Here is a 144,179-nt window from a genome sequence, read left to right as displayed (position 1 = left end):
CACATGGTCAGATGAATGGTAATACAATGATAACCTCCAACAAGAGAACATCTAACCACCTACCTCTTGATACCAAACAGCATTCCACTGGACTCCCGGTAGTTTGCGGAAGGTCAAAGGTTGAGCGGGGGTGGGAGATTGCAACCTTCACGTGGACCGCCCTGTTTCGACGAATGCAATCAACGTGGCATGCACAATCAAATAAGATCAAATAGAACAAGTTGTCCTACAACTTTCAACTGTGCACGCCATTCGCAAGAAGAAGAAAGGTTGAGTATCTAATGGGGGGGGAACTCACTTCCTGATACCCCAACTCATCACCATCCACAAGATACAAGTCAGCCATGATAGAATATGCAAGGCTTGGATGAATACAGCTCCAAGAAGCTCAATATAATTTAGTCATAGTGATACAGCGTGGAAACAGGCCCTTTGGCCCAACTTGCCTACACTGGCCAACATATTCCAGCTACACTAGTCCCACCTGCCTGTGCGTGCTCCATACCCCTCGAAACCTGTCCTATCCATGTACCCGTCTAACTGTTTCTTAAACAGTTGGGATATTCCCAGCCTCAACTATGGCAGCTTGTTCCATACATCCACCATCCTTTATATGAAAACGTTACCCCTCGGATTCCTATTAAATCTTTTCCCCTTCACCTTTAACCTATGGGACAAAGCGCCCCACTTGATTGTCACTGCATCCATCGTACCAATCATTTATTCTCTCCCGCCGTGCTTGCATTGTGTACCATCTGTAAAATGCACTGCGTTACCTGACAACACATTCCAAAAAAATGACCTCCGCCATTGAGAGCAACAAGCCAGCAGGTAGATGGGAGAACCATCTGAAGATCCCCCTCCTATGTGACACTATCCTAACTTGGAAATGTACTGCTGATCGTTCATCATTGCTGGGTCTACAATCCCAGAACTCCTTCCCAATAGCATTATGGAAGTGTCTTGGAAGTCTGTGGAATTCTCTGCCTCAGAGGGCAGTGGAGGCCAATTCTTTCAAGAGAGTTAGATAGAGCTCTTAAAGATAGCGGATATGGTGCAAAGGTAGGAACGGGGTACTGATTGGGGATGATCAGCCATGCTCACAGTGAATGGCGGTGTTGGCTCAAAGGGCCGAATGGCCTACTCCTGCACCTATTGTCTATTGTCTTCACAGAAGGATCGTTACAGTTTAAAGGATGGGTCACCACAACATAGCTGCAAATAATATTGGACAATAAAAGCTGGCTTTGCCAATAGCAACTGTACCTCAAAACATGGGTAGAAAAGCAAAACAATGTTGAATACATGCTTTAACAAGGGCAAGAGTGTTCAATCCACACTTATGAACTGGACAAGATTGCACCCTTGTCGTGGTCGGGGAGCTTGTGTGTCTCAGTGACCCATAGAGCGATGCCAGCGGGAGATTCGTCTCCTGTTAGGGTCTCCCGTGCTGGACAGGTCGAAGGGTAGAGGCAAGACGAAGAGCAATCCACTGGTCCTCCAGGTTGGAGGTTGAGCACGGGGCTAACAACCCTGTCTCGTAAAACAAATATGTTACGGGAACAGCAACTGAAGGAATCAAAACTGAGTGGAGGACCTTCGTTGCTGCCCAACATGCCAGGAGGCATAATAGACTGCAAGTAAGTAGGTTATGTACTGGAGTAGCTGAATTAGTCTTCTCTCTTCTCTAAAGAGAATAAGTAGCACGTGTGTAAAATCTCAGATTCAGGTCAGGCGAATATAAGGCATTTATAATGGTTGAAGGTTCAATATTCAGAGGTTGCCAAAGCTTCACATAAGGCTGGAGGAAGTACATAGAGTAAAATATTAGAAATACTCTGCAAATCAGGTAGCACTTGAGGGTTGAAATAGAGTTAACATTTCAAATCAATAACTTCTCATCAAAACAGACGACAGGAAGAAAAATATTTTTCTCAGTAATTATGAATTGGAATGGTACAGTGCTGATATAATAATGGCCTTCAAAATGAAACAATAAATATTTGCAGGGATGTGTGCAAGCGCAGTTGTCAGTCTAATTGTAGGGCTTTTTAAATTAGCTTGTAGAGACTTGATGGGCTGACGACCTATTCTGTGTTGTACTATTCTATGAAACCATAACAAAAACTCCTGGAATATATCCAATATGAATTGGCAGCTCTCCGCCGATGGCATTGCCAGCAAGCAGTCTTAGACCTGGGCTGTGGCTTGTGACCTTTACTGCAGACTAAATAGAACAGCTGCTTCCTAATCACTGCAATACAGCACTTTTACTGAGAGAGTGCATCATATTACTTCTTCGAGGTAAAAATATTTACAACAATCTTTATTTTTATTGTGCCATTAACCTCGCAAAGATTCAAAAAATGCTTCACAGGAAAGTCAGTGACCAGAATTTGCGACCATCATATTAGTGCAGTCAAAGAGGTAGGTTTTATTTACTATCTTAAAGGAGGAAACAGTAGAGGTCAGTCAATGGTACGTTGTTGTAACATGTACCCAAGTACAGTGACATTTCTTTTTTGGATACAGTTCAGTGAAAGATCTTATTATTTCATATGTACAATCATACTTAACTCCCCGTGACCTCGTGGGATTTCTCCAAGATCTTCGGTTTCCTCCCACATTCCAAAGACTTACAGATTTGACTAGGTACAAATGTAAATTGTCCATAGTGTGTGTAGGATAGGGTTAAGGTGCGGAGGATCGCTGGTCGGTGCGGACTCGGTGGGCCGAAGGGCCTGTTTCCGCACTATATCTCTAAAAAAAGACAAGAGTATAGGAATAGTAGATTACTCCGAGACAGGATACGAGTCTCCGCGTTTCCACCGCCAAGTCCAACTTTGTTTAAAATGTAGAGCCTTAATAAAGCAGTAAAAATAATTAGGAAAATACCAAATATTGGGGCTAAGGCAGTTGAAGGCATACAAACAGAGGTAAGAGGAGTTGGCCATTCGCTCCCTCAAGCCTGCTCCACTATTCAATAAGACCTTGGACGCAATCTCTTTTTTGGATACTAATTTCCTGTTTTCTCTCCATAACCGTTGACTCCTAGTTCAAACATCGGTCAGTTTCCACCATCAACATATTCAATCGCTCGACCTCCATAGTGCTCTGTGGTCGAGAATTCAAGGGTTCCTGCACTTATGCAACAAGAAATTTCTTCGTATTTCCTTCTTAAATGAGTCGCCCTTATTCTGAAACTATGCCCACATGCTCCAAATAAATATTCTTGGGCATACATCACAATATCTAACCTGCTAATCTCCTTCTGAATCTGGTCTCAATAACATTACCTCTCATTCTTCTAGACTGAAATAAACATAGTTCATAAGTGATGGGGCAGAATTGGGCCATTCATAGAGTGATACAATGTGGAAACAGGCCCTTCAGCCCAACTTGCCCACACCGACCAACATTCCCCATCTACACTAGTCCCAACTACACATATCCCTCCAAACCTGTCCTATCCATGTTTGGCCCATCAAGTCTACTCTGCCATTTAATCATGGCTGATCTATCTCTCCCTCTCAAACCCATTATCTTGCCTTCTCCCCATAACTCCTGACACCCATACTAATCAAAAACCTATCCATCTCTGCTGTAAAAATATCCATTGACTTGGCCGCCACAGCCTTCTGTGGCATTGAATTCCAGATTCACCACCCTATAGAAACAAACAGCTCAACCTTGCTTGATATATCAACCCTTTACTGAACATCGCAGATAGACTAAAAAAACTGGGGTAACTCAGTAGGTCAGGCAGCATCTACAGAGAAAAGGAATAGGTGACGTTTTGGGTCGAGACCCTTCCTCAGACTGAACATCATTCGGCACAATGCAGCCATGTTATTATTGTTTAGTGCGGGTGTCAGGGGTTATGGGAAGAAGGCAGGAGAATGGGGTTAGGGGGAGAGATAGATCAGCCATGATTGAAAGGCAGAGCAGACTTGATGGGCCAAATGGCCTAATTCAGCTCCTATCACTTATGACATTACTTTCTGTTCCTGCATACTAACCTTTGGAATTTCATATATTGAGATATATCTCCGCTCCCCCCTAAAAAAAAAAATTGTTACAGCAACAATCTGTGGTCTCACTTTGCCTGAATAATAACACTTTTCCATTCTTCCTTCCAAAAGTGAGTAATCTCACATTTTTCCCCCAACTATATTCCATCTGCCATTTTCCAACCTATCTTTAATCCTTTGCACCTCTTTATATTATCCGTGCCATTATGCTTTTCCACATCCATTGTATCATCAGCAAACTTGGCCCCATCGTCCTAGTCAGGCGAGCCAAGTCCTGGCTCTATCCTCATAAATCTTCTCTGTACTCTGTCCAACTTCATGACATCAGTCCTCGAATAGTAATACAGATCAGCAATTGTTGAGGCCCCAAAACAAATCTGTGGCACTCCATTAGTTACAGTGAATGTAAAAAAGACCCACTTATGCCAACCCTCAGCATTCTGTTAGATAGCCAACTGTTAAGTATTCTAGTATATAACTTCCATTCTCATGAGCTTTTATAATGTGCAATAGCCTTTTATGTGGCATCTTACCAAATACCTCTTGGAAATCCATGTAAGCTATATCTACGAGGTCTCATTTACTCTGCCCAAGACAGCATTACATTGCAGAGTTGTGAACACAACCAAGCTCATCATGCAAGAGCCTTCCCCCGATCAACTCCGTCTACATCTCACGCTGCTGTGGGAAAGATGTAGATTGTGATCCAACGTAATCAATGTTCACTCCCATCCTGGTGGGTAGGTAGTACAATAGTTTGAAAGTATGGACCAACTAACACAGGAACAGCTTTTTCCCCGCACTGTTAGCAGACTCTTGAACAGACCTCCCATGCTCAGGATGAATTTTGGTGCTTAGCATTTTTATTTATCTACACCTGCTCTGTAGCTGTAACACTATATTCTGCACTACCTGATGTAATATATGGCACGATTTGCCTGGATAACATGCAAAACAAAGTTCTTCACAATTTCTCAATACATGTGGCAATACTAAAACAATGCCAAACCTCTGGGACCTCTCCAGAATCTACACACTGGTCATGGCTAGCAATGGAGAAGTTATATTCAAAGATCACACTGGATGAGCATACAGAGATATGGAGAAGTTAAACCATGGAAGGGTTTTAAAATAGAAATCATCTTTTTTTAAATTAGGATTTAGTCGGGCTCTACTGTACATCGGTAAGCGCTGAGTGTTGTGGTAAGCAAGACCATTGAAATTTATGGCTGGGTATTGAAGTTTTGAATATCTTCAAGTTTATGAATGGAACTGTCTGTCCAGCAGTGTATTGAAGTAGCCAAATCTATAAATAACAGCATGAATAAAGTTTTCAGCAACAGACGAACAAGAAGCAGGTGAGAAATCGGTTGATGTTTTGGAAGTCCGAGGGAGGAACGGCACTCCCGTCGGAGTGGCCCAGCCCGAGGGAGGAACGGCGCTCCCGTCGGAGTGGCCCAGCCCGAGGGAGGAACGGCGCTCCCGTCGGAGTGGCCCAGCCCGAGGGAGGAACGGCACTCCCGTCGGAGTGGCCCAGCCCGAGGGAGGAACGGTACTCACGTGAGGGCGATCCGGCTCGGGGCTGGAACGGTGCTCCGGTGGCTGGGACGGCGTTCTGGCGGCGGTGACCTGGGTCCGGGGTTGAGCCGCGGGCCAGCGGCTGCGTACGTTGGACTGGAGGGCGGCAGCTTCGACCACCCCGGGCCGCGGTGTTTGAGCCGGCCCGTTGCGGGGTTCGGTGAGCCGCGGGACTGTTTGTACCATCACCCGGTGGGGTATCGCCTCAGCGCAGAGGGAGAAGAGGAGGGAAGAGACTGCAGCCCTATGATTTTGCCTCCACCACAGTGAAGGACTCGGAGGACTCACTGTGGTGGTGTTAATTTGTGTTTATTGTTGTTATTATTGTATGATGTATGTATGACTGCAGGCACGAAATTTCGTTCAGACCATAAGTTCTGAATGACAATAAAGGCATTCAATTCAATTCGTGAAAATAGGTGACCTTAACTTTAGTCCACAACTTGTGGAGTTTAGTTAAGAGATACAGAGCGGAAACAGGCCCTTTGGCCCACCGGGTCTGCACAGACCAGCAATCCCTGTACGTTAACACTATCCTACACACATTAGGGACAATTTATATTAAAGCCAATTAACCTACAAACCTGTACGTCTTTGGAGTGTGGGAGGAAACCTAAGATCTTGGAGAAAACCCAGACGGTCACGAGGAGAACGTACAAACTCCGTCCAGACAGCACCCGTAGTTGGGCTCTAGGCGTCTAAGGCGCTGTAAAGCAGCAACTCTACCGCGCCGCTCCTAAAACACAGTTTGTGTTGGATCAAGTCAGAATACAACTCCCACAGAAACACAAGATGTATATTTCAGTTTCTAAATCATACAAAAGGCAATAAATGTATAGTTTTGGTTTTGTTTCTGTTTTTTTTGGTTTACAATAAATCTTATTAATTAATTTCTGCGTAATATTTAGATGGAAAAATACATTTCTTCCACCCTACTCCAAAATTACTACACCTGTTGAACCTTTCTATTGTTTTGAAATATTGTACAGTGGGTTAATCGACAAACTCAGGAATAAAGTCCTAGTGAAATCTTACAACATCAAATGGGCAAGGACTTGCAAACATATTCATAACCCATTTCCTGTAACAAAGTAAACACACTGAATGCTATGTAGCAATGATAATAAAAATACATATACCGTCAAAAGAACAAGATTAAGGGAACAAACACTTCCCCATGTGATTGATGGCTTACATGCCTTAGATTCCGGGCAATGCAAATTGATGCAGTTCAACAACAATCATTGCACAAGCCTGGGCGAATATCTTCAAGGAAAGGCTAGGCAAAAAGGAAGGAACAAATAAAACACAATTTACTTTGCTTTATTTGTCTTTCACTCATTTGTGTGTTCTCCTGGTTCTCACCGAGCTGGTTTGCTGGCATTGTCCTGTCAATTATACCATCTAATTATTTTCTTTCTAACTGTTCCAGTCCCACATTTGTTTTACTGTTTACTCAATTTATTTTCTCATCTTTACCCTTTTAAAAAAAAGCGTTCTCTCTAATTATCTTCTTCTATCATGTATTTCCGTTGAGTTTACTTTTTCACAAAGAACAAATTAGCCCCGTGGGTGGTTTGAAACCATCAGGATGTTGATAAGCCACACTAGTGCCCCACCTTACTATTTATAATAATGACACAGCTTCTGAAAGATAACCAGGCGAGTGCACAACGGACAATAATTCCACGTTGCGATACCGATATGCAAATTTATAGATTTCAACATAGAGCAACCAGTAGATTAACAAGGGTTCTTTAGACTTGAGATACAGCGTGAAAATAGGCACATCGGCCCACTGAGTCTGCACCAACCAGCGATCACCCCTTACGCTAGCATATCCCACACACTAGGGTCAATTTACAATTTAACTAAAGCCAATTAACCTACAAATCTGTACCGCCTTGAAGTGTGAGAGGAAACTGGAGCACTTGAGAATACCCACAAGGTCACAGGGAGAACATACAAACTCTGTACAGACAGCACCCATAGGCAGGATCAAACCCTGGTTGCTGGTGCTTTAAGGCAGCAACTCTACTGTGCGTCACTGTGCCTCCACCAAAACAGGTTCTTGTAAAATAGAAAACACAGAGACCTGTTCAAACCATGTAATGCTGGTTAGAGGTGTTGCTGAAACCTGAATATTAAAAACAAATGCTGGAAATGCCCACCAGATTAGGCATTATCACAGGGCTGAATAGTCAATATTAAAAATGGGTTCCTTGCAAAACTGGCCACTTCTGAGCACCACCTGACAATTGTTGAATTTGATATTAGATCCCAAAGGCAGCAACACCACTGCTGATTTAAAACGGCTGGACTTTGAGTACATAGGAATCCACAAAGTGGCCTTGAATAGATATAGGTAGGTGAATGAAAGGAAAATAATGTGGGTAAAATGAGAGGTAATCAACATTGGTGCACAAACAGAGAGCAGAAGAGTATTTTAACATAGTATATTGACTGGCTGATGTTCAAAAGGATCTGGGGGTAGACAAGTAACTGAAAGCCAAAAAAAGGCAAAATGCTGGAGTAGCCCAACAGGTCCAGCAGCATGTCTGGAGAACATGGATAGTGACGTTTCAGGTCGGGATATTGATTGATTGATTGATTGACTGAGTGCAAGTTCCATTTGGGAAGGCAAATTAGTTTGATGATTTGAGGAAATGGATGTTACAGAAATGCATTTGTAGTGCTTGACCCCAAGGGTGTTATTTTAAAACATTGTTGTCCAGGCCAACACTTTCTCTAGTACAGACTGGATTCTAATTCTTTTTCTTTTCACTGTCTCGGTTAATTTACGTATACTTTGTTCTGTGTGTTGTCTGAGTCTATGTGCCTGTGATGCTACTGCAAGCAAACTTTCCATCGTACCTGCACAGGCAAAAAACAATAAACTCAACTCAACTTGAGAGCATTAGAAAAATGTGATTCATACTGCTTTGCATTTATATATTAGACACAGAATAAACTGCGAGTAACCTGTGGCTCAACATAGCACTAAAAACAAATTTGAGCTATATTCTTGAACAAAAATTAATGGGGGAAATGCTTTATTGTAAGTACATGCAGATTCATATTTAAAACAGTGAAATAACCCAGTGGCGGTCTTTCTGGGAAATCTGATTTCCTGAGATAGCATTTTACTAAAGAACACCAGGGTTTTTCCAGTTTACTATCACAGTAATTCAGCTTCAATCAATCGGTAAGAGATTGTGTAGTTCTGTGTAAAAAAAAATTACAAGTTCCAAGTCATTTCATTATTCGGTCGTCACTTCTGGAAATTTGAATCAAACCACGTTCAAGAAAGTGGCTTCAAGAAATATGCCAATGATCAAAGAGTGTTTTAAATTTTTTTATGGTGTATTAAAACAACATATTAAAACAACAATGTAGAAACAAGAAACCTTAGGTGTTGGCTTACAAAAATGGACACAGAGGGCTGGAGTTACTCAGCAAGTCAGGAGGCATCTCTGAAGAACATGGATAGGTAATGTTTCGGGTCGAGACCCTTCCTTATTTATAAATAGTTTGTACAAGTTCATTCTGAAGCTACCCTTATCTATCAGAAGCACATATATTCACCAAAAACAATAATGTGAATCGGACCAAAATATAGTACAAGAATCCTACCCACATTAGAATGGGTGTTTCAAATACAACCAGCATTCATGGCTTCCTTACTTCCATAGGAAGCACTCGAACGGATGTTCTCTGCGGATGTTACGAATTAAATCACATCTCTCCCGAAGTAATTAGTAATGTCAGCAATCTAAACAATATCACAAAGGAAACAGATATAATGTGTTGTTTAACTGCAATATTTTATTCGACATCAATTCCTGGACAACAGGAACAACAGAATACTCCGTTACGAAGTATACACCTTATTCATTGTAGCGAAAATTAAGGGGCTATTAAATAACAACTTATTAACCCATTAAACCAGGTCCCAAACCCAACGACACGTCCTGTAAACAGTTCGCGGAATTCCTGATGTGGAGGGTCTAGAGTTCTTGGAATGCGGGTTCAGCTGCCATGTGGTATCCAGTCCACCAGTGATAAACAGTTTGGGGATCCAAACATCTGTGGAAACAGTCAGTCCAAAGGGAAAAAAATAATCAAGGGCAGCGTTGCAACGACCTTGCGGTGTCAGGCTCTTCCAAAGCAAGCACCAGACGGCGTGATTTTCTCTTGTAAACATGTGTAACCACCGTTGAAATAAAACTGCAATCGTTAGACTGAAATAAACATCCAAAGGGTTACTCTTGGTTTTATCATTGTTCGTTTAAAAAATAAACACTGTAGTCATTGGACTGGTGCAAAGATGGATCCCAATGGCTTCATTTAGAATACCATACAGTACGTTAAGACAGATCATTGTTTTTTTTGTTGTTATTTGGGGGGGGGGGGGGGGGGGGTGAGGCTATTCGTTTCACAGCGATATCGGTGCAGTGGTGGTGAATGTTTCTCTCCATGATAAGCCACAAAACAGCCTGCAGTTAGTTTTCCACCGGTTACAGAACCAATAATAATAATAATAACGAGTGGCCCGTCTTTACTCACCGGCCGCCACTATCTTCTTCTCCACGTAGAAGGGCGAGTAGCCGTGATCGATGTGGAGGCGCCTCACCGCCTCTTTGATCAGGTTGCCCGAGGAGAGGAGCTGCTCCAGTTTCTGCTGGGCGTTCAGCTGGTAAGCCGACGACCTCCTCGCCGTCTTGCCTCGGTTGGCCGGCGGTGCCGAAGCCTGGCCCGAGTTTTGCAAGCGGGCCGGCACTTGGTAGGGCTTGTTACGACCCGGTGCTTTCAACCGGTCCATGCAACATACGCCGCACTTGGCGGAGACATGAGGTGGCTGTTGCTGTTGTTGCTGCTGCTGCTGGTGGTTGCAATGCTGCTGTTGTTGTTGTTGTGTTTGCTGGTTGCAATGCTGTTGGATGCAATATTGCTGGTTGCAATGTTGTTGGCTGCAATAGCTGCAGTGCTGCTGGTTGCAATACTGCTGCTGCGTTTTGCCGCCGGCTCCGTCGGACAACCGCTGAAACTGCAGCGTCTCCCCGATTTTCGCCACCAGAGCATCGATCTCCTTCGGGTCGACCGTGACGGCCTGTTCCAGCAGGAGGAAGCTCTCCCTCCGCGGCCGCGGCATCTTGTCCTCGCGGCTTTTGTCTCGTCGTCGCTCTCCCTTCTCCCTCACTTCTGTCTCCGGCGAGCTGAGGAAACGCATTTATCGTCGAGTGCACATTTTTCTTTTTTGTTGTTGTTGTTGTCGGGGAGTGCACTAGTTGGAGTGGGGAGACGGGAAGGAGAATTTTAGAGGGAAAAAAAGGGGAATCTACTTCTTCCCGATGAGAGGGGTGGGTGGGGGAAACAAAGAAAGATTCGTCTGGAGTGAGGTATGGACGGTGCTGAGGTGAATGTTGTTGTTGTTATTGGCGGTGGCGGCAGCAGCGAGCGAGCGAGGCGACACCGTGGACGACCCCGCGCGCTCTGACTGTCTCATTCGCGCCCTCCCCCCTTCGGTTGTAAACAAAGGCCCACGTGATCGCGGGAGCGCCCATTCCACCGCCCGCCTGCAGAGAGGGAGGGGCCGGGGGGGGGATCGATCCACCCCCGACATTTTTACACTCAATCGCCCGGTGCGCTCGCCCGCCCGTGGAAAGAGAATGAATCAATGGCGCGTGACGTCACCGGCTTCTCCGGGGGCGCGCGGCCGCGCGCGGGGACTGTTGCTGCCGGGCGCGCGCGCGCGTGTGTGTATGTTCATTCGAAGAGCGGCAGTTGGCGAGCATATGCGGGTGCGCTACCTTATATGGACACCGGCGCGTCCTTACAACTGCTCTTGCAATTCATATTTAATTTCCCCTCCCTCCCTCTCTTATATAATCATAATTGCACGTGTTTGTTTTTTTTGCAAACAATGCAAAACGTCCCGTTTCCCCCCCTTTCGACATGTGCAAAGTTTAAATTTGACTGGGAGAAGTCCTGCTGCATGCAATTGTCCAGAGAGTGAAAGGAAAATGTGTGTGTGTGTATATATATATATATTAGATAGATATATCTTGCCAAACAAGTAGATATAAATCTACAAGTAGATATACTTGTTTGGCTTGGTTGTAAAATAAGTTGTGAATGGGATTTTTTTTTTACGAGAGTATTTTGTCCAAAATTTGAATTAACCGCAAGCAGCAGATAGTCAGTTAAAGTTTATTTTTCCTTTCTCCTTCCCGTAATTGGACTACGTGACTCAAAGTTGACTCAAAACGGAAGTAGGGATTGTTTATTGCCATTAAACAAGATCAATCTAGATAAAAACAAGTCAGGAATCGTTAGTCATAATGATAAAGGATTGTTTATCACGATTACGGTCTTTTTTTTTCAATAAGTGATAAACCTTTGAAACCTCAAGATTTTATTTTTATTTTTTATTTCATTTCTGTTCAAGATCACGAATGCACAAACGTTGATGCTGTTCTAAGGCAAGAGTCCATCGGCTAATTTGTGTACAGTAAGTTCTCAATAACTTCAGTTTTTTAATAATAAACAATTAAATTGAATTGTTTTAAAAACAATTTCAGGCATTTTGATTGAGAAGAGCTATTCGTCATATTAATTTTGCATATTCTTCATGCAAAAGTATATTCTTCATAAACTGCTGGAAGAACTCGGCAGATCAAGCAGCATCTGTGGAGGAGAAAGGATGGTCTTTGGGTTGAGACCTTGCATCAGGGAAGACCACCAGAACAGAGGGGAAGGTGAGGCAGAGGCTGGCACGTGAAGTTGGGATGGTGGGCAGATGGGAGTAGGTGGAAGGAACTGCAGATGCTGGTTTAAACCGAAGATGGACGCAAAAAGCTGGAGTAACTCGGGGGGGGGGGGGGGGGGGGAGGGGAGGAGAAAATTCTTGACCCGTAACGTCACCCATTCCTTCTCTCCATAGATGCTGCCTGTCCTGCTGAGATACTCCAGCTTTTTGTGTCTATCTGAGGTGACAACAACCTACAGATGTGCCACTGTGCCAACCTCACTTGTTCATTCATATCATCCAGCTTCAATTGTTGTAGATGATAAGTCAGTCAGGATACTAAGAGAATTTCAGAGAGATAGGCACAAAATGCCGGGGGTAACTCAGAGGGGAAAGGCAACATCTCTGGAGAGAAGGAATGGGTGACGTTTCAGGCCGAGACCCTTCTTCAGACTGAGAGTCAGAGGAGAGGGAGACAATAGGTGCAGGAGTAGGCCATTTGGCCATTCAAGCCAGCACCGCCATTCAACTTGATCATGGCTGATCATCCCCAATCAGTACCCTGTTCCTGCCTTCTCCCCATATTCCCTGACTCCGCTATCTTTAAGAGCCCTATCTAGCTCTCTCTTGAGACATAGAGATATGGAAGGGTAAGGTGAGAAAACACAGATCAAATGGGATGACGATCAAGGAAAATGTAGAATGGTTCATTGTTGGCTACGGGGAAGGTAAGAATAAGGCACACAATCATCTCCAAGGACCTTAAATAGGGGGCCACCATCGACTCCACAGTCAAAAAGGCACAACAGAGGCAGCTGAGGAAACACAATATGCCACAGGCAATGATGGTCCAATTCTATATGGCCATCGTAGCGTCTATCCTCACCTTCTCCATCATGGTCTGGTTTGGCTCAGCCACCAAGCATGACATCCGGAGGCTGCAGCGAATCGTCCGATCAGCTGAGTAGGTTATTGGCTACAACCTTCCCTCCATTGACAAACTACCCTGCAGAGGCCTGGAAGCAAGCGGGTAAGATCATCTCTGACCCCTCTCCGTAATCTTCTCAGGAAGTAGATGCGATATAAACGGGACTGTGGGTCCCCATCCTACCCCTTCCGAAGTCCACAATCAGTTCCTTGGTTTTGCTGGTGTTGAGAGCCAGGTTATTGTGCTGACACCATATGGACAGTCGCTCGATCTCTCTTCTATACTCTGACTCATCCCCATCAGTGATATGTCCCACAACAGTAGTGTCGTCGACGAACTTGATGATGGAGTTCGCACCATGTCCGGCTACGCAGTCATGAGTATCGAGTGAGTACAGCAGGGAGCTGAGCACACAGCCTTGAGGTGCTCCCGTGCTGATTGTTATCGAGGATGACACATTTCCACCAATACGGTCGGATTGTGGTCTGTGAATGAGGAAGAGGGATGCGCAGAGATCCAATTGCAGAGGGATGCGCAGAGACCCAGTTCTGAGGGCTTGGTACCCAGTTTGGAGAGGATGATGGTATTAAATGCCGAGCTGTAGACAATGAATAACAGCCTGACATATGAGTTTTTGTTGTCCAAGTGGTCCAGAGCGGAGTGGAGAGCCAGTGAGATCACATCCACCATTGATCTGATGTGCGGTAAGCGAACTACAGCAGGTCCAGGTTTTTGTCGAGGTATGAGTTGATTTGCGCCATGATCAGCCTCTCAAAGCAGTTCATCACCACAGACATTAGTGCCACCGGTCGATAATCATTGAGGCACGTCACCTTCCTCTTCTTACCGGTATTAATGATGCCCTTTTAAAGCAGGTGGGAACCTCAGACCTCAAAAGTGAGAGGTTGAAAATGTCCATAAAAACTCCAGACAGTTGGTCCGCACAGGTTTTTAAAACACGCCCGGATATACCATCCGGTCCAGGCGCTTTCCGAGGGTTCACCTCTCTGAAGGATCTTCTGACGTCAGCCTCTGTGACTGTTACCGAAATACCATCATGGCGAATGGGGGCTCTGGAAGGCACATCAGTTTTCTGATTGAATGGTGGAGTAGACTCGATGGGACAAATGGCCTAATTCTACTCCTATAACTTGTGAGAAGTGTAAGGGATTTATGCACTGCATGGCAATGGTAAGGGCAGACAGATGTTTGAATAAAGATGAACCAGCACATTGACATGCGGGTCTGAAGAAGGGTTTCGGCCCGAAACGTTGCCTATTTCCTTCGCTCCATAGATGCTGCTGCACCTGCTGAGTTTCTCCAGCTTTTTTGTGTACCTTTGATTTTCCAGCATCTGCAGTTCCTTCTTGAACACATTGATATGCAAATTGATACTGTCTCCGATCGTTGGATAATGAGTCAGGTTCAGCTACAAGCTGTTTACGGAAAATACTGTCAAACTGAAATCTTATTTTGGTGAGATTTTTCGGATGTTTGGGCGAACGGAATGAGTAATGCCACACCTACGGCAGCTCAAAACAAGGCACAGCCTCAGAATAAAAGGACGTTGAAGCACTCTATAACCTCATCCTTTATGAGGAGGAGTTTCTTTCTTTATATGTAGCAAGGTACTGCAGATGCCGGTTTTTAAACAAAGTGCTGGAGCAACTCAGCGGGTCAGCAGCATCTCTGGAGAAAAGGAATAGGTGTTCGTTTTGGGGCGGAACCCTTGTTCAGACTGAAAGATCGTGGTTGGGTGGGGGAGGGGAACTGGAGATGAGAAAAGGGCTGAAAAAATCACGGCTGGCAACAGATGATTAAAAGTTAAGAATAAGGGGTAAGCCATTCAGAACGGAGATGAGGAAAAACCTTTTCACACAGAGAGTTGTGAATCTGTGGAATTCTCTGCCTCAGAAGGCAGTGGAGGCCAATTCTCTAGAGGCTTTCAAGAGAGAGTTTGATAGATCTCTTAAAGATAGAGGAGTGAAGGGATATGGGGAGAAGGCAGGAACAGGGTACTGATTGTGGATGATCAGCCATGATCACAGTGAATGGCGGTGCTGGCTCGAAGCGCCGAATGGCCTACTCCTGCACCTATTGTGTCTTGTCTATCTCAGCAGTGGTGGAGTCCATAATGGCCCATTGTTGGCTGGGGAAGATGTGCTTACGAGAGGGATAAAAGGATACGAACAGTGGAACTTGTAGGACGGCAAGTGTGGAATGGGGGGGGGGGGGGGGGGGGTGAGGGAAGTGGTGGGAATGCAGGAGTAACTCGGAGGATGATGAATCTGTGGAAGCATTGCCACAGACGGCTGTGGAGCCAAGTCAGTACGCATTTTGAAAGCAGAGATTGATAGGTTCTTGATTAGTAAGGGTGTCAAAAGTTACAGGGAGAATGGGATCGAGAGGAACAACTAGATCAGCCATGATCGAATGAGGAGCACACTTGATAGGCCAAATGGCCTAATCCTGGTCTCATAAGTAATAGGAGCAGAATTAGTCCAGCAAGTCTATTCCACCATTCAATCATGGCTGATCTATCTCTCCCTCCTAACCCCATTCTCCTGCCTTCTCCCCATAACCCCTGACACCCGTACTAATCCAGTAACTATCTACCTCTGCCTTAAAAATATCCATTGACTTGGCCTCAGACCATCAGCATAGGAGCACCGCTAGGCTGCGTACTCTCCCCTCTCCTTTACTCTCTCTACACCAACGACAGCACCTCCACAGACACCTCTGTCAATCTTCTCAAGTTACGGACGACATAACCCTGATTGGACAGACCCAGGATGGGGAAGAATCTGCCTACAGACAGGAAGTGACACAGCTGGCGTCCTGGTGCCATTGCAGCAACCTGGAGCTCAATGCTCTTAAAACGGCGCAATTAATTGTAGATTTTAGGAGAGCTCCCCCTCCCCTCACCATCAACAACTCCACAGTCACATCTGTGGAGTCTTTTAAGTTCCTGGGAACCATCATCTCCAGGGACATTAAATGGGAGGCCACCATCGACTCCACAGTCAAAAAGGCCCAACAGAGGATTTACTTCCTGCGGCAGCTGAGAAAACATAATCTGCCACAGGCAATGATGGTCCAGTTTTATACTGCCATCATAGAGTCTGTCCTCACCTTCTCCATCATGGTCTGGTTTGGCTCAGCCACCAAGCACGACATCCGGAGGCTGCAGCGCATCATTTGATCAGCCGAGAAGGTTGTTGGCTGCAACCTTCCTCCCATCGATGAACTGTTCACTGCAAGGGCTAGGAATTGAGATGATAAGATCATCTTTGACCCCTCTCACCCTGGCCACGAACTCTTTGAATCACCTCTCTGGAAGGCGACTCCGGACTGTCAAAGCTGCCACAGCCAGACATAAAAGCAGCTTTTTTCCACGAGTAGTAGCTCCACTCAACAGCCAAACGTCTATAGCCTCCTTGTGCTTTGGTATTTGATTTCATTCTTCACATGTTTAAATTATACTGTTTTATTTTTAATTGTCTACTGTATATCGTGTTGTTACTTGCGAGCAAAGCACCAAGACAAATTCCTTGTATGTCTACATACTTGGCTAATAAAATTTATTCAATTCAATTCAATTCTCCACAGCCTTCTGTGGCAAAGATTCTGAGACCTCTAATCCTAGACTCTCCCACCAGTGGAAACGTCCTCTCCACATCCACTCTATCCAAGCCTTTCACTATTCAGTACATTTCAATGAGAACCCCCCCCCCCTCACTCTTCTAATTCTTATGATCCTATAATTTCCATCTTATAAACTCTGCGCATTGGAGTACAGTGAATAAAGGACAATTTTGTTGGAAGGATCAGCTGATGCAACCCAACAAAGATGGGAGAAACACTTTCAGTACTGATTCTTCAAAGATGGACGTATGAAAGATGATGCAAGGAAATAGTTTTATATCTTTCATTTTGAGTCTTTGCATCATTTCCTGCCCTGGAGAAAACCCTAATAAGCGAGAATCAGGATGAGCAATAAGTGTAAAACACAAAGTGCTGGAGGAACTCAGCGTGTCAGGCAGGCAGGCATTCAACATCTGTAGTTGTTTGACTAAAGCATGAGTATTAATGGTATAAGAGAACAATGATGTGAGATTCAGAGTGGAACAACTGTTGGAGCCGTAGCTTCATGTCTCCAGTGACTCAGATTCAATCCTTATTTTTGGTGATGTTGGTGTGGATCTTACACATTCTCCATGTTGCCAAGTGGGTCTCATGTGCTGCTGGAAGACCATCAGTTTGGTGAAAGACGCCTTTTGGCCTGCACAAACCTTGGTCTCCCAGCACAGCGAGATGTCCATCAATGAATGTTGCCGACTGGTCTTCTCCAGACTGATGGAGTACATACTGAGGGACGCACTGAAGCTGGGTGCAGGCAATGCCACGGCTCTGTGGGGCAGAACCACAGCCTAGGATCCTTCCACTGCTGGATATTGAGGGGTTGTGTCCGATATGGACACTCAAACAAGGGAACGGATATCAACCCAGGAGGCTAGATAAGTGGCAAGGGTATTTTGTGTTAAGGCAGGTACTTATTGAAACATATAAGATTGTTAAGGGTTTGGACACGCTAGAGGCAGGAAACATGTTCCCGATGTTGGGGGAGTCCAGAACCAGGGGCCACAGTTTAAGAATAAGGGGTCAGCCATTTAGAACGGCGACAAGGAAACAATTTTTCTCACAGAGAGTTGAGTCTGTGGAATTCTCTGCCTCAGAGGCCGGTTCTCTGGATACTTTCAAGAGAGAGCTAGATAGGGCTCTTAAAGATAGTGGAGTCAAAGGATATGGGGAGAAGGCAGGAATGGGGTACTGATTGGGGATGATCAGCCATGATCACATTGAATGGCGGTGCTGGCTCGAAGGGCTGAATGGCCTACTCCTGCACCTATTGTCTATTTTACTAAGACTACTGACTATGACACTAGCAATATTAAATATATAAGAATAGTCAAAGTCATACAGCATGGAAACATGCCCTTCGGTCCAACTTGCCCACACCGACCAATATGTCCTATTTACAGTAACCCCACCTGCTTGTGTTTGGCCCATATCCATCCAAATCTGTCCTATCCATGCACCTGTCCAATGCTTTTTAAACGTGGTGATAGTACCTGCAAGTACTTTTTTTGTGATACGATAGATCTTTATCCCAGGAGGGAAATTGATCTGCCAACAGTCATAAAACACAATGTACACGAAACGTGAACTTTAAGTGACGAGTGAAAAGGATTGGGGATGGGCAAAGATTTGGGGTGGTGGGGGGAAGTCGGTCTCAGTCTACCCCACGATAGAAGGGGGAGGAGTTGTACAGTTTGATAGCCACAGGGAAGAAGGATCTCCTGCATCTTTGTCCTGCATCTTGATGGAACCAGTCTGTTGCTGAAGGTGCTCCTCAGGTCACCAGTGATAGTAATTGTATTTTGTTTTTCTTTTTCTTTTTTTATATTTAATTACAAATAAAGTTTGTTTTTGAAATAAATAAAAGGTCTTGCCAGGTTCTTCTCACGTTCCAAAACAAAAATCAAGTCAAAAAATGTTTTATTGTCATATATGTCCCGGAACAGAATAATTGAATTCTTATTTGCAGCAGCACATTAGATATATAAACTCAGTGGACAACACAATAAACGACAACAATAAATAATCAATATATAAAACCAAATAAACAACATAGTGCAACGAGAAAAACAAAGTTCCAAAATCCCTAGTACATTCCAGGCAGTTTGTAGTTTGTTTAGTCGGAAGTCCCCAGTGTTCAATAGTACTTTGTCACAAAAGCAACAGAAGAGTGAAAGTCACTTTTTATACAGTAAACATGCTGGCATTTTTCACAAGTTCACAAGTTATAGGAGTAGAATTAGGCCATTCGACCCATCGAGTCTACCCTGACATCCAATCATGTCTGATCTCTGCCTCCTAATCCCATTTTCCTGCCTTCTCCCCATAACCCTTGACACCCGTTCTAATCAAGAATTTCTCTATCTCTGCATGAAAAATATCCACTAACTTGGCCTCCTCACCTCCTTTCTAAAAGAGCGCCCTTTAATTCTGCGGCTATGACCTCTGGTCCTAGACTCTACCATCATCCTTTCCACATCCACTCTATGCCTTTCATTATTCTGTAAATTTCAATGAGGTCCCCCCCTCAACTTTCTAAACTATAGCGAATACAGGCCCAGTGCTGTCTAACACTCATCATATGCAAACCCACTCATTCTTGGGATCATTTATGTAAACCTCTGGACCCTCTCCAGAGCCAGCACATCCTTCCTCAGATATGAGGCCCATTTTTGGCGCCATTATTCAAAGTCCAAAGTCGAGTTGGACCACGCGCTTCATGTACTGGAACAGCTCCCGCGAACCAACGTCCCTCTCCTCTCCTCGCGCGGCCATCTTTGTGTCCCAGCGGCGCCTCCTGCAGCCGATCTTGAAGGCTCGCAGAACAGACACAGACCCCGCTCGCAGAACAGAACACAGCCCCCGCTCGCAGAACACAGATCCCGCTCGCACTTTGCTCACTGCGCTCCTTCAGCTTTATTCTCGCAGCCGGTGATTGATAGTGGGTGCTGGAAGGGGCGTCACCATCCTGGCGAATAACAGACCAATTACTTTTCTAATATTTCACCGATCGGAACAAAACTTATTTCACTTGCAGCAGAGTAGAATGGTGAGTAAGGTGGCAAAAAATCGTAGCGCTATGGGGGATCGTTTTTGCGCATATTTAATTACAACGCAGACCGGAAGTGGTCAAGATGAGAGTTTTAGTAAAAGTATAGATAGATGGAACAAATAATATAATTTAAAAAAATCATTGGTAATAGGTAGTGAAACTGAATGACTCGTTTCAGCAGTGGGCTTGGATCTAAACCAAAAGTTATTCACAATCTGGGTATTTCCAGAGACACCAACATTGAAGATATAGAGCTCTATATCTTGATTAATAAGGATGTCAAGGGTTGTGGGGAGAAGGCAGGAGAATGGGGTCGAGAGGGAAAGATAGAAAAAAGGTTCAAAGGTTTATTTATTGTCACATACACCAATTGGTGTAGTGAAATTCGAGTTGCCATTGCAGCACACTAATAAGAATGCAACACTACATTAAAGAAGAATTTAACATAAAAACATCCCCCCACAATGGTTCCCACTGTGGGGGAAGGCATAAAGTCCAGTCCTCATCCTCTTGTTCACCCATGGTCGGGGCCTATTGAGGCCTCCGCAGTCGCCGCTACGGCGGCCTGATGTTGCAGGCCCTCTCGCCAGATGATGGTGCTCCGGCGTCGGGAGAACTCTCTTCAGCGGCTTGGAATACCTGGTACGGCCGCTTCCTTACCGGAGACCGCGGCTCCCGAAGCCAACAGGCCGCGCTGGTCGGAGCTCCAACACTGGCGATCTTGCCGAGAGATCCCAGGCTCCGCGGTGTTAAAGTCAACGCCGCCGCCCGCGGCTGGACGCTCCACAGACCCGCAGCTCCGCGATGTTCCATTGGCGGACTCCGCATTCCAGTGCTCCAGCGCGGCGAACCGGGCAAGGCATCGCCCGCTCTGCGATTGTGCTCCAGCGCTGTGCCGCCATCGAAGCCGAGGTTCCCGACAGGAAACGCCGCTCCAGTCCCGATGGTAGGCCGCTAGGACGGGGCGAAGATGCGGCCCGGAGAAAAGCCGCCTCTCCAACCAGGTAGGGACTGAGAAATGCAGTTTCCCACCCCCACCCCCCCAACTCCCCTCATAAAAAGAATAGACCTCCAAACAAAACACTTTTTAACATACTAAAAATAAAAGGAGTGAAAGGACAGACAGCTGCAGGCAGGGCAGCCATACCCAACTAGACGGCGCCCCCTGATCAGCCATGATTGAATGGCGGAGTAGACTTGATGGGCAAAATGGCCTAATTATGCTCCTATCGCTTAGGAACCTATCATGGCTCCCAAACCAGGTGACTCTCTGCGTGCTGGTTCCAGAAGTGTATCTGCAACCATTCATTACAATCACTCCACTCTTTTAAATCTCTACTCCTGTCACTGTGGATGGCTCGATTGTAATCATGTATAGTATTTCCACTGACTGGATAGCACGCAGCAAAAGATCTTCACTGTACCTCTGTGCACGTGACAATAAACTAAACTAAATTAAATTTAAAAAAATACAATAATATTGTGTTTGATATCATGACCACATCGGATTTGAGAAAAGACTCTACATGAATTGGGCAGCACAGTTGCACAGCGGTGGAGTTGCTGCCTTACAGCGCCAGAGAACCGGGTTCGATCCTGACCACGGATGCTGTCTGTGTGGAATTTGTCCATTTTCCCTGTGACCGCGTGGGTTTTCCCCAGGTGCTCTGGTTTCCTCCCACACTCCAAAGACGTACAGGTTTTTTTGGTTAATTGGCTTCGGAAAAAATTGTAAATCGTCCCTGGTGTGTAGGATAGTGCTAGTGCTAGTGTACGGGGATCGTTGGTCGGTGCAGACTCGTTGGGCCGAAGGGCCTGTTTCCGCGCTGTATCTCTAAACTAAACTGAACTAAAAATGATGCTAAACTGTTCAATGATGGGGAAAAGCATCAGTAGAATCAAAAGAGGCATATATCTTTGGTAAATCAAGTTAGCGTGGCACGGTGGCGCGGTGGTAGACTTGCTGCCTTACGGCGCCAGAGACCCGGGTTCCATCCTGACTACAGATGCTATCTGTACAGAGTTTGTACCTTCTCCCCATGACCTGTGTGAGTTTTCTCCGGGATTTACAGTTTTCATCCACACTATAAAGACGTGCAGGTTTGCAAGTTGATTGGCGGGGTATGAATATAAATGGTCCCTATTGTGTGTGGATTAGTGTTAATGTGCAGGATCGCTGGTCGGCGCGGACTCGGTGGGCCGAAGAGCCTGTTTCCGTTCTGTATCTCCAAACTAAACTAAAAAGGATGCTAAAGTGTGCAGTGATGAGAAAAAGCATCAGTAGAATGAAAAGGGGCAGAAATCTGTGTTAAGTCGAGCTATGAAGAGTATGGACGGAAAGTCTAGGGAGATCAGGAAACACGGTGAATTTTAGGCCGTGAAAGAGAAGAAGAGATGGAATTTGAAATATTCATTTTGAAATGCTAAAAATGCTTCTTGGTGAATTTTAGAGCTAACAATCAAATGTTAGTTCACATAAAATGTATATTACATAACCATAACAGTGAACAAAGCAGAAGTTCAATAAGCAATCACAGGCATCTTAGCTGTATGATATCATACCATAAATAGCAAACTTCTATAGGATCTTTAATGCATTAGTTCATAAGTTCTAGGAGCAGAATTAGGCCATTCGGCCCATCAAGTCCATTCAATCATGGCAGATCTATCTCTCCCTCCTAACCCCATTCTCCTGCCTTCTCCCCATAGCCACTGACCCTTACTAATCAAGAATCTGTCAATCTCCGCCTTAAAAATATCCATTGACTTGGCCTCCACAGCCGTCTGTAGCAATGAATTCCACAGATTCCCCACCCTTTGACGAAATAAATTCCTTCTCATCTCCTTTCTAAAGGTATGTCCTTTCATTCAGAGGCTGTGGCCTCTAGTCCTGGACACTCCCACTAAGGGAAACATCCACTCCATATCCACTCTATCCAGGGTTAAACAAAGCTACTTTAGGAGGCTGATAAATTGTTGACAGCTATGACTCATTTTGTGCAAATGTATCAAAAATGTGCTTCAGAAATATGGTTGGATATGGTCCGTGCTAACTGTAACCACTCATTCATACTAATCATACAGTGAATCCCACATTTCTTATGGTGGCCAATCAACCTGCCAATCCACGAGTCCTTAAAGATGCGGGAGGAAGATGGAGCACCTGGAGGAAACCCACACGGCCATAGAAAGGACATGCAAACCACTAAGGCATCATTCAAGTTCAAGATTAAACACTGGTCTCTGGCGCTGTGAGGCTGTGGTTCCACAAGCTGTACCACTCTACAACCTCAATCTGGGCCATTGTTTGTGATTCGGTGAATTAGGACGCGTTAATCCTTTAGTTTAGTCTAGTTTAGAGATACAGCGCGGAAACAGACCCTTCGGCCCACCGGGTCCGTGGCGACCAGCGATCCCCGCACATTAACACTAACCTACACCCACTAGGGACAATTTTTACATTTACCAAGCCAATTAACCTACGTACCTGAACGTCTTTGGAGTGTGGGAGGAAACCAAAGATCTCGGAGAAAACCCACGCAGGTCACGGGGAGAACGTACAAACTCCATACAGACAGCACCTGTAGTCAGGATCGAACCCAGGTCTCCGGCGCTGCATTCGCTGTAAGGCAGCAACTCTACCGCTGCGCCACCGTGACCTCCCTGATGGGGAGAGAAGAGCTATTAAAAAAAATAATTATAAATTATTGTCACAAAGTGCTGGAGTAACTCAGCAGGTCAGGCAGCATCTCCGGAGAACATGGATAGGTGATGTTTTGGGTCGGTACCTTCTTCAGACTGAAAGGTGACCCGAAACGTTATCTATCCATGTTCTCCAGACCTGCTGAGTGACTCCAGCACTTTGTGTCTTGTTTTGTAAGCCAGCATCTGCAGCTCCTTGTTTTTACATAATAAATCATTACTCTGGCTTAGGATAAAGGATAAAGATTTCTTTGTTGAAAGAAGATGGAAAAACTGGTACACTAAACTGCTCACCTCTGTGTCAAGAAAGCTATACAGTCTGCATCCAAGTTATTGTTCAATTTGGAAAAAACCATGATTAAATAGGTTAGGCAAGACACAATTACTCACGTTAGAATGAAACAGGTCAGATGTGGTTACAGACAGTTTGCCTCTGATAATTATAATGTTCAGACACGAAATGTGATAAAAACACTTCCGTAAACAGCATTCATTTGAGAAGTTGCAGAGAGGGTTGATGAGGGAAGTTAAAAGTTCCTTGATTAAAAGTCATTAGCTAAGCTTTAAAACTCTTTTTTTCCCACAGATGCTGCTTTATTTCCACAGATACCACCAGGGGAGCCGTGCAATTGACAGCCTCGCCAACAGTCTGTCTGTTTTCTAATCTTCTTTTTGTTATTTTTAGTGTGTTTTAAAAGTTTGTGTGAATGTTCTCTGGTTTGTTTTATGTGGGGGAGGGGGTCGGGGGAAACTTTTTTTCAATCTCTTACCTTGCCGGGGATGCGATTGTTTTCCGGATCGTATCTCCGGTCGCTCTGACGCCTAACATCATGGAGCTGGATGGAGGCCTTGCTCGGGACTGATTTTGAGCCCCACCGCGGGGCCGTGGACTTACCATCGGAGCCGATTCCTTGCCCGGGATCGCTCCAACCGCAGCTTGCGGACTTTACCATCGAAAACTCGCAGTTTCGGGAGAGACCATAGATGACGGGAGCTCCAACGACACAGAAGGTTCGACAAGCCCCGACCTGGGGTCCGATCGGCGGCGCGGTGGAGCTGAGATCCCCCGATGCAGGAGTGATCACCCCGACGCGGAGGGCCCGACCGCCGGCTACGGGAGCCAAGATCGTCCCATCAACGGAAGGCTCGAGGCCCCTGGCCGCAGGTGAACAAAGAAGGGAAGAGATTGAACTTTTTTTTGCCTTCCATCACAGTGAGGAATGTGGAGGAGTCGCTGTTGTGGATGTTTATGTTCAAATGTATTTTGTCCGTTCTGTTGCTTTTTATTTGTATGGCTGACTTGGCAAATGAAATTCCTCATATGTTGCAAAACGTAGTTGGCTAATAAAGTATTATTGTATTGTATTGTACCTGGCTACCTGGTATTACTGATTATTAAGACCATATAAGACATAGAAGCAGAATTAGGCCATTGGAGTCCAAAAGGTCCGACCTTTAGAATGGAGATGAGGGGGGAGTTTCCTCAGTCAGAGGGTGGTGAATCTGTGGAATTCATTGCCACAGGCAGCTGCGGAGGCCAAGTCATTCAGTATTTTTAAAGCGGAGATCGATGGGTTCTTGATTTGCAAGGTCGTCAAAGCTTATGGGGAGAAGGCAGGAGAATGGGGTTGAGGGGGAAAGATAGATCAGCCATGATTGAATTCTGCTCCTATATCCTATGATGATCTTATGACCACAAATCAGCAAAGTTGTTTACCTCGGTGTATTGGGCTCCTTTTATCCCCTTAGTTAATGTAATTTTAAAAGGATTATGTTGATTATTATCACTTTGTTGTTCGTGAGAATGTAATGTGCAGGAATTAGACACAAGCGAAGGCAGACGCTGGTTTACAAAAGAAAGACACAAAGTGCTGGAGCAAATTGTGGAAGCGAGTTGCCCCATCGAGGAACATTGGTGTAATGTCCTGGGCTGGGATGGTGGACCTCCAACAGCCCAAACCATCTTCCTTTGAGCAAGTTAAATCTCCTGCCATTTTAGTACTGAATTTTCAACTTGACGAATGATCCTTTAGAAGGATAGAAACATAACATAGAAATTAGGTGCAGGAGTAGGCCATTCGGCCCTTCGAGCCTGCACCGCCATTCAATATGATCATGGCTGATCATCCAACTCAGTATCCTGTACCTGCCTTCTCTCCATACCCCCTGATCCCTTTAGCCACAAGGGCCACATCTAACTCCCTCTTAAATATAGCCAATGAACTGGCCTCAACTACATTCGGTGGCAGAGAATTCCACAGATTCACCACTCTCCATGTGAAATTTCTAAAATACTTCCCCCTTATCCTTAAACTGTGACCCCTTGTTCTGGACTTCCCCAATATCGGGAACAATCTTCCTGCATCTAGCCTGTACAACCCCTTAAGAATTTTGTAAGTTTCTATAAGATCCTTCCTCAATCTTCTAAATTCTAGCGAGTACAAGCCGAGTCTATCCAGTCTTTCTTCATATGAAAGTCCTGCCATCCCAAGAATCAGTCTGGTGAACCTTCTCTGTACTTCCTCTATGGCAAGAATGTCTTTCCTCAGATTAGGAGAATACTCCAGGTGTGGTCTCACCAAGGCCTTGTACAACTGCAGTAGAACCTCCCTGCTCCTATACTCAAATCCTTTTGCTATGAATGCTAATATACCATTCGCTTTCTTCACTGCCTGCTGCACCTGCATGCCTACTTTCAATGACTGGTGTACCATGTCACCCAGGTCTCGTTGCATCTCCCCTTTTCCTAATAGGCCACCATTCAGATAATAGTCTACTTTCCTGTTCTTGCCACCAAAGTGGATAACCTCACATTTATCCACATTATACTGCATCTGCCATGCATTTGCCCACTCACCCAACCTATCCACCTTGCAGCCTCCTAGCATCCTCCTCACAGCTAACACTGCCCCCCAGCTTCGTGTCATCTGCAAACTTGGAGATGTTGCATTCAATTCCCTCGTCCAAATCATTAATATATATTGTAAATAGCTGGGGTCCCAGCACTGAGCCTTGCGGTACCCCACTAGTCACTGCCTGCCATTCTGAAAAGGACCTGTTTACTCCTACTCTTTGCTTCCTGTCTGCCAGCCAGTTCTCTATCCACATCAATGCTGAACCCCCAATACCGTGTGCTTTAAGTTTGCATACTAATCTCTTATGTGGGACCTTGTCGAAAGCCTTCTGAAAGTCCAGATATAACACATCCACTGGTTCTCCCTTATCCACTCTACTAGTTACATCCTCGAAAAATTCTATAAGATTGATAAGATAAGATGAGTGAGAACCTCATTGAAACTTACTGAAGAGTAAAAGGCCAGGTTAGAGTGAATGTGGAGAAGATGTTTCCACGAGTGGAAGGGTCTAGGACCAGAGACCATAGCCTCAGAAAAAAAGGACGTACCTTTAGAGAGGGGATGAAGGTAATTCCTTTAGTTAGAGGGTGGTGAATCTGTGGAATTAATTGCCCAATGAATATATTTATGGTGGAGATTGACAGATTCTTGATTAGTACGGGTGTCAGGGGTTATGGGGAGAAGGCAGGAGAATGGGTTGAGAGGGAAAGATTGATCAGCCATAGGTAGACAAAAATGCTGGAGAAACTCAGTGGGTCGAAACCCTTCTTCTGAAGAAGGGGTTCGACCCGAAACATTGCCTATTTCCTTCGCTCCATAGATGCTGCCTCACCCGCTGAGTTTCTCCAGCATTTTTGTCTACCTTCGATTTTCCAGCATCTGCAGTTCCTTCGTAAACGATAGATCAGCCATGATTGAATGGATGGAGTAGACTTGATGGGCAGAATGGCCTAATTCTGCTCCTGGAACGATGCAAGCCCACCTGTTATCCAGTCCTTCAGCCCTTTCAGTGACTGGAGATGACGTGTGTGGTACTCGACTGTAGGTGCAACACTTTATCCTTTACTCCCTTCGATAAACATCCCTCTCAAAGTGAATCAAAGACTATCTCAACCAAAGATCTCAACAGGTGGAAATAAGCATTGGTTCTAGGAACCATGTTAAAAGGGCGCCAGTGTTGAACGGAGTCGGACAGCATTATGTGCAGCACTCGTGCGGGGGGAAATTCCGGCTGGAGACAGGGGTTAGTTTGTAACTTGTTACTGTGTGACTGTTATGTTGCAGTTTGCACCTTGATTTTTTTTTACCGCGGACGCGCTACCAGTCTTTTGTGAAGGGCGACGGGTTGCTTAGCGTGCGTTTGTTTACAAGGTTGCAATTGTGGTGTAGATTGATACAAGCTGCCGGCTGGAGTGTGCATTGGTTGTAGCAGGGCTGCTTTTGGCTTCTGCAACTTCAAGAAAGCCTATCTATTCACACACTGAATAACACCTGGTAGACATCTCTTCCCCGCACCCCACATAGGCTGCACCCACGCAATCTCGATTGAGCCTCATTGTAGCATTTCCCCCATGAATGTGAATGCAACCCATAAATTGAATCTCAGGTGTAACACAGAAAGACTGGGTGAGTACAGTCACTTTTTCGCTTCCTGTACCGGTGCAAGTACATAGAAACAAAGAAAATAGGTGCAGGAGTAGGCCATTCGGCCCTTTGAGCCAGCACCGCCATTCAATATGATCATGGCTGATCATCCACAATCAGTACCCCGTTCCTGCCCTCTCCCCATATCCTGTTAGCCATAAGAGCTACATCTAACTTGAATTCATCTTAATATATAGGTTTAAGGTGAAGGGGTAAAGATTTAATTGGAATCTGAGGGGTAACTTTTTCATACACAAGGGCTTCGTTCGCTCGTGTGTCAGACGACGTGTAGCTCGCTGTCGGCTTCTGAAGTCGTCCAACATGTTGACAGAATTGGTCGTCCGAGGCGTCACAGAGTGCATCATGTCGTTGTTTCTGGGGATCGCCACGAGGAGGCTTCTGTCATGACCCCCACACAAGGGGTGGTGGGCGTGGAACGAGCTGCCAGAGGATGTAGTGGAGGCAGGGACTATCCCAAAGTTCAAGAAACATAGATAGGACAGGTTTGGAGCGATATGGACCAAACGCAGGCAGATGGGACGGGTGTCGCTGGGACATGTTGGCCGGTATGGGCAAGTTGGGCTGAAGGGCCTGTTTCCACACTGGATCACTATGACTCTTCAAGTAAATCTAGGCTGTGTTGGCAATGTGTGTTGTCAATGGGTATTGCAATGTCTCGCTAATGTTGCAATATACCAATCTCAAGCTTGAATATTAGGAGGTAGACAAAAATGCTGGTGGAACTCAGCGGGTGAGGTAGCATCTATGGAGAGAAGAAATAGGCGCCGTTTTGGGTCGAGAACCGAAACGTCGGTTCTCGACCCAAAACGGCGCCTATTTCTTCTCTCCATAGATGCTGACTCACCCGCTGAGTTCCACCAGCATTTTTGTCTACCTTTGAGTTTTCCAGCATCTGCAGTTCTTTCTCAAGTTTGAATATTGTTCTGTTAACACAAAACAAGTCATCCGATCTCTAATATTGTGAGGTATTATAATATCCCCCAGTCTGAAGAAAGGTCTCGACCCCGAAACGCCACCATTCCTTCTCTCCAGAGATGCTATCTGTCTCGATGAATAACTCCAGCATTTTGTGTCAATCCCCCTAATGTGTGCTGAGTTTTGATTCTTGTCATGTGTACCGAGGTATGGTGAAAAGCTTTTGATGCGTGCGAACCAGTCGGTGGAAAGACAATACATGATTACACAATCGAGCCGCCCACAGTGTTGGCCTTGTGTATTGTAATATCTCCAATATGATATTAGGGATATATTGTATATTTACAATATTATGAAGATGTCAGTCATACATCGTGGAAACAGGCCCTTTGGCCTAACTGGCCCACACCGACCAACATGCCTCATCTACACTAGTCCCATCTGCGTTTGGCCCATCCATGTACCTATCTAATTGTTTCTTAAACTTTGCGATAGTTACTGCTTCAACTACCTCCTCTGGCAGCATGTTCCATAAACCCACCACCCTTTATGTTTTAATTTAAAAAAACAGTTACCTCAGTTACCCTATTAAATCCTGCCGCCTTCACCTTAAACCTATGATGTCCTCTAGGTCCCCTATTCTGTGCAAGAGAATCTGTGTGCCTATCCGATCTATTTTCTCTCATGATTTTATAACCTCTATAAGATCAATTGTAGATATTGTATCTCCCTGATATAATACATGTGTATTGTCATTGAATATTGAAATGTCTCCAATACATTGGGCGGCACTGTGCTACAACTAGTCGAGTTGCTGCCATACAACACCAGCGATTCAGATTTGATCCTGATCTCGAGTGTTGTCTGTATGGAGTTTGCACCTTCTCCCATTGACCCCGTGGGTTTCCTCCGGGTGCTCCGGTTTCCTGCCATATCCCAAAGATGTGTGGGTTTGTAGGTTAATTGGCCTGTCCCTGCTATGTAGGGAGTTGATGTGAAAGTGGGATAATATAGAACTAGTGAATGGGTGATCAGTGATCAACATAGACCTGATGGGCCGAAGTTCCTATTTCCATGCTGTATCTCCAAACTAAACAATATTAGTAAGTTATTGCGAAAGTGAAGGGGGGGTGGACAACAACATGGACACGTATCTGTGCAGCTAACGGGAAAGAGAGTGTAGGAAAGGTTGAGCGTTTAAACTAGCAGGGCAGGGGGTTGGGACCCAATGCAAGGAGACAGAGGGCCATAAAAGGAGGACAGAAGCAAAAGGTAGAAGGGAGATAGGAAAGAACTAACCTGAAAGCTTTGTGCCTTAATGCGAGGAGCATTCGAAATAAGGTGGATGAATTGAATGCGCAGTTAGTAGTTGAGGGATATGATATTGTTGGAATTACGGAGACATGGCTCTAGGGTGACCAAGGCTGGGAGATAAACTTGCAGGGGTATTCGATATTCAGGAAGGATAGACAGAAAGGAAGAGGAGGTGGGGTGGCATTGCTGGTTAAAGAGGAGATTAATGCAATAGCAAGGAGAGACATTAGCTTGGATGCTGTCGAATCGGTATGAGTAGATCTGCGAAATAGCCAAGGGCAGTAAACGCTTCCAATGTTCTCTCGACTCTGGATCAGTTCCTGTGGACTGGAGGGTAGCCAATTTCACATTTTAAGAAAGGAGGGAGAGAGAAAACAGGGCATTATAGACCAGTTAACCTTACATCGGAGGTGGGGAAGATTCTGGAGACGATTAATAAAGGTGTTATAGCAGTGCATTTGGAAAGCAGTGACGGGATTGGTCAAATTCAGCATGGATTTATGAAAGGGAAATCATGCTTGACTAATCTACTGGAATTTTTTGAGGATGTGACAAGTAGAATGGATAAGGGCGAGCCAGTGGATGTGGTGTATCTGGACTTTCAGGAGTCAACGGAAAGACAATACAGGATTACAATCGAGCCATCCACAGTGTACAGAGAAACGTTGCTGTAGACATGGAGATTGAAAAGAGTGGAGTGATTGTAACGTGTGATTGCAGATCCACTTCTGTGACCGGCACACAGAGTCGCTTGCGTTGGGCACCATCTTGATCTTGATGCTGTTGAGCTCAAAGTGGTACATGGTCATTTTATTTATGAAACGGCCTTTACATTGAAGGTGAAATGATAGAGACGAGGAAGAGAAGAAAACAGAAATGCCTGGAAGAATGTGCTGTTCGAGAGGAGGCAAAGCTGGAGGAATCGGCAGCAGATGCGTGCCATGAAGAGTCATCAGTGAAAGATGTGAGTGAACAAACCAGTGCCGAAGAAATCTCCTTGAGGGCTGAAGAAGAGACACCAAATGGCAAGAATGATACAGGAAACAAGGGTACAAAATGGAAGCGTAAGTATTTGTATTTCTTGCTCTAACTAATCCGGCACTGTGGCTTAGAGATTTGGTGCTAAAATGTTGTCACAGTTACAGAATAAGTGCTGATAAGAGTGGCAAGGTGGTGCAGTGGTAGAGTTGCTGCCTTACAGCGCCAGGGACCCAGGTTCGATCCCGACTATGGGTGCTGTCTGTAAGGAGTTTGTACGTTCTCCCCGTGACCTGTGTGGGTTTTCTCCGGGACCTCCCGCACTCCAAAGATGTGCAGGTTTGTAGGCTAATTGGCTCGGTATAATTATAAATTGTTCCTTGTGTGTGTAGTAGAGTGTTAATGTGCAGGGATTGCTGGTCGGGGCAGACTTTGGTGGTCCAAAGGACCTATTTCCGCGCTGTATCTCTAAACTATAAGTGGAACTAAATTTTGGGAAGTCAAATCAGGGCAGGACCTTCTCAATGAATGGCAGGGCTCCGGGGGTGTGTTGTAGACCAGAAGGATTTAGGAGTGCAGGTGTATAGTTCCTTGAAAGTGGCTTGAAAATAAGGTGCTCAAGAAGGCTTGACCACATGCGGTGAGGCCACATTTGGAGAATAGTGTTCAATTTTGGTCACCCAGCTCTTGGATTGATGCTGAGACTGACCTCTTCCCCCTCCCCCTCCACAATCTTTGCACATCCCCCAAGCCTTTTCACTCGTCACTTTAATTTCATGCTTCATGTATTTTGTGTTTTTATGACTGCTGGCAGATCCATTTCCCTCCTGGGATAAATAAAGTTCTATTGTATCGTATTGTATTGGATAGACGCTGTTAAGCCAGAAAGAGTGGAGAGAAGATTTATTAGGATGTTGCCAGGAGTTCAGAGCCTAAGCTAATGGGAGAAGTTGGGGAGACTGGGACTTCACTCCTTACAGTGCAGGATGATGGATGACCTTAAGATCATGAGGGGAATAGGGTAGGGGAATCAAGAACCAGAGGATATAGGTTTAAGGTGAGCGGGGAAAGATTTAATAGGAACCTGACAATAGGTGCAGGAATAGGCCATTTGGCCCTTCGAGCCAGCACCGCCATTCAATGTGATCATGGCTGATCATCCCCAATCAGTACCACGTTCCTGCCTTCTCCCATATCTCCTGACTCCGCTATCTTTAAGAGCCCTATTTAGCTCTCTCTTGAAAGCATCCAGTGAACCTGCCTCCACCGCCCTCTGAGGCAGGGAATTCCACAGACTCACCACTCTCTGTGAGAAAAAGTGTTTCCTCGTCTCCGTTCTAAATGGTTTACTCCTTATTCTTAAACTGGGGCCCCTGGTTCTGGGCTCCCCCAACATCGGGAACATGTTTCCTGCCTCTAGCGTGTCTCAGCCCTTAACAATCTTATATGTTTCAATGAGATACCCTCTCATCCTTCTAAACTCCAGAGTGTACAAGCCCAGCTGCTCCATTCTCTCAGCATATGACAGTCCCGCCATCCCGGGAACTAACCTTGTAACCTGAGGGGCAACTTTTTCACTCGGAGGGTGGTGGGTGAATGGAATGGGCTGCCAGCGAAGGTAGTTGAGGCTGGTACAATAACAACATTTATAAGACGTTAGGAAAGGTTTAGAAGGATATGGGCCAAATGCCCATAGGTGGGACTGGTGTAGTTGGGGCATCTTGGTCAGCACGGGCAAGTTGGGCCGAAGGGCCTGTTTCCCTGTTGCATGACTCCAATAATTACCACATTTGATTTCCAAAGATATAATATTGGTTTTGTTCCAAGTGGATGCTTTTGTAAGAAGTGCAGGCTGTGTTTGGGGGGGGGGGGGCGGAAGATGAATCTTCCTGTCAGTCCTTTGCCCTAGAAAAACGACTTTTTGCAGCAACCTTGTATGTTTTGATGAAGTGACTAACATGGGCTGGAGTGCGTCCGAGAAATATCCACACATGCAAGAGCGGGATGTGTACGATGATCTGACCTTTGATCAGACCCACTTTTTTTTTTGAAGATGAAAACTTCAATCCTCACACAAAAGCCATTGTCAACAAACAGCAATGATCCGTGCACTCTTGTATGCTTCTGATAGAATACTTTATGATCACAAGTGACAAGTCACACTGAAATTCTTTGCTTGCCTACCTTGCCAAGGTATGCAAACAGTCGCTCATAAAGGGCGCTTACAAAGTTACAAATACCCGCGCCCCCCCACCAGTTTCCCCCTTTGTTCTCTCACCTCCCCCCTCACCCCAAGCCAGGTCCTCCATTGTTCTTTGCTGCCGAGAGTCCATTGTTCTTACCCCCCCCCCCCCCCCCCCCCCACCTCCCCCTCTTATCTACCGCCGGCCGGCGAGGCCCGGGCTCCGTCCCGCAAGGACCTACCTCCGACGCGCAAGGCTCCACCGCCGGTCCGCGTGGCCCGGGGCGCGAGGCTCCGACCTCTGCTTCCCAGCGGCAGCCGTGGCACCTCTGGAAGGCGCCGATATTCGGGACAGTGCTGGAGCGGTAGAGATCCAGGTTCGATCCTGACTCCGGAGTTTGTATGTTCTCCCTGCGGCCGTGTGGCTTTTCTCCAGGTGCTCTGGTTTCCTCCCACATTCCCAAGTCGCGCAGGATGCAAAACTGGGTTAACCTAGAACTAGTGTGAGTGGGTGATAGATGATCCATGTGGACTCGGTGCGACTGTCTCCACATTGTATCTCTAAACTAAACTAGTGTACGGGTGATCGTTGGTCGGCCTGGAGTCGGTGGGCCGAAGGGCCTGTTTCCATGCTGTTTCTCTAAAACTCAAGTTAAATATTCATGACATTGACCCAGTTGCAGGAAGATGAATGATACCCCTGACGTAACACTCCATTCTTAAACCTCTGCCCTCTGAAAATGTTGTCCACTGTTTAGTTTAGAGTCGGTCAGAGATACAGCGTCGTAACAAGCCCTTCGGCCCACTGAATATCGATCACCTGTTCGCACTATTCCTGCATCTATTGACTTTTGCATCCACTCCCTACACACTTGGAGTAATTTACAGAGGCCAATTAAATTACAAACTGGCCCATCATTGGAGTGGGAGGAAACCAGGGCACCCGGAGGAAACCCACGCAGTCACGGCGAGAACGTGTAAACTCCACCCAGACAGCACCTGAGGACAGGATCGAACCCGGGTCTCTAGCACTATGAGGCAACGGCTCCACCAGAGAGTCATTGATTCCATACAGTTTTAGTCCTGGTGTTCAACTCTCAAATATCTGGATAGATGTTCACCAGGGATGCTGCCTGACCCGCTGAGTTACTCCAGCACTTTGTGCCTTTTTTTCGTGACGCAGCATGTGCAGTTTCTTGTCTCTCTGAGTTGTAACTTGAGGTGGACATGAATAATGAGTTTATTCACAAAGCTGGACTAAAGTGCATTTGTTTTTCAACATCCCTTGGAGAAAAAAGAAGATGCCATTAATTGTAAGATGTTCCTGTTTTTATAATTTGTATGAGATATTAATGCAAAAATATATAAACGTTGCCTCAGAATAAAAGGACGTGCATTTAGAAAGATGAGCAGGAATTTCTTTAGTCAGAGAGTGGTGAATCTGTGGAATTCATTGCCACAGACGACTGTGGATATTTTTAAGGCTGAGATTGATTGACTCTTGATTAGTTTAGTTTAGAGATACAGCGCAGAAACAGGCCCTTCGGCCCACCGAGTCCGTGCCGAGCAACGAACCCCACACGCTAACGCTATCCAACGACGCACACTCGGGGCAATTTACAATTTTTGCCAAAGCCAGTTAACCTACAAACCTGTATGTCTTTGGGGTACGTTTTATTATGGGCATCAGGGGTTATGGAGAGAAGGTAGGAGAGTGGGGTTGAGGGGGGAAGATAGATCAGCCATGATTGAATGGCAGAGTAGACTTGGTGGGTCGACTTGCCTAATTCTGCTCCTATAAACTTACGAATTTATGAATGTTTTGTGTGAGATTTCTGTAATTTGTATTTGTGAGAATTAAAAAGGTTTTTTTTATCAACTAAATTGTTTTGCAGCTGCCCTTCATCAGTGGGCAAAGGTTTTCTTTGGTAGCTGGGCAGCGATCGCGAGTGGAATGCTGTATGCTGTGTACCTTTCCACATTTCATGAAAGAAAATTCTGGTTTTCCAGCAAACAGGTGAGATTGTCAGTAAATCCGCAGGTTTGCTGAATATACTGATGATAATAATGCCCAATGATGATACAAATCCCACTTGGGTAGCCTGCAATGGTGGTGCAGTGGTAGAGTTGCCACCTCACAGCGGCAGTGATCCGGGTTCAATCCTGACTACGGGTGCTGTCTGTATGGAGTTTGTACCTTCTCCCCGTGACCTGCGTTGGTTTTCCCCGGGTGCTCCGGTTTCCTCCCATGCTCCACAACGTACAGGTTTGCAGATTAATTGGGTTTGGGAAATTTATAAATTGTCCCTAGTGTGTCGAGGATAGTGTTAAGGGCCTGCCCCACTTGGGTATCATTTGCGCGTCACGCAGGTGGCGTGCGAGGATTTTGAGAATCCCAAAATCCTTGGGCGCCACGCGCTTCCTTGCGTCACTGCCTACGTCACCATGCGTCATGCGTGCGTCGTGACGCGTAAATGATGTTGCGTAAATGACACGTAAATAACGCCCGTGGGACAGGCCCTTCAGTGTGTGGGAATTGCTGGTCGGCATGGACTCAGTGGGCCCAAGGGTCTGTTTCCACACTTTACCAAAACTAAACTAAACCCAATAGTAGGAGCAGTGAATTCCCCAACTTCGGGTAACCTCCACAAAACAAACTCCCCCCCCTCCCCTCTCCCCCTCCACCTCTCCCCTGAGCCCTGGCTGTCCTGGTCTCTCCCCTCTCCCCCTCCACCTCCCCCCTGAGCCCTGGCTGACCTGATCTCTCCCCTCTCCTCCCTCTCCAACTACCCTCTCTCCAATCTCCAATTCACACATCATCAAACCTCAACAGTGGGCAGGTGCTATACGGGACCTGCACGGGTAGGTAGATGCTCCCGCCACCACCAGTCTCGGGCAGATGGGTCTCGTCAGCCTGGGAAGGCCGTCCACCTAGGAGAGGGAAAACTCTGATTTAAAACCTCCACTGCCTTGTGGCCATATCCAGTCATGGAAAAGGCTCCAGGAGTAAACCTCGAGAAAATCCGGAGTCTGAGCCCCTAAGGCAGTTTGTCGTTGTCTACAACCTCGCTCTGGCAGCTCCTGCGACGGCGCTGGTGCCAAACTGTAACGGCCCTGCTGTTCCTTTGGATCGATCAGCGACGTGGAGAGGGGGGGACGTGCTGCATGGGCAACAGCCTGTCCTCCACATGACATCGCCCAGGCTTGCATCCGACCAGGATGCATCACCCTTGGTCAATCATGACCAAGAGGGGCCTACTACTACTACAATCCTCGACCTACACAATTCGCAACTCATCAATCCTACTGTCTCCCACCGTGTGTGTGTCGCGCGCGCGCATCTCTGGCCTTTGTCCAACCACCCAACTTCCCCCCTCCTTCTTCCCTGTGTTCACCGATGACCTGTCATGCTTTGCTCTGCCTCTCCTCTCTTCCAGCTTTCTTTCCTCCCATCCCGATAATCAGCTCAAAATGTCACCTATCTGTGTGCTCCATTGATGCTGAGTTACACCAGCACTTTGTGTCTTTCCAAAGATTTTCTTTCTCCCACCCCTGGTCCTCAATGGGCCGAATGGCTTAATTCTGCTCCTATGACTCATGAACCAACATGGGGCATGGATAAAGTGGACGCTCAGGGACAGTTGCTTCCCAGCTGTTATCAGGCAACTAAATCATCCTACTAACAACTAGAGAGTAGTCCTGAAATGCTATCTACTTCATTGGTGACCCTCAGACTATCGTTGATTGGACTCTACTGGCTTTACCTTGCACCAAACGTAATTCCCTTATCATGTACCTGTACATTGTAAATGTCTCGATTGTAATCATGTATTGTCTTTCCGCTGGCTGGTTAGCACGCAACAAAGGCTTTTCCCTGTTGCTCGGTACACGTGACCATAAACTAAACTGAAAACTGAATCCAATCTTATGAAACTAGCCCAATATGTCAACGGTCTGCATGGACAAGGTGGGCTGAAGGGCCTGATCTGTGCAGTACTGCTAAAGGACACAAATATTTTTTTTGTTCTATGAACTCTCCTAAAAGTTAGCCTTCCTGCTGTCTAATTTGTGTTTTTGTTGGTCTATGGAAATTCAGAACAAGATTTTATTGCAGACGTCACCTGCCAGCTTCCCTGATATAAAGAAGTATGAAGTGATCAAGGAGAGATTTGTTTTATCTTACTTCCAGGTTGTAGTGAATATTAAAACCAAATGTTTGGGAACTCTTCCTGAAAAGGAAACTGGTTAGTTGGTGTAAAATGTCTGCTTCCTTTTTGTAGGCATGGGCTTAGTTTAGTTAAGAGATGCAGTGCGGAAATAGGCCCTTCTGCCCACTGAGTGCGTGCCGACCAGCGATCCCCACACACTAACGCTACCCTACACACGAGCGATACTTTAGAATTTTACCAAAGCCAATTAACCTACAAACCTGTGCGTCTTTGGAGGTGGGAGGAAACCGGAGCACTCGGGGAAAACCCACGCAGGTCAAGGGGAGAACGTACAAACTCCGTACAGACAGCACCAGTAGTCAGGATCGAACCCGGGTCTCTGGCGCTGTATGGCAGCAACTCTTCCGCTGTGTCACTGAGCCACCCCAACCCTTCAAACCCTTTATTTCTGAATATGAATGGTGTTATAAACCTTGCAATCATAAATTGTAATTTGTTGTACAATTATTCATTGTAATTATAAAATCAATAAACCTTGGATCAGAAAAGAACACAAAATGCTGGAGTAACTCAACAGGTCAGGCTGCATCTCAGACCGAACGTGGACAGGTGACGTTTTGGAATGAGACCCTTGGGATTGGAATTATAGGAAAGGTTTATCATTATACAGTATATATATATGTAACATTTATATATATATATTTAATATGTATTTTCGATATATATCCTATCCATATCCTGAACACTCATCCTTTTTTTATTTTTATGCATCCTCCACACAAAGTTATGTAATAGTGTGCACCTTTTGGCTTTATTTGCTGGCCAGTGATTTTTTTCCCCTTAAAAATCATTGAAACACACATTTTCAAGTTGTCACTATTAACATGGGGTTGAAATTGAACAAGTTCATGAAAATAAATTTCTTGGGGTTATAATGGATGATAGAATCAGCTGGAAATCACACATTAAACATGTACAATCCAAACTGTCAAAAGCATTTCTGTATTACACAAAGTTAAGCAGGTTCTGGATCACAAATCACTCCGCATTTTCTACTGTTCACTAATCTTACCCTATTTAAATTATTGTGCAGAAATCTGGGGCAATAACTATAAAAGTTTGCTACATTCATTAACTATTCTGGAAAAAAGAGCAATACGTATTATTCACAATGTCAGGTATCTGGATCACACTAATCCATTATTCTTACAGTCAAAATTATTAAAATTAGCAGATTTGGTTGCATTTAAAACAGCACAGATAATGTTTAGAGCCAAAAATAAAAACTTACCTGGAAATATACAAAAATTATTCAATGAGCGAGTGGGGGGTTATAATTTAAGAAGAATATTTAATTTTAAGGTACAAAGAGTCCGCATGACCAGAAAAACTATTTGTATTTCGGTCTGTGGAGTAGGATTGTGGAACAGTTTGAATGTGGAGTTAAAGCAATGTCCAAACATGAACCAGTTCAAAATGACATACAAAAAACTTTTTTACACAAGGTACAGGGATGAAGGGGATGGTTGACAAACAGGGGTTAATGTTTATTTATTATTTTATTTATTATTTATTTATGTTTTTTGGTTACTTCATACATATTACTTGTAAGTGTATATCAGTTGTATGTGTATATATATGTTTGTATGCAACTCTAAAAATTGTCTGGGGTATTATTATTATTAATTAATTATTAAATATGGAAGAAGGGTTTAGGGAGAAGGGGTGAGATTAAATAAGTTATTCTTCTCACTCCTTTTCGAGCTTGTAAAGAAAAAGTGTTGGACATTTAAATTTTGCTTTATGCTTTTCATTGCTTTGCAAATATTGCCTGGAATGTCCAATGGTTTGACTATTTCGATTTTGTTGTTATTTATTCCTATTTATGTCTTTACTTGTTCGGAACAAATAAACAAATAATAAACATTGTTCCAGGAATGATGTCAAATCACGTACTGATCATCTTAATTCTGTGCATAAGGGATAGGAGTTGAATTAGGCCATTCGGCCCATCGACTATTCCGCCATTCAATCATGGCTGATATATCTCTTCTTCCTAACCCCATTCTCCTGTCTTCTCCTCATAACCTGTCACCCGTATTAATCGAGAATCTATCTATCTTTGCCTTAAAAATATCCACTGACTTGGCCTCCACAACCTTCTGTGGCAAAGAATTTCACAGATTCACCACCCTCTGACTAAAAATAATTCTCCTCATCTCCTTCCTAAAAGAACGTCCTTCAATTTTCTGAGGCAATGACGAGTCCTACTAGTCACTCCCACTAGTGAAAACATCCTCTCCACATCCACTCTATCCAAGCCTTTCTGTACTTGGTATCATAAACAAGAAATCTCTTTCCAAATGGACTGTGGCTAGTCATAGTGATACAGTGAGGAAATAGGCCCTTCAGCACAACCTGCTCACACCGACCAACATGCCCCATCTACACTAGTCCCACCTGCCTGCATTTGGCTCGTATCCCTCCAAACCTGTCCTATCCATGAGCCTGTCTAATGCTGCTTAAACATTGCGATAGTCCCTGCCCCAACAACCTCCTCTGGCAACAACCATGCACCCACCCACGCAATGTTATATAATGGTGATAGTTAATTACTATCAATTACTTACTGATCATTTTTGATTTCTCTCTTCTTTAGGAACTTGAACGAGAAATCTCTTTCCAAGCTGACAGTGGCTTGTACTACTATTATTATAAAAAGATGTTGCAGGCAACATCAATCCAAGAAGGTATTTAAAGTTTTGCAATGTGCATTAATTTGTTATTTTTGGAGGTAAATCTGTAAATTGGTTGATGACACGTGTAACTTTTAGTAACACTTTTAGCTAGCTGTGAATGCAGTTTTGTTTTCCCCATTGAGAATTCAGCTTGGTATTTGCTCTTGACTGTTTTAAAGACTGTCTGTGTAAACGATGCTTCACGATCTACATTTTATTGCTGGCTTGCAACCCGTTGTCGTGGACCTTCCTTTGCATGCTTGAGGTAGGGTCCTGCTAGAGACCTTCTAGTGTGGTAGGTCCCTGCTAGAGACCTTCTCACCAAGCTCATGTGATGTGTGGCTGAACGCCTTGGAGGAAGACAATCGGTCAAGGAACATGTGTAAAAGTGCAAGGTAAAGCCAGCAAAGTCCGGTCGAGGATAGTCCAAGGGTCACCAATGCGGAAGATGGTAGTCCACAACCAGAGAGTAGACCTGAACTACAATCTTCAGTGCCCTCCATAATGTTTGGGACAAAGACACGTCCTTTATTTATTTGCCTCTGTACTCCACAATTTGAGATTTGTCATAGAAAAAAAATCACATGTGGTTAAAGTGCACATTGTCAGATTTTATTAAAGGGTATTTTTATACATTTTGGTTTCATGTAGAAATTACAGGTGTGTTTATACATAGTCCTCCCATTTCAGAGCACCATAATGTTTGGGACACATGGCTTCATAGGTGTTTGTAATTGCTCAGGTGTGTTTAAATGCCTCTTTAATGCAGGTATAAGAGAGCTCTCAGCACCGAGTCTTTCCTCCAGTATTTCAGGGCACCATAATGTTTAGGACACAATAATGTCATGTAAATGAAAGTAGTCATGTTCAGTATTTTGTTGCATATCCTTTGCATGCAATGACTGCTTGAAGTCTGCGATTCATGGACATCACCAGTTGCTGGGTGTCTTCTCTGGTGATGCTCTGCCAGGCCTATATTGCAGCCATCTTTAGCATATGCTTGTTTTGGGGGCTAGTCCCCTTCAGTTTCCTCTTCAGCATATAAAAGGCTTGCTCAATTGGGTTCAGATCGGGTGATTGACTTGGCCACTCAAGAATTGACCATTTTTTAGCTTTGAAAAACTCCTTTGTTGCTTTAGCAGTATGTTTGCGATCATTATCTTGCTGTAGAATGAACCGCCGGCCAATGAGTTTTGAGGCATTGCTTGAACTTGAGCAGATAGGATGTGTCTATACACTTCAGAATTCATTATGCTACTACCATCAGCAGTTGTATCATCAATGAAGATAAATGAGCCAATACCTTCAGCAGCCATACATGCCCAGGCCATAACACCCCCACCACCGTGTTTCACAGATGAGGTAGTATGCTTTGGATCTTGGGCAGTTACTTCCCTCCTCCATACTTTGCTCTTGCCATCACTCTGATATGTTAATCTTCGTCTCATCTGTCCACAAGACCTTTTTCAAGAACTGTGGTTGCTCTTTTAAGTACTTCTTGGCAAACTGTAACCTGGCCATCCTATTTTTGGGGCTAACCAGTGGTCTGCATCTTGCGGTGTAGCCTCTGTATTTCTGTTCATGAAGTCTTTTGTGGACAGTGGTCATTGACAAATCCACACCTGACTCCTGAAGAGTTTCAGATCTGTCGGGCAGGTGCTTGGGGATTTTTCTTTATTATAGAGAGAATTTTTCTGTCAGCAGTGGAGGTCTTCCTTGGCCTGCCAGTCCCTTTGCGATTAGTAAGCTCACCAGTGCTCTCTTTATTCTCAATGATAGAAACATAGAAAATAGGTGCAGGAGTAGGCCATTCGGCCCTTCGAGCCTGCACCGCCATTCAATATGATCATGGCTGATCATCCAACTCAGTATCTTGTACCTGCATTCTCTCCATACCCCCTGATCCCTTTAGCCACAAGAGCCACATCTAACTCCCTCTTAAATATAGCCAATGAACTGGCCTCAACTACCTTCTGTGGCAGAGAATTCCACAGATTCACCACTCTCTGTGTAAAAAATGTTTTTCTCTTCTCGGTCCTAAAAGACTTCCCCCTTATCCTTAAACTGTGACCCCTTGTTCTGGACTTCCCCAACATTGGGAATAATCTTCCTGCATCTAGCCTGTCCAACCCCTTAAGAATTTTGTAAGTTTCTATAAGATCCCCCCTCAATCTTCTAAATTCTAGCGAGTACAAGCCGAGTCTATCCAGTGTTTCTTCATATGAATGTCCTGACATCCAAGGAATCAGTCTGGTGAACCTTCTCTGTACTCCCTCTATGGCAAGAATGTCTTTCCTCAGATTAGGAAACCAAAACTGTACGCAATACTCCAGGTGTGGTCTCACCAAGACCCTGTACAACTGCAGTAGAACCTCCCTGCTCCTATACTCAAATGCTTTTGCTATGAAAAATGATGTTCCAAACAGTTGATTTTGGTAAGCCTAAGGTTGGGCTAATGTCTCTAACAGTTTTATTCTTGTTTCTCAGTCTCATAATGGCTTCCTTGACTTTCATTGGTACAACTTTGGTCCTCGTTGATAAAAAGCAATAAAAGTTTCCAAAGGTGATGGAAAGACTGGAGGAAAGACGAGGTGCTGAGAGCTCTCTTGTACCTGCATTAAGGAGGCATTTAAACACACCTGAGCAATTACAAACACCTGTGAAGCCATGTGTCCCAAACATTATGGTGAACTGAAATGGGGGGACTATGTATAAACACACTGTAATTTCTACACAATGAAACATAAATGTATAAAAATTCCCTTTAATAAAATCTGACAATGTGCACTTTAACCACATGTGATTTTTTTTCTATTACAAATCTCAAATTGTGGAGTACAGAGGCAAATAAATAAATGATGGGTCTTTCTTTGTCCCAAACATTATGGAGGGCACTGTATCTCATTGGTGACCTTCTGGCTATCCTTGATCGGACACTGCTGTCTTTACCTTGCACTGAACGTTTTTCCTTATCACGTATCTATACACCGTAAATGGCTCGATTGTTATCATGTATTGTCTTTCCGCTGACTGGGTAGCAGGCAACAAGAAGCTTTTCACTGTACCTCGGTACACGTGACAATAATCTTAACTGTTAGTGACTTGCTCTCTTTAGTTAGTTTGGTTTAATTGATTGTGACATGTACCGAGGTACAGTGAAAAGCTTCTTGCTGCCTGCTCCCCAGTCAGTGGAAAGACAATACATGTTTACAGTCGAGCCTTTCACAGTGTACAGATACAGGATAAAGCGAATAATGTTTTGTGCAAGATAAAGTCTGATTAAAGATAGTCTGAGGGCATTCAATTAAGTAGATAGTAGTTCACCACTGCTCTCTAGTTGGTGGTAGGATGGTTCAGTTGCCTGATAACAGCTGGGAAGAAACTGTCCCTGAATCTGGAGATGTGCTTTTTCAAACTTCTGTACCATTTGCCTGATGGGAGAGGGGGGAATAGGGAGTGGCTGGGGTGCGACTCGACCTTGATTATGCTGCTGGCCTTGCCGAGGCAGAGGGAAGTATAAATGGAGTCAATGTAAGGGAGGCTGGTTTGTGCGATAGTCTGTGCTGTGTTCACAAGTCTCTGCAATTTTTTGAGGACTTGGATGGAGCCCAAGCTTAGTTTAGGTTTAAGTTTATTATTGTCAGTATAATAAGGTACAGTGAAAAGATTTGTTTTGCATCCAAACAGATCAGATAATATTATACCTAAATACAATCAAGTCAAACTCGAGTACAATAGGTGCAGCAAAGAGGAAGATACAGAGTGCAGAATGTAGTTCTCAGCATTGTAGCGCATAAGTTCCAGAGACAAAGTCCAATGTCCGCAATGGGGTAGAGGTGAATCGGACAGCGCCCCAGCTTATGGAAGGGCCGTTCAGAAGCCCGATAGCAGAGGGGAGAAACCTTTCCTGAGTCTGGTGGTATGCGCAATTTTAAGCTTTGTTCCTGAGTCTGGTGGTGTACAGTTTCAGTGTAAAATGTTATTTTCCATTTTTGGTATGTTGCATAATTTTTGTCTTCCTCTTTGATAGAAAATGATTTTCTTTGTTACCATTTTTTTTTAAATTAGGCTTTTTTGAACTGACACATGATAACAATACATTATCATTAAGGACCCTTAATTCAGTGCAGCAAATTGGTCTGTATCCAGAGGTCTTCACAGGCATCCTGTACCGTATCACTGGTAGTGGGGTATGTAATCTGCCTTGGTGTACTTTACCTTTCGGATACTTGAATGTAATTTATTTTCAATTTTGCATTACTAATGTCAATTAATCAAATGTAATCTCTGTGTATTTAATGGCATCAGAAGAATAATTGTTTGCATTAATGAGTACATTGCATTAATGAGTGCATTGCATTAATGAGTGCAATGAAAGCTATTGATTACAGCTGTGTTCGATATAGCAAAACTGTGATGATGGGGAAGTCAGATAACAATGGTACACTTTGAATCATTCAGCTCCCTCCTATTCGCCTGCATTCAGGTCAAGAGTGTTTTATTGTCATATGTCCAGAAATGGACCAATGCAATTCTTACTTGCAGCAACACAGGAGATGTAGTTTAGTTTAGAGATAAGCATAGAAACAGGCCCTTCAGACACCGAGTCCATGCGACCAGCGATCACCCATACACTAGTTGGTCCCTACACTCTAAAGTCAAAGTCAATTGTATTCATCACATGTACCCGAAGGTGCAGTGAAATGAATTTGTCAGCAGCGATACACTTAAAAAAATGAACGCACAATACACAATAGAATTTAACACAAACATCCACCACAGCATTCTTCACTGTGGTGGAAGGCAACAAAGTTCAGTCAGTCCTCCTCCTTTGTTCATCCGTGGTCGGGGCCGTAAACCCTTCGTAGTCGCCGCTACGGACGGCCAGATGTACAGGCCCTCTCGTCGGGATGATCAAACTTCCGACGTCGGGACGGTCAAACACACTCCGCGGCTTGGAGTGCCCGAATCGGCACTTTCCTACCAGAGTCCGCGGCTTCAGGATGTTATAGGCCGGTGGTCGGCGCTCTTCTCCGGCGATCCCCGGCAAGGGATCCCAGACTCCGGAAGGTAAGTCCACGCCGCGGCTAGAAGCTCCGCAGACCGCAGCCCCACTGGGAGCGATTTACAGAAGCCAATTCACCTACATACCTGCACTGACTTTGGAATAGTAATGTAGTATCACTCTCTACCACCCCCCCACCCCCAACCCTAAAAAAGGTGTCTGGTACATTGTGAAAGAAGAATTTTGGTCAAGATAAGCAAAATGCTGGGTGCTGAGGGACAGGATATAACTTACTGGACTTGAACTATAACAGATTTGTGGAATTGCCACTGTGGTATCTTACACAGAATCTGCTTAACCATCTTGCTCTTGTCCATTTTCTATAACTATGTGGTGAATAACACCAATTATATTTAAGTTCAGTTCAGTTTATGTTCACGTGTACCGAGGTACAGTGAAATGTTTTTTGTTGCGTGCTATCCGGTCAGCAGAAAGACAATGCATGATTATATTCAATCCATTTACAGTCTCTAGATACATGATAAGGTAATAACGTTTAGTGCAAGGTAAAGCCAGCAAAGTCCGGTCAAGGATAGCAAAGGTGTTTGGTGTTACTAAGTCCCTTTTTTTTTTTTTCATTTTAGGAGGCAATTGAGCCTGTATATTTTTACATTGGTATTATATTTGGGTTGCAAGCAGTTTACGTGACTGCACTATACGTCACAAGCTGGATGCTGAGTGGGACCTGGATGGCAGGCATGCTGACGGTAGTTTGGTACATTATTAACCGGTAAGACTTAGTCCCATCTTGTCATAAAATCGTGTGATAGCAGTAGAATTAGGCTATTCGGCCCAAGAAGTCTACTCCCCCATTCAATCATGGCTGATCTATCTCTCCCTCCTAAACCATTCTCCTGCCTTCTCCCCATAACCTCTGATACCCGTATCAAGAATCTATCTATCTCTGCCTGAAAAATATCCTGGCTTGGGCTCCACAGCCTTCTGTGGCAGAATTCCACAGATTCACCACCCTCTGACTAAAGAAATTTCTCCTCATCTCCTTCCTAAATGCAAGCCCTTTATTTCTGATGCTATGACCTCTCGTCCTAGACTCTCCCACTAGTGGAAACAATCCTCTCCACATTCGCTTTATCCAAGCCTTTCAATGAAGCCCCCCTTCATTCTTCGAAACTCAATAAAACATAAAATATAAACACACATGGGTGTAATATCTAGACAGGTGTCAAACAGTAAGTCAGGGCAGGCTGCAAATCCAGCAGTGGTCGTAAGGTCAAAAGTGAAAGGAGCAGAATTAGACCATTCGGCCCATCTAGTCTATGCCATTCAATGATGGCTGATCTATCTCTCCCTCCTAACCTCATTCTCCTGCCTTCTCCCTGTAACCCCTGACATGTAGGGCAGGCTCTGAGACAATGTGACCCGCTGTTTTACTTAATAAATATGAGATTTTAACAAGTGAGAGGACAATATGAAGTCTGATGGTCATACATCGTCTAGATTAAAATCCAGATTTGTGATAAAGCACATGATCACATTCCAGATTAAAACAATGACTGACAAAAGCTGGAGGATTGATTCATCAATGTCGAGCATAAAAACAAAATGCTGGAGGAATTTGGTGGGTTTGGTTTAGAGATAGAGCCCGGAAGCAGGCCCTCGGCTCACTGAGCCCGCGCTGACTAGCGACCCCTGCACATTAACACTATCCTACTCAAACACACACGAGACAATTTATATTTATGTCGAGCTAATTAACCTATAAACCTGTGCGCCTTTGGAGTGGGTGGAAACCGAAGATCTCGGAGAAAACCCACGCAGGTCACGGGGAGAACGTACAAACTCCTTATTGACAGCACCCGTAGTCGGGATCGTACCTGGGTCTCTGGCGCTGTAAGGCAGCAATTCCACCGCTGCGCCTGGTTCAGACGGCATTAGTGGAGGAATGGGTAGATGATGCTCTCGGTTGAGTCCCTACTTTGGACTGATTGTAAGGGGGTGGGAAGAGATAGCTGGAAAAGAGGTGTGGGGGCAGGATAAAGACTCCACCTTTTAATTTTATTCCTTTTGACCTTGTGTGTAAATTATGCACCAAATGGGCGAGGTTTGTTTCGGGCTTGTTTCCTAAATGTCTCGCCCATTGGATCAGCTCTGCCGGTTCAGGTTTATTGTCACATGTACAGTGAAAAAGCTATGTTTTGCATGCTATCCATGGAGATTAGTTAATTCTGTACATAAATACAATCGTCAAACTCAAGTACAACAGATAAAGCAAAGAGTAGACTCAAGGAATGAATGAATTATAATAATAATAAATGTTATTTATGGGCACCTTTCAGGACACTCAAGGACACCTTACAGTTAAAACTAGCAAATTACAAATATATAAATAAAATGAAACAAAAGCAATGAGACATAATTCGGAGAGACTTTATTATCACGTGTGACATGTCGCGGTGAAATTCTTTGTAGAACTGCAGATGCTGATTTACGAGAAAAAAACCGCGAAGTCCTGGAGTAACAGCGGGTCAGCCAGCATCTCTGGTGAAAAGTGGCAGATACAGAGTGTAGAATATAATTCTCAGCATTGTAAAGCAACTGTTCCAGAGACTTGTGATTCATCCTGGGACAGATTTCATTGCCATTAATGTTTCCCGTATACAAAATCTTGAGAGGAATACATCGGGTAAATGTACAGTCTTTACCCAAAACGGGGGAATTGAGAACTAGATGGCGTAGGTTTAAGATGAGGGGGGGAAAGGACTTAATTGGAACCCAAGGGCCAACTTTTTTTACTCAAAGGATGGTGGGTGTATGGAGAGGAGGTGGTTGAGGCAGGTACTTTCATAACATTTAAGAGACATTTGGACATGTAAATGGATAGGACAGGGTTAGAGGGTTTAGAGGGTTATGGGCCAAGCACAGGCAGGTGGGACTAGTGTAGATGGGGCATGTTGGTCGGTGTGGGCAAGGTGGGCCGAAAGGCACGTTTCCAAGCTATATGATGACTATACCATAAATGCGTGTGGAGCATTTTTAAATGAACAACAGAAATTGGATCAGAAGGTGGTGATTTATGACTCGCAATGAAATGAGGTATGCAGTCAACTGTTCCACCCATCCTATTCACATGTTCCCAGATATAGTTTTATCTTTGAAATAATTCGCCATGCATCTGTTCTTGGTGGCGACCTGAGGCTGTGCCCTCTTGTCCTAGACTCTCCCAATAGTGGAAACATGCTCTACGCATGAATGAATGAATGAATGAATAAGTTTATTGGCCAAGCATTCACATACAAGGAATTTGCCTTGGTGCTCCACCCGCAAGTGACAACATGACATACATTGACAGTTGGGAATGACACATAATACATTAAACATTAATAATAAAACATTATCGATTCAACATGTGAATTAAATAAAATACCAGAGCAAAAGGAGGCTGCATGTTTTTAGTTATTGAGTAGAGCTACTACTCGTGGGGGGGAAAAGCTGTTTTTATGTCTGGCTGTGGCAGCTTTTGACAGTCCGGAGTTGCCTTCCAGAGGGAAGTGATTCAAAGAGTTTGTGGCCAGGGTGACCACTCTATCCAGGCCTTTCACTGTTCGGTACGTTTCAATGAGGTCCCCCACTATACCCTGTGGTGAAATTGTCAGGAAGAGTTGCCGATTTACTGTTAGTTGAAGGCTATATGTTGGCTAGAACATATTCCCCGGCTTTAACATGTGTGGGTTCGTGAGAGCATAGTATTTGTTTCGTTTAGTTTAGAGATACAGCGCGGCAGCAGACCCTTCGGCCCACCGAGTCCACGCCGACCAGCGATCCCCGCACACTAACACTATCCGACACACGAGGGACAATTTACAAATATACCAAGCCAATTAACTTACAAAGCTGTACGTCTTTGGAATGTGGGAGGAAACCGGAGATCCCGGACAAAAACCCACGCGGTCATGGGGCGAACGCATATACTACGTACAGACAGTAGCCGTAGCCGGGATCGAGCTCGGGGCTCTGGCGCTGTAAAGCAGCAACTCTACCGCTGCGCCACCTGCCCATACCTGCCTCAATCACGTCCTCCGGCAGCTCGTACCATACACCCACCACCGTTTGGTTTAACCACGAATCCTAAAGATGCCGCTTCCAATTCCTCGCTGTTCCGTCTTCCTTGTTTACTTGCTCCAGTGTCTGGAGTAAGAGCTGAATCTGAATTGTTGGCTGGGATGCCAAGGCAAGCTTGAAACCAATAAATTGGACTTCACACCTACATGCGTGCCTATCTAATGCCTATCTGCTTTCATTATCTTAGGACTGATACCACGAGAGTGGAACATACTGTTCCCCTGAGGGAAAATTGGGCGTTACCATATTTTGCACTACAGGTTGGAGCCCTCACTGGTTATCTGAAGACCAACATTAATTCTACAATGGAGGTGAGTGTGGAATACAGTAGTCTACAAGGAGATCTGATTTGGGTGAGACCCTTGTGCTATCTTTAATGGGACATTACTGGACTTTATCTTGCACTAAACGTTATTCCCTTTATCGTGTATCTGCACACTGTGGACAGCTTGATTGTAATCATGTACTGACCGGATAACACACAACAATTTTTTTTTACTGTACCTCAATAGACGTGACAGTAAACTAAGAACTTAGACACAGAATGCTGGACTGGCAACATCTCTGGAGAGAAGGAATGGGTGATGTGTTGGGTCGAGACCCATCTTCACACTGAAGAAGACCGAGTCTGAAGAAGGGTCTCGACCCGAAACGTCACTCATTCCTTCTATCCAGAGATGCTGCCTGTCTCACTGAGTCACTCCAGTATTTTGTGTCTATCTTTGGTGTAAACCAGCATCCAACAAACCAGTTAGGCACAAATAGCTGGAGTAACTCAGCGGGACAGACAGCATTTCTGGAGAGAAGGAATGGGTGACGTTTCGGGTCGAAACCCTTCTTCGGAGTGGTTTGGGATAAAAGAAACGAGAGGTATAGATGGTAATGTGGAGAGATAAAGAACAATGACAAAGGACATTTATTGTCACATACACCAATTGGTGCAGTGAAATTTGAGTTGCCATGCAGCACACAAATAAGATAAATACAACACTGTAGAATTTGACATAAAACATAAAACATCCCCCCACAGCTAAATCAACGTTTCCCACTGTGAGGGAAGGCAACAAAGTTCAGTCCTATTCCTCCTTGTTCACCCGTGGTCGGGGCAACAGCGGCCCGATGTTTCAGGCCCTCTTGCCGGGATGATGGAGCTCCGGCGTCGGAAGAAGAACACTCTCAGCGGCCTGGAGTTCGGAAACAGCCGCTTGCTACCGGAGACCGTGGCTCCCGAGTCCACAGGCCGAGCTGGGCGGAGATTCAACACTGGCGATCCTCGGCGAAAGATCCCAGGGCTCCGCGATGTTAGAGCCAGCGCCGCCCACGGCTGGAAGCTCCGCAGACCACAGCTCCACGGTGTTAAAGTCGGCAGGCACCCGGAGCTCCAACACGACGATCCCGGTAAGGCATCGCTCGCTCCGCGATGGTAATTCAGTACTGTGCAACCGCTGAAGCTCTGGCCAGTCTCCGGCAGGAAAGGCCGCGCCAATCCAGATGGTAGGCCGCAAGGAGGAAAGACGCATCCTCGACCAGGTAGTGACTGAGAAAAACAGTTTCCCCCTTCCTCCCCACCCACCCCACATAAAAGACTAAAAGACCTCCAAAAACAAACTTTTTGACAGACTAAAAATAACAAAAAGGATGAAAGGACAGACAGCTGCTGGCGAGGCTGCCACACACGATGGCGCCACCACTCGAAATACCACTCAATGAATGAAAGATATGCAAAAAAGTAAGGATGATAAAGGGAACTGGCCATTGTTAGCTGTTTGTAGAGTGAAAATAAGAGGCTTGGGTGGGGGAGGTATAGAGAGAGGGAATGCCGAGGCTACCTGACGTGAGATAAATCAATATTCATGCCACTGGGCTGTTCGCCAGTTCCAACAAACCAGTTCCTTCTTAAACTAAGAACTTGGTGTTCTTCCATCTGACCTCTTATCTTTTCCTACCTCATTTTTTCTGATCAAATCTCTTTCCCTTCTGCAAAGAGCCGCCCATTGCCAGTTCATCTCTGCCACCCTTGCCTCACACATGATGTCAATAGACCATAGGTGCAGGAGTAGGCCATTCGGCCCTTCGAGCCAGCGCCGCCATTCAATGTGATCATGGCTGATCATCCCCAATCCATAATCAAAGTTTGGCTTCCATTTTATTCAATGGTATTCTAAACATCCTTTTCCACGTCTTTTGAAATATTTCTCAAAGCATTTCACTCGTTTTCTTTTGGCTCTGTTCCCTAATTCTGCTTGCTTGTTCGGCTCCAACAATTGGTATCTGTTTTTCATTTACCTATTTTGAACTATTTTCTACGATGTTTTCCTCATAGAAGATGCAATATGAGTGTCGGTGTAGGAAGGAACTGCAGATGCTGGTTTAAACCGAAAATAGACACAAAATGCTGGAGTAACTCAGCGGGACAGGCAGCATCTCTGGCGAGAAGGAATGGGTGATGTTTCGGGTCGAAACCCTTCTACAGACTGCTGCCTACTGAGTTACTCCAGCTTTTAATATGAATGTGTGGTATATCGTGTTTTACCTTATAAATAGAGATCTATGATCAGATTGTGGATTATAAAAGCTAATGTTTCTATGTTTTTTCACCCCTTGTCCTAGATGTTTTCATATCTCCTGATGTGCGCTTCTGCATTTGCCTTCATAATGATATGGGAGATTAGTCACTATGTGCTATTTGTGCAAGCCTTCAGTCTTTTCCTGTTGGATTGCCTGGATCTCATTCCGAGTCGTAAGGTACGTGGGGGTATGAAATCTTGCTAGGCAGAGGAATTGGAGGAGAGAGAGTAGTGCATTCGGCTCTTCGAGTCAGCACCGCCATTCACTGTGATCACGGCTGATCATCCACAATCAGTACCCCGTTCCTGCCTTCTCCCCATAATCCCTTGACTCCGCCATCGTAAAGGGCCTGTCCCACTAGGCGATATTTATCGGCGACTGCCGGCATCATTGACTGACTTATCAGGCCACCGAAAAATCTGCGGCATGACGCGGCGTGATGACGTATGACGAGCGGTGTTTTTTCGAGTAGCGCAACATTTTTTTTTGTCGCCGCCGGATTTTGAAATGTTCAAAATCTTTTGGCGACATTGATATGATGCCGGTAGTCGCGGAAGAAAATCGCCAAGCGGGACAGGCCCTTTAAGAGCTCTATCTAGCTCTCTCTTGAAAGCATTCAGAGAACCGGCCTCCACTGCCTTCTGAGGCCGAGAATTCCACAGATTCACAACTCTCTGGGTGAAAAAGTTTTTCCTCATCTCTGTTCCAAATGGCCTACCCCTTATTCTTAAACTGTGGCCCCTGGTTCTGGACCCCCAACATTGGGAACTTGGGGGAGTTCTGCCTCTAGCGTGTCCAATCCCTTAATAATCTTACATGTCTCAATAAGATAACCTCTCATCCTTCTAAATTCCAGTGTATACAAGCCCAGCCGCTCCATTCTTTCAACATATGAGAGACCCACAGTCCTGGGAATTAACCTCGTAACCTCGGAGAGCACAGAGAAATTATTTGGAGCCTATCAAACCATTTTAACGGTTTAGTTTAATTTAGAGATACAGCGCAGAAACAGGCCAGTGATCACCACACATTAGCACTACCCTACGCACACTAGGGGCAATATGACATTTATGCAAGCCAATTAAACTACAAACTTGTACGTCTTTGGAGTGCGGGAGTAAACCGAAGATCTTGGAGAAAACCCACGCACGTCACGGGGAGAACGTACAAACTCTGTAGTCGGGATCGAACCCGGGACTCTGGCACTGTAAGGCAGTAACTCTACTGCAGTTTGGCAGTTCATAAGTTCCGGGAGCAGAATTAGGCTGTTCCATCATTCAATCATGGCAGATATATCTTTCCCTCTCAATCCCATCCTCCTGCCTTCTCCCCATAAACCCTGATCCAGGTGGTGGTGGATCGATGGTCAAGTTTGCCTTGAGTTTGGGAGGGTCTACTATCTGAGTAATTGTGGTGTACTGAATCAGACGCCGTTCCAAAATAACACCAGGAAATGCTCTGCAGATCTGGTAGCATAAATGGAAAGTGAATCCGTTTTATTTAAGATTTTCAGCATCTGCGTTTTGTTTTCATTCGTACAGTTTGGAACGGATGAAACTTTGCTGGATCCAGTATAATGATTGGTACCAGGCGCCTTGTGTTTTACAGTTCAGTTTAGTTTATTGTCACATGTACTGAGGTACAGTGAGCAGCTTTAGTTGCATGATGACCAGCCAACGGAAAGACAATACATGATTACAATCGAGGCATTTACTGTGTATAGATTCATGATACGGAAATAGCTTTTAGTGCAAGGTAAAGCCAGTAAAGTCCGACCAAAGGTAGTCGGAGAGTCCCCGATGAGGTAGATAGTAGTTCAGCGCTGCTCTCTAGTTGTGGTAGGATGGTTCGGTGGCCTGATAACAGCTGGGAAGAAACTGTCCCTGAATCTGGAGATGTGCCTTTTCACACTTCTATACCTTTTGCCTGATGGGAGAGGGGAAAAGAGGGAGTGGCAGGGTGCGACTCGTCCTTGATTATGCTGCTGGCCTTGGCCAGGCAGCGTGCGGTGTAAATCGAGTCAATGGAAAGTAGGTTGGTTCGTTTGATGGTCTGGGCTGCATCCACAATTACTTGAGGGGGTTACGTGCTTGAAAAGTGGCGCGTGATTCAAATATATGTAAATTAAACAGATGCTGTCAACAGTAAATTTGAGCGTGTTATTAAAAAAAATACCAGCGTATAAATCATACTTTAGTATGAAATGGAACAAGCACATTATTTCAAAAATGCATAAATCAAACATGTAAAACATGAGGTGTCTATTTTGTTTCAGAACATTGTCACGTGTAAAAACTGCCTCATTTAGTAGGTCAATCTAATCCTTCACATTCCAGGAATGAGTGGGTTAGCATAAGATGAGCGTTTGACAGCACTGGGCCTCTACTCGCTGGAGTTTAGAAGGTTGAAGGGGGACCTCATTGAAACTTACAGAATAATGAAAGGCATAGATAGAGTGGATTTGGAAAGGATGTTTCCACCGGTGGGAGAGTCTAGGACCAGAGGTCACAGCCTCAGAATTAAAGGGCGCTCTTTTAGAAAGGAGGTGAGGAAGAACTTCTTTAGTCAGAGGGTAGTTAATCTGTGGAACTCATTGCCACAGAGGGCTGTGGAGGCCAAGTCAGTGGATATTTTTAAGGCAGAGATGGACAAAGAGTTCTTGATTGGAACGGGTGTCAAGGGTTATGGGGAAAAGGCAGGAAAATGGGATTAGGAGGCAGAGATCAGCCATGATTGAATGGCAGAGTAGACTCGATGGGCCGAATGGCCTAATTCTACTCCTATAACTTGTGAACTTGTGAACATCATTGTCACTCTGGCCTGTCCCTCAAAATAAGTTGCGTTTCGCCCCGTCCATCACTATTGCAAGGTTATGTCACAAAGTAGGTTGAGTAGGATGCATGTGTGGAGCGGGATGTCTGTTTTCTTCCCCCTGGTTTAACCCAAAACTCTAAGCCCTTCAGTTCACAATGTCCTAGCCAAACACGATACCAAGTTAAATGAAACTCATCTGCCAGCACATGACGTACGTCCCTCCACTCCTTTCATATCCACGTGCCGATACAAAGGCCTCTTCAGCACCACTATCTTATCTGCCTCCATCCTCACCCCTGGCAGAGCAATCCATGCAACCACTGTGTAAAAACAAACTTGCCCCGCACATCTCCTTTAATATATGTCCTTGAAGGAATAGTTATTTGATTGCAATTTGAAATCTTTTGTAATGAAAACCCACTAAAACCATATTCATTCTGGCTTTTGTGGTCTTCAGTGTCCTTTGGACGAGGGGTAGTCAATACAACATGTCTTTTTAAAAAAAAATATATATATATATATATATCCCCATTATGGTGGATCATAATTACTTTAAGCATACTCTTTGAATATGAATAGGAAAACGTTCAAAACTGAACAATAAGTAATTTATTACTGGGTGCTGTACATCAATCTAATTCTATAAAATGCATCATTTATCAATCTGGTCTATCACTCAAGATAAGTAGCGAATCAATCCAGTCCGTTACTATTGAGAGGCTTATGTCCCACATGTCTAACAATCAGCCTGAAGAAGGGTCCTGACCCAAAACATCACCCATCTATTTTCTCCAGAGATGCTGCCTGATCCGCTAAGTTACTCCAGTATTTCTGTGTCTTTCCTTTGGTAAACCAGCATCTGCAGTTCCTTGTTTCTACAATAGTTATTTCAACTTCTCTATTCTGTTTGTTGCTCTTCGTTGTTTAGTTTAGGGATACAGCGTGAAAACGTGCCCTTCGGCCCACCGAACCCGTGCTGACCAACGATCCCCGTACACTATCTACACACTAAGAACAATTTACAATCTTTCCCGAACCCAATTCATCTACAAACATGCACGTCGTTGGAGTGTGGGAGGAAACCGGAGCTCATGGGGGAGAGCATCAAACTCCGTACAGACAGCGACCATAGTCGGGATTGAACCTGGGTCTCTGGCGCTGTGAGGCAGCAACTCTGCCACTGTGCCGCCCCAAATAAATTGCTTATTTGAGATATTCTGTTGTTGATGTGAAACAACTCCCCGTCCCCTCACCCCACTCACCATCAACAACACCACAGTCTCATTTGTGGAGTCTTTTAAGTTCCTGGGAACCATCATCTCCAAGGACCTTAAGTGGGGGGCTACCATCGACTCCACAGTCAAAAAGGCACAACAGAGGATGTACTTCCTACGGCAGCTGAGGAAGCAGAATCTGCCACTGGCAATGATGGTCCAATTGTAGAGTCTGTCCTCACCTTCTCCATCATGGTCTGGTTTGGCTCCGCCACCAAGCACGACACCTGGAGGCTGCAGCGAATCGTCCGATCAGCTGAGAAGGTTATTGGCTGCAACCTTCCCTTCATTGATGAACTGTACACTGCAAGGGCCAGGAAACGAGCGGGTAAGATCATCTCTGACCCCTCTCACCCTGGCCATAAACTAATTGAATCACTTCTCTCTGGAAGGCGACTCCGGACTGTCAAAGCTGCCACAGCCAGACATAAAAACAGCTTTTTTCCCACAAGTAGTAGATCTACTCAGTAAGCAAAAATCTGTTGCCTCCTTTTGCTTTGGTATTTTGTTTGGTTCTCATGTTTGATCAATGGTGTTTTATTATTAATGTTTAGTGTTTTATGTGTCATTCGTAACTGTCACTGTATGTCATGTTGTCACTTGCGGGCGGAGCACCAAAGCAAATTCCTTGTATGTGAATACTTAGCCAATAAACGTAATCATTCATTCTGAACGTTGTTCTCTGTTTTGTTTTGCAGGTAACAGAGGTGTACAGGATGTACTTGGTGTGCCTTGCACTGGGGTATTTTACGCAGTTCAGAAACTCCGCTTTGCTCGCTTCCCCACTTCTAAGTTTCATTTGCGGTTCACATCTTGCAAAATATATTCAGGTAGTGGAACATGTACTTGAAACTTCATCAGCGTTTAATGTTTATCATTATAGACAATAGGTGCAGGAGTAGGCCATTCGGCCGTTCGACCCAGCACCGCCATTCAATGTGATCATGGCTGATCATCCCCAGTCAGTACCCCCCCCTCCCCCCCGTTCCTGCCTTCTCCCCATATCCCCTGACTCCGCTATCTTTAAGAGCCCGATCTAGCTCTCTCTTGAAAGCATCCAGAGAACCGGCCTCCACTGCCCTCTGAGGCAGAGAATTCCACAGACTCGCAACTCTCTGTGAGAAAAAGTGTTTCCTTGTCTCCGTTCTAAATGGCTTACTCCTTATTCTTAAACTGTGGCCCCTGGTTCTGGACTTCCCCAACATCGGGAACATCATTGGAGTAAGCATGTTGTAGTTCACTTCTTAATTAATAATGTATCGCAAAATCGGCTTTATTAATGGGACAACCGTAGGTTTAAATTTTACTCTTTTATTTATTATTTATTCTCTTTATTCAACTCTTTATCCGCTCAACCCACACCTTTCTCCTCGTCTCTGGCGTTTGTCCAACAATCTGCCTATCAAATAACCCCTCGCCTCCAGGGGTAGGCCATTTAGAACAGAGATGAGGAAAAACCTTTTCACCCAGAGGGTTGTGAATCTGTGGAATCTCTGCCTCAGAAGGCAGTGGAGGCCAATTCTCTTTGATGCTTTCAAGAGAGTTAGATAGAGCTCTTAAAGATAGCGGATATGGTGCAAAGGCAGGAACAGGGTACTGATTGGGGATGATCAGCCATGCTCACAGTGAATGGCGGTGCTGACTCGAAGGGCCGAATGACCTACTCCTGCACCTATTGTCTATTGTGTTCACCTATTACTGGCCACGTCCGTCCTGCCCCTTCTCTGTCCCAGCTCTCTTTCCTCCCCCCCCCCCCCCCCCCCCGCAATCAGTCCGAAGAAGGAGCCCAACCCGTAGCGTCACCTATCCATGTTTTCCAGAGATGCTGCCTGCCTCATTGAAACTTACAGAATAATGAAAGGCGTAGATAGAGTGGGTGCGGAAAGCATATTCCCATTGGTGGGAGAGTCTAGGACCAGAGGTCACCGCCTCAGAATTAAAAACGAGGTGAGAAGGAACTTCTTTAGTCAGAGGGTGGTCAATCTGTGGAACTCATTGCCACAGAGGGCTGTGGTGGCTAAGTCGGTGGATATTTTTAAGGCAGAGATAGAGAAATCTTTGATTAGAATGGATGTCAACGGTTACGGGGAGAAGGCAGAAAAATGGGATACAGTGGCAGAGATCAGTCATTATTGAATGGCGGAGTAGACTCGATGGGCCGAATGGCCTAATTCTACTCCTATAAGTTGTGAATTTGTGTGACCCGCTGAGTTACTCCAGCATTTTGTGTCAATCTGTAGGCTTATTACTGTCGGGTGTACAGAGATACAGTGAAAACCTTTGTTTTGTATGCTATACAAACAGATCAGATGATATGATACACAAATATAATCGGGCCAATCTCAAGTATAATAGGTAGACAACACATCTGACAGAGCAGAGCACTTGGAGTCATAGAGTGTGACACAGTGTGGAAACAGGCCCTTCGGCCCAACTTGCCCATACATGTCCCAGCGACACTAGTCCCATCTGCCTGCATTTGCTCCATATCCCTACAAACCTGTCCTGTCCATGTACCTGTCCAGATGACGCTAGATCCTCCTCTGAGATCATCACCCAGAGAGTTGTGAATCTGTGGAATCCACCCAGAGGGTTGTGAATCTGGAATTCTCTGCCACAGAAAACAGTGGAGGCAAATTCACTGGATGTACTCCAGAACCAGGTGCCACAGTTTAAGAATAAGGAGTAAGCCATTTAGAACGGAGACGAGGAAACACTTTTTCTCACAGAGAGTGGTGAGTCTGTGGAATTCTCTGCCTCAGAGGGCGGTGGAGGCAGGTTCTCTGGATGCTTTCAAGAGAGAGCTAGATAGGGCTCTTAAAAATAGCGGAGTCGGAGGATATGGGGAGAAGGCAGGAACGGGATACTGATTAGGGATGATCAGCCATGATCACATTGAATGGCGGTGCTGGCTCGAAAAGGTTGAATGGCCTACTCCTGCACCTATTGTCTATTGTCCATTGTCTATAAGAGGGGGTTAGATTTAGCTCTTAGGGCTAAAGGAATCAAGGGATGTGGGGAGAAAGCAGGAAAGGGGTACCGATTTTAGATGATCAACCATGATCATATTGAATGGCGGTGCTGGTTCGTAGGGCCGAATGGCCTACTCCTGTATCTATATTTTTTATGTTTCTGTTTTCTAAATTTTATTTGTGGTGTGATTAGTTTAAAATGCTCTATGAGAGTAATTAATACTTTATTATCACATGTAGCGTGTCACAACAAAATTATTTGTTTTGCACACCATACACGAGGTATAATAATAATAATGGATGGGATTTATATAGCGCCTTTCTAATACTCAAGGCGCTTTACATCGCATTATTCATTCACTCCTCAGTCACACTCGGTGGTGGTAAGCTACTTCTGTAGCCACAGCTGCCCTGGGGCAGGCTGACGGAAGCGTGGCTGCCAATCTGCGGCTACGGCTCCTCCGACCACCACCAATCACTCACACACATTCACACACAGGCAAAGGTGGGTGAAGTGTCTTGCCCAAGGACACAACGACAGTATGCACTCCAAGCGGGATTCGAACCGGCTACCTTCCGGTTGCCAGCCGAACACTTAGCCCATTGTGCCATCTGTCGTCCCCGAGGTATGCAAAGAGTCGCCTCATATAGGGCGCCGACTGAGTTGCAAATTGTTCATTACGGTCTTTGTTCTCGGTGGACACCCCCTCCCCCACACCGGGTCCATCTTTGTTCTCAGCGGCCCCCGCACGTTGGGTCCTACGAAGCTACTGTAACCCTACATCTCCACCAAGACTACGGGCCTTCATGGTCAGGTTAGATTAGATTAGATCAGTGGTTCCCAACGTGGGGCGTATGCCCCACAGGGGGACAATTTGATTTTTAAGGGGGGCATCAGGTAAACATATGTAGTTTATGTTTCAGATGTTATTTTGAGTAAATTCCATTTTCTGAGAATTATTTCTTTGTCTGCTCGTGCTAAAATATGGGGAAGGGGGCATCAGGATTTTAGTGGTGATTAGGTGGGGCATGGCCAAAAAAAGGTTGGGAACCACTGGATTAGATCCTTTATTTGTCATTCAGACCTTTCGGTCTGAACGAAATGTCGTTGCCTGCAGCCACACATGTAATAATAAACAACAAAACACACAATAAACACAAATTAACATCCACCACAGTGAGTTCACCAGGCACCTCCTCACTGTGATGGAGGCAAAAGTCTTAAAGTTACTGTCTCTTCTCTCCTCATTCTTCCTCTGCGCTGAGGCGATATGTTGTTACTCCACCGGGCGATGGTAAGTCAGTCAACCGAGCTCCGCGAACGGGCCGGTTCAAGCTCCGCGGCCCGGGGTGGTCGAAGCTGCCGTCCTCCAGTCCAGCGGACGCAACTGTTGCCGCGGGAGCTCCGGAAAACAGGCACCAACCTGTGACCTGCGAGCTCCCGACGGTGTCGTCCACTGGCCCGCGGCCGAGCCCCGGATTCAGGTCGCCGCCGCCGGAACGCCGCCTCAGCCAGTTAAGAACTCTACACCTTTAATGACTGGGACTTGAAAATGTTGCCAAAGCTGGCTATCCAATTGTACTTATCTAAGATGTATCTAAGTGCTAATGTATAGTGGTACATGGACTGAACTGTAAAAATAAAAGTGATTGTCACTGTGCCTCAGTACAGGTGATAAATAAAGTACCATTGAAGCATTGTTAGTGTCAATCCTAATCTGTTCTTTGCTTTTACAGCAAAACTTGAAGAAAGGTCACCTTGTTGCAAGGCTTATGAAGTTGCTCCTTCATTTCTACTTGGTTTTCACCATCTCAATCATTTTAAATCTTGTCATAAAAGTAAGTATAAATCTAGGAGCTTGGTTTGTATATTTTAGAATATTTGTATTTCAAGAGTCACAGAGTGATACAGCATGGAAGCACGCCCTTTGGCCCAACTTTCCCACACAGACCAAGATGTCCTAGCTTCACTAGTCCCTCCTGCCTGCGTTTGGTCCTTATCCCTCCAAACCTGTCCTATCCATGTACCTGTCTAACTGTTTCTTAAACGTTGGGATAGTCCCAGCCTCAACTACCTCTTCCGGTAGCTCGTTTCATTCACCCAACACCCTTTGTGTGGAAAAAGTTCCTCCCCCAGATTCCAATTAAATTTTTTCCCCCTTCACCTTAAACCTATGTCCTCTGGCCCTCAATTCACTTACTCTGGACATCAGATTCTGTGCATCCACCTCGCTCCTTCATAGTGAGAAGATTTGAGTAAAGGAGCAAAGAGGTCCTACTACAGTTGTACAGGGCCCTGGTGAGACCGCACCTGGACTATTGTGTGCAGTTTTGGTCTCTTTATTTGAGGAAGGACATTCTTGCAATTGAGGAAGTGCAGCGTAAGTTCACCAGGTTAATTCCCGGGATGGCGGGACTGACATATGATGAAAGAATGGATCGACTGGGCTTATATTCACTGGAATTTAGGACGGGAGGGGATCTTGTAGAAATATATACAATTCTTAAGGGATTGGACAGGCTTGGTGCAGGAAAAATGTTCTGGATGTTGGGAGAGTCCAGAACCAGAGGTCACAGTTTAAGAATAAGGAGTCGGCCATTTAGGACTCGGATGAGGAAAAACTTTCTCAGCCAGAGAGTTGTGAATCTGTGGAATTCTCTGCCACAGAAGGCAGTGGTGACCAATTCACTGGATGTTTTCGAGAGAGAGTTAGATATAGCTCTTGGGGCTAACAGAATCCAGGGGTATGGGGAAAAAGCAGGAACGGGGTACTGATTGTGGATGATCAGCCATGATAATATTGACTGGTGGCGCTGGCTTGATGGGCCGAATGGCCTACTCCTGCACCTTCTTTCTATGTTTCTAAACATTTTTGATGCAAAAACCCCATATAACTTGGGTCAACCAAAGACAAAAACAATTCCCCAGAGTGTATATAGTTCAGAGCTTTGTTGAAGGTTGTCGTATTTCATAGCTTGATGGTTGTAGAGAAGAAGCTGCTCCTGAATCTGGACGTTACAGTTTTAAGGCCATTGACACCTGTTCTAATCAATAATTTGCTCATCTCTGCCTTCAAAATTATCCACTGACTTGACCTCCACAACCCTCTGTGGCAATGAGTTCCTATCTCACTAAAGAACTTCTTCTTCACCTCGTTTATAAAAGAGCGCCCTTTAATTCTGAGGCTATGACCTCTGATCCTAGACTCTCCCGCCAGTGGAAACATCCTTTCCACATCCACTCTATCTATGCCTTTCATTATTCTGTAAGTTTCAATGAGGTCCCCCCCTCAACCTTCTAAACTCCAGCGAGTAGAGGCCCAGTGCCGTCAAACGCTCATCATATGCTAAACCACTCATTCCTGGGATCATTCTTGTAAACCTCCTCTAGACCCTCGTCAGTACCAGCACATCCTCAGATATTGGGCCCACATTTGCTTACAGTACTCCAAATGCAGCCTGAACAGTGCCTTGTAGAGCCTCAGCATTACATCTCTGTAAGTGTCAGCTAATTCTTCCGAAGATGGGAAGAATGGCACTCGATACCGACAAAGCCCTTTCACACAGTGGTAAGATTGTGTCATCATTAGGCAACTCCAGCCCATGAAACAGCTTAAAAAAAAAATGCCAGGCAGCTAAGCCATATACTCAGGCTTAGCTGACTCTCAAGTCAAACAAGAATTCAAAGTGTCCCTGCGTGCCCCTGATATTCAGACACATTTGCCAACTAAATAAAAAATCAACAAAACAAACTTGCAAATTAGGAGAAATTATTATAGTAAATCAGCTGATTTTTGTAAACTGAAGTTATTTTTCGTTGAGTTTAGTTCATTGTCACGTGTACCGAGATACAGTGAACAACTTTTGTTGCGTGCTAACCAGTCAGCGGAGAGACTATTCATGATTACAATTGAGCTGTCCACAGTGATAACCTGAATAAGAAATGTTTTTACAAATTCTTTATTCCAAAAGCAAAACCAACATACAAAGTAGTATAGCATTCATATCAAAAGCTGCCTGTATCAGCAGTTTACAAACAAGGCAAAAATTCAAATAAAAATCCCGCCGTCCTTGTCTACAATACAATCGACCTCCCGCGGCGACCACGTTCACGGAAGGCCTCCAGCGTCTCCGTGGACACGGCGTGTTCCATCTCCAGGGACATGTTGCATGAGATTTATGAGTGATGCGTGATTGCAGATCCACTTCTGTGACTAACACACAAAAGGTTTGCCTGGGTTGGGCACCATCTTGCCTACATAACTTTTTGCCTACTTGCTTATTAAATATCTACCTTAGTAGTAGACGTACGCTGGGACAGTATACAAAGCCTTACACTGGCCCACACCGACAAACATGTCCCATCTACACTAGTCCCACCTGCCTGCGTTTGCCCCATATGCTTCTAAACCTGTCCTATCCATGTAACTCTAAATTTTCTTCAACGCTGTGATAGTACCTGCCCTAACTACCTCCTCTGGTAGCTCGTTCCTGACGCCCAACACCCTTTGTCACCTTATTGCTGTCTTGATGGCCCCTCTTCCCAACACTTCCACTGGAGCTGACGTGTTTTTATTCAGGGTACACAAAAATGCTGGAGAAACTCAGCGGGTGCAGCAGCATCTATGGAGCGAAGGAAATAGGCGACGTTTCGGGCCGAAACCCTTCTTCAGACTGATAGGGGGTGGCGGGGAGAAGGAGGTTTTTATTCAGATTGTCCGCAGCCTTGGAATTAAGAGTTTCTATTTATTTACATGTTTCCAGAAAATCCTCCCTCAAGAAGAAAATGAACTTATATTGAAGTTTTTTGAAGCAAAATTTGACTTGAATACTACAAGGTAAAGTTTGATGAGGTGTTGTGCAGGGGGCAGCCTCTCATTCCTGTTATCTGTCAGCCCTGCTCTGCATGTGTGGATACATTGAGTCAAGTTCCACCTCTGCTTGACCACGATGCCCCCATTGTTAAACAACTTGCGAACATCGTAGAACACAGAAAAGTACAGGTGGACACACAATGCTGGAGTAACTCAGCGGGACAGGCAGTGTCTCTGGAGAGAAGGAATGGGTGACGTTTCGGGTCGAGACCCTTTTTCAGTCCCAACATTTTGTGTCACCTTCGATTTAAATCAGCTTCTGCAGTTCTGTCCAAAATATTGCAAAGTACAGCACGGGAACAGGCCCTTCATCCCATCATGTTTGTGCTGAACATGATGCCAAGATAACCTAAACGTATTTGTCTGCACGTGATCCATATCTCGCTATCTAAAAGCCTCTTAAACACCACTATAGTGTCTTCTTCAACCACCACCACCTGGCAGTGCATTCCAGGCACCCACTGCTCTCTTTAAAATGTTGCCCCTCTAGCTTTAAAGTTATGCCCTCCAGATCTTGAGATTTCCTCCCTGGTGTAAAAGGTTCTGGTTGTCTACCCTATCTATACCTCTCATCATTTTATGTACTTCTCTCAGGAACCTCTGGCATTCCAAAGAAAACAATCCAAGTTTGTCAAACCACTCCTTGTACCTCAAGTCAAGTCAAGTCAAGTCGACTTTATTTGCCACATACACATACAAGATGTGCAGTGAAATGAAAGTGGCAATGCCTGCGGATTGTGCAAAATCTACAGAACAGAATAGAACAGAATCAGTATTTACACATTAGAAAAAAAACGACAATTTAAAAAAAGACTCAACACAACAGTAAATTAGTCCCTGGTGAGATAAGAGTTTACAGTCCTGATGGCCTGTGGGAAGAAACTCCGTCTCATCCTCTCTGTTTTCACGGCATGACAGTGGAGGCGCTTGCCTGACCGTAGCAGCTGGAACAGTCCGTTGCTGGGGTGGTAGTGGTCCCCCATAATGTAGCTGCCTCTGGATCTGCACCTTCTGATGTATAGTTCCTGCAGTGGGGGGGCGAGAGTAGTTCCCATAATGCGTTCAGCCGAATGCACTACTCTGCAGAGCCTAATAATCCCCAATCAAGGCAGTATTTTGGTAAAACCCTCCAAAGCCAACACATCCTTCCTGCGTAAGAAAGAACTGCAGATGCTGGTAAAATCGAAGGTAGACACAAAATGCTGGAGTAACTCAGCGGATGAGGCAGCATCTCTGGGGAGAAGGACTGGGCGACGTTTCGGGTCGAGACCCTTCAGATCCTTCCTGTAATGGGGTGACCAGAACTGCACCCATTGCTCCAAATGTGGCCTAACCACAATCTGTTAGAGCTACATCATGACTTCCTGATATACTCAATGCTTTGCCCAATGAAGGCGAGCATACCATTTGCATTATTTACCACTCTAGATCAACGTGTGGACCTTGTCCCCAAGATCCATCTGCACATCAATGCTATTAGGGATCAATCAATCAGTTTTATTCGTCACTTGCACATAAAGTGCAAGTGAAATGAATTTGCCAGCAGCGATACAATGAAAAAGAACACACAAAAACACGATAAAAATTTAACACAAACATCCACCACAGCATTCATCACTGCGGTGGAAGGCACAAAATTTGGCCAGTCCTCCTCCATACTATTAACTCTATGCAGGCATTGGACCCCCCCACCCCCCCAATTCTACAATTTACTGGTCAATTAACCTATAAACATGTACGTCTTGGAGCATGGGAGGAAACCGGAGCATCCGGAGAAAATGCTTGTAGTCACAGGGAGAACTTGCATTGGACTTCCCAAAGTTATTGCTTCCACTAATAATGTTTTTGTTTTCTGTTCCCACTCAGAGATTTCAGCACAAATCTGTTGCTTTGTCAGGAAACCTTCCAGACGCCGTCGCAAGAGTTCTTCATTCGACTGACCCAGACCTGTCTCCTCCCCTTCTGTATGTCTGTCATGCTGATCTGCCTGCTCTCAACTTTGGAAGTTGTTGCCAAGAAGTTTCGGTAAAGAAGAAACTAGAAGTTGACGAAGTGGATTATTGCAATTCACAGCCAAATATCCTGGCTTGGTTGCTAATGAATATTTCAATACCCACCGTCATCTGTGTGAAAAACCTATCCATCAGATCCCTTAAAAATCTCTCTCCTCTCTCCTCTCACCTTAAACCTGTATGGTCTAGTTGTAGACTTCCCAGTCCCTGGTAAAAGACAGTCACTATCTATCCCATCTGTGCAGATCAGGGGATATGGGGAGAAGGCAGGAACGGGGTACTGATTGGGGATGATCAGCCATGATCACATTGAATGGCAGTACTGGCTCGAAGGGCCGAATGGCCAACTCCTGCACCTATTGTCTATGTCCCCCATAATTTTATAAACCTTTTCTGTAATTCACCCCTCAGCCCCGTTCTCTGGAGTAAATAGTCTCCGTCTGTCCAATCTGTCCTACGGTGGTGCAGCGGTAGAGTTGCTGCCTTACAGCGAATGCAGCGCCGGAGACCCGGGTTCGATCCCGACTACGGGTGCTGTCTGTACGGAGTTTGTACGTTCTCTCCGTGACCTGCGTGTGTTTTCTCCGAGATCTTCGGTTTCCTCTCACACTCCAAAGACGTACAGGTTTGTAGGTTAATTGGTTTAGTAAATGTAGAAAAAGATTGTCCCTAGTAGGTGTAGCATAGTGTTAATGTGTGGGGATTGGTGGTCGGCGCGGGCCCAGTGGGCCGAAGGGCCTGTTTCCGTGCTGTATCTCTAAACTAAACCAAAGTCAAGCCATTCAGTCCAAAGAAGTGAACTAACGTGTTTACAGAAAATCTTGACACAAAACCGTTCCAAAATCAATAACTTGAATTGATATGTGTAGGAAGGAACTGCGGCTGCTGGTTTAAACCAAAGATAGACATAAAAAAGCTGGAGTAACTCAGCGAGACAGGCAGCATCTCTGGAGAGAAGGAATGGGTGACGTGTCGGGTTGAGACCCTTCTTAGATATTATGCTGTGACATGCAACTCACAGGAGCACTATTAAACACAACAGTGAGCTGCATGAAATGCCATGACAATGGTCTAAAGCACAATCACAGAGCTTGATTGTAAGGTAAAACTTTGAGTAATGAAATGCAGGGAGGTTGAGACAGCAATTACAAAACTCTGGGCATAAGCAGCTGATGATTAAAGTAGGGAAATGTTGACAAAGAGGCCGGAATTATGCATGGGTTGCAAGTAGGGTTGCCAACTTTCTCACTCCCAAATAAGGGACGAAAGGTCAAAACAAGGGACAAATTGGTGCTGGACTGCACACAAAGCCCAGCCGGCGGGCCAGCTGAGGAGTTTTGACCCAGGAGCGATGCTGCGCGCAAAGTCCGGCGCCCCATCCAACTCATGAACCGATGATCGGCCCTGAGATGGAGCGGTGTTGGTGTCGGCGGTAAGCGAAGGTCCGAAGGTCGGACAGCTGGCCGAGCTGCCGACTGATGGGGCCACGGGCGAGGCGCTGCTGCTGCTGCACTCCATGGGCTGCACTACATCGGGACCAGTGAAGCGGGGCCGGACACGGCGCTCCAACACGAGTAGTAGCAGTCAAATACGGGACAAGGCCGGTTCCATATGGGACAAATCAATTCAGCCCAATATACGGGATGTCCCGGCTAATACGGGACGGTTGGCAACCCTAGTTGTAAGGCCGGAGAGGACGCGCAGATTTGGGAGGGCCGTTACCAGAGAGGGCTTTGAAGACAAAGATCATCACCTTTAAATCAGGGTATAACTTAACCGTACCAGTGTAAGTCAGGAACCAAAGAGGTCACAAGTTAACACAACTTACTGTAAATTAAAACAGAGGCAGTGAGGGCTTAGATGATCTTGAAGTTGCAAAAGGAAGCTGGGCAGGATTGTTGTGGGAATAATTCAATTTTTCTGTTTGTTTAATTTGGTGATACAGCATGGAACCAGGCCCTTCAGCCCACAGAGCCCGCGCCAACCAGCGATCACCCATACGCTAATTTATTCCACACACTAGGGACAATTTACAGAAGCCAATTAACCTAGAAACCTGCACGTGATGTCTGTACGGAGTTTTTCCCAGTGACCATATGTGTTTTCTCTGCGTGCTCCGGTTTCCTCCCGCATTTCAAAGACATGCAGGTTTGCAGGTTAATTGGCTTCTGTAAATAGTCCCTAATGTGGAGGATAGAAATAGTGTGAATGGGTGATTGCCGGTCAGTGTTGACAAGGTGGGCCGAAGGCTTGTTTCTACTCTTGTTCCTCTAACTTAAAAATACTTATTGTCCTTCTGCTGACCGGGTAGCGCGCAACAAAAGCTTTTCCCTATACCTCGGTACACATGACAATAAATAATGCTGTACCTATCAACTAAATTAAATCCATATTGATTTTAATGTCTAGGAATGAACTGCAGATGCTGGTTTAAACCGAAGATAGACACAAAAAGCTGGAGTAACTCAGCGGGACAGGCAGCATCTCCGGAGAGAAGGAATGGGTGACGTCACTGAGTTACTCCAGCTTTTTGTGTCCATCTTGATTTTAATGTTGCAGTTTACCTTTGGACTTTGTTTTGTTTTAGTAATGTGCCACAAAAAAGTGATGGTGTGCCAGATATTATGGTGATCGGTGAGAGGCCGGAGGTGGCTTACCACATGCTGCATATGGTGCTGTTCGGCTCACTGGCACTGATGTTCCAAGGGTACGTGTGTTCATGGTGATCCTCGGTCTACCTTTTCAGTGCATAGTAATGAGAATCAAGCTCTTAATAAAAGTGAGTACAGAGGTTGGGAGGTCATGTTGCAGTTGTATAAGACGTTGGTGAGACCGCGTTTAGAATATTGTGTTCAGTTCTGGGCACCGTGTTATAGGAAAAATATTGTCAAGCTGGAAAGGGTTCAGACAAGATTTACGAGGATGTTGCCAGGACTAGAGGGTATGAGCTATAGGGAGAGGTTCAGTAGGCTGGGTCTCTATTCCATGGAGTGTAGAGGGATGAGGGGACATCTTATAGAGGTGTACAAAATCATGAGAGGAATAGTTCCGGGAAGATGCACAGAGTCTTTCACCCTGAGTAGGGGAATCGAGGACCGTAGGATATAGGTTCAAGGTGAAGGGGAAAAGATTTAATAGGAATCTGAGGGGTAACTTTTTCACACAGAGGGTGGTGGATGTATGGAACAAGCTGCCGGAGGAGGTAGTTGAGGCTGGGACTGTCCCATCGTTTAAGAAACAGTTGGACAGGTACATGGATAGGACCGGTTTGGAGGGTTATGGACCAAGTGCAGGCAAGTGGGACTAGTGTAGCTGGGACATTGTTGGCCGGTGTGGGCAAGTTAGGCTGAAGGGCCTGTTTCCACAATGTATCACTCTATGACCCTATGGAGGAATTCGAGCAGTTCAGGCCAGGCCTTTTAAATTAAAAAAAAACAAACCTATCTCTTTCCCAGAGTAGGGGAATTGAGGACTAGAGGACATAGGTTTAAGGTGAAGTCCAACAGATGTCTATTAGAGCGTGTTAAATATAATGTCCAATAGAGGGTGTTATTTCCATTTGTGGACATGTGGTGGTGCTATTGAGCTACATTTCCCCAAATGTAAAATGTTGTTCACAGTAAGGGGCGTATACTGCTAGGTTTATTGGAAACTATCTGTTAATGAAGCTTGATCCTGCAGTTAATATAAAACAAGAATGTAATGAGAATGTTGCCAGGACTAGAAAGCCTGAGCTATAGAGAGAGATTGGGCAAGGAAGGACTTTATTCCCTGGAGCGCAGGAAGCTGAGGGGTGCCCCAATAGAGGTGTGTAAAATAGGGTGAATGCAGTCTTTTGCCCAGAGTAGGGAATCCAGAACTAGAAGGCATAGGTTTAAGGTGAGGGGGGGGAAAGATTAAATAGGAACCTGACGGGCAACTTTTTCACACAAAGGGTGGTGGATGTATGTAACGAAGGTAGACAAAAGTACTGGAGAAACTCAGCGGGTGCGGCAGCATCTATGGAGCGAAGGAAATAGGCAACGTTTGCCAGAGGAGGTAGATGAGGCAGGTACTATAACAACATTCAAAAGATATTTGGACAGGTACATGGATAGGAAAGGTTTAGAGGGATAAGGGCCAAGCGTGGGCAAATGGGACTCGTGTAGATGGGACATCTTGATTTGATCGGCATGGACAAGTTAGGGCCGAAGGGCCTGTTTCCGTGCTGTATGACTCTTTAATTGATGAATAACGCTTGCTGCATTTTGTATCTTCACAGCCTGAAGTATTTATGGACCCCGTATGCCTGCATGTTTGCAGCCTTTGGTGTATGTTCCCCTGAGCTATGGATGACTGTGTTTAAGTGGTTGCGGCTGAGAGCAGTGCCTCCATTGCTTCTGGTGAGTTCACAACGTCCCTCGAGATCGCTGCACCTCACACGCTCTTAATATGTGTCTACTAAAGTACTTTTTCCCCCAATTTTAGGCTCTTGTATTGAGCACTGCAGTTCCAACAATAATAGCATTCAGCATTTGGAAGGATGTGAGTATTTTATTATTTTTATTTAATTCTTTATTTCGAACAAAATAAAAGAATAAAAAGCAAGTGTGAAACAGCATACAAAAAACAAAACGAGAATATTTATAAAGTGTCATAAACAATATCTATAAATAAATGAAATCGTATGTGTCCGAAAAGGAGCAGGAAGAAGCCAAAGCTTATTAATTCCCACCCCTTATTCAACTGCTTATAATTATCTTATACAAATTTAGCAGCTATATGTACACCATATGTACACCAGCAGCTATATGTACACCAAATTATTTACATTTATACACTAATCAAATATTTACAAAGCCATACAAAAAAGAGAGAAAAAAAGGAAAAAAGATAAACCCCTCATATACTATATAGTTTCTCTTAGTCACATATACAACCCATCACCCGATAATCACCCTTCCCAATACAATCAGTATAACAAATGTTAGCACATTTCTAACTCAGTGCTATAACTATGTTGATAAGTTTGTTTTGAAATTATAGTTTCGATTATTGTCAAGTGTATTGAGGCTCAGCAAAAAGCTTTTTTGTTGTATGCCATCCATTCAGCAGAAAGACTCTAGATACATGATTACAAACAAGCCGTCCAAGCTGTGCAGACACAGGGTAAAGGGAATAACGTTTAGTACAAGATAAAGCCCAGTAAAGCCCGATTAAAGATAGTCCGAGGGTCTCCAATGAGCTATTACTGTATGTTAGGACCGCCACTCTCTAGTTGCTGAGTGGACGGTTCAGTTGCATGATAACAGCTGGGAAGAAACTGTCCCTGAATCTGGAGGTGTGCGTTTTCACACTTTTGCACCTCTTGCCCGATGGGAGAGGGGAGAAGAGGGAGTGGCAGTGGATGAGATTGGTCCTTGATTATGTTGGTGGTATTGCTGTGACAACAGGAAGTGGAGATGGAAGGGAGGTTGGTTTGCGTTATAGCCCTTTTTCTCAAAGTCCTTAGACAATATTTGCCTCTCGCTATCAATTCCTTCAAATTTAGATACCTGCATTCTTCCAGTTCCAATGGAGGGGTGTGTGGGAAGGAACTGCAGGCGCTGGTTTGCCCTGAAGGCAGACACAAAATGCTGGAGTAACTCAGCGGGACAGGCAGCATCTCTGGAGAGAAGGAATGGGTGACGTTTCGGGTTGAGACCCTTCTTCAGACAAGGGTCTCGACCCGAAACGTCACCTATTCCTTCTCCCCAGTGGAGGACAGCAAATATCTAAAATTGAAAGAAATTGGAGGGAGAGGCAAATATTGTGTGTGGAATATGAAAAATAACGGTGAGAACTGATTAATGCGGGTGCCAGGGGTCATGGGGAGGAAAGATGGGTTAGGAGGGAGAGAGATAGATCAGCCATGATTGAATGGCAGAGTAGACTTGATGGGCCGAATGACCTAATTCTGCTCCTATCGCTTAAGACATGAGAATTATAAAAGTTCGGGTCTCTTGATCATAAGGTCATAAGGGATAGGAGTAGAATTAGGCTATTCGGCCCATCAAGTCTACTACACCCTTCAATCATGGCTGATCTATGATCATCTCCAAATTTCATTGCTCACCTCTCAGCAGCTCCCATTTGTGTCATGCTCTTGGTTTCCTTCCCCCAAAACCTTCATCCTTCCACTTTTTGTCTTTTTTTAAGGAGAGGCATTTTGTGAGTAGAATTTGAGAAATGTGGAAACCTTTAAACCGGTGTACGATTTTAAACTGAATGGCTAAACGGGTCGGAAGCGTTCCCGAAGAATGCACAGGAAAACAATCAAGTTATTACATATTATTTAAAAACTAGGATGGCTCTCTGGTTGCTTTTGAAGGCACTGGGCCTGCACTCGCTGGAGTTTAGAAGGATGAGGGGGAACCTCATTGAAACATACCGAATAGTTAAAGGTTTGGATAGAGTGGACGTGGAGAGGATGTTTCCACTAGTGAGAGAGTCGGACTAGAGGGCGCAGCCTCAGAATAAAAGGACATGAGGAGATGAGGAGGAATTTCTTTATTCACAAAGTGGTGCATCTGTGGCATTCGTTACCATGAACGGCGGTGGAGGCCATTTTACCTAAGTTCACATCTTCTCGGAGTAGAATTCCGCCATTCGGCCCATTAAGTCTACACCATTCATTCATGGCTGGTCTATCTTTCCCTCTTAACCCCATTCTCCTGCCTTTTCCCCATAAACCCTGACACCCGTACTAGTAAAAAAAAAAGTGTTAGTCAGAGAATGACAGATTCTTTATTAGTAAGGGTGTCAAGGGTTATATGGAGAAGGCAGAATGGCCTAATTCTGCTCCTAAGACTTATGAACTATGATTTTATTTTCTTGAAATGTTATTAAAAACAATACATAAAACATAAAAAGTTTTCACAGTGCCCCGATATAGTTGCTTCAGAGGTGATACTACTTTGCATTATATAAGGCATTGTACAGCATTACTAGTCACTCAGTGTGGATTCGGGGCCTTTTATGCAATTTTTTTTTTCGGTGACTTGCCTGCACCCGTCATAGTCGCAGCAGGTCGCCAAAAATGTTCAACATGTTGAAAATCCAGTGGCGTCCAGAACAAGGTAAGACTCTTTGGGCGACTACTCACGACCATACAGGCATCACCCTGCGACATGAAGCGTAAGTGGGACAGGCCCTTTAGGACTTGGGTCTATGTCCAAGTACAGGTTTCCCACAGCTTCCAGACATACCTAGTCCAGGTACTGGATGGGTATGGACATAGTACGGGTGGCACGGCGGCACAGCAGTAGAGTTGCTGCCTTACAGCGCCAGAGACCCAGGTGCAATCCTGACTACGGGTGCTGTATGTACGGAGTTTGCATGTTCTCCCCCCGACCTGCGTGTGTTTTCTCCGGGATCTTCGGTTTCCTCCCAGACTCCAAAGACGCACAGGTTTGTAGGCTAATTGGTTTCTTATAGAATTCTTCGAGGATATAACTAGTAGCGTGGATAGGGGAGAACCAGTGGATGTGGTGTATCTAGACTTCTAGACTTCCAGAAGGCTTTCGACAAGGTCCCACTTAAGAGATACTAACCACATAAGAGATTAGTATACAAACTTAAAGCACACGGCATTGGGGGTTCAGTATTGATGTGGATAGAGAACTGGCTGGCAAACAGGAAGCAAAGAGTAGGAGTAAACGGGTCCTTTCCACAATGGCAGGCAGTGACTAGTGGGGTACCGCAAGGCTCAGTGCTGGGACCCCAGCTATTTACAATATATATTAATGATCTGGATGAGGGAATTGAAGGCAATATCTCCAAGTTTGCGGATGACATTAAGCTGGGGGGCAGTGTTAGCTGTGAGGAGGATGCTAGGAGACTGCAAGGTGACTTGGATAGGCTGGGTGAGTGGGCAAATGTTTGGCAGATGCAGTATAATGTGGATAAATGTGAGGTTATCCATTTTGGTGGCAAAAACAGGAAAGCAGACTATTATCTAAATGGTGGCCGACTAGGAAATGGGGAGATGCAGCGAGACCTGGGTGTCATGGTACACCAGTCATTGAAAGTAGGCATGCAGGTGCAGCAGGCAGTGAAGAAAGCGAATGGTATGTTAGCTTTCATAGCAAAATGATTTGAGTATAGGAGCAGGGAGGTTCTACTGCAGTTGTACAGGGTCTTGGTGAGACCACACCTGGAGTATTGCGTACAGTTTTGGTCTCCAAATCTGAGGAAGGACATTATTGCCATAGAGGGAGTGCAGAGAAGGTTCACCAGACTGATTCCTGGGATGTCAGGACTGTCTTATGAAGAAAGACTGGATAGACTTGGTTTATACTCTCTAGAATTTAGGAGATTGAGAGGGGATCTTATAGAAACTTACAAAATTCTTAAGGGGTTGGACAGGCTAGATGCAGGAAGATTGCTCCCGATGTTGGGGAAGTCCAGGACAAGGGGTCACAGCTTAAGGATAAGGGGGAAATCCTTTAAAACCGAGATGAGAAGAACTTTTTTCACACAGAGTGGTGAATCTCTGGAACTCTCTGCCACAGAGGGTAGTCGAGGCCAGTTCATTGGCTATATTTAAGAGGGAGTTAGATGTGGCCCTTGTGGCTAAGGGGATCAGAGGGTATGGAGAGAAGGCAGGTACGGGATACTGAGTTGGATGATCAGCCATGATCATATTGAATGGCGGTGCAGGCTCGAAGGGCCGAATGGCCTACTCCTGCACCTAATTTCTATGTTTCTATGTTTCTGTAAAGATTGTAAATTGTCCCTAGTTTGGCTTTAGTTTAGAGATACAGCGGGGGAACAGGCCCTTCGGCCTACCGAGACCACACCGGCCAGCTATTCCTCGCACGCTAACACTATCCTACACACACACAGAGGACAATTTCACATTTATACCAAGCCAATTAACCTACAAACATGTACATCTTTGGAGTGTGGGAGGAAACCGAAGATCTCTGAGAAAACACACACAGGTCACGGGGAGAACGTACAAGTGGGGGAACTTGTAGTGTGGAGGAACGTGCGAGTGTAGGGATCGCCGGGCCCAAGAGCCAAACTCGGTGGGCCAAAGGGCCTGTTTCTGCGCTGCATCTTAAAACTAAACTAAACTAACCAGGCTTTCAGATGAGTAATGTGGCATCCTGTATTAATGTAAGAGTAATGTACGGATGTCAGGGGTTATGGGGAAAAGGCAGGAGAATGGTGTTAGGAGGGAGAGATAGATCAGCCATGATTGAATGGCGGAGTTGACTTGATGGGCCGGATGGCCTAATTCTGCTCCTATCACTTATTACCGTCGGATTTTTGACCACATTTTCCACACTTCCCTTGACGGCCGTTCCAAAGGTAGGATCTCGACAAGAAAATGACCAAGTATCCCTGTCAGTTGTAGCACACTCTTGGACTTTGGTAGCAGCCCTGATGTTCTGTTAAATTAATTATTTAAGGAGCAGATGCACTTTACAAGAATCGCAGCCAATTAGTGCCTGGTCTAATTTCACGATTGACATGACTTCACCTGGAAGAATCACAAGCTTGATCTCCTCTGTGTGAAATTGAATTTTGTTCAATTAATCTTTTTTTCTTTTCTATAATAAAAGGCCATTGCATGCTCCATCTTCCAGGCACATTCTTACAGAGATACACAGAGGTACAGTGTGGCCCTTTGGCCCACTGAGTCCGCGCCGACCAGCGATCCCTGCATATTAACACCACCCCACACACACACACACACTCACACTCACACACACGGGACAATTTACATTTATACCAAGCCAATTAACCTACAAACCTGTACGTCTTTGGAGTGTGGGAGGAAACCGGAGATCTCGGAGAAAACCCACGCGGGTCACGGGGAGAACGTACAAACTCCGTACAGACAAGCACCCGGATCGCCACATTCTTGCCACAGAGTTTTCTACATCCTGTAAATAAACCTTCCTCCAAAGCCGGTGGCAAGCGTTCCTATTTGACCGCTGGCTGAATATTCCAGGGCTTTTGAGATGATTGTGTTGTATGAGAATAGCGTTTTAGTTTTGCAGATACAGCATGGTAACACTGCCGAGTCCACCCTGACCATTGAGCGGCGCGGTGGCACAGCTGGCAGAGCCGCTGCCTCGCAGCATCACAGACCCGGTTTCTGTCTGTGTGGAGTTTGCACGTTCTCCCCGTGACCATGTGGGTTTCCTCCGAGTGCTCCGGTTTCCTCCCACTTCACAAAGACCTGCAGTTTTTAGGTTAATTGGCCCCCTGTAAATTGCCCCTCCTGTAGGGAACGGACATAGAACTAGTGTGAATGGGTGATCGGTGGCTGGTGTAGACCCGGTGGGTCAATGGACATTTTTCCATTCTCTATATTCCAATCGATTGATCACCCGTTCACACTAGTTCTACGATGTCCTATTTACTCATCCATTTCCTGCGTACCGACGAATCCACACGTCTTGAAGACGGCGCACCGGTAGAGTTGCTGCCTTACAGCACTCACAGCGCCAGAGACCCGGGTTCGCTCCTGACTACGGGTGCTGTCTGTACGGAGTTTGTATGTTCTCCCCGTGACCGCGTGGGTTTTCTCCAAGATCTTCGGTTTCCTCCCACATTCCAAAGACGTACAGGTATGTAGGCTGATTGGCTTGGTGTATGTGTAAAAATAATTGACCCTCCCATTTGTAGATAGTGTTAATGTGCGGGGATCGCTGGTCGGCGTGGACCTGGTGGGCCGAAGGGCATGTTTCCACGCTGTATCTACAAACTAAACCCAAATGGTCAAAGGGAAAACATGCAAACTCCACACAAATAGAACCCAAGATCAAGATCGAACCTGGGGCTCTAGCACTGTTAGGCAACAGCTCTACCAGCTGCAATGTGTTATATAGCAATTTATGCTGTCTATATTGTTTCCCATATATTGAATATTTTTATAATCCTGTTGAAAGTACATTGCAGGTTGGGAAACTGCGGATGGAGACAGAGTGGGCTTGCTTAAGATTGCAAGAAAACCTGCATTGGTTTTAGCAATGGATAGCTTTGGATCGGATGCACCCAATTACTTACGAAAAGGAAATGTCTCTCTTTGCATTAGCCACGTTTTCTTGTCTGAACTCCCCAATTGTTTGAGTTATAGTTTAGTTTGTTGTCACGTGTACTGAGGTACAGTGAAAAGCTTTTGTTGCATGCTAACCAGTCAGTGATTACAATTGAGCCATTTACAGTGTGCAGGTACATGACCGCGGGGCGACAACTATTTTTTGACCTCCACTGCCTTCTGATGTTCCACAGATTCACAGATGGGAAAAAAAAACGTTTTCACCCAGAGAGTTGTGAATCTGTGGAATTCACCCAGAGAGTTGTGAATGTGTGGAATTCTCTGCCACAGAAGGCAGTGGCGGACAATTCACTGGATGCTTTCAAGAGAAAGTTAGAGTTAGATTTAGCTCTTAGGGCTAACGGAATCGAGGGATGTGGGGAAAAAGCAGGAACGGGGTACTGCTTTTGGATGATCAGTCATGATCTTATTGAATGGCGATGCTGACTCGAAGGGCCGAATGGCCCACTCCTGCACCTATTTTCCATGTTTCTGTGATAAAGGGTATAATATTTAGTGCAAGTCCAGTTAAAGATAGTTCGAAGGTCTCCAGTGGGGTGGATGGTCGAGAGGAGATGAACAAGGGCGTAGTTAAAGCACGAAATGCTGCTGTGGGAGTAGAGATGTAATATAATGGAGCGATTGTAAAGCGTGATTACAGATCCACTTCTGTCACTCGCGCACAGAGCCGCCTGGTTTGGGCACCACCTTGGACTCTTTGGTGGACACAAAATGCTGGAGTAACTCAGCGGGACAGGCAGCATCTCTGGAGATAAGGAATGGGTGACGTTTCATGTCGAGACACTTCTTCGGACAGAAGGGTCTCGACCCGAAACATCACCCATTCCTTCTCTCCAGAGATGCTGCCTGTCCAATTGAGTTTCTCCAGCATTTTGTGTCTACCTTCGATTTAAATCAGCATCTGCAGTTTTTTCCTACGCACCTTGGAATCTTTGTCCCTCTGCTGTGATGCAGTTGAATAACCTGTCTAGGGAGAGGGAGAGATAGATCAGCCATGATTGAACGGCGGAGTAGACTCGATGGGCCGAATGGCCTAATTCTGCTCCCATCACTTATGACCTTAACCACATCCACTTTATCCAAGCCTTTCACTATTCAGTGCGTTTCAATGAGGACCCCCCTCATTCTGTATTAAGATTTTTTGCCACATATGGACTAGTTCTGCTCCTATGACATGACCTAATGAACTACACATTCTATTAGTCTCTTGTACCTGCTCTCTTCAAAGAAATTCTGATGCCTTTGTTACACCATTGCCTTCTGGAGAAGGTTAACTATGCTAAAATCATGCCTCTATGCCAGAGTCATGGCCACAGAAGGACAAAGGACATTTATTGTCCAATTGGTGAAGTGAAATTTGAGTTACCATGCAGCACACAAATAAGATAAACACAACACTGTGAGGGAAGGCACCAAAGTTCAGTCCTCTTCCTCTGTTCACCCGTGGTCGGGGCCTATTGACGCCTCCGCAGTCGCCGTTACAGGCCCGATGTTTCAGGCCCTCGAACACTCAGCGGCCCAGAGCCTCCGAATCGGCCGCTTCCTACCGGAAACCGCGGCTTCCAAAGTCCACAGGCTGAGCTGGGCCTGTGGAGGCCAAGTCAGTGGATATTTCTAAGGCAGAGATAGATAGATTCTTGATTAGTACGGGTGTCAGGGGTTATGGAGGCAGGAGGGTTGAGAGGGAAAGATGGATCAGCTATGATTGAATGGCGGAGTAGACTTGATGGGCTGAATGGCCTAATTTTGCTCCTATTAAGAACATGAACTTTACACTTGCTTCTGTTTGTTTTGCTGAACTCTATATATTTAAGTTGTAATATTACTTGTACTTCAGTTCCTTCCAGATGTAATGAGCGAGCTGTCTGAACTGCAGGAGTTTTATGATTCAGATACTGTCGAGCTGATGAACTGGATCAAGTAAGTTGTTACATTCGTACAATTTTATTTTTTAAAGTCTGTGCTGGGGAGCTTGGATTCGCACTGTCCGCCAAGCTCCAATGGGCAAGTGTCAGTGACAATGGTATCGTGAATCTCAGAGCGGCACAGTGGCGCAACGGTAGAGTTGCTGCTTCACAGTGCCAGAGACCCGGGTTCAATCCTGACTACAGGTGCTGTCTGCATGGAGCTTGTTCATTCTCCCTGTGATGCGTGGATTATCTCTGGGTGCTCCAGTTTCCTCCCACACGTGCAAGTTTGTAGGTTAATTGGCTTCTGTAAATTGTCCCCGGTGTGTAGATATAGCTAGTGTTCAGGTGGACTCGGTGGGCCGAAGGGCCTGTTTCCAAGCTGTATCTCTAAAAATAATAATTAATTAATTTGTTAAAAAATTCAAAAATTTAAAATATTGCAGATTATGGTATTCATGAACAGGAGCATACTATTTGAGCCATTCAGTCAGGACATGGTTTAACTGTGGCCTATTCCACATGTGTAGGAACTAACTGCAGATGCTTGTATAAATCAAAGATAGACACAAAAAGCTGGAGTAAATCAGCGGGACAGGCAGCATCTCTGGAGAGAAGGAATGGGTGACGTTTCAGGTCGAGACCCTTCTTCAGACTGATGTCTGAAGACTGAAGGGTCTCTCGAACCTCTACAGGTGCACAGTAGAGAGCATACTGATTGGCTGCATTGTGGCCTGGTTCGGCAACTTGAACGTCCAGCAGCGATAAAGACTGCAGAAAGTTGTGACCACTGCCCAGTCCATCACCGGCTCTGACCTCCCCACCATCGAAGGGATCTATCCCAGTCGCTGCCTCAAAATGGCTGCCAACATCATCAAAGACCCACACCATCGGTCATTCACTCATTTCGCCGTTGCCATCGGGAAGAAGGTACAGGAGCTTGAAATCTGTAACATCCAGATCAGGGACAACTTCTTCCCCACAGCCATCAGGCTATTAAACACAACATCAAATAAGCTCGGAACAATAACAGTCTATTATTATTATTGCACTGTATCTGTTTATTTATTGTGTATATATGGTCTATGGTCTATAGACACACTGAACTTTTATCTTCTGTTTTGTATTATGTTTACATATTCTGTTGTGCTGCAGCAAGTAAGAATGTCATTATTCTATCTGGGACACATGACAATATAACTCTCTTGACTTGACTCTTCCTGCCTGTCCCACCTAATTCCACATGTCTGCAGTTGCTCTGTACCTCCTGAGGTGTTTGGTTATGAAGATCCATCATTCTAGATTTAAAATTGACCTTGCATTAGTTGCTGTTTGTGGATAAAGTGTTTCACATCTCTAGCACCCTTTGAATGTAGATGTGTTTCTCAATTTCATTTAAATATTAGGCTCTAGTTTCACAACTCTACCACCCACCAAATGGAGCTCAGGGCCTGGCAGACATTGACGCAGAGACAACAACCTGGCTGCTCAACACCCGGCTTGAGATCTAACTATTCCTTTGGCTTATGTTTCATTCGCAAGAAGAAGAAGAAGTTTGTGCTTCTGGGCTTCTGAATTTTAGATTGCAAAAACCAATTAAAAATACTTTCCCTTTTCTCCAGAGATGCTGGTTGTCCCGCTGAGTTACTCCAGCACTTTGTGTCTATCTTCGTTATAAACCAACATCTGCAGTTCCTTCCTGCACATAAAAATTGAATGATGTTAGATCACAGATTTTTGCATTCCATTCATCCAGTTCAATGCTTGTATCCTTCAAGCCTTTATTATCTTGGATGCTTCGGTGAAATCACCCATCAACTTCCAAATTGTCGGGGATAGAACCCTACAATGTCTGTTTTCTTCCCTCAAAAGTCATTTAGTCTTATTTTGCTGAGAAATTTGATTATGTGGCCTTGTATATTATTATCTAAATTCTTTCTAGAACGTAGAACAGTACAGTGTGTAGTGTGTCCCGGTTTCCAAAGGCTTTAAAGGGGCTGTCCCACTGTGGCGACCTAATTGGTGAGTTTAGAAGAGTTTGCCCTCGACTCATACCCGCAGCATGGCCGACACGAGGTCCTAGGAGGTCTTTGTAACTCTCCTTCATGCTCGAGAGTAGTCCCCGTGTACTCGAGGCCTCAGCTAGGTCGCGGCGTATTTTTCAACATGTTGAAAAATGCCCGCGAGTAAAAAAAGGTCGCCATGGAAAAAATCGATACTTTTTTTTACTCGTAGGTTTAGTCGTAATAGGTCGGCATGTTAGTCGTAGGTAATCGAGGGTAGTCGAAGGTAGTCGTAGATAGTCTTCAACCTAGTCGAAGGGAGGTCGAAGGAGATCGAAGGAGGTCGTCTTCATTCTCCACTATTCGGTGTCCAATTTTCCCGAAGCTAGTCGTAGCTAGCCTTCAACATAGTCGAAGGAGGTCTTCTACATAACATTTTCTTCAAACTCTCCTAAACTCCTCTAAATTCGCCAACTGGGTCACCGCAGTGGGACAGCCCCTTAACTCTCCTTCCCATTCCCACACTGACCTTTCTGTCCTGGGCCTCCTCCACTGTCAGAGTGAGGCCCAGCACAAATTGGAGGAACAACACCTCATATTTTGCTTGGGCAGCTCACAACCTGTACATCTTTGGAGTGTGGGAGGAAACCGGAGCACCCAGAGGGAACCCACGCAGGTCACGGGGAGAACGTACAAACTCCATACGGACAGCACCCGTAGTCAGGATCGAACCCGGATATCTGGCGCTGTAAAGCAGCATCTCTACTGCTGTGCCACCGTGCCATCCAAGTGAGGGGGGGTGGGGGGGGGGGGGGGAAACGAGCAAACTATAATTGTAAGGAATAACTTCTACTGTAGCTGATTTCTATCATATATGGAGACTAACTGCTTTCAAGAACACTATGGTTTGCAAGCCAATAACAGGACATATTAAGGGAATTTGGATTAATAAGTCAATGCAAATTTAAGTGATTTATTTACGGGCGGCGCGGTGGCACAGCGGGAGAGTTGCTGCCTTACAGCGATTACAGCGCCAGATATCTGGGTTCGATCCTGGCTACAAGCGCTGTCTGGACGAAGTTTGTACGTTCTCCCCGTGACCCGTGTGGGTTTTTACTCTGAGAACCTCGGTTTCCTCCCGAAGTTCGCTGGTCGCTGGTCGGTGCGGCCATGAGGTTTGTTTCCACGCTATATCTTTAAACTAAATGTAAATTTGAGTCATTTGTTTGCTACCCTTTTCAAGAGAGAGTTAGATTTAGCTGTTAGGGCTAAGGGAATCGAGGGATATGAGGGAGAAAGCCGGAATGGGGTACTGATTTTGGATGATCAGCCATGATCATATTGAATGGCGGTGCTGACATTTAAATGGCCTACTCCTGCACCTATTTTCTATGTTTCTCTGTTACTAATGTGGATATAATTACCACTTTTTGAATGCAACATGGATTTAGCCCAATCTTTTGTGGCGGACGGTAAACCTTCACTTGTTACCAAAGTCAGATGGAGAGCTGTACACTGTGTATTAAGTATAAGCTGCTTGTTCAGGTAGACAAAGGGATTATCTGTCACAGTTCTCTGGCACGTGCCCTGCTTGGAGCGACCAGGCCACTGGGCACAATTGCACCTCTTCACCAGATCCTACTCTCCATACAGCTGGATTCGGCAACTTTCACTTGAATGCTTCCAGCTTTGGTGTATAGTTGTTTTAATTTGCTGCCTGCCTTTCCACTTTGTCATGAAAGCAGCACATTACTAAGCATTTACACCATGTTATCTCGCCTTGTCTAAGAGCCAAAATAATTGCGTTATCTACCCACTGTGACTGCTAACAGCTGGACAGACCAGTGAAAGGTTTTCAATTCAAGTCATTTCAGTCACTTGGAATATTAATCTTGGAACCTGAAATAACTTGCAGAGAATATTGAATCGCTTATTTTGAACTACTTTTGAACGGGGGTGGCTCGGTGGTGCAGCGGTAGATTTGCTGCCTTACAGCGCCAGAGACCTGGGTGTGATCCTGACTATGGGTGCTGTTAAGAGTGTTTTATTGTCATATGTCCCGGATGGGACAATGAAATTCTTACTTGCTGCAACACAACAGAATATGTGAATATGTAAACATAGTACATAACGGGGGAAGAGAAAACAAAGAAAAAGTTCAATAAATAACAAATATAGTACAATAATAATATAGTCTTTTGCAGTTCAGAGCTCAGAGCTTATTCATGGTGTTTAATAGCCTGATGGCTGTAGGGAAGAAGATGTTCCTGAACCTGGACGTTACAGTTTTCAAGCTCCTGTACCTTCTTCCTGACGGCAGGGGAGAAATGAGTGTGTGGCCAGGATGGTGTGGGTCCTTGATGATTTTGGCTGCCTTTTTGAGGCAGTGACTACGATAGATCCCTTCGACAGTGGGGTGGTCTGTACGGAGTTTGTACGTTCTCCCCGTGACCGCATTGGTTTTCTCTAGGTGCTCCGGATACCTCCCACACTCCAAAGGCCTCCAGGTTTGTCGGCTAATTGGCTTGGTAAAATTGTAAATTGTCCCTAGTATGTGTAGGATGGTATTAGTGTGTGGGGATCTCTGGTCAGCACGGACTCAGTAGGCCGAATGTTTCCGCGCAGTATCTGAGTTTAGTTTATTGTCACGTGCCTCCGAGGTATAGTGAAAAGCTTTTGTTGCGTGCTAACCAGTCAGCGGACAATACATGATGCCTCTAAACTAAATGAAAGTAAATTAATGAACTGATTTCTAAAATTATATTTCTGATTTTATTTTCAGATAGCCTATATGAGTGACAAACTCTCTCTATGTTTTGGAGCCATTTTGCATAATGTTTGCATAAGCAATTTGTTGTGCTGTTAATTGAATCTAACTTTTATTTAAGGGCACTATCCCTCTGCTAAAATGTTTTCTTTGAGGATTGGCCGGGAGGCAGAGGATTTTAAATAGGATTCCAACTTATTTCCATAATTTTGATCTTCATGCTAATGGAAGACTATCCTTTTTGAAAATGCCTGGATGGTGCATTTTGCCTTTCTCTTTCTCTCTCTCTTTCTCTCCTTTTAACATGCGACCTGTCTGATGTTACGGGGAGACTAACGTCTATTATGTAAGGGGATAAGCAAGTGACAGAATGCTTTGCTACATTGCACTTTGAGTTGCATGTGAACCACTTTAAGCTATCCACAAGAGAAATTTTAAGCCGTTCAACCAATACAGATTTGTGTATTTGTTCCTTACTGAAACGTATGAGCTTTGTTGTTTTTCTCCTCGGCCACTGACTGGATTTTTCTTGAAAATCTTATCAATTTTCTGGAAATTGAATTGGCGGCAAAGGAAGCAGGTGTCAGTTTCGTTTTCTATGAGGGACATCCTTGTGATTGAGGTTCACGAGATTGATCCCTGGGATGGCGGGACTGTCATATGAGGAAAGACTGAAAAGACTAGGCTTGTATTCACTGGAGTTTAGAAGGATGAGGGGATGATCTTATACTGGACAAGCTAGATGCAGGAAAAATGTTCCCAATGTTGGGCGAGTCCAGAACCAGGGGCCACAGTCTTAGAATAAAGGGGAAGCCATTTAAGACTGAGGTGAGAAACTTTTTCACCCAGAGAGTTGTGAATTTGTGGGATTCCCTGCCACAGGGGGCAGTTGAGGCCAAGTCACTGCATGGATTTAAGAGAGAGTTAGATAGAGCTTTAGGGCATCTAGGGATATGGGGAGAAGGCAGGCACGGGTGATTGATTGGGGACCATCAGCCATGATCACAATGAATCGAGGGGCCGAATGGCCTCCACCTGCACCTATTTTCTATGTTTATGTTTCTATGAGACACAGCGTGGAAACATGCCCTTCCTCCCACCGGGTCCACGCTGACAGTCGATCACCCTTTCATGCTGGTTTTATGTTCTCCCATTTTCTCATCTGTCCTCTGCACGTACGAGGGTCAGTTTACAGAAGCTAATTGACATTCAAGCCCGGATGTCTTTGGGGATGTGGGAAGAAAGTGGAGGATCGGAGCGAACCCACGTGGCTACAAGGACTTTACTTTAGACTCCAGAGATCCAGAGCGTGGAAATGGCCCCTTCGGCCCACCGAGTCCGTACCACCCAGTGATCACCCCATACACTAACACAATCCCACACGCTAGGGACAATATACAATTTTGCAGAAGCCTAGTTGCCTACAAGCTTGTCGGTCTTTGGAGTGTGGCAGCACCCAGAGAATGCCCACATGGTCACAACGAGAACCTACTAACACAACAGACAGCAGCCGTAGTCGGAATCGAGCCCAGGTCTCTGGCGCTGTAAAGCAGCAACTCTACCAGTTTGCCGACACAAGGTGCTGGTTTATGAAAGGCTACGGTTGGCTTCGCTTCTATTTTGGGGGAGTCCAGAACCAGGGGTCACAGTTTAAGAATAAGGGGTGGGCCATTATTCACTGAGAAGAGGAAAAACTTTTTTACCCAGAGAGTTGTTACTCTGTGTAATTCTCTGCCACAGAAGGCAGTGGAGGCCAATTCACTGGATGTTTTCAAGAGAGAGTTAGGTAGAGCACTTGAGGCTAATGGAATCAAGGGATATGGGGGCAAAAGCAGGAACAGTGTACTGATTTTGGATGATCAGTCATGACCATATTGAATGGTGGTACTGGGTCAAAGGGCCGAATGGCCTACTACACCAATATTCAATGTTTGCATGTTTGAACACTTCTGTACTTGAAGTTCAGTTTAGTTTATCGTCACGTACACTGCGGTACAGTGAAAAGCTTTTGTTGCATGCTAACCGGTCAGCGGAAAGACAAAAATAATCCTGATCATTACCTTTTCACCTAGAAGACAAACTCCGACGGCCGCAGTGTTTGCGGGCAGTATGCAGCTTATGGGGACTGTGAAGCTGTGCACCGGGCGAACGGTGACCACGCACCCTCTCTATTCAGATAAAGATATGAGGAAGCGGACAGAGGAGGTGAGTGTTTCATCGTGGCTTGTCACGCTGCACCTCACTTCACGCGGGACTCTGTTACCCTGTTACCGAGCCACCAGATGAACCCATGTGCGCCTTACCCTTTTACCCCCGTGCAGACTAACACCACTATTCGGCAGGGTGGCGTGGCGGTAGAGTTGCTGCCTTGCAGCGCTGGCAGCGCCGGAGACCCGGGTTCCATCCCGACTACGGGTGCGTGCTGTCTGTACGGAGTTTGTACGTTCTCCCCGTGACTGCGTGGGTTTGCTCCCAGATCTTCGGGTTTCCTCCCTCGCTCGAAAGCCGTACAGGTTTGCAGGTTAATTGGCTTGGTGGATGTGTAAATTGCCCCTAGTGTGTGTAGGATAGTGTTAATGTGCAGGGATCGCTGGTCGGCATGGACTCAGTGGTCCGAAGGGCCTGTTTCTGCACTGTATCTCTAAACTAAACTATTCAATGCTAAAGTGCGGAGCATTGATCAAGTATAGTTTATGTTCTCAGTTGGAATACAACTGAGATTCAGCAGTCCCGCTGAGTTACTCCAGCATTTTGTGTCTATCTTCGGTGTTCCTACACTCTCCTTATAACTAATGCCTTCTAATCCAGGCAGCGTTCTGGTAAACATCTTATGCACCCTCTCCACCCCCACCTTTATAAGGTGGGTTTAGTTTAAAGATACAGCATGGAAACAGGCCATTCGACCCACTGGGTCCAATCTGACCTGTGATGCTCGTACACTAGCACTTACTAGTAAGTAAGTAGGTTTATTGGCCAAGTATTCACATACAAGGAATTTGCCTTGGTGCTCCGCCCACAAGTAACAACATGACATACAGTGACAGTTATGAATGACTCAGAAAACACTAAACATTAATAATAATAAAACATTAATGATAAAACACCATTGATCAAGCATGTGAACCAACAAAATACCAGATCAATACTATCCTACACAATAGGGGGTCCTTTGGTTTGCGTTCTATCCAGTCAAAAGAAATATACAAGAATACAATCAAGCCACCCACAGTGCACAGATAAAGGGTACATTATTTAGTGCAAAGATATAACATTGAAGTCCGATTAAAGATAGTTGAAAGGTCTCCAATGGCCACGGCCGTATCTGGTTATGATGCAGTAAATCCGACTGAACAGGGAAACGCAGAGTGCTGCATCCCCGCACATTAACACTACCCTACACACTAGGGACAATTTACATTTCCACCAAGCCAATTAACCTACAAACCCGTACGACTTTGGAGTGCGGGAGGAAACCGAAAACATCTCAGAGAAAACTCACGGGGAGAACGTACAAACTCCGTACAGACAGCGCCCATAGTCGCGATTGAACCCGACTATGGATAGAAAACTGACATGGATAGAAAATTGGTTGGCAGACTGGAAACAAAGAATAGGGATAAACGGGTCCCTTTCAGAATGGCAGGCAGTGACTAGTGGGGTACCGCAAGGCTCGGTGCTGGGACCGCAGCTATTTACAATATACATCAATTATTTAAATGGGATTCAAAGTAACATTAGCAAATTTGCAGATGACACAAAGCTAGGTGGCAGTGTGAACTGCGAGGAGGATGCTATGAGAATGCAGGGTGACCTGGACACGTTGGGTGAGTGGGCAGATGCAGTTTAATGTGGATAAATGTGAGGTTATCCACTTTGGTAGCAAAAACAGGAAGGCAGGTTATTATCTAAATGGCGTCAAGTTGGGAAAAGGGGAGGTACAGCGGGATCTGGGGGTCCTTGTACATCGGTCAATGAAAGTAAGCATGCAGGCACAGCAAGCAATGAAGCGAGTGAATGGCATGTTGGCCGACATAACAAGAGAAGTTGAGTATAGGAGCAAAGAGGTCCTTCTGCAGTTGTACAGAGCCCTAGTGAGACCACACCTGGAGTATTGTGTGCAGTTTTGGTCCCCTAATTTGAGGAAGGACATTCTTGCTATTGAGGGAGTGCAGCGTAGGTTTACAAGGTTAATTCCCGGGATGTCGGGACTGTCATATGCTGAGAGAATGGAGCGGCTGGGCTTGTATACCCTGGAATTTAGGATGAGAGGGGATCTTATTGAAACATTATTAAGGGTTTGGACACGCTAGAGGCAGGAAACATGTTCTCGATGTTGGGAGAGTCCAGAACCAGGGGCCACAGTTTAAGAATAGGGCCATTTAGAACGGAGATGAGGAAACACTTTTTCACATGAAGACTTGTGAGTCTGTGGAATTCTCTGCCTCAGAGGGCGGTGGAGGCCGGTTCTCTGGATACTTTCAAGTGAGAGCTTGATAGGGCTCTTAAAGGTAGCGGAGTCAGGGGATATGGGGAGAAGGCAGGAACGGGGTACTGATTGTGGATGAACAGCCTTGATCACATTGAATGGCGTGAAGGGCCGAATAGCCTACTCCTGCACCTATTGTCTATTGTAAGGCAGTAGCACTCCTGCTACGCACCTGTGCCGACCTGATGGATGGAACAAAGGGTAGCGATAAGAACAGTAGGTGTGACAGGTTTGTTAGATGATCACAATACCTCACTGTGACACTGGTCTTCAATAATATAACAATACATTTTCTACACTCATTTATCAACAGCTGCCAGTTGGATGAAATACTGAGAGTCGAGAGCCCGTTAGAAAGTTCTCCCTAAAGGAATTGCCATTGTCCGAATTGAAGGTGGAAAGATTGTAGTTTTGCTTGAAAGTATAACGGCGTGAATTGAAATGAAGACATTTCCAAAAACAAAATGTATTGTTTTGTCACTAGATTTACCAGGTCTATTCCAGGAGATCTGCAGAAGATATCTACATGATCCTCGTGTCCTACAAAGCCGATTATGTGATTATTGAAGAAGGAATTTGTAATGATATGGGTCCAGTGAAAGGCTGCCGCGTTAAGGATCTGGTGGACGTTGCAAATGGTCATGTAAGTTTATTTCATATCTATTTCTCAACTCTTTGCTTTGTTAAGAGGATAGAGTGATTCGGTGTGGAAACAGGTCCTTCGGCCCACACCGACCATCTACACTAGTCCCATCTGCCCGCGTTTGGCCAACAACCCTCCAAACCTGTCCTATCCATGTACCAGTCTAAATGTTTCTTAAACATTGCAATAGTACCTGCCTCAATGACCTCCTTTTTTAGATACAGCGCGGAAACTAGCCCCTTCGGCCCACCGGGTCCGTGCCGACCAGCGATCCCCGCACACTGACATTATCCTACACACACGAGGAACAATTTTTACATTTACCAAGCCAATTAACCCACAAACCTGTACGTCTTTGGAGTGTGGGAGGAAAGCGAAGATCTCGGAGAAGACAGAGAAGTAGTAAACACTGCCCAGTCCATCATCGGCTCTGACCTTCCTTCCATCGAAGGGATTTATCGCAGTCGCTGCCTCAAAAAGGCTGGCAATATCATCAAAGACCCACACCATCCTGGCCACACACTCATCTCCCTGCTACCTTCAGGTAGAAGGTACAGGAGCCTGAAGACTGCAACAACCAGGTTCAGGAATAGCTACTTCCCCACAGCCATCAGGCTATTAAACATGGCTCGGACAAAACTCTGATTATTAATAACCCATTATCTGTTATTTGCACTTTATCAGTTTATTTATTCATGTGTGTATATATTTATATTATGGTATATGGACACACTCATCTGTTTTGTAGTAAATGCCTACTATGTTCTGTGTGCTGAAGCAAAGCAAGAATTTCATTGTCCTATCAGGGACACATGACAATAAACTCACTTGAACTTGAAGACCCATGCAGGTCACGGGGAGAACGTACAAACTCCGTACAGACAGCACCCGTAGTCGGATGGAAACCGGGTCTCTGGCGCTGCATTCGCTGTAAGGCAACAACTCTACCGCTGTGCCACCGTGCCACACACCCACCACCCTTTGTGTAACTATGTTACGTCAGTCGAACCAGCCGCAGTCGAGGCGATCGAAGCTCCCGCGTCGGGGTGGTTGAAGCTCTTGCGGGCTTGGCGCTCCCGAAGTCGGTCTCCCACCAGGAACCGCGAGCTCCACGATGTTAATGCCCGCAGGCTCCGTGATGTTAAGTCCTGCAGGTTCCCGCGGTTAGAGCTCCCGGTCGGTCTCCAGCAGAGGCCTCATCTCCACGATGTTAGGCCGCAGTGCGAACGGAGATACGATACAGAAAAAAGTCGCATCTCCGCTGAGGTAAGAGATTATTTTAAAAGTCCCCGCCCCCCACATAAAACACGCTAAAGAACACTAAAACGTACATTTAACACACACTAACAGACAACAAAGTAGGAAGGGACAGGCAGACTGTTGGCGAGGCAACCATTGCTGGCGCCACCCGGTGGAAGATTTTGTGTCTATCTTCGGTCTAAACCAGCATCTGCAGTTCCTTCCTACACTGTACATCCAATATTTCTATAGTCACTACCCTAAACCTTCTTGTCACTTTATTCAAGGCTTCCATGTTTACAAAGTAAGAAGGTAACATTTTGTGTGGCATTTTGTGGTTTAGTACGGCATTCATAAAACATCATCACTATTCAATTTCAAATCTCTGGAAATAAATTCCAGTATTTACCTTCACTATTGATTCAATTATATTTGATTGTCACGTGTACCGAGGTACAGTGAAATGTTTTGTATTGAATACAACGCGGTAAAATCATACAGCAGACCTCCTCGAGGCAGTGTCGCCATGTTTCTGGCGCCGACAATGTTACAAAAAGTTCATCGAGCTGTTCTATTTTCTGCTCGCAGCGGCGATCCCGGCCTGCCATCACACGTGCAGCAAACAGCTCCCCCGCTGGGCCCCTCTTTGTTCTCTGTGGCCCCCGCTGGGTCCACCCCCCCTTTGTTCTTGGGGGGTTCCACACCTCTACTCTTGGCGGCCCCCACGCTGGGCCCCCCTTTGCTCTTGGCGGACCCCACCAGGTCCTTCCTTGATCTTGGTCCCCCCCTGTGTTCTTGGTGACCCCCCCCTTTGTTCTTGGTGCCCCCGCCCCCCCCCCCCCCCCCATGCTGGGGCCCCCCTTTGTTCTTGACAGCCCCCACCCGGTCCTTCCTTGTTCTTGGTGCCCCCCCCCCCCACTGAATCCCCCTTTGTTCTTGGTCCCCCCCCCACTGAATCCCCCTTTGTTCTTGGTCCCCCCCCACTGAATCCCCCTTTGTTCTTGGTCCCCCCCCACTGAATTCCCCTTTGTTCTTGGTCCCCCCCCACACTGAATCCCCCTTTGTTCTTGGTCCCCCCCCACTGAATTCCCCTTTGTTCTTGGTCCCCCCCCCCACTGAATCCCCCTTTGTTCTTGGTCCCCCCCCCCCCCACTGAATCCCCCTTTGTTCTTGGTCCCCCCCCACTGAATCCCCCTTTGTTCTTGGTCCCCCCCCCCACTGAATCCCCCTTTGTTCTTGGTCCCCCCCCCCCCCCACTGAATCCCCCTTTGTTCTTGGTCCCCCCCCACACTGAATCCCCTTTGTTCTTGGTCCCCCCCCACTGAATCCCCCTTTGTTCTTGGTCCCCCCCCACTGAATCCCCCTTTGTTCTTGGTCCCCCCCCACTGAATCCCCCTTTGTTCTTGGTCCCCCCCACACTGAATCCCCCTTTGTTCTTGGTCCCCCCCCACTGAATCCCCCTTTGTTCTTGGTGCCCCCCCCCCCCCCCACTGAATCCCCCTTTGTTCTTGGTCCCCCCCCACACTGAATCCCCCTTTGTTCTTGGTCCCCCCCCACTGAATCCCCCTTTGTTCTTGGTCCCCCCCCCCACTGAATCCCCCTTTGTTCTTGGTCCCCCCCCACTGAATCCCCCTTTGTTCTTGGTCCCCCCCCCCCCACTGAATCCCCCTTTGTTCTTGGTCCCCCCCCCCCCCCCACTGAATCCCCCTTTGTTCTTGACGCCCCCCCCCCCCATGCTGGGGCTCCCCCCACTAGACCCCCCCCTTTGTTTTCGGCAACCCCCCCCACTGGATCCCCCTTTGTTTTCGGCAACCCCTCCCCCCCCCCCCCCCCCCCCCCATGGGTCCCTCTATTCTTGGCCCCCTACGCCGGGTCCCACCTTTCGCTCTCGCAAGACCAGAAAGGGATGCAAGATGCAAGATATCCGAAGAAGAGTCTCGACCCGAAATGTCACCCGTTACCCTCCTCCAGAGATGCTGAGTTACCCCAGCTTTTTGTGTATATCTCTGTTATGAACAAGGACAGATTGTTTCCTGTTAGGGTTAGAGGTTGTAAGGATGAAGCACAAATTTATAATCCACAAACCATTAAACTCAAGACAAATGAAATGTGAAACTATCTGCCACAAAAAAAAAGCTTGCGAGAGTGGAGCTCATGGTGATTTCAAAAGCAAAATGAATAATGTTTTGTAAATAAGTTGTCTTTAATTCAAAAATGGCATGAAATGTGTTGGGTGGGGGGGGGGGGGGGAATAAATAAATTAGACCTAATTTGAAGTTTACAATAAAAAATCTCTTTTTGGTGCATTTAACGTGCTGTATATAATGAAAATAATTTGCGTGCAAATAGTTTTGGTCTTTTGCAAAATTGTTTTTTGGAGATTTGGGATTTATTTATTGTCACGTGTACCGAGGTGCAGTGAAAAGCTTTTGTTGCATGCGAGCCAGTCAGCGGAAAGGCAATACATGATGCAAGTTTATTTAATATCTGTTTTATTGGTTTGTTTCTGGCTGTTCTGCTCTTCCCTCTTTGTTCAGTAGTGTCGGTAACTGAGGTTTTGGTGTTTTGTGTCTCCTGTTGCAGATACTCCATAACGAAGATGGCAGTGACACAAACTATGCGTTCTCACACTATGGACGATTCTGCCATGAGATTGAGCTGGACTATTCCCCCTACATCAACTATTTCACGCGTGTCTATTGGAACCGATCTTACCGCGTGTACAGAATCAACACCCTAATATCATTTCAATATCGATGAAGATTTGAAGCCTTTTGAATCGACACCTTATTTTTGCTGCATATATTTAATTTTTGGTGTTCCTTTGGCATCTGGAACTTTTGAGGGGGAAAAAAAAACTTTATTTTCTTTTTAACTTTTTAAAAAAATAAATCAGCCCATCTTATTTTTTTCTCCCCTAAGATCTGCTTGCACTGTTACCCCGAATGAAAGTCTAAAATATAAACATCAATTCAATTAAAGCAAGTTTGGGTGGCAAGGTGGCGCAGAGATAGAATTGCTGCTTTCCAGCGCCAGAAACCCAGGTTTGAACCCGACCGCGGGCACTGTCTGTACGGAGTTTGTACGTTCTCCCAGTGAGTGACATGCGTGAGTTTTCTCCGAGATCTTCTGTTTCCGCCCACACTCCAAAGACGTACAGGTTTGTAGGTCAATTGGTTTGGTATAAATATAAATTTGTCCCTAGTGTGTGTGTGTGTGTGTAGGATAATGTTAGGCTGCGGGGATCACTGGTCGGCACGGACTCGGTGGGCCGAAGGGCCTGTTTCCGTGCTGTATCTCTAAACTAAACAAAACAAAAAGTTAACCGGAAACCCGCTAAATCTGCTGCTAAGATTGACGGTACGGTTTGGATAAATAACAGGCCTTACCGACCAGCACGTGGTCTTGAGCCACTGCACTTTGAACACTTGCGCATGGTGTACATGTACTCTGTGCCTGAGCTCAGCCCAAAGCTCAAGTCATCTTTGAATCCGTAATAAACATTATTAAAGAGTAGTATTGCTGTGGGTATTACAAAAGTACTTTCTTTTGATTCCAATCACACAGAGGAGCTGGGCCATACTGCTGAGTATCTGATGCCTCACCAGAAGTTGGTTTTGAGCATTCCTATGTATTGTAGTTTTGTTTTAATTCGTTGATGGAGTAGCACATTTTGGTAAGTTCTAGGAGCAGAATTAGGCCATTCGGCCCATCAAGTCTACTATCGTGGCTGATCTATCTTTCCCGCCCAACCCCATTCTCCTGCCTTCTCCCCGTAACCCCGACACCCTTACTAATCAAGAACCCGTGAATCTGCCTTAAAAATATCCATTGACTTGGCCTCCACAGCCATCTGTGACACTACAGGAGCACTCCACTTTAAATATCCATGCAATTCAGATGCGCAGTAAAATATACCAATCCCATATGGTACAATCGATTATTAGTAAATGCCATTGCGTAATGAATTATTAGGACCAGGTTTTAATTCTGCAGAGGATGTTGTTTTCAAGTTGACAGAAAGCCGTGATTTCCAAGGGATGGTTTTGTCAGATTAGTTTCTTTGTTTGGGAGAAAATCACTTTTCAATGAAGTGTCATCTTCCAAAACACTGGGTGCTGAGAAGGATCAAGGACACCCTGTAGATGGACTGTTGAGACATACAGGTGGCTTCATCAGCCCAGGCTGGTGTTGCGTTCTGCTGATCATTGAGGTGCCTCATGTTGGTTTAGTTTAGTTTAGTTTGGAGAAACAGCGTGGAAACAGGCCATACGGCCCACCGAGTCCGCGCCGACCAGCAATCCCTGCACATTAACGCTATCCTACACGCACGCGCACACACACGCCAGCGCACATGCACACACACGCACACACTAAGAACAATTTACATTTTTATACAAAGCCAATTAACTTACAAACCTGTAATTCTTTGGAGTGTGGGAGGAAACCGAAGATCTTGGAGAAAACCCACGCAGGTCATGGCGTAAATGCAGTCGGGATCGAACCCGGGTCTCTGGTGCTGTAAGGCAGCAACTCAACTGCTGTGCTACCCGTTAGCTTGTGACTTAACTTATCGCATCCCTCTTGCGAAGATTTATCTGACGGTTCGTGGATTGAAGGCAGCTGATCATCGACGAAAAAGATGAAGCTGTAGATATTAGGAAGTGTAAACATAGAAACGTAGACAATCGGTGCAGGAGCAGGCCATTCGTCCCTTGGAGCCAGCACCGCCATTCAATATGATCATGGCTGATCATCCAGAATCAGTACCCCGTTCCTACTTTCTCCCCATATCCCTTGATTCCGTTAGCCCTAAGAGCTAAATCTAACTCTCTCTTGAATACATCCGGTGAATTGGCCTCCACTGCCTTCTGTGGCATAGAATTCCAGATTCACAACTCTCTGGGTAAAAAAGTTTTTCCTCATCTTTTTTTTCAAGTCAGGTCAAGTTTATTTGTCACATACACATACGAGATGTGCAGTGAAATGAAAGTGGCAATGCTCGTGGACTTTTGTGCAAAAGACAAACAACCAAACAAACTATAAACACAATCATAACACACATATTCTTTTACATAATAAATAATGGAAGGAAAAACATTCAGTAGAGTTAGTCCCTGGTGAGATAGGCGTTTACAGTCCGAATGGCCTCTGGGAAGAAACTCCTTCTCAACCTCTCCGTCCTCACTGTATGGCAACGGAGGCGTTTGCCTGACCGTAGCAGCTGGAACAGTCCGTTGCAGGGGTGGAAGGGGTCTCTCATGATATTGTTGGCTCTGGAGTTGCACCCCCTGATGTATAGTTCCTGCAGGGGGGCAAGTGAAGTTCCCATAGTACGTTCGGCCGAACGCACTACTCTGCTGAGCCTTCTTGTCCTTGGCAGAGCAATTCCCAAACCAGATGGTAATGTTCCCGGACAAGATGCATTCCACCGCCGCTGTGTAGAAGCACTGGAGGATCCTCGGAGACACTCTGAATTTCCTCAATTGCCTGAGGTGGTAAAGGCGCTGCCTTGCCTTGCCTTACTCACGAGTGCTGAGGCGTGTGATGCCCATGTCATATCCTCGGAGATGTGGACTCCCAGATATTTAAAACAGTTCACCCTATCCACAGGATCCCCATTTATCCTCAATCGAGTGCACGTCCTCGGACGATGTGCCCTCCTAAAGTCCATGATCAGCTCCTTCATTTTTTTGATGTTCAAGATGAGGCTGTTATCCTGGCACCAGAGTGCTAGATCAGCCACCTCCTCCCGGTAGGCCTTCTCATCGTTGTCTGAGATCAGGCCCACCACCACAGTGTCATCAGCAAACTTAATTATTGAGTTGGAGCTGAACCTAGCCACACAGTCATGTGTGTACAGGGAGTACAATAGGGGGCTGAGGACGCAACCCTGGGGCGATCCTGTGCTCAGGGTGAGGGACTTTGATGTATTCCCTCCCATCTTGACTACCTGGGACCTGGTGGTGAGAAAGTCCAGGACCCAGGCACACAGGGAGGTGTTGAGCCCCAATTCCATTAGCTTCCCGGCCAGTCTGGTGGGGACTATCGTGTTGAAGGCTGAACTGTAGTCTATGAACAGCATCCTCACGTAGCCCCCCTTCTGGCCAACACTTTATTCTTAAACTGTGACCCCCTGGTTCTGGACTCCTCCAACATGGGGAACATTTTTCCTGCATCTAGCCTGTCCAATCCCTTAAGAATTTTATATGTTTCTATAAGATTCCCTCCAGTGAAGATAAGCCCAGTCGATCGCAAATAGTATGTGTGGTTCCTGGCAGATAGTAGAAAACCATAGAAGAATGGAGAGTACAGCACAAGCACTGGCCCTTCAGCCCACAATGTCTGTGCTGAACTCGGTGCCAAGTTTGTTCAGTATAGTTTATTGTCATGTGTAGGGCCTGTTTCTGCAAACTAAACTAAACTAAATCAACATGAGGCACTTCAATGTCACAGTGTACAGTGAAACGGTTTTGTTGCATGTTATCCAATCAGCGGAAAGACAATACATGATTACAATCGAGCCATTTACAATGTACAGATACATGATAAAGGAATAACGTTTAGTGCAAGGCAAACTAATCTCCTCTGATGCATGCGAATGAATGATGTGTGATCAATATCCTTCACATTCCCTGCATAACCATGTGTCTATCTAAATGCCTCTTAAACACCACAATCGTGCCTGCCTCTGTCACCAACCCTGGCAGTATGTTACAGGCACCCACTACTCTCTGTTTAAAAAAAAAAAAAACTTGCCCCGAACATCTTTAAACTTTCCCTGCCTGCCCTTAAAGTTATGTCCTCTAGTCAAAGCATTTCCACCCTGTGGGGAAAAATGGTTCTGCCTATCTACGAGTCTTATAATTTTATATAATTTTATCAGGTCTCCCCTCAACCTCCGATTCTCCAGCGAATCCAATCTAAGTTTCTCCAAAGGTAGACAAAAATGCTGGAGAAATTCAGCGGGTGAGGCAGCATCTATGGAGCGAAGGAAATAGGCAACGTTTTGGGCAGTTCCTTCTTAAACATAAGTTTCTCCAAAGATGGACACAAAATGCCAGAGTAACTTAGCGGGACAGGCAGCATCTCTTGATAGAAGGAAGACCCGAAACGTCACCCATTCCTTCTATCCAGAGATGCTGCCTGTGTTTAATAGCCTGATGGCTGGACCGAAGAAGATGTTCCTGAACCTGAACGTTACAGTTTTCAGGCTCCTGTACCTTCTACCAATATTAATGATCTGGATGAGGGAATTGAAGGCAATATCTCCAAGTTTGCGGATGACACTAAGCTGGGGGGCAGTGTTAGCTGTGAGGAGGATGCTAGGAGACTGCAAGGTGACTTGGATAGGCTGGGTGAGTGGGCAAATGTTTGGCAGATGCAGTATAATGTGGATAAATGTGAGGTTATCCATTTTGGTGGCAAAAACAGGAAAGCAGACTATTATCTAAATGGTGGCCGACTAGGAAAAGGGGAGATGCAGCGAGACCTGGGTGTCATGGTACACCAGTCATTGAAAGTGGGCATGCAGGTGCAGCAGGCAGTGAAGAAAGCGAATGGTATGTTAGCTTTCATAGCAAAAGGATTTGAGTATAGGAGCAGGGAGGTTCTACTGCAGTTGTACAGGGTCTTGGTGAGACCACACCTGGAGTATTGCGTACAGTTTTGGTCTCCAAATCTGAGGAAGGACATTATTGCCATAGAGGGAGTGCAGAGAAGGTTCACCAGACTGATTCCTGGGATGTCAGGACTGTCTTATGAAGAAAGACTGGATAGACTTGGTTTATACTCTCTAGAATTTAGGAGATTGAGAGGGGATCTTATAGAAACTTACAAAATTCTTAAGGGGTTGGACAGGCTAGATGCAGGAAGATTGCTCCCGATGTTGGGGAAGTCCAGGGCAAGGGGTCACAGCTTAAGGATAAGGGGGAAATCCTTTAAAACCGAGATGAGAAGAACTTTTTTCACACAGAGAGTGGTGAATCTCTGGAACTCCCTGCCACAGAGGGTAGTCGAGGCCAGTTCATTGGCTATATTTAAGAGGGAGTTAGATGTGGCCCTTGTGGCTAAGGGGATCAGAGGGTATGGAGAGAAGGCAGGTACGGGATACTGAGTTGGATGATCAGCCATGATCATATTGAATGGCGGTGCAGGCTCGAAGGGCCGAATGGCCTACTCCTGCACCTAATTTCTATGTTTCTATGTTTCTATGTTTCCTGACGGCAGTTGTGAGATGAGTGAGTGGCCAGGATGGTGTGGGTCTTTGATGATTTTGGCTGCCTTTTTGAGGCAACGACTGCGATAGATCCCTTCGACGGATGGGAGGTCAAAGCCGGTGATGGACTGGGCAGTGGTCACAACTTTTTGTAGTCTATTTTGACCCACTCCACCATCAAAAACGTCAATTCCTGGGCGTGCATATTTCCGAAGATCTTTCCTGGGCCCAGCACACCGGCGCAATTATAAGGAAGGCACATCAGCAACTCTACTTCCTGAGAAGATTATGGAGATTCAACATGTCAAAGAGGATTCTCCTAAACTTCTACAGGTGCACAGTAGAGAGCATTCTGACTGGTTACATCCTGGCCTGGTTCAGCAACTTGAACGTCCGGGAGCGAAATAGACAACAAAAAGTTGTGAATAGGATTGTGGGTCCTCATCCTTCCCCTACCAAAGTCCACAATCAGTTCCTTGGTTTTACTGATGTTGAGGGCCAGGTTATTGTGCTGGCACCATTTGGTCAGTCGGTCGATCTCACTTCTATACTTTGACTCGTCCCCATCAGTGATACGTTCCACAACAATGGTGTCATCGGTGAACTTGATGATGGAGTTCGCACTATGTCTGGCTACGCAGTCATGGGTATAGAGTGAGTACAGCAGGGGGCTGAGCACGCAGCCTTGAGGTGCTCCCGTACTAATTGTTACTGAGGATGAAGTGTTTCCGCCAATTCAAACAGACTGTGGTCTGTGGACGAGGAAGTCAAGGATCCAATTGCAGAGAGATGCGCAGAGACCCAGTTCCGTGAGCTTGGTAACCAGCTTTTTTTTAAATTTTTTTTTTTTTAAATCTTTTGTTTTTATTCAATTATTAAAAATAATATTACACTACAATAAAACAAGCCTGAACCCACCACCATAATACAATACAAACATGTAATAAACTACTGTACAACTATGATACAATCCTTATTGAGGATACATTCAACACCCTGCGGAGCCCAGCGGTCCTGGAACTCCCTCAGGGTGCCCGTGGTAGCCAGCTTTTTTTTTTTAATTAATTTTTTTTTAAATCAAAAATATTTATTCAAATATTAAAATAGTATTGACAATACAATAAAACAAAACACCACCATAATACAAGACGAACAAATATGCTAAGCAACTGCTAAACAATTATATTGCAATCCTTGTCAAGGATACATTCAACCCCCCTCGGTGCCCAGCGGTCCCGGAACTCCCTCAGGGTGCCCGTAGACAGGGCGTATTCCCTTTCCATCCGCACCCGGTCACGGACGTATCCCCGGAAAAGGGGCAGGCAGCCGGCTTGGGTAGAGCCCTCCAACGTCTGGTGCCTTGACTCACGGATGGCCAGCTTGGCCAGGCCCAGGAGCAACCCAACCAGGACATCTTCAGCCCTACCCTCTCCCCTACGCACAGGGTGTCCAAAGATGAGGATGGTTGGTGAAAAATGCAGCCAGAAGGCAAGGAGCAGCCCCTTTAGGTATTGAAACAGTGGCTGCAGCCTCACGCACTCCATGTACACGTGGTACACAGACTCTTCCAGCCCGCAACATTGGCAGGCGGCTGGCGAGTCTGTGAACCGCGAGAGAAACAGGTTGCAGGGAACACCTCGATGCAGTACCCTCCACCCCAGGTCCCCAATGTAGAGGGGGAGAATCCCTGCGTAGAGGGACCCCCACCGGGGGCCCCCCTCGCGACCGGAAGGGAACACCGACCGCCACTTGGTGTCCGGACGGTGGACCAGGGCGAGGAAGTGCAGGGTGTGGAGGAGGAGCCTGTACAGGACACGCCTCCCTGCGTCTCGGAGGGGGACGAAGGGTGTCGAGGAAAGGCGGCTCAAATTGTGTGGGACCCGTGGTAACCAGCTTTTTTTTTTCTTTTTTTTTTTTTTTTTTTTAAATCAAAAATATTTATTCAAATATTAAAATAGTATTGACACTACAATAAAACAAAACACCACCATAATACAAGACGAACAAATATGCTCAGCAACTGCTAAACAACTATATTACAATCCTTGTCAAGGATACATTCAACCCCCCTCGGTGCCCAGCGGTCGCGGAACTCCCTCAGGGTGCCCGTAGACAGGGCGTATTCCCTTTCCATCCGCACCCGGGCACGGACGTAACCTCGGAAAAGGGGCAGGCAGCCGGCTCGGGTAGAGCCCTCCACTGTCTGGCGCCTTGACTCACGGATGGCCAGCTTGGCCAGGCCCAGGAGCAACCCAACCAGCACATCTTCAGCCCTACCCTCTCCCCTACGCACAGGGTGTCCAAAGATGAGGATGGTGGGTGAAAAATGCAGCCAGAAGGCAAGGAGCAGCCCCTTTAGATAATCAAACAGTGGCTGCAGCCTCACGCACTCCATGTACACGTGGTACACACTCTTCCAGCCCGCAAAAGTGGCAGGCGGCTGGCGAGTCTGTGAACCGCGAGAGAAACAGGTTGCAGGGAACACCTCGGTGCAATACCCTCCACCCCAGGTCCCCAATGTAGAGGGGGAGAATCCCTGCGTAGAAGGACCCCCACCGGGGGCCCCCCTCGCGACCGGAAGGGAACACCGACCGCCACTTGGTGTCCGGACGGTGGACCAGGGCGAGGAAGTGCAGGGTGTGGAGGAGGAGCCTGTACAGGACACGCCTCCCTGCGTCTCGGAGGGAGACGAAGGGTGTCGAGGAAAGGCGGCTCAAATTGTGTGGGACCCGTGGTAACCAGCTTGGAAGGGATGATGGTATTAAACGCCGAGCTGTATTCTATAAACAACAGCCTGACGTAAATGCTTTTATTGTCCAAGTGGTCCAATGCAGAGTGGAGAGCCAGTGAAATTGCATCCTCCGTTGACCTGTTGTGGCGGTATGCGAACTGTAGTGGGTCGAGGTTCTGGTGGAGGTAGGAGTTGATGCGCACCATAACAAAGCACTTCATCACCACAGCTACCGTTAGTGCCACTGATCGATAGTCATTGAGGCACGTGACCTTATTCTTCTTGGGCACCGGTATTATTTATGCCCTATTAAAGCAGGTGGGAACCTCAGACCTCAGAAATGAGAGGTTGAAAATGTCCGCAAAAACTCCCGCCAGTTGGTCTGCACAGGTCTTCGGAACTCGACCGGATATACCATCAGGTCCAGGCGCTTTACGAGGGTTCACCCTCCTGAAGGATCTTCTGACGTTGGCCACTGTGACTGTAATACCATCAGGGCGAATGGGAGCTCGGGAAGGCACATTAGGGGTTCTCCCTATCAAAGCGTGCGTAGAACGCATTGAGCTCGTCGGGGAGTGATGCTTCGCTGTCGTTTGAGCTGCCTCCTGATTTTGCCTTGTACGAGGTGATGGCATTCAAGCCCTGCCACAGTTGGGCAGGGCTTGAATCTGGAGACATCCGTCTCATCCTCCAGTTTAGAGCAGAAGTCCCTTTTGGTCTTTTTGATGGTCATATTGGGACTTCTTATAGACCTCTGCATCGCCAGACCTGAATGCCTGGGATCTGGTCCTCAGAAGAATGCGGATCTGATGGTTCATCCAAAGCTTCTGGTTAGGAAACACTCGGAAGGTTTTTGTTGGACCGCTGTCCTCCACACATTTCCTTATGAAGTCTGTAACCTCTGTGGCGTATTCATTCAGGTCCGTTGCCAAGTCCTCGAACATTGCCCAGTCTACAGACTCCAAGCAGTCCTGGAGTTGTTCCTCTGCCCACCCCTCTGGGGGTGCGTTCTTCAATTGCTACCTGTAGGTATGTTGCAAAGCCTACCTGAAGCGTCGCTGAAAATCTGTCGCTGCGGGTGTGCGCGATTTTGGCGCCGTTTAGAGGGGGGCGGGTTTAAAACGCGATTTTCTCTAGGCTGTTCAAATCGAAGATGTTCAGCCTAGTTAATTATTAATGAAAAATCGCTGGAAGACCCCGTCGCAAAAGCTATTATTAGTTTTAAAGGCCTCGTATAATAGTTATAGTAGTTTAAAAATCAATCTCTAAACCCGCAACCACCGGCAGCTGTCAGGGTCTCATAGAGCAAATAAATGAAGGTATGCTGCTTATTTTTACATTAAAAAGGGCTTCTTAAGATCCCTTTATACAAAGTTTAATATTGCGAGTAGCTCATTTTGGGCCCATTATATCCCGCAGTATTTTTCTGGGCATTTGAGGGCACAAATCTACCGCAATGTGAACGTTCTAAACCAGCGCGTTCACAGGATCCCACTAGAAAGCTGATTTAAAATGGACTTTAATTTACAGCAATTGAACACTAAATTCCTTCCATTTGGCCTATAAATTAATGTAAATGAGATTTAAAAATCATGTTTTATTGTGAATTATTTATGAATATTATTTGGACACTTAGGCTATTTAAAAATGTTAATCATTTATTAAGAAATGGATAGATGTTTAGATCTAGTAATTGAAGTTTGAAATTAGCTACACTTGGGTAACTAACTAATTATATGCTTTAATTTCAGGTCATCCAAGTAAGATTATTTTATGGTACACAAAATTGCTGGAGGAACTCAGCGGGTGCAGCAGCATCTATGGAGCGAAGGAAATAGGCGACGTTTCGGGCCGAAACCCTTCTTCAGACTGATGGGGGGTGGGGAAAGAAAGAAGGAAAAAGGGGAAGAGGTGGAGCCCGAGGGCGGGCGGATGGGAGGGTGGGAGGAGACAGCTAGAGGGTGAAGGAAGGGGAGGGGACAGCACAGGCTAGCCAAATTGGGGGAATTCAATGTTGATGCCATAGGGGCGCAAGGACCCCAGACGGAATATGAGGTGCTGTTCCTCCAATTTCCGCTGTTGCTCACTCTGGCAATGGAGGAGACCCAGGACAGAGAGGTCGGATTGGGAATGGGAGGGGGAGTTGAAGTGCTGAGCCACCGGGAGGTCATGTAGGTTAAGGCGGACCGAGCGGAGGTGTTCGGCGAAACGGTCGCCCAACCTACGCTTGGTCTCACCGATGTAAATTAGCTGGCATCTAGAGCAGCGGATGCAGTAGATGAGGTTGGAGGAGATACAGGTGAACCTTTGTCGCACCTGGAACGACTGCTTGGGACCTTGAATGGAGTCGAGGGGGGAGGTGAAGGGACAGGTGTTGCATTTCTTGCGGTTGCAACGGAAAGTGCCCGGGGAGGGGGTGGTGCGGGAGGGAAGGGAAGAATTGACGAGGGAGTTGCGGAGGGAGCGGTCTTTGCGGAAGATTATTTTATATTTGTTTCAGAATGGTTCAATCTGCGATAACTGAAAATTTCATTCAGTTCTCTTAATTTTTAAGAAGGTTATGGGCTTTTGACTGCACACGATCACAGCTTTTTTGTTATGTCCATAGAAAATCAATAGGGAACAAGATGCTCATTTCCGAGTATGAAAATGGCCATAACCTTTTAAATACTTGAGATATGAAAGTGAATTAGGTGTCAAATTAAACTTCTTTTTATGCTTTATCTGATGGGATAAATTACAGACTTGATTTTTAAAATCTCAAAATATTGTAACATTGCTACTACCTGTATGCAGGAAGAAGCAGATGAAAATATCTTGAATATTGCCCCTTTTTTAATTTCTTGCGATTTATTTTGTCATTTAGCATTTCTAAAAAGTGGATATTTTATTAAATAGATGAAAGTGGTGCCTATTAAGATTTTTTTTTTAAATAATGCCTGAGTTTGTACAACTTTGTGTCGTGTTGGCTTGAGCTTTAGAGATACAACATGGAAACAGGTCTAGTATCCCACCAACTATAAATCACCCGTTCACACTAATTGTATGTTGTCCCACTCTCCTCGGTTCCGCCCCAAGACATTCCATTTGTGGAATTCCCTGCCACAGAGGGCAGTGGAGGCCAAGTCACTGGATGGATTTAAGAGAGAGTTAGATAGAGCTCTAGGGGCTGGTGGAATCAAGGGATATGGGGAGAAGGCAGGCACGGGTTATTGATTGGGGACGATCAGCCATGATCACAATGAATGGCGGTGCTGGCTCGAAGGGCCGAATGGCCTCCTCCCGCACCTATTTTCTATGTTTCTAAAACCCATCAACATTTTCCAGAGATGCTGCCTGAGTTACTCCAGCACCTTGTGCCTATCCTTGATGTTCTACTGCACCCTAGTTTAGGTGGCACTGTGGCGCAGCAGTAGAGCTGTTGCCTTCAAGCACAAGAGACCTCTGTTCCATCCTGACTACGAGCGCTGTCTGTACGGAGTTTGTACCTTTACCCCGTGACCGCGTGGGTTGTCTTCGGGTGCTCCGATTCCTCCCACACTCCAAAGATGCACGAGAGTCTAGGTTAATTGGTTTGGTAAAATTGTAAATGTTCCCTAGTGTTTAGGATAGTGTTCGTGTACAGGTGATCGTCGGTCGGTGTGGGCTGAAGGGCCTGTTTCCACGTTGTATCTCTAAACTAAACGAATAAACGAAAAACTATGCGTTTACCTCCTCCTCCTCGAGTCTATATCTCTTGGTATGAATGATACGAAGTAATTTATGCAAACTTGGATATCTAATGTTATTCCTTCAGCTAAATTGTTAGTTTTTAGGCTGCAAAACATGGGCTTCCTAAGGACGGGCAATGTATTCAATCCAACAGTACTCCGTATATCCACACTGTCTCCTGCCTCTCATTCAATTACCAACCTAAATCACAAGGTCAGTGTGCCTTCATTTTTGCTTCGAATGTCTTTGGCAGCCTGTTAGGAAATCCTATTAGCCAATTTTCTATAGACAGTTCCTTTATCTGCCTTGGTAAATGGCCCTGTCAAATAGATTTAATATACATGATTTTCCATTGTAATTCTAATATTTGTCGGAGTAATCGAATAACTGGTCTTTGATTGGAATAAGAAATGTGTGGACACATTAGTTATAATTTTGTTTCTGGTTGTGTCTTTCCTTACAAACTTTCAGTGGTGTGTGGAGAGAAACTAGGTATGCAGAGATCCATCATTTTGATATAAGGTTTGTTAAATTACTGCTGGTCGCTCAGCGGCACGGTGGCACAGCGGTAGAGTTGCTGCTTCACCAGCACCAGAGACCCGGCTTCGATCCTGACTGCAGGTGCTATGTCTACGGAGTTTCTACCTTCTCCCCGTGACCTGCGTGGGTTTTCGCTGGGATCACCTGTTTACTTCCACACTCCAAAGACGTACCGGTTTGTAGGTTAAATGGCTCAGTAAAATTGTAAAAATGTCCCCAGTGTTAGTGTGCGGGGATCGCTGGCTGGTGCCGACTTGCTGGGCCGAAGAGCCTATTTCCACGTTGTACCTCTAAACTAAACTAAACATTCTGTCTCGATCAATTCCGGTACCTTTCCACTAATTGGCCTCAAATTGTCAATAGACAACAGCTGCAGGAGTAGCCCTACGAGCCAGCACCGCCATTCAATGTGATCATGGCTGATCATCCCCAATCAGTACCCCGTTCCTGCCTTTTCCCCATATCCCCTGACTCCGCTATCTTTAAGAGCCCTATCTAGCTCTCTCTTGAAAGCATCCTGAGAACCTGCCTCCACCGCACTCTGAGGCAGAGAATTCCACAGACTCACAACTCTCTGTGAGAAAAAGTTCTAAATGGCCTACCCCTTATTCTTAAACTGTGGCCCCTGGTTCTGGACTCCCCCAACATCGGGAACATGTTTCCTGCCTCCAGCGTATCCAAACCCTTAACAATCTTATATGTTTCAATAAGATTCCCTCTCATCCTTCTAAACTCCAGAGTGTACAAGCCCAGCTGCTTCATTCTCTCAGCATATGACAGTCCCGCCATCCCGGGAATTAACCTTGTAAACCTACGCTGCACTCCCTCAATAGCAAGAATATTGATTGTACTGTGGTTGCTTAACTAAGTTTCCCTTATCTTATATTGTCTGAATGTGATCTGAATGTTGTACTAAACCACAATAATGTCTCCCTTCTTAACTAACCGAGTGATATTTGCCGTTTTCCAACCAAAATATGCAACGGCTTAATTGGGAGAATTTTGGGGAAATTATAACTGATGAGAGGAGATTGCAGATTCATTTCTTACTCCACTCTAAAAGTGCTCAACAGGTTTGGGATATTTGTCTATCTTGAGGAGGACCACATGTAGGACATATCAAATATTATGATGATACAGATAGATGTTAGACTTGGATAAGGACTATTGGGGGAAAAAATAAAATGGAGGGTACTGAGGTCATCTATGATCATGTTACATGCTTGTAAGGTAGACACAAAATGCTGGAGTAACTCAGCGGGTGAGGCAGCGTCTACGGAGAGAAGGAATGGGCCACGTTTCGGGTTGAGACACTTCTTCTGAAACATCACCTATTTCTTTTCTCCAGAGATGCTGTCTGACCCTTCAGAAGGGTCTCGACCCGAAACTTCGGCCATTCCTTCTCTCCATAGACGCTGCCTCACCCGCTGAGTTAAGGGCCTGTCCCACTTTCACGACCTAATTCACGACCTCTGCCGAGTTTGCCCTTGACTCGTACTCGCAGCATGGTCGTCACGAGGTCGTAGGTAGGTCGTAGCAGGTCGTGATGCTAGTCGTAGGTACTCGTGGCATCAAGTGGGTCGGGGCGTTTTTTCTAGCCTGATGAAAAATGTCCACGAGTAAAAAAGGTCGTGAATTAGGTCATGAAAGTGGAACAGGCCCTTTACTCCAGTATTTTGTGTCTACCTTTGATTTTACCTGCATCTGCAGTTCTTTCTTACATGCTAGTAATCTCCATATTTAATACTGGGAACCATTACAAAAGGTGCCTTGTTCCATAAGGTCAACATTTTTAGATTTAGTGCTTTATTTTGTTCTGTTTACAGAATATCATTCTAACTTGAGTACTGAATCATTTCAGCAATAAATATAGACCCAACGTGAGTCTTGCGGGTCAGACAGCATCTCTGGAGAAAAGGAATAGGTGATGTTTCGGGTCGAGACCCATCTTTCTCCTCCTTCTGAAGTAGGGTCACCTATTCCTTTTCTCCAGAGATGCTGCCTGACCCGCTGAGTTACTCCAGCACTCTGTCTATTTCCGGTGTAACCCAGCATCTGCAGTTCCTTCCTGCACATAAGTCTTGTGGTACTTTTGGAACTGGATAAATCATGAACAAATCTTCTCACATCCTGCCTTCCAGCATGGCATTCATTCCTCCCACAGTATTATGACATTGCTATTTTAATTCTTGAGCCTTTTTGTGGGTTGGATAGTATAGTTTGTGACCATCATCAGTGTTGCTTTATATGTCCTATAGTTTGAGTTTAGTTTATTGCCACGTGTACCGAGGTACAATAGACAGTAGGTGCAGGAGCAGGCCATTCGGCCCTTCAAGCCAGCACCGCCATTCAATGTGATCATGGCTGATCATCCCAAATCAGTACCCCGTTCCTGCCTTCTCCCCATATCTCCTGACTCCGCTATTTTTAAGAGCCCTATCTAGCTCTCTCTTGAAAGCAGCCAGAGAACCTGCCTCCACCGCCCTCTGAGGCAGAGAATTCCACAGACTCACTGTGAGAAAAAGTGTTTCCTCCTCTCTGTTCTAAATGGCTTACCCCTTATTCTTAAACTGTGGCCCCTGGTTCTGGACTCCCCCAACATCGGGAACATGTTTCCTGCCTCTAGTGTGTCCAAGCCCTTAACAATCTTATATGTTTCAACATTCAGTGAAAAGCTTTTGTTGCGTGTTAACCAATCCACACAGAGTCGCCTGGATCGGATGCCATCTTGAATATAGATACCTAACATTGTGTTACCACTCATTAAGCTGTCCTGAATAAGATAAGATTGTGTTTTAGAAATAATCCCTACATTGGCAGGCACGGTGGCCGCGGCAGTCGAGTTGCTGCCTTACCACGCTAGAGACCCCGGGTTCGATCCTGACTACGAGTCATGTCTGTGCCGAGTTTGTACGTTCTCCCTGTGACCCGCGTGGATTTTCTCAGAGATCTTCGGTTTCCTCCCACATTCCAAAGACGTACAGGTTTGTAGGTTAATTGTAAATGTAAATTGTCCCTAGTGTAGGATAGCATTAATGTGCGGGGATCGCTGGTCGGCGCGGACTCGGTGGGCCAAAGGGCCTGTATAAGGTCATAAGGAATAGGGGTAAAATTAGGCCATTCAGGTCATCAAGTCTACTCCGCCATTCAATCGTGGCTGAGCTATCTCTCCCTCCTAACCCCATTCTCCTGCCTTCTCCCCATAACCTAAAAAATATATGGCACTACAATGACAATATTCAATATATAATTTGAAACCAAGACCCGAGATAATCTATACCATACCCAAGAGAATCCATAACAATCTGGTCTATCTATGCATAATACCCAGATTGCTCTGAGACTACTTGTATAAAGACCAAAGCTGTACCTTTGAGGCATTGCCACGAGAACCTATTTACACTGTGATTTATTTTAACTTTGTCCTGATCAATCTTTGTGTTCATAGAATTTTGGGATCCTGTCAAACAATTGTCTTTGAAAAAATATTTGCAATTTGATTCAAGTCTTGATCAAACAAGAAAGCGTGTCTATGTGGTACAGTGGTAACATTTTAAAAAAGTTAACAGATAACAGTTGATTAACCCAATTATAAAATATTATACCTTTTTATCTGGCTTCAGATGAATAATGTTCTTATGAATATATTTTTGATAATTATTTCTCTAACTTCAAGTAACCGTTGCATTCCCTCTCTCTCCATCCCCCCCCCCATCGAAGTCGTACCAGCTTCAAAGCCGTCTTGTTGAGACATTGTCTGTACTCATTCTCACCTCGCTATCAATGGCCTGTTTCCTTTATCATCGTTCCTTTTTTGCATATCTTTCATTCATTTGTCCTGTACCTCTCTGCATCATTGTCTATATCTCCCCGTTTCCCTTTTAGGCTTGTGGGCCGAGGAGCTTTTTCGTTCAAGTTCGTGACCCAACTCACGGAACTACCTGAATTTTTAACATATTGTGTAAAATTATTATATAAATCATACCTGAAACTCGTCAAGACCAAAACCTGCACATTTTTTAAAAATATGAGAAAAAAATTTCCGAGGACTCATTGTCCAATCAATGCACGTTTGACATTGAGGTCGAAGGCAAATTGGCCAAGCCCACGCTTTGTTTTATGGTCGCTTGGCAGCGAGGACCCTGGGATCATGGCTGCCTCCTCATTACATCAAAACAATAACAAGGTTTCGAAGGAATAAAGGTAATGCTCACCTTGCTGATCATTTTGTTTTTCAATTAATTTATCTTTATAAAGTTATGATGTGAACTTAATAATAAAAATGATAAATGACAAATGTAGAGCTAGGATTAGGGTCAAGGTCAGTCAGTTATTCAGTCGGTCGGTCAGTCTGTCAGCCGGGATTGTCGGTCGGCCGATGGATGCTGTGGAGGATTGGTCGGGCTGTTGGGCCGCCAGTGGGTGGTGAGAGTTGCCGGGCTGCCGGTGGATGCTGCGAGGGTTCGGTCGGGCTGTCGGTGGGCGAGCAAGCGGTCTGATGGAGCCGGCGCTATGGGGGTGTTGATGGGGCCCGGGCAGCGTGCAGGGCAGTGCTGCTCCCCACCATCATCACTACGATGATCCAGAAGGGCATGCTGGCTGCGGTGGACATGCTGCGGGGCCACACGTACGGAGCCCGCAGTCGATCCCAAAGCTGCTCCAGCTCCAGCCGTGGGCAGCTCTGGAAGGGGGGGGGGGGGGCGTGTTGGGGTTAGGCATTTTCCTGTCAGTGGAAGATGCCTTCCCCCAGCCTGGCGCTGCCCCAGTCCCACTATGGCCGTGACCCCCACTCTGCACACTTGCAGTCAGTGGGGTTCAGTAAACAGGGGAACCCACAGGAACTGCCCTCACCCATTAATTAGGCTGGTTCAGGAGTTGGACCTCTGCGGCAGTCTCATTCAAAACACACACTCACAATTATATTATATTATTTTTATATAATATAATTATACATAATTATATATGATTACAGTCATATTCACAAGATATATATATATATGGTTTAAATGGACTGCAACACGGAAATAGGCTCCACATGGTGTAATATAGGCATTGGACACTAGATGGCGCTTACTTTTTCGATCTCATTTTCTAATTAGTTTTATTAATTAATGTGCAACTTTGACAAGTTATGATTTCCTTCTCAATTATATTTAATCTAAATCTGTGGAACATTTCATGTAGTTCCATGACGTGGGTCACGAAATCGTTTTCGAGACACATTTTTGATGCTCGGCCCACAGCCTAATTCTTTTTAATTGACGTATTATTTTAAATCACATAAAGGTAGAATTTCTTACTTCCACCAATATATGGTGTGTCTATACCGGCCTCCAGCCTTATAGTTTAGTTTAGTTTAGAGATACAGCGTGGAAACAGGCCCTTCGGCCCACGGGTCTGTGCCGACCAGCGATCCGCACATATTAACACTATCCTACACCCACTAGGGACAATTATTTTACATTCACCAAGTCAATTAACCTACAGATGTTGCCCCTTCCACATGCTTGTTCCATTTCATGTTTTCAGACAAAGTAACTCCTAAAGGGCCAGTCCCACTTTCACGACCTAATTCACGACCTCTGCCAAGTTTGCCCTTGACTCGTACTCGCAGCATGGTCGTCACGAGGTCGTAGGTAGGTCGTAGCAGGCCGTGATGCTAGTCGTAGGCACTCATGGCATCAAGTAGGTCGGGGCGTTTTTCTAGCCTGATGAAAAATGTCCACGAGTAAAAAAGGTTGTGGATTAGGTTGTGAAAGTGGGACAGACCCTTAAGTATTTATAATAATAATAATAATGGATGGGATTTATATAGCGCCTTTCTAATACTCGGCGCTTTACATCGCATTATTCATTCACTCCTCAGTCACACTCGGTGGTGGTAAGCTACTTCTGTAGCCACAGCTGCCCTGGGGCAGACTGACGGAAGCGTGGCTGCCATTCTGCGCCTACGGCCCCTCCGACCACCACCAATCACTCACACACATTCACACACAGGCAAAGGTGGGTGAAGTGTCTTGCCCAAGGACACAACGACAGTATGCACTCCAAGCGGGAGTCGAACCGGCTACCTTCCGGTCGCCAGCCGAACACTTAGCCCATTGTGCCATTGCGCCATCTGACCAGAAACTGCCTCTAGCTGATGACCAGAGTGTATAGGAATGATGGATTGGTTTAGGTTTACTAGTAAAACGCATGACATTACATTTTTCTGGTTTGAACATCATTTGCCATTTCTTCTCCCGTCTCTCCAATGAGCTCAGATCTTTTTGAAGCGTCAGGCAATCATCATGAGACTTGATCGGTCGATAAACCACACAATCGTCGGCGAAGAGGCAGACCTTCGATGTGATGTTATCTGGGAGATTGTTAATGTAGACTAAAAATCTACATCTCCATTGTAGATTCCCCCCTCTCACCTTATATCTATACCCTCCAGTATTTGGACATCTCCACCCTGGGGTAGAAAGATTCGGACTGTCTGTCCTATCTATGCCTCAAGTCTCCCTTCAACCTCCGACATTCCAGAGAAAACTATCCAAGTCTGTCCAATCACTCCCTGTAGCTGAAACCCTCTGATCCAGGCATCATTCTGGTAAACCTCCCCTGCACCCTCTCCAAAGCCTCCACATCTTCCCTGCAATGGGGCGACCAGAACTACACGCAATACTCCAAACGCGCCCTAACCAAAGTCCCACAGAGCTGTGTCCAACACTGCTCCCTCCCTCAGAGGCTTGTTCTTTGTTCTACGTCTCATTATTCTATATGCTTGGTTCAATGTTCTCCAGAAGGCTCACCAGACTGATTCCTGGGATGGCAGGACTTTCATATGAAGAAAGACTGGATAGACTCGGCTTGTACTCGCTAGAATTTAGAAGATTGAGGGGGGATCTTATAGAAACTTACAAAATTCTGAAGGGGTTGGACAGGCTAGATGCAGGAAGATTGTTCCCGATGTTGGGTAAGTCCAGAACAAGGGGTCACAGATTAAGGATAAGAGGGAAGTCTTTTAGGACCGAGATGAGAATTTTTTTTTTCACACAGAGAGTGGTGAATCTCTGGAATTCTCTGCCACAGAAAGTAGTTGAGGCTAGTTCATTGGCTATATTTAAGAGGGAGTTAGATGTGGCCCTTGTGGCTAAAGGGATCAGGGGGTATGGAGAGAAGGCAGGTACAGGATACTGAGTTGGATGATCAGCCATGATCATATTGAATGGCGGTGCAGGCTCGAAGGGCTGAATGGCCTACTCCTGCACCTATTTTCTATGTTTAACCACAATCCTACCTCAGCACCAAACCACTATGTACTATGAAGGTCAAGCTTACTTTACAATAACTAATAACACTGCATATTTACTGATGTCGTTTCATCTAATGCATCTGTAAAGCTGCAGCAAGTAAGAATTTAATTTTTCCCGGTTCATACGACAATAAACCTTCTTGCTGTCTTGAGGAGATAGAAACATAGAAGGTTTATTGTCGTATGAACCGGGAAAAATTAAATTCTTACTTGCTGCAGCTTTACAGATGCATTAGATGAAACGACATCAGTAAATATGCAGTGTTATTAGTTATTGTAAAGTAAGCTTGACCTTCATAGTACATAGTGGTTTGGTGCTGAGGTAGGATTGTGGTTAAACATAGAAAATAGGTGCAGGAGTAGGCCATTCGGCCCTTTTAGCCAGTATGATCATGTATGATTCAATTTAAATCATGGCTGATTATCCAAAATCAGTACCCCATTCCTGCTTTCTCCCCATATCCCTTGATTCCGTTAGCCCTAAGAGCTGTATCCAACTCTCTCTTGAAAACATCCAGTGAATTGGCCTCCACTGCCTTCTGTGGCAGAGAATTCCACAGATTCACAACTCTCTGGGTGAAAAAGTTTTTCCTCATCTCAGTCCTAAATGGCCTACCCCTTATTCTTAAACTGTGACCCCTGGTTCTGGACTCCCCCAACATGGGGAACATTTTTCCTGCAATCCAGACTTGATGGTTGATGGTGTGAAACTATTCTTGAGCCTGGGATTAATAGTTATTGGTCTCCCTTCTTCCCAATAATAGCAGTGAAAAAGTAATCAAGGGCCAGGGTGGTGTGAGTCTTTGATGGTAGCTGCCTTCCTGAGGCAGTGCTTCCTATATCTATAACGATGAGAAGTTCTGTACGGGCAGCATCTATGGAGAGAAGGAATAGGTGACATTTAGACAATAGACAACAGGTGCAGGAGTAGGCCATTTGGCCCTTCGAGCCAGCACCGCCATTCACTGTGATCAAGGCTGATCATCCACAATCAGTACCCCGTTCCTGCCTTCTCAACCATATCCCTTGACTCTGCTATCTTTAAGAGCACGATCTAACTCTCTCTGGAAAGCATCCAGAGAATTGGCCTCCACCACCTCCTGAGGCAGAGAATTCCACAGACTCACAACTCATTGTGTGAAAAAGTTTTTCCTCATCTCCGTTCTAAATGGCTTACCCCTCATACTTAAGTTTGTAAAAATTTAATTTGTGAACAGCTATTCATGTACCTCGATACACGTGACTATAATAAACTAAACCAAACTAAACCTATGACAGCACGCTATTTGCTTAACCCGTGCCAAAACAGGGGCCACACTTAGAATAAAAGGGAGGCCTTTATTTAGGACAGAGGAGAGAAAAAACTTTTTCACTCAGAGTTGTGAAATTGTGGAATTCCCTGCCACAGAGGGCAGTGGAGGCCAAGTCACTGGATGGATTTAAGAGAGAGTTAGATAGAACTCTAGGGCCTGGTGGAATCAAGGGATGTGGGGAGAAGGCAGGCACGGGTTACTGATTGGAGACGATCAGCCATGATCACAATGAATGGCGGTGCTGGCTCGAAGGGCCGAATGGCCTCCTCCTGCACCTGTTTTCTATGTTTCTAAAATAAGCCATAACACATCTCGAATGAACAGCATTTTATCATTTCTGTGCTTGGTTGAACTGGCGTGAACATTTAAAGAATGCCATACATGAATTGTACATAAACAGTGAATTGAGTTGAACGTTCTTTTATGTTGCCTATATTATGCTAATTGATGAATTCTGATTTTTTTATTTAAAAGAAAAAGCATTGATAATTCTGGGAGGAAAAGCCAATATGGAGTGATCAAGCACATATTGTTGAATTTAGTGGTGGAAATCTTCAAGATTTGGTTTACTCACAATTCTATTTGATGTGTCAGATATAATTTTATGAAGGGAAAAAAAACTCTTGTTTAGTTTAGAGTCAGAGCGCGGAAACAGGCCCTTCGGCCCACCGAGTCCCTGCCGACCAGCGATCCCCGCACACTAAAGCCACCCTACACACACGCACACTGGGGACAATTTATACCAAGCCAATTAACCTACAAATCTGTACGTCTTTGGCGTGTGGGAGGAAACCGAAGATCTCTGAGAAAACCCACGCAGGTCCCAGGGAGAACGTACAAACTCCATCCGTTGACGGGATTGAACCCGGGTCTCTGGCGCTGAAGGCGTTGTAAGGCAGCAACTCTACCACTACGCCACCATATCACCTATTGTATCTTGTTACCCGCTGTATTTTTCTATATTTCTCTAACATGAACTATCAGACATTTTTATGATTAAAATACCAAAGGGAAATTTTAATATCGATACTCGCCAGATCTATTTTCTGCTGCTACCCCATCATAAAAGGGTGAAACAGTGGCGCAGCGGTAGAGTTGGTGTCTTACAGTGGCAGTGACCCGAGTTCGATCCTGACTACGGGTGCTGTCTGTACGGAGTTTGTACGTTCTCCCCGTGACCTGCGTGGGTTTCCTCCCACCCTCCAAAGACGTACAGGTTTGTAGGTTAACTGGCTTGGTATAAATGTAAATTGTCCCTAATGTGTGTAAGGTAGTGTTAAGGGTGTCGTTGGTCAGTGCGGACTCGGTGGGCCGGGGGGCCTGTTTCCGCGCTGTATTTCTAAACTAAACTAAAAGTTGGTGAATTTATAGAATTAAGATGCTGCTGTGTAAATTTAAGTTGTGGAGGTACATGTTTCTATCTCCATCTTATCTGAGTTAGTAAATACATCATCTGTTTGTACAATCGGGCAACACAGGCTGGGGAAAGGCTCGATTTTGATACATTTTGGTCCGTGCTGGCTCCAGGTATAGACAATCGACAATAGGTGCAGGAGTAGGCCATTCGGCCCTTCGTACCAGCCCCGCATGGCTTTGTTGCCTTCATGAATAATAATAATAATAATAATAATAATAATAATAATAATATCTTTTATTGTCATTGCACATCAGTGCAACGAGGTTTAGTATGCAGCTCCAACCGATGAAAAAGAAAAGTAAAATAAATAAATAAGCTGTGTGTCGTGACCATCCGAGGGAGACAGTCCAGGGGGGGGGGGGGGGCACTCAGCAGGGCCGGTTTAGAGCCGCTATAGCTCTTGGAATAAAGCTATTCCTGAGTCTGGAGGTTCGGGCATAGAAGGCCTTGTAATGTCTGCCGGAGGGAAGTAGTTCAAACAGACCGTTACAGGGGTGTGAGGAGTCTTTATGGATGCTGACGGCCTTCCTGAGGCACCGCGTGTGGTAGATGCCCTCCAAGGCTGGTAGCTCTGTCCCAATGATCCTCTACGCTCTGTGGACGACGCGCTGAAGAGCTCTCCTCTCCGCCTCCATGCAGCTGAGATACCACACAGAGATGCCATACGTTAGTATGCTCTCTGTGGTGCAGCGGTAGAACGTTGTCAGCAGCTGTTGGGGCAGACCAGTCTTTTTTAATGTCCTCAGGAAGAACAGTCGTTGCTGTGCCTTCTTGACCAGCGCAGCGGTGTTGGTGGACCATGTGAGGTCCTCTGAGATGTGAGTGTCCAGAAGCTTAAAGCTGGACACTCTCTCCACACTTTCCCCGTAGATGGAGATTGGGGCGTATTCTCCATTATGTGACCTCCTGAAGTCAATAATCAGCTCCTTGATCTTGGAGGTGTTTAGTGACAAGTTGTTACGTGAGCACCAGTCCGCCAGGTTCTGCACCTTCGCTCTGTATTTTGTTTCATCACCGTTGGTGATCAGCCCGATCACCATTGTGTCATCTGCAAACTTCACGATGGTGTTGGTGTCGAATGCAGGAACACAGCCGTGAGTGAAGAGGGAGTAGAGCATGGGGCTCAGTACACAGCCCTGTGGTGTGCCGGTGCTCAGGGTGATAGTGGAGGACAGGTGCGGGCCCAGTCTCACTGCCTGCGGTCGCTCCGTCAGAAAGTTCAGGATCCAATCGCATATCGGCGAGCTGAGGCCTAGCTGGTGGAGTTTGGTGGTGAGATTGGTGGGGATGACCAAATTGAATGCAGAGCTATAGTCTATGAAGAGCATCCTCACGTACGTGCCCTGTCTTTCCAGGTGAGTCAGGACAGTGTGAAGAGCCAGAGAGATGGCATCCTCTGTTGATCTATTTGCCCTGTATGCAAATTGATGAGAGTCCAGTGAGGCAGGGATGCTGGATTTGATATGGGAGAGGACCAGCCTTTCGAAGCACTTCATTGGGATTGGAGTTAGGGCAACCGGGCGGGAGTCGTTCAGGTTGGTGACTTTAGACTTTTTCGGCACCGGCACTATGGTGGCTGTTTTCAGGCTGTTTTCAGTTGCTAGAGATAGAGATAGATTGAAGATTCTCGTGAATACCTCCGCCAGCTATACCCTTCCCTGGACTCCATCCGGGCCTGCAGCCTTGTGTGGATTGATCCTACGCAGAGCGCACTGTACCTCCTGAGTGCTCAGTGTTAAGGCCTGTCCCTCCGCCATGGCCAGGGTTATTCCAGTCCTGGTGGTGTTGCCAGTTTCGAACCGGGCAAAGAAGGTGTTCAGAATCGTATAAAGTGTGAGTTTAAGTCCCTCATAACTGTCCAATAATCTTTTTAATCAATATTTATTAGTACGTAAATACCAAATTAATATGAGCGATGATATAGGATTACCAAATGAATTTTACCAATCTCACAAACTGCTATCTGTGTATTCTGTTAATCCTGAACACAACTGGGTACGTTTTCACCTTAAAATGTCAATACTGTATTGCTGAATAGCACCTAACGTGCATCATCTGGACGTATGTATCTCATTCTATCTTATGAAGATGTTTGATTTTGGAAATATTGAGTATGCACCGTAATAAATATGCACACATGGTGTCTCAAAAAAAGGTTGTGGAAAATTAACATCGTACTTGGAACTATTTGTTTTCCCAAAGTAAAAGGCTGAAGGATACATGGATTGATCAGGTTGAAAGAAATGCAAGAAACTCTGATATTACATCATTCAATTTTTATGTGTAGGATGGAACTGCAGATGCTGGTTGATACCGAAGATAGACACCGAGTGCTGGAGTCAGGCAGCATCTCTGGTGAAAAAGGATGGGTGATGTTTTGGGTCGGAACCCTTTTTCAGACTGCCCAATTATTGACTAGTTAAATAGCCTGATGAAAAAAAGCAAGAAAAGCAGTGATGAGGCAAAGGAAGTGGAAGATAACAAAGGCAGGAATGCAAAGGGAGGTTGTTGAAGGTTTACACCAGGCCAATTAACCTACAAACCTGTGCGCCTTTGGAGTGTGTGAGGAAACCAAAGATCTCGGAGAAAACCCACACAGGTCACGGGGACAACGTACAAACTCCGTACAGACAGCACCTGTAGTTGAGAGCGAACCCGGGTCTCCGGCGCTGTAAGGCAGTGACTGTACCTCACTGTGCGCCCCCGCCCCCCCCCCCCCCCGATGGTAGATGGTGGATCCAGGTTTACAAAAAATAGACACAAGGTGCAGAGGGTCTTGGGGGCAGCATCCCTGAGAACATCGATAGTGACGTTTCAGGTCGGGACCCTTCTTCAGACTCCTCTGGAAGCTTGTTCCATACAATCACCACAATCGGAGAGGCAGAGGATATGGGGAGAAGACAGGAACGGGGTACTGATTGGGGATGATCAGCCATGATCACTTTCAATGGCGGTGCTGGCTCGAAGGGCCAAATGGCCTACTCCTGCACCTATTGTCTATTATAAAGCCAGCAAAGACCATCCAAGGATAGTCCGAGGGGTCACTGATGTGGTCGATGGTAGCTCGCACTGCTCTCTGGTTGCGGTAGGGCGGTTCAGTCGCCTGAAAGGGTCCAGAACAAATCAGAGCCGGCACCGATGACCAAGAGAATCCGACCATGTTCTCCAGCGATGCTGCCTGACCCGCTGAGATACTCCAGCACTCTGTGTCCAGCACAGTGCCCGGTGAAGCTGTACTCACCCTGGTCCAGGGTGAAAACGCACAGCTTTTAGGCGGAAGACAGACACAAAAATCTGGAGTAACTCGGGCAACATCTCTGGAGAGAAGGAATGGGTGACATTTCCGGTCGAGACCCTTCTTCAGACTAAAGGGCCTGTCCCACCCTTGATGTCTTGACCCTTTCAACCATCGACCCGTTGATATAAATGGGGCTGTGGGTCCCCCTCCTACTCCTTCCAAAGTCCACAATCAGTTCCTTGGTTTTGCTGGTGTTGAGGGCCAGGTTATTGCGCTGGCACCATATGGACAGTTGCTCGATCTCTCTTCTATACTCTGACTCATCCCCATCAATGATACGCCCCACAATAGTGGTGTCGTCAGCGAACTTGATGATGGAATTCGCACTGTGGTTCGCTACGCAGTCATGGGTATAGAGTGAGTACAGCAGGGGGCTGAGCACGCAGCCTTGAGGTGCTCCTGTGCTGATTGTTATCGAGGCTGACACATTTCCACCAATACGAACAGACTGTGGTCTGTGGACGAGGAAGTCGAGGATCCAGTTGCAGAGGGATGCGTAGAGACCCAGTTCTGCGAGTTTGGTAACCAGTTTGGAGGGGATGATTGTGTTAAATGCCGAGCTGTAATCAATGAATAACAGCCTGACATATGAGTTTTTGTTGTCCAAGTGGTCCAGAGCGGAGTGGAGGGCCAGCGAGATCGCATCCACCGTTGATCTGTTGTGGCGGTACGCGAACTGCAGTGGGTCCAGGTTTTTGTCGATGTAGGAGTTGATTTGCTCCATGATCAACCTTTCAAAGCACTTCATCACCACCGGCGTTAGTGCCACTGGTCGATAGTCATTGAGTACGTAGCGGCTCGTATGAGTAAAAAGTGACAATTTTTTTTACTCGTGGACATTTTTTGCAGTTTGAAAAAACGTCACGAGTTTACCGGATTTCCCGAGTACCGACCGTTACTCGTACGAGCCGCTACGGGACATCCACGAACTCCTACGTACCCGCTACGGACATTACACAAGCTCGAATCAGGGGAGAACTTGAATTACCTTGTACAGTAAGACAGGCCCTTTCAAGTCAAGTCAAGAGAGTTTATTGTCATGTGTCCTACATAAGACAATGAAATTCTTGCTTTGCTTCAGCACAACAGAATATAGAAGGCATGACTACAGAACAGATCAGTGTGTCCATATACCATTATATAAATATATACACACATCAATAAATATGCAGATAAAGTGCACATAGACAGATACTGGTCTATTAATGTTCAGAGATTTGTTTCAGTTGAGTTTAATGGCATGATGGCTGTAAAAAGCAGCAATTTCTGAACCTGGACGTTGCAGTCTTCAGGCTCCTGTACCTTCTACCTGAAGGTAGCGGGGAGATGAGTGTGTGGCCAGGATGATGTGGGTCCTTGATGATGCTGCCAGCCTTTTTGAGGCAGCGACTGCGATAGATCCCCTCGATGGTAGGGAGGTCAGATGGAATGGAGAGTGTTTACTACTTTTTGTAGTCTTTTCCGCTCCTGGGCGCTCAAGTTGCCGAACCAAGCCACGATGCAACCGGTCAGCATGCTCTCTACTGTGCACCTGTAGAAGTTAGAGAGAGTCCTCCTTGACAAACTGACTCTCCGTAATCTTCTCAGGAAGTAGAGGCGCTGATGAGCTTTCTTAATAATTGCATCAGTGTTCTTGGACCAGGAAAGATCTTCAGAGATGTGCACGCCCAGGAATTTGAAACTCTTGACCCTTTCCACCATCGACCCGTTGATATAAATGGGTCTGTGGGTCCCCATCCTCCTACTCCTTCCGAAGTCCACTATCAGTTCCTTGGTTTTGCTGGTGTTGAGGGCCAGGTTATTGTGCTGGCACCATATGGACAGTTGCTCGACCTCACTTCTATACTCTGACTCGTCCCCATCAGTGATACGTCCCTCAACAGTGGTGTCATCAGCGAACTTGATGATGGAGTTCGCACTATGACCGGCTACGCAGTCATGAGTATAGAGTGAGTACAGCAAGGGGCTGAGCACGCAGCCTTGAGGTGCTCCCGTGCTGATTGATATCGAGGCTGACACATTTCCACCAATACGAACCAATAAGAGTCGGGGGGGAAAGGGAACTGTTTGCATACCTTTCATTCATTTGTTCTATATATCTCTATACCACTGCTTCATCTCTTGCGAGCAGTGCACCAAGACAAATTCCTTGTATGTGTAAATACTTGGCCAATAAACATGTTTATTTATTCAGTCCGAAGAAGGGTCTTGACCCCCAAATGTCACCTATTCCTTCGCTCCATAGACGCTGCCTCACCCGCTTAGTTTCTCCAGCATTTTTGTCTACCTTCGATCTGCAGTTCTTTCTTAAATATTTATTCATTCATTCATTCTCTCCACTGGCTCTCAGTCTGAAGAAGGGTCCCTACTCAAAAACATCAGCCACTCATGATTTTCCCTCCAGAGACGCTGCCTGTCCCCGCTGAGTTAATGGCCTGTCCCACTTACGCGACCAGAAAGATGTCACGACTCTTTTGGAGACCTCTCACGACCATAGGAGACCTCTCACGACCACGGTCGTGAGAGGTCTCCTATGGTCGTGAGAGGTCTCCAAAAGAGTCGTGGCGTCTTTCTGGTCGCCGCTGAATTTTCAACCTGTCGAAAATTCCGGCAACCTATCGCGGGTGCCGGCAGTCGCCTGTAAAGGTCGCGCAAGTGGGACAGGCCCTTTATGCTACTCCAGCAATTGTGAGCGTCTACCTTCGGGTGTCTGCGCTCCCTTCCTCCTGCACGGTTTTAGTATTAAACGCCCTCGTCGGCGAGGCTTCACGGTGTGGGCGGAAACCTCGGTCGGCTGTGGCTCTCGAGTAGATTGGTCGCAACCCTGCGAAAGGTGGAGCCGCCCCGCGATTGAAAGTGGGGATTGAGCGCTGGAGTTGCGAGAATTGGCCACACACACACGTTGCTTTTCCCTGCAAGAGTGGGGTCGCGAAGCTGGAGAATCCGAAGCTTTTTTTACTGAAGACAGGAGTTTGTGTTTAAAATATATACTTGTGTGTATATATCTGTTCTCCCACCAGTCGACCCACAGGTATTTTTGAGCGTCTGGTGGTGGATAATTGCAAGTTGCTTTTCCTTCGACAACGACTGAAGCCGAAGCTGAATTTCTAGCGGAGTTTTTCTGCTGCTCCTTCGCTCGGCAGAGATGCGCCTCTCGCCCGGCGCCGGCTCCAGCTCCTGTTTCTGGGCTTCAGCTTTGCTGTTTCATCCTCTGTGGCTTGTGGCCGTGGCCGGGGGGATCTCCGGGACCCCGGCGGCTTCTCATGGACACTTGCGGCCGGGGAGAGGAGGGGAGAAGGGGGCAGCGAGGCTGGGCTGGGGACACGGGTTGACTGTGAGCCGAGCCGGGGCTGGAGGTGTGGACAGGGGTCGGGACCAGGAGGAGGAGGAGGTGGAGGTGGATGAGATGGTGGCTCTGGGCTCCGAGATAGCCAGGGTGAGATGGCCAGAGCAAGGCAGGCAGAGCCACCTCGTCTACCGCGCCCGCCCGGAGATCCCACAACTGTTCGTGGTGCCGGCCAGCGGGCAGATCGTGGCTGTCGGCTCGCTGATGGGGCTGCAGGACGTCCGGCTGACTGTGCAAGGGCTGGAGAGGGCAGGACGGTCCCTGTCCGTGCGGGTGAAGGTGAATGTGAGACGGGGCAGCTCGGCTGCAGCGGCCGGGAGAGGCGAGGGAAGAGTCGGCAGCAGGGCAGCCCGCTCGGCTCCACAGCCTCTCAGCCACACGGTCACCGTCTCCCGGGACAGCGAGGTGGGCAGCATCATCTACACCCTCCCCGACCCCAGCCCCGAGGCCGGCCGCTGGTTCCAACTCGTCTCCCCGGTGGACGCGCCGGTACAAGTGGAGCGGGACTCGGGCAAAGTTTACTTGTCCCGCAGACTGCTCGCAGAGTCGCCCGTCCACGTATCCATCCGTGTCAACAGTGAGACAGGTGAGAGAACCCGCCGCCACTTGTGTTTCAGTGGCACTCGATATTGTTACATTGTGCTTTGTTACACTGTAATGTTTGTTACTTTGTAGAATGTTACATTGTAATCGTCGTTACACTCTCACGATTGTCACATTGTATTTTGTTCCATTTTAATGGTTGTCACGTTGCAATTGTTGTTACATTGTAGTTTGTTACATTGTATTCTTCTTCAATGGAGGGAAGGTTATTGGCTGCAACCTTCCCCTCCCATTGATGAACTGTTCACTGCAAGGGCCAGGAAGCGAGCGGGTAAGATCATCTCTGACCCCTCTCACCCTGGCCACAAACTCTTTGAATCACTTCCCTCTGGAAGGCGACTCCGGACTGTCAAAGCTGCCACAGCCAGATATAAAAACAGTTTTTATCCACGAGTACAGTGGTTTATCCTCAACAGCCAAAAATCTGTAGCCTCCCTTTAATCTGGTATTTTGTTGGTTCACATGCTTGATCAATGGTGTTTTATCATTAATGTTTTATTATTATTAATGTTTAGTGTTTTCTGAGTCATTCATAACTGTCACTGTATGTCATGTTGCCACTTGTGGGCTGAGCACCAAGGCAAATTTCTTGTATGTGAATACTTGGCCAATAAACTTACTTACTTCTTGCCTAAAGTTGTAGATCAAGGGTAGACATCCAGGCCAGGACAGCATCAGTTACTGGGTGGATGGCTTTGGGGGAAAGCCTCAGTGGGCAGTCATTCACGATGTGCCGGATGGTCAGGTCTGGATGTCCGCAGTCGCAAGCAGGTCTGTCTGTCATCCCCCACTGATGCAGGTGATGGGCTGTTCTTGCACGGAGGGTGCGGTTTTGTTCAGGGTTTAGCCATTGACTTGTGATGGAGGTCACATCCCGGTGGTTTCACTGTGGGGTCAGTGATGACCTCTCCGTTGTTGGTGTTGGCATCTTTCCAGGCTCTGCCGCCACTCCGTCTTGGAGTCAAAGTCTTCCAGGGATTTAACGGAAGACCAGAAGGGTTTGCGGGACTCCAGGCACACGTTGGGCAGGTTGGTCAAGTCAGCATGGATGGGAAGGTCAGGGGTTTAGCCTGGATGGTGCACCAATCTGTCAACATCCTCTCCATTCTGCGTATGCTGGGAGGGGGCGATATGAGAGAGGACAGGGAGCCACGGCAGAGATGTTGACTTGAGAGTCCCTGTGATGACCCGCATTGCAGAGTTAAGGGCCTGTTCCACTTGGTGATTTTTTTCAGTGACTACCGACATAATTGACTGACGTATCAGGTCACCGAAAAATACGCGGTGTGACACGGCGTGATGATATATTACATGGTGGTGGCGCGGCGTGATGACATGTGTCACGGTGGTGGCGCGGCGTGATGACATATGTCACGGTGGTGGCGCGGCGTGATGACATATGTCACGGTGGTGGCGCGGCGTGATGACGTATTCACGAGCGATGTTTTTTCAAGCATCGCAACATTTTTTTGTCTCCGCTGGATTTTGAAATGTTCATAATCTTTTGGCAACACTGATATGACGCCGACAAACTCGCCAAGTGGCTCAGGCCCTTAAAGGACAGTGTCAACTCGTTTGGTGTGGCAGCTACTGTCCCAAGCTGTTGAGCAAAACTCGGCTGTTGAATAGACTAGGGCTAAGCTTGCGGTACGGAGGGTGTGTGTGCATTGGATCCCCAGCCGTTGCCTGCAAGTTTCCTGATGGTGTTGACCCTTGCTTTCAGTTTATCAGCCACCCTCTTCAGGTGTTCACGACAGGTGAGGGTGCGATCCAGGGTGACTCTGAGCTACCAGGGGAATTCTTCATTCTTACATCATTACGTTGTAATGAGTACAATGTAACAATCATTACAATCAGGGGGAGGCCATTTAGAACGGAGATGAGGAAGAACATTTTCCACACAGAGAGTTGTGAATCTGTGGAATTCTCTGCCTCAGTGGAGGCCGATTCTCTGGAGGCTTTCAAGAGAGAGCTAGATAGAGCTCAAAGATAGCGGAGTGAAGGGATATGGGGAGAAGGCAGGAACGGGGTACTGATTGTGGATGATCAGTCATGATCACATTGAATGGTGGTGCTGGCTCGAAGGGCCGAATGGCCTACTCCTGCACCTATTGTCTATTGTGTTTTGATGAATTGTAATGAGTGTTACTTTGTGATTATTGTTACGTATGTTGTAACATTGTGATTATTGTTACATTGTACTTTTTTGTTACATTGTACTTCATTACATTGTAATTATTGTTACATTGTACAGGGAAATGTTCACACACAGTTCCGTAAAAGTATTACTTAGCACAGTTTGTGTTCAGTTCTGGGCACCAATTAATAGGATAGATGTTGTCGAGCTGAAAAGGGTACAAAGAAGATTTACGAGGATGTTGCCAGGACTAGAGGGTGTGAGCTATAGGGAGAGGTTGAGTAGGCTGGGACTATTACCTGGAGCGCAGGAGGATGAGGGGTGATCTTACAAAATCATGAGAGGAATAGATTGGGTAGATGCACAGAGTCTCCTGCCCAGTGCAGGTGAATCGAGGACCAGAGGACATAGGTTCATGGTGAAGGGGAAAAGATTTAATAGGAATCTGAGGGGTAACTTTTTCACACAATGGGTGGTTTATTTATTTAGCGAATGCAAAGTCCTTTAGCCAAGCAGTTGCCTCTTGATCTGCTGTATGAAGGGTGACAAGTCCTCCTTTGAGTCTTTGTTGAGGGCATGCTTCAATGATGTGTTGCATTGTTTGCTGCTCTCCACAAGCACACCGTGGGGTTGGGCTGCTGCCCCATTTGTGAAGGCTGGCCAAGCAGGGGCCGTGTCCAGTCCTGAATAGCAAAGAAGATCAAAGCCATTGATGGTGTAGGCCCGCTTCCTCTGTGCCCAACGTGAGTCTCTTGGAGACAGATGACATCAATGGAGTGTTGGTGGGCGAGGACTTCAATGAGGCGTCGCTTGGCTGCAGAGAGGCCTTCAACATTCAGTTGTAGTATTCGGAGAGCAGGTCCAACTGCCAGGTGCTCTTGAGGCTGGTCGTTGTTGCTGCTTTCGGCTTTGGGATAATGACTAGGATTCTTTGACTTGGCTCTCAGGCGTCGTCTTGTAGAATTTAGTCTGCTGGGAGGATCATTGGCTTCCCCAGGCGAGCCTGGGTACTGACGGGGGCGCGACGAGAACGCTGATCCATTGCCCCACTGGGTGGTGGGTGTATGGAACGAGCTGGCAGAGGAGGTAGTTGAGGCCGGGACTATGCCAACATTTAAGCAACAATTAGACCGGTACATGGATAGAACAGGTTTGGAGGGACACGGACTAAGCACAGGCAGGTGGGACTAGTGTAGCTGGGACCTTGTTGGCCGGTGTGGGCAAGTTGAGCCGAAGGGCCTGTTTCCACGCTGTATCACTCTATGACATCATGAGCATTTGACGGCACAGGACCCGCACTCGCTGGAGTTTAGAAGGATGAGGGGTTACCTCATTGAAACTTACCGAAGAGTGAAAAGCCTGGATAGAATGGATGTGGAGAGGATATTTCCACTAGTGGGAGAGTCCAGGACCAGAGACCATAGCTTAGAATAAAAGGTCATTCCTTTAGGAAGGAGATGAGGAGGAATTTCTTTAGCCCGAGGGTAGTGAATCTGTGGAATTCATTGCCACAGAAGACTGGCGGCGGTAAATGGGTATTTTTAAGGTGGAGACTGATAGACTCTTGATTAGTACGGGTGTCAGCGGTTATGGGGAGAGGCCAGTAGAACATTGAGAGGGAAAGATGGATCAGCCATGATTGAATGGCATAGTAGACCTGATGGGCCGAATGGCCTAATTCTGTTCCTTCAACATAAACTTATCAATATAAGAACAATCCCAGATTGTGCATAAAACCATGAGAGGGAATAGACCAGGTAGACACCCAGAGTCTCCTGCCCAGATTATGGTATCGAGAACATGAGGACACAGGTTCAAGGTGAAGGGGGAAAGATTGAATAGGAACGTGAGGGGTAACTTTTCCGACACAAAGGGTGGTGGGTGTATGGAACGAGCTGCCGGAGGAGGTAGTTGAGTCAGAGACTATCACAAATTTTAAGAAGCAATGGATAAGACGGGTAAAAGGGGATATGGACCATACGCAGGCAGGTGGGACTAGTGTAGATGGGAGATGTCGGTCAGCATGGGCAAGTTGGGCCAAAGGGCCTGTTTCCACACTGTATGACTCTCTGTGAGTGTACAGGAATAGTACACTTGGTATACAGGGTCGCCAGGATGTGGCAACACGTACACACACACGCACACACAGACACACACACACAGACACACACATACACAGACACACACAGACACAGACAGACACACACAGACACACACAGACACACACAGACAGACACACAGACAGACACACAGACACAGACAGACAGACACACACACACACACACACTACTGCCATATCTGGGTACACATGATAATAACCCAACCCAAACCTGGTGCATGTGACAATTAAGCACAGTGGCACAGTGTGACTGACACCCCCCCCCCCCCTCCCTGCCCCTCCCCAATCTTTGCACATCCCCAATCCTTTCCACTCATCACTATAATTTCTCGTTTCATGTACCTTGTGTAATTTGATGCTGTTGGCAGATCTATTTCCCTCCTGGGATAAATAAAGTTCTATCGTATCATATCGTAGAGTTGCTGCCTTACTGCGCCAGGGAGCCGGGTTTGACTCTGACTACGGGCGCTGTCTTTACGGAGTTTGCACGTTCTCCCTGTGACCGTGTGGGCTTCCTCCGGGTGCTCCGGTTTCCTCCCACAGCTCAAAGCCATGCTGACTGGGTGCTGTAACTGCCATGTGTGTGTGTGCAGGGAGTGGATGCGAAAGCTTTGCATTTCGCTCCTCTCTGAGAAACTCAACGGGTGAGGCAGCATCTATGGAGCGAAGGAATATGCGACGTTTTGGGTCGAGACCCTTCTTCAGACTGATGTGGGGCTGGGAGGGGGGGGGGCAAGAAGAAGAAAGGAAGAGGCAGAGACAGTGGGCTGAGGGAGAGCTGGGAAGGGGAGGGGAAAGAGGGAGAAAGCAGGGACTACCTGAAATTGAAGAAGTCAATGTTCATACCGCTGGGGTGTAAACTACCCCAAGCAAAATATGAGGCTCACTCTGGCCATGGAGGAGGCCCAGGACAGAGAGGTCGGATTCGGAATGGGAGGGGGAGTTGAAGTGCTGAGCCACCGGGAGATCAGGTTGGTTAGTGCGAACCGAGCGGAGGTGTTGGGCGAAACGATCGCCAAGCCTGCACACACTCGGAACATTTGATGCCGAGCCAGTTAACCGGCAAACCTGTACGTCTTTGGAGCATGAGAAGAAACCAAAGATCTCGGAGAAAACCCACGCAGGTCACGGGGAGAACGCGCAAACTCCGTACGGACAGCACCCGTAGTCAGGATGGAACCCGGGTCTCTGGCGCTGTGAGGCAGCAACTCTACCGCTGCGCCACCATGCTGCCCCCCCCCCCCCCATGCAGTTCCTCGTATATCGCAGCTTTATTGAGCAAGCTGGATTTGGCCAAACCCACAGAACGATGAAACATAACGCCCCCTGGACGAGTTGCCAACAGAAATGTTTTCTCACTCTCTATTTACTACAAATCAATTCCATGTCGATGCCACAACCAACGTTGCAGGTTGCTTGCTTCACACATTAAATTGGCAAATAGCCCCCCGTCAAATCCCAGAGGAAGCAGAGAGAAGGGGGGAAATGGCAGATATTCGTAGGATTGATCAAAAAAAAATGATGGGATGTAAAGTGTGTTTCAGATGAGAGGAACAAAGAGGTGAAACAAATTCCTCGATGGCTGAATGAAGATATATTTGTTTAGCTTCTTACTGTCACGCGTACCGAGGTAAAGCGAAAAGCTTTTTGTTGCGCGCTATCGAGTCAGCGAAAAGACTATACACGATTACAATCGAGCCGTACTCAGCGAACATGTACAGGATAAAGAGAATAACATATCATGCAAGATAAAGTCCAGTTAAGTCCGTTTAAAGATAGTCCGAGGCTCTCCAATGAGATAGATGTTACTAGGATGATTCAGTTGCCTGATAAGAGGAGAGGATGTTTCCACTAGTGGGAGAGTCTGGGACCAGGGGTCATAACCCCAGATTAAAGAACGTTCTTTTAGGAAGAATGTCTTTAGTCAGAGGGTGGTGAATCTATGGAATTCTTTGCCACAGAAGGCTGTGGAGGCCAAGTCAGTGGATATATTTAAGGCAGTGATAGATAGATAGATTCTTGATTAGTACAGGTGTTGGAGGTTGTGGGGAAAAGGCAGGAGAATGGGGTTAGGAGGGAGAGATAGATCAGCCATGATTCAATGGTGGAGTAGGCTTGATGGGCCGAATGGACTAATTCTGCTCCCATCACTTGTGATCTCATGGTAACAGCTGGGAAGAAACTGTCCCTGATAATAGCCTCGAACAAAATGTGATGCGATTCTCAACGTAATACATGGAATTGTCCATTCTGAAGGTAGCAGCACCTGGAAACAGGTGAAGGGTCGAGCAGAGACTGTAAATAAGATAGAAATTTGACAATTTGTTCAGGATACTTTCTTTAAGGGGCCTGACCCACTTGGTAATTTTTTTTCGGCGACTGCCGGCATCATTGACTGATGTATCAGGTCACCGTAAAAGTAGCGGCGTGACGCGGCGCGGTGACGTATTCACGCGCGGTGTTTCCTCAAGTGTTGCAACATTTTTTTTTGTCGCCGCTGGATTTTGAAATGTTCGAAATCTTTCGGCGACCCTGATACGTCGGTCAATGACGCCGGCAGTCGCCGAGAAAATCGCCGAATGAGACGGGCCCTTAAATCCCCGACAGTGGGAGTGTGTTAGCCTAATGGGCCTGTCCCACTTAGGAGATTTTTGGGCGACTACAGGCAACTGCCGCAAAAATTTCAACATGTTTACAAATTTTTCGGTGACAGTGGCGACAATTTTTGCTTTTGGAGGTTGCCGTAGGTGCGGTCCTAAGTTGTCGCCAGGGGTCGTAGGTGAATTCCATTAAAACTAGTCCCTGGCAGTCGCCTAAGTGGCAGAAATAAGGGTAGATGGAAGAGATGAAATTGGGTCCTCAACCCTGCTTACCAAAGTCATCGAAAACATAGAAAATGGGTGCAGGAGGAGGCCATTCGGCCCTTCGAGCCAGCACCGCCATTCATTGTTGATCATCCCCAATCAATAACCCGTGCCTACCTTCTCCCCATATCCCTTGATTCCACAGCGTGGAAACAGGCCCTTCGGCCCAACCTGCCCATGCCGACCAAATTTCTACCTTAAATAGTACTGTTTGCCTGTGTTTGAACCGTGTACCTTTAGATCATCGAAACAATAACCCCTTATCGGGGATCTTATAGAAACGTATAAAATTCTTAAGGGACTGGCAGGCCTGGTGCAAGAAAAATGTTCCCTATGTCGGTGGAGTCCAGAACCAAGGGGTCACAGGTTAAGAATAAGGGGTAGGCCATTGAGGACTGAGATGAGGAAAAACGTTTTCACCCAGAGAGTTGTGAATCTGTGGAATTCTCTGCCACAGAAGGCAGTGGAGGCCGATTCACCGGATGTTTTCAAGAGAGAACAATTAAAAAAAATATTTTATTGAATTTCTTGAGCACCACAATGGTTGAACACAAATTGGAAACTGATTGCAGGGCTGGGTGAGCAGGTGTAGGGGTGAGTCGACGGATATATCTACTCATTTTTCTTCTTTCTTTCTTTTTTCTCTCTCTTCTCCGTCTTCCCTTTTTAATTTAATGTTCTGTTTGGAAAATGTTAAAATCAAAGCTGTTCACAAAGCTGTAACATTGTCAAGTTTTTTGTACAATGGCTTCCAATAAAATAAATATTTTTAAAAAATATATATATATCTATATATATATATATATATATATATTCAAGAGAGTTAGATTTAGCTCTTGGGGCTAACGGAATCAAGGGATTATGTGGAGAAAGCAGGCATGGGTTATTGATTGGGGACGATCAGCCATGATCGTGTTGAAGGGCAGCGCTGGGCCGAAGGGCCGAATGGCCTACTCCTGCACCTATTTTCTTTGTTTCTATGTTCCGATCTTTCCTATTGTGTGAGTTCTCCCTTTGCGGATATCTAGTATGTACATCACCCTGAGGATGTCGGGCATTTCCATGGCTACTCTGAAATTCTGCTGTGTGTTCAGATCAAGGTTCACCTGTTGGGAAGAGGGGCAGCAAGGTGGCGCAGCGGTAGAGTTGCTGCCTTACAGTGCTTGCAGCGCCGGAGACCTGGGTTCGATCCCGACTACGGGGGTGCTGTCTGTACGGAGTTTGTACGTTCTCCCCGTGACCTGCGCGGGTTTTCTCCCAGATCTTCGGTTTCCTCCCACACTCCAAAGACGTACAGGTTTGTAGGTAAATTGGATTAAATGTAAAAAATTGTCCCCAGTGTGTGTAGGATAGTGGGAATCGCTGGTCGGCATGGACTCGGTGGGCCCAAGGGCCTGTTTCCACGCTGTATCTCTAAACTAAATAAATTAAACTAAAGTCAGAAATGAAGTGCTCATTGCTGTCTTACAAGCAATGAATCATACCTTGGCTGAAATTGTAGCACTTTTGTCAAGGGATATGGGGAGAAGGCAGGAACGGGGTACTGATTGTGGATGATCAGCCATGATCACATTGAATGGCGGTGGTGGCCGAATGACCTACTCCTGCATCTATGGTCTATTGCATCTGTCTTGGAAGGTTGTGTGCCCATTCCTGTAACTTAAGTGAAATCTAGGTTGGCTGAGGGAACAGTGTGCGTGTGCGTGTGTGTGCGTGTGCGTGTGCGTGCGTGTGCGTGTGTGTGTGCGCGTGTGTACGCGTAAGTAGAAATGCCAAATCTTGATTGAAATGCTCAAGCGAGAAAACATCTGACCTCTGGATTCAAACGTTTCTTTGATATTATTTTGAGAAGAGCAGCAAGTTCTCATAAGTTGTCGGAGCAGAATCAGGCCATTCGGCCCATCACTTCTACTCCGCCATTCAAACACGGCTGATCTATCTCTCCCTCTCAACTCCTGTGTTTGCCCCATAACCACTGACGCCCGTTACTAATCAAGAAATTCTCCTGTATTTCTTGGCCACTAATTATATCTAGCACGACGAAATGACCCGATTAGTCGGCCATTCCTCTTTGTCAGATCATCCAGTGAGAAAATTAGGCCTTGCCTTCCCCCTCTCACACTCCAAGAAGAGTGGGTTTTGTAGTTTAGTTTAGAGACACAGCATGGAAACAGGCCCGTCGGCCCCACTGGTGAACACACTGGCCATCGATCACCCCTTCACACTCGTCCCATGTTGTCCACAACCTCCCCATCCACTCCCCACACACGAGGGCAACTAATCTACAAACCCGCACGTGTCTGGGATGTGGGATGGAACCGCAGCTCCCGAAGAGAACCAATGTGGTCACGAGTTCACACGTTGTAGGACCATTCGGCCCATCGAGCCCACTCCGCCATTCAATCACGGCTGATCTCTGCCCAATAATCCCATTTTCTGAAGAAGGGTTTCGGCCCGAAACGTTGCCTATTTCCTTCGCTCCATAGATGCTGCTGTTTCTCCAGCACTTTTGTCTACCTCTAATCCCATTTTCAAGCCTTCTCCCCGTAACCCTTGACTCCCGTTCCAATCGACAGTTTGTCTAACTCTGCCTTAAAAATATCCACTGACTTGGCCTTCACAGCCCTCTGTGGCAATGAGTTCCACAGATTCACCACCCTCTGACTAAAGTTCCTCCCCACCTCCTTTCTAAAAGAGCGCCCTTTAATTCTGAGGTTGTGACCTCTGGTCCTAGACTCTCCCACCAGTGGAAACATCCTCTCCGCATCTGCTCTGGTGTCTGCGTGGACATGTTTCTGACTAAACTCGATGGTTTTTGAGAATGCATTTTTTTTGATTTGGATGAAAGCAAGTTATCTAGTGAAAGGCGACACCAGTGTGCTTTTACTGTATGTTGTTGAAATATTTACCGCCACCCACAGTAACATCTAATTGCTGAACAAGTTTGTATATTAAATCAGTTTAATTAGACACAGTAATGAAGAATATTATAAGTATCCTGAGTTTATTTTTTTTGAAAAGATATACTGTAATAGGTATATTTCTGAGCCCGTGGAGTGCTAAAATCTTTACAGCTGCCTCTGAAGCTGCACAGACCATAAACTGAAGTCTGATTTGCCATTTTATCAGTCAGTTCCATTGCTAAAGATCTTAAAGCTATATCAGGGGATATGGGGAGAAGGCAGGAACGGGGTACCGATTGGGGATGATCAGCCATGATCACATTGAACGGCGGTGCTGGCTCGAAGGGCCGAATGGCCTACTCCTGCACCTATTGTCTATGTTTAACCCTTCGTACAATGCCTCTTTCCATTGTCGACCCACCTGCTGATTGCAAGGATGGATCCAGCCCTTGGCACAGTTTCTGGTCAATTAAAAAGAATCTTTATTTAAAATTCAAGATTAAGCGACCCCTGTATATTCTTTTAGATTAGATTCGAGATACAACCCGGAAACAGGCCCTTCCACGCCACCCAGCGATCCCCACACAGTAACACTATCCTACACACACCTGGGGACAGTGTATAACTGTACTCCGCCAATTAAAACCGACAAACCCTCTTTGTCTTAGGAGTGTGGGAGGAAACCGGGGATCCTGGAGAAAACCCACGCAGGTCACGGGGAGAACATACAAACTCCGTACAGACAGCACCCGTAGTCGGGATCGAACCCGGGTCTCTGGCGCTGTGAGGCAGCAACTCTACCGCTACGCCACCGTGCCGCCCAAACCTGTATGCAAATATCACATTGGGGAACAATTATTTCTCTTGTGACAGGTGGCTATAATAAATTGCTTTCTTGTTTAGTTTATTTATATTACATTGTGAAATAAACTTAGCGTTTGTCTGTGGACCTTACTTTAGTCATCTTCTGATGACCTTTCCTGGTGCTGCATGTAAGAATTTACAGACAGAGTCTTAGACCGACCAAGATGCCCCAACATAAACTATTGGGGATAGACAACAGTGCTGGATTAGATTCGACTTGATGGGCCGAATGGCCAAATTCTACTCCTATCACTGGTCAGGTGTCCACCCACCCCCCCCCCCTCCCCCGGCCACGGGTACCATGTAACCCCGTGCTACCTGCTACCAGCATCTGAGGAGGGGGCTGTGGACCCCCAGCAGGACCAAAAACAAGACCAGATGAGCTTCTAGCGAGCCGATGGCCATCCACACTTCAGGAGAAGTTGCGAGTGAGGCAGCATCTATGGAGCGAAGGAATAGGAGACGTTTCGGGTCGAGACCTTTCAGGTCTCGACCCGAAACGTCACCTATTCCTTCGCTCCATAGATGCTGCCTCACCCGCTGAGTTTCTCCAGCATTTCTTTCTACCTTCGATTTTTCCAGCATCTGCAGTTCCTTCTTAAACATCAGTAGAAGTTGCGACCACTGTCGTACACAGCATCGTAAGGAAGATGATGAAGCACACACACACGCCAAAATAAGACACCTCCAGCGGCGGTAAGTCAGCAGGAACTGGAGGACAGAGACGTGTGGTGCGTCCGTCACTTTCCCGTCGGAAACCAGCACCACTGCGTTGCTAATGTTTTCCACCAGGAAACGTCTCCGTCCAAAACGTCACCTGTTCATAGAAACATAGAAAATAGGTGCAGGAGGAGGCCATTCGGCCCTTCGAGCCAGCACCGCCATTCAATGTGATCATGGCTGATCGTCCCCAATCAATAACCCGTGCCTGCCGTCTCCCCATATCCCCTGATTCCACTAGCCCCTAGAGCTCTATCTAACTCGCTCTTAAATCCATCCAGTGATTTGGCCTCCACTGCCCTCTGTGGCAGGGAATTCCACAAATTCACTCTCCCCCCACCCTCCCCCCTGCCGTTTGATGTTGCCGAGATGATTTCATCTACGTTCAAGCAGCCTGCTGAATTCACAAACACACGCCAAGCCAACAGACACACTTCAGATTCAATCCCGCTGTTAGTCTTTCCGTACCAACTAAATATTTGCATGTTCACGCTGGCAGATATTCCCCGGAGCGGGAATGTCTACGGTGTGGTTCGGCGACACCGTGCAGGCAGGGGCCGCCTCTGGAAATGCAAAACAAATATTGATACACGTTGCTGCTTATCTTAAAAAAAAAAAAAGCTGGCCGAGAATGCTTTCGATTCCCAGATGGGAATGATTGAAATTCGGAACATGATCCGGGATGGGATTAGAATTGAAAGAGATACCTGGCGCGATTCTCCAAAAGGAGAAAGGGGGGGGGGGAGGGTGGCGAAGGTTTGTTCACAATTAAAGTGAAGATAGACACAGAAATGCTGGAGTAACTCAGCGGGACAGGCAGCATCTCTGGAGAGAAGGAATGGGTGACGTTTTTCAAGCGAGAGCTAGATAGGGCTCTTAAAGATAGCGGAGCCTGACAAAACATGGGGAGAAGGCAGGAATGGGGTACTGATTGGGGATGATCCGCCATGATCACATTGAATACTCCTGCACCTATTGTCTATTGAATGTGAAGGGGTAGTTAAAGTGTTTGCCAACCGGGAGATCAGGTAGGTTTAGGCACCCCTGTCATTGCTAAGTGCTTTGAGCGGCTGATCTTGGCTCACCTCAAAGCCAGCCTCCCCCCCACACTGGACCCCCATCAGTTTGCCTACCGGGCCAACAGGTCTACAGAGGACGCCATAGCGGCGGCCCTACACTCTGCCCTGACCCACCTGGACAACAACAACTCCTACATCAGGTTGCTGTTCATTGATTTCAGCTCCGCTTTCAACGCTGTCATCCCCGCCAGCTTGATCACCAAACTCAGCGGGCTTGGCATCTCCACCTCCCTCTGCAACTGGACACTGGATTTCCTCACCAACAGACCACAGTCTGTTAGGGTCAACAACCTCAACTCCACCACTATAACACTGAACACCGGCGTGCCACAGGGCTGTGTGCTCAGCCCTCTCCTCTACTCCCTCTTCTCCCACGACTGCATCCCTAAGTACGGATCCAACGCCATCATTAAGTTTGCTGACGACACCACGGTGGTAGGACTGATCAGTGACAACGATGAGTCAGCCTACCGAGAGGAGGTCCAGCACCTGACAACCTGGTGTGCCAATAATAACCTCGTCCTCAACTCCAAGAAGACGAAGGAACTTATTGTCGACTTCAGGAAGGTCAGAGGGGGCAGACATACCCCCATCCACATAAACGGGACTGAGGTGGAGCGCGTCTCCAGCTACATATTCCTCGGGGTACACATCTCGGAGGATTTGTCCTGGTCCCTCAACACCTCCAAGCTGATCAAAAAGGCACAGCAGCGCCTTTACTTCCTGAGGAGGCTCAAGAAAGCCCACCTGTCCCCCCAGATCCTGACCAACTTCTACAGGTGTACCATCGAGAGCATCCTGACCGCCTGCTTCACGGTATGGTACAGCAGCTGCACTGTTGCGGACAGGAAGGCACTACAACGGGTGGTGAAAACCGCTCAGCACATCATCGGCGCCCCGCTCCCTGCCATGGATGCCCTCCACCGAAAACGGTGTCTGAAACGAGCTGGGAAGATCATTAAAGACCCCTCCCACCCCAATCATGGACTGTTTGCCCTCCTCCCATCAGGGAGGCGGTACAGGAGCCTCAGGTCTCGTACCAGTAGGATGAGGAACAGCTTCTACAATCATGCCGTCGCATTGCTGAACTCGGAGTCCCGCCGATAGATTCCTCCGGTCCCTCCGTCCCCATTGTTTAATTATTCTGCATTTTCTATTGTTCTGTATCCTCTTTTTTTTTAAATTTCTATATTGCACTACTACGGACTGACGCAAAACTGCATTTCGTTGTACCGATACTCAGTATTTGTGCAATGACATTAAAGTTGAATTGAATTGAATTGAATTGAACTGAGCGGAGGTTTTCAGCGAAACGATCGTCGAGCCTCGACCCGAAACTTCACCCATTCCTTCCCCCCAGAGAGCTTGCAATATTGTGTAGGAAAGAATTGCAGATGCTGGTTTAAATCAAAGGTAGACACAAAATGCTGGAGTAACAGGCAGCATCTCTGGAGAGAAGGAATGGGTGACGTTTCGGGTCGGGACCATTCCTCTTCAGTCTGAAGGGAGGTTTCGACCCGAAAAGTCACCCATTCCTTCTGCAATATTGTTCTGGGCGTTTCCATTCCCCAGAAAACTCCTACAATTCACGCCCTCTCGTCACAATAGACAATAGGTGCAGGAGGAGGCCATTCGGCCCTTCGAGCCAGCACGGCCATTCAATGTGATCATGGTTGATCATCCCCAATCAGTACCCCGTTCCTGCCTTCTCCCCATATCCCCTGACTCCGCTATTTTTCAGTGAAGAAAGAAAAGTCTATACATGTTTTTACTCATGTTTTAAGACTTTTAATTTATTGTTGTATTTCATATGTAAATTTTTGCGCCTTATGTGAGCTGTTATGTTCTGTTCTGTTATGTTGTCTGTTTATGATGTCTTGTTTATTCTTCTGTACAGCACTTTGGTCAACATTGGTTGTTTTAAAGTGCTTAACAAATAAAGTTGGATTGGATTGGATACATTTCATAATCACTATCACAATAACACTTTATTAGCCAAGTATGTTTTGCAACATACGAGGAATTTGATTTGCCGTACAGTCACACCAATAAAAAGCAACAGAACACACAAAATATATTTTAACATGAACATCCACCACAGTGACTCCTCCACATTCCCCACTGTGGTGGAAGGTGAAAAAAAGTTCAATCTCTTCTCTTCTTTGTCCTCCTGCAGTCGGGGGCCTTGAGCCTTACGTTGTCGGGGCGATCAAGCTCCTGCATCGGGGGGGGGGGGGGAATATCACTTCCCCCGCGCCGGGCGATCGGACCCCAGGTCAGGGCTGGTCGAAACCTTCAGCGTCGTTTGGAGCTTCCCGACATCGGTCTCTACCCGAGACTGCCAGCTCCTCGATGGTGAAATCCGCAGGTCGCGTTTGGAGCGTCGATCCCAGGCAAGGGATCGTAGGCTCCGATGGTAAGTCCACGGCTCCGCGGTGGGGCTCAAAGTCAGTCCCGAGCAAGGCCTTCATCCAGCTCCATCATGTTAGGCCGCAGAGCGACCAGAGATACGATCCAGAAACAGATGGACCTCACCGAGGCCGTTACACAAGTGTCGCCACGTCCTGGCACTAGAGGTCAACGACGCGAGAGCGTGGTCAGGGTGGTGCGGCGTTCTCTGACCCAACCGTCCCATCCTCTCTGCTCATCACCCCTCCCCCACCCACCTTCCCTAAATCTCAGCCCTCTCCCTGCCGCTTATCTCCCACCCCTCCCCCACCGCCAGGACTAGGCTCTCAAGTGAGACATGGATCTGGTTTAATTATTTGGCTGCTTGCAACGGGGAGGCAGTTGACACTGTGTTAGTCTCCACTTTAGTCCTTTTAAGTTTCGAGATACAGCGCGGATACAGGCCCTTCGGCAGGCCGAGTCCGCGCCGACCAGCGATCCCCGCACACTAACACCATCCTACACACGAGGGACAATCTTATTGAAACATATAAGGAGGTGGGACTGGTGTAGCTGGGATATAGTTGGTCGGCGTGGGCAAGTTGGGCCAAAGGGCCTGTTTCCACACTGTATCACTCTATGACTCTATCTAAGCCAATTAACCTGCAAACCTGTACGTCTTTGGAGTGTGGGAGGAAACCGGAGCACCCGGAGAAAACCCACGCAGGTCACGGGGAGAACGTACACACTCAACACTGACAGCACCCGTGGTCAGGATCGAACCCAGGTCTCTGATGCTGTAAGGCAGCAACTCTACCGCTGCGCCACTGTGCCGAATCTAGTTTGGAAGATACAGAATAGAAACAGGCCCTTTGGCCGACTGAAGAGATGCTGCCTGTCCCGCTGAGTTACCCCAGCGTTTTGTGTCTTTGTGTAAACCAGCATCTGCAGTTCCTTCCTGCACAATACCAAGTTTGTCCAATCTCTCCTTATACTGTAGGTAATGCCCTCTAATCCAGGCAGCATCCTGGCGAACCTCTTCTGCACCCTTTGCCAAAAGTGACGCAAACTTCACTCAAAAAAGCTGTAGGATACAAAGTGTGGAAACGGAGGGGAGGTGTCATGTTGATACACAAGAGATTTTGTTTGCAATTGAAACTGTTTGGGAAGAATTTTAGTTCACACCTTAAATACCTGATTATCACAGTGGAAAACTCAGTTTGAAAACGTTCCTTTTCACAGCTTGTCTTTCCTCATGTTGATAATTAGATAAAAAATATCTCAAATATTGTCCCTTTTAAAATTTCTTGCCATCTGCAGTTCCTTCCTACACGTGTAAGAAAGAACTCCAGAAGCTGGTTGAAATCGAAGGTAGACACAAAATGCTGGAGTAATGCCCCTGTCCCACTTAGGCGACTACAGGCGACTAGGCTGTCGCCACATGGTCGTGGGGGAGTCGACTGTATGGTCGTGAGTCGGCTCCTCATTCGCCCAAAGGGTCGTAGCATTTTTCTGGTCGCCGCTGGCTTTTGAAATGTTCAACATTTTTCGCCGACGGTGGGTTTGAAGCTTGCTTGACTTCTCCTGACGTAGGTGCTGTCGTAGATTGTCGACAGGATGACGTAGGTTGTCGCCGGTGCTGACTTCAGTGAATTCAATTGGCGACTACCTACGTCAACCGGCGACAGGTACCGGTGACTGAATTGTCGTACCTTGTCGTAGCTTGTCGCAGGTGGACGTTGGTTGCCGTAGGTGTGGTCGTTGGTGGGCGTCCTAACGGGTCGCCGGTTGTCGGTAGCTTGCCGTAGCTTGACGTCGACTGGATGGTAGTTGGTCGTAGACATTGTCATGGGGGGGGGGGGGGGGGGGAGGGGAGGGGGGGGGGGGGAGGGGAGGGGGGGGGTCCAGTCGCCGTTTTTTTGGTGACCTGCTACAACTATGACAGTCGCCCCAAAAGGGCCTAAGTGGGACAGGCCCTATACGCAGCGGGTCAGGCAGCATCTCTGAAGAAGGGTCTCGACCCAAAACGTCACCCATTCCTTCGAGAGTCTGAAGAAGGATCCCGACGCGAAATGTCACCCATTCCTTCTTTCCGGAGATGCTGCCTATCCCGCTGAGTTACTCCAGCATTTTGTGTTCCTCCCTACACCTTTGGCCCAGCACGTGCACTCCAACCATCGACCACCCATTCGCTCCAGTTCTATGCCACACCACCTTCTCACTTACTAATGCACTAGGGATTGTCATTTTACCCAGGGCCAATTGATCTACAAACCCACACGTCTTTGGAATGTGGAAGGAAACTGGAACACCCAGAGGAAATGATCACATTGAATGGCGGTGCTGGCTCGAAGGGCCGAATGGCCTACTCCTGCACCTATTGTCTATTGTCTATAGGAAACCCACGCAGTTAGTTTAGTTTAGTTTATTGTCACGTGTACCGAGGTACAGTGTAGGCTTTTGTTGCACGCTATCCAGTCAGACTTCTTATCGAGTCCATATCACAAGATTAGAACTTGTTCAGCCAGAGCTGAACACACGTGTCCCGGCATCTGTGTACAGTTGCGTCTTGCGCTTCACGTGCTTCTTGTGCGTGGTGGGGGAAAGATAGGCGGAAACAGGGCCGCGACGTGAACGCTCTTTCCTTGACCCCATCCAGTCAGTGGAAAGACAATACATGATTACAATCGAGACATTTACAGCATACAGATACACGATAAGGGGATAACGTTTAGTGCAAGGTAAAGGCAGTGAAGTCCCATCAAAGATAGTCCAATGGGTCTCCATTGAGGCAGATTGTAGGTCAGGACTGCTCTCGGGTTGTGGTAGGATGGTTCTGTTGCCTGATAACAGCTGGGGAAGAAACTGTCCCTGAATCTGGAGGTGTCACATAGGGAGGATGTACTAACTCCACAAGGACAGCACCCAACGTCAGGATCGAACCTGCGTCCCCGATGCTGTGAGGCAGCAGTTCAACCCACTGCACCGCTGTGTTATTTTGATAGGAATAGCTGGAATCACAGGCCAGTTAAGCATGTTGAGAAATCTTCTGCAATAATCTGCAAACCTAGACTATTGTGTTCAGTTCTGGGCACCATGTTACAGGAAAGATGTTGTCAAGCTGGAAAGGCTGCAGAGAAGAATTACGAGGATGTTGCCAGGACTAGAGGGTGTGAGCTATTGGGAGAGGTTGAGTAGGCTGGGTCTCTATTCCATGGAGCGCAGGAGAATGGGGGGTGATCTTATAGAGGTGTACAAAATCATGAGAGGAATAGATCGGGTAGATGCACAGAATCTCTTGCCCAGAATAGGGGAATCGAGGACCAGAGGACATAGGTTCAAGGTGAAGGGGAAAAGATTTAATAGGAATCTGAGGGGTAACTTTTTCACACAAAGGGTGGTGGGTGCATGGAACAAGCTGCCAGAGGAGGTAGTTGAGGCTGGGACTATCCCAACGTTTAAGAAACAGTTAGACAGGTACATGGATAGGGCAGGTTTGGAGGGAAATGAGCCCTGTACAACTGCAATAGGACCTCCTTGCTCCCACACTCAAATCCTTTCGCTATGAAGGCCAACATGCCATTAGCTTTCTTCACTGCCTGCTGTACCTGCATGTTTACTTTCAGTGACTGGGGAGAAGGCAGGAACGGGGTACTGATTGTGGATGATCAGCCAAGGACAGGCAGGCAGGTGGGATTAGTGTGGCTGGGACATGTTGGCCAGTGTGCGCAAGTTGAGTCTAATGGGCCTGTCTCACTAAGGCGATTCTTAAGGCGGCTGTCAAGTCGTAGCAGGTTGCTGAAAAACCAGCGACTGGAACGGCGACTGTCAGAGTGTAACACGCACGCACGCACACATCGCTTCCTTCACCAGCCTGTTATGCAGGCGGGGGACAGGGCAAGCGGGAGGAGCGCTGTCTGAATGAAATTCACACGGTGCAAAGCCAATGTGATACAGACACACACCACGATGAACAGGATGGTTGGCGCTGTAATTAAGATGGCGAAAGCACAGTGTATGGGAAGAGTCACTTAAGTCCTTTAAGAGAGGGGTGAAGGTGGGTAGAGGGAGAGGAAGGAGTGGAGACAACTTTTAAGAAGCCAGAGATACACGGCTGTGAAGCTCGGCGGACATTTAACATTACCGGTCGGTTATCCTTGGTTCTGAAAACAACTGTTTACGTTTTTTTCCCCCCCAATGAGCCAATGAAATTCTCCGGTCAGCACCGGCTACAACATATGAGCTCCTGGCGACCCGCTATCACTCCACCAACGGCACGAGAATCCTCGCGGCTCTCCATGGCGTCGAAATTCTGGTCGCCGCTAATTTTGAATAACGTTGAAATGTTGTAAAATTTGCGGCGACCAGAATGAAGCCGCGACTAGTTACGAGAATGCGGGAACTACTCGCCACCCATGCAGGCGACACCCCGGCAACCTCCGGCGAACATGTGGCCGCCTCATAGTCTCCTGTAGACAAAAAAAGCTGGAGAAACTCAGCGGGTGAGGCAGCATCTATGGAGCGAAGGAATAGGCCACGTTTCGACCCGAAACGTCGCCTATTCCATCGCTCCATAGATGCTGCCTCACCCGCTGAGTTTCCCCAGCTTTTTTTTCTACCTTCAATTTTTCCAGCAATTGTAGTTAGACAATAGACAATAGGTGCAGGAGTAGGCCATTCGGCCCTTCGAACCAGCACCGCCATTCAATGTGATCATGGCTGATCATCCCCAATCAGTACCCCGTTCCCGCCTTCTCCCCATATCCCCTGACTCCGCTATCTTTAAGAGCCCTATCAAGCTCTCTCTTGAAAGCATCCAGAGAACCGGCCTTCACCGCCCTCTGAGGCAGAGAATTCCACAGACTCGCCACTCTCTGTGAGAAAAAGTGTTTCCTCGCCTCCGTTCTAAATGGCTTACTCCTTATTCTTAAACTGTGGCCCCTGGTTCTGGACTCCCCCAACATCGGGAACATGTTTCCTGCTACTAGGGCGTTCAAACCCTTAATAATCTTATATGTTTCAATAAGATATCCTCTCATCCTTCTAAACTCCAGTGTATACAAGCCCAGCCGCTCCATTCTCTCAGCGTAGGGCATTCCCGCCATCCCGGGAATTAACCTTGTAAACCTACGCTGCACTCCCTCAATAGCAAGAATGTCCTTCCTCAAATTAGGGGACCAAAACTGCACACAATACTGCAGGTGTGGTCTCACTCGGGCCCTTCTTTCTTTCTTTCTTAAACAACTCGGAGCGGAGTCAGGGGATATGGGGAGAAGGCAGGAACGGGGTACTGATTGGGGATGATCAGCCATGATCACATTGAATGGCGGTGCTGGCTCGAAGGGCCAAATGATCCTACTCCTGCACCTATTGTCTATTGTCTATTGTTTAACTCATTGTTGTTAAACGACTTTTTGTAGTCGCCTAAAATGTCGCGTAAGTGGCACAGGCCCAAAAGGGCCCGTTTCTACGCTGAAAGACTCTATGCCTCTATATATAAAAAAATAACCCACAATGGAAGAAACAAAAATTGTTTTGCAATTTATTTTAATCATGCCAACTGTCTTGAAATACTTTGACAGATTGTTTATGCATTTTGTCTTCACAAACCATAACAGATTATAACAATTCTCTCTTCCATCAAAAATAGTTTACACAAGTACTTTTTCACGGAGGGAGCATCTGTTCAACATGTTCATGAGAATTGGCTGGTCGTTCGGAGTAATGATGAATTAACTGAGGGTTACCCCCCCCCCCCCCCCCTCCCCCCAACAAGCTTGTTATTCACCTTCCCATTCCCACATTGTCCTGGGCCTCCTCCATTGCCAGAGTGAGTCCAACACGCAAACTGGAGGAACAGCACCTCGTATTCCGCTTGGGTAGCTTACACCCCAACAGTACGAACAGTGAACTCCCCAATCTTAATCACACCCCCACCTCCCCATCCCATTTTCTCTGTCCTGTGCCCCCAAACAGCCCCCTCCCTCCACCCCCTCCACCCCCTCCACCCCCCCCCCCCCTCCCACACCCATCCAGTAAGCACCCATTTCTCTCACTGTCATAGACAATAGACAATAGGTGCAGGAGTAGGCCATTCAGCCCTTCGAGCCAGCACCGCCATTCAATTTGATCACGGCTGATCATCCAGAATCAGTACCCCGTTCCTGCTTTTCCCCCCATATCCCTTGATTCCGTTAGCCCTAAGAGCTAGATCTAACTCTCTCTTGAAACCATCCAGTGAATTGGCCTCCACTGCCTTCTGTGGCAGAGAATTCTAGATTCTCAACTCTCTGGGTGAAAAAGTTTTTCCTCATCTCCGATCTAAATGGCTTCCC

The 144,179-nt window shown here is 46.3% G+C and overlaps 2 protein-coding genes across 3 annotated transcripts; one reads left to right on the top strand and one right to left on the bottom strand.

The window, feature by feature from the left end:
• Positions 1-9,409: 9,409 nt before the first annotated feature.
• Positions 9,410-11,194, bottom strand: LOC116972422 (probable basic-leucine zipper transcription factor Q). Its single transcript, XM_033020085.1, has 2 exons — positions 11,031-11,194; positions 9,410-10,882 (listed from the first exon to the last, which is right to left on the bottom strand). Exon 2 carries the CDS (start codon positions 10,837-10,839, stop codon positions 10,168-10,170), a length of 672 nt encoding a protein of 223 aa, XP_032875976.1. The 5' UTR covers positions 10,840-10,882; positions 11,031-11,194; the 3' UTR covers positions 9,410-10,167.
• A 16,517-nt stretch (positions 11,195-27,711) lies between these two features.
• Positions 27,712-93,173, top strand: dpy19l4 (dpy-19 like 4). 2 transcript variants are annotated; one of them, XM_033020083.1, is made up of 19 exons: positions 27,712-27,776; positions 31,267-31,491; positions 35,483-35,604; positions 40,416-40,506; positions 44,563-44,684; positions 46,144-46,289; positions 49,827-49,950; positions 52,250-52,384; positions 56,994-57,125; positions 61,005-61,106; positions 64,032-64,105; positions 66,008-66,166; positions 68,741-68,860; positions 70,415-70,535; positions 70,621-70,677; positions 79,086-79,168; positions 85,998-86,130; positions 88,896-89,054; positions 92,877-93,173. In XM_033020083.1, the coding sequence occupies exons 2-19, from the start codon at positions 31,272-31,274 to the stop codon at positions 93,051-93,053; spliced, it is 2,277 nt and encodes a 758-aa protein (XP_032875974.1). In that variant the 5' UTR covers positions 27,712-27,776; positions 31,267-31,271; the 3' UTR covers positions 93,054-93,173. The 2 variants fall into 2 exon arrangements, with proteins under 2 accessions (XP_032875974.1, XP_032875973.1); XM_033020082.1 differs by lacking the exon at positions 27,712-27,776 and adding an exon at positions 27,823-28,159.
• Positions 93,174-144,179: the final 51,006 nt, after the last annotated feature.

Source organism: Amblyraja radiata, chromosome 4 (assembly GCF_010909765.2).
Source record: "Amblyraja radiata isolate CabotCenter1 chromosome 4, sAmbRad1.1.pri, whole genome shotgun sequence".
Taxonomy (NCBI): Eukaryota; Metazoa; Chordata; class Chondrichthyes; order Rajiformes; family Rajidae; genus Amblyraja; species Amblyraja radiata.
Note: the sequence above shows the minus strand (reverse complement) of the source record. Positions and strands in the feature narration are given on the sequence as shown.

What these genes read in the sequence shown, in the direction of transcription:
- LOC116972422 (XM_033020085.1), bottom strand. Translation starts at nt 10,839, where the DNA reads ATGCGTTTCCTCAGCTCGCCGGAGACAGAAGTGAGGGAGAAGGGAGAG.
- dpy19l4 (XM_033020082.1), top strand. Translation starts at nt 28,105, where the DNA reads ATGAATGTGAATGCAACCCATAAATTGAATCTCAGGTGTAACACAGAA. An exon ending in CAAGGGTACAAAATGGAAGC is followed by an intron (nt 31,492 to 35,482) that starts GTAAGTATTTGT and finishes ATTGTTTTGCAG; the next exon opens with CTGCCCTTCATCAGTGGGCA. An exon ending in GAGCTGATGAACTGGATCAA is followed by an intron (nt 79,169 to 85,997) that starts GTAAGTTGTTAC and finishes CTTTTCACCTAG; the next exon opens with AAGACAAACTCCGACGGCCG.